The sequence below is a fragment of the Lonchura striata genome, chromosome 6, assembly GCF_046129695.1.
Source record: "Lonchura striata isolate bLonStr1 chromosome 6, bLonStr1.mat, whole genome shotgun sequence".
Taxonomy (NCBI): Eukaryota; Metazoa; Chordata; class Aves; order Passeriformes; family Estrildidae; genus Lonchura; species Lonchura striata.
This window is the reverse complement of record NC_134608.1, coordinates 33610803-33717790: the sequence shown is the minus strand read 5'-3', so window position 1 is coordinate 33717790 and position 106988 is coordinate 33610803. Positions and strand designations below refer to the sequence as shown.

Genomic DNA, 106988 nt, shown 5'->3' with positions numbered 1-106988 from the left:
TAGAAAACAAAGGTAGTTCCAAGGCACCTGATAATGGGGCTAGATAGAAAATGTGGGTGCTTCCAAGGCACCCAATGAGGGGATCAGAGTATTTGCATTACAGTATGGAAAATGTCATCAGGGCTTCTAAATAACGTTTTGCCCTACTTTCCTCCTGACGAGATGCCTCTAAGTGTAATTACAACCTGCCCCACTAAATTGCCCTTTGAGATTTACCTGCAACTGCTTGTTTCCTGAAGTAGAGCACAGTGCAAAATTCATTCGTCAGACTCATTCTGTGGGCACTCAGGGCAGAATGCTGTTTCTAGGACCACCACCTCCCAAGGCTGCAACACAGTTCCACATCAACCTCCCTGCAAAGCACACTGTATGCCTGATGTAGAAAATGTTAGAAAGCATCTCACATCCTCCTAGGTACTTTTCCCAATGACCTGTCAATCCCACACAGCTTCCCAGGCTGACTAGTCATAGTCAGTGGCAAGGGGAAGTTTGAAACCTTTAAAAACCAAAGCCTTCCAACGGGTCAACAAAAACATAATTAGTTTAAGCTGCCCAGTCCACATCCTGTGGAAGCTGGGCTCCCACTATTTTCAATCTCTTTGACAGTCTTACTGAAAAAAGAGCATCTGCTCTCCTGTATGGGTTTGGATCCAGCAGCTGCCTGGGCTGCAGAGGGACATGAAGAGAAGCAGAGGAGCTGTACCAAGAAATCAGAGAAGAGGGACACAGGAAGTTAAGATGTGTTCATATTCATGTGACAGCAGAGCCAGCAGAATGTCTTCTCTTTTGCCACTGTGCAGATCATACCAGACTATGCTTGATTCCTTCTTAGTCTTTTCTCACCTTTTGGTGGGAGTCACAACAGAAAAGCAAATCACAAAAAGCAATGGAGACTTTGTGTGAAACAGGAGAAAAAATCCTCTGCCCCAAGACTTGAACTAAACAGACTGCCTTCTTCTGCTTTTCCAAGCATGCTGCTTCCCTTTTCCACTGCAGCCATTCTTTTTCTTGGGTGTTGTCCCCTCACCCTGCTAGCACACCCTATAAGCTGCCATGCAAGCACCATTGCCTCTCAAGGGGTGGTGTGTAGGGAAGTCTCAGACACAAGCAGAGTGGTCTGTAGGCAAGCCTCAGCAGAGCCCCAGGCAGAAGCAAGGTCAAGACGTCTTTCTCCTAGGAGCAGTTGTTTCTACTCCCCTCTCCCTGCAGGAATCAGCAGTAGAAAGCAGGGTCTGTTTCTGCAGAAACACATTCAGAGTGCTGGGTAGGGAAGGTCTGCTCTAGCCCACAATTACAGTGAAGGGCCCAGAAAAGCTGTGTTACCCACCCTCTGAGCTGGTGGCAGAGAAGCTTACCATGTCAGCAGATCCAGTTCAGCACAGACAAACCAGATTTGCAGAGGTCCTTTATTTATGTTGCCTAAGCTTTGGGGACCTATTTGAGCTGAAGAGTTTAGGAGGTGGCTGGAGCACTAGAGCTAGATGACCTGAAGGAGACAAGACCTTCAACACAGCTCCAGCAGAAAAAGCATGTACTTACACAGCACCAGGCTTCCACATGCTTTGAAAGTAATGCAGCAATGTTTCATCTCCAGGGCCCAGATACCTCACTGTAGGATTACTAGCTTGCAGGTCTGAGCTATTGGTACTGAAGGTTCCATTTTCTGCAGCCAGAACTTGCAATTATTTAATCTCTAACCACCAAACTTTGCTCCAGAACCCCGCATTTCTTGTAAAACACAGCACACCTCTAACCTTATATTCTACAGGGATCTCTGACAATATAAATTGTTCCATTCAGGTATAGCTATACTGTAAGCTGCAATGCTGCACGCAGATATTAGCACCAGCCCATCAGAGAAAAGAATACCAGAAGCAGTCTGGCATGGAGATCTCTACACCACACAACTGGCAAAATAGACATGCAATGAACATTAACAGTGATAATAAATACTTCAGTGATGATCATTGCAAAAGCATAAACTAATTCAATAAATGTCCTCAGAGAAATTACCTGAGAAACATAATGTAAGAAACTAAACAAATCAAGATTATTCAAACCCCACAGCAGAATTATGGGATCTTATCACCACATTCGTTCTTTTTCAGTTCCATCATAGAGATGTTAAATCTTTTCTTATTTTGTGACAAACTTTGTACAGTGGAAACCTCATGACAACACAGGCATCTGATTTTTAGCATAAGCATAAACTAAGTATTTGGTGAATAATAAAGATACAGAACAAGTGGAGGAATATAATCAACTACAAGGAGAATTTTGTGTGGGGTTTGAGAACCTTATTTTTTTTATAAACACCAAGGCCCTAACCAGCATCACCTTAAATGAAAAGAGATCTCCTAACGTCATGAATATTAAAAAAGGGCGCTCTTGAGAAGCCAGTTTTGTCTTTGGCTGACAGATTAGGTCACATCACCTAGGACAACACACATGGTGTTTCAAATTGCCCAGATAAAATTGAGATGATCATTATTGCAGGGGGAAAGACAAGCACCATCCAGATTTGTCTTCAGAAAAATGAAGTGTGGCTGCTTTATAGCTATGGCGAGACACAGTGCATGTTTATGCAGCCATCTGACTTAAAACATGGCTCAGCTTTCAACTATGAAACATCTGGAGAACACCAAAAGGTTTTTCTTAGCACTACTCTGATCTGAGAAATCAGGTCTGCTATATTTGTGGCCTCCAGGCAAGGAAGTGCCATCTGAAACATGAACATAAGGTCTGTCTGGGCTCTGGAAACTGTCTGAGTAAATTCATTCAGAGTTTAGCTAAGAACAATTGAAGAAAATTAGCATTAGAGTTCAAGGGCTGAAGCAGGTCATGCTCCAGAGAGAAACAAGAGTAGCATGTTATGATGATGAGGTGGGATGAGAAGACTTGCCCAGAGAAAGGCAGCTCTGCTTGCCCACAGCCAACCAGCCAGGAGCTGAGCTCCACCTTGCATCTAGGGAAGAGCACCCCCAGTTCAGGGACTTTTCAAGGATTTTTCACAAAAGATCACTCTTCAGAGAGCTCCTCCTGCATAGGCAAAGCAGGGTGTAAAGGAGGTGAGACATCTTAGGATGGTTTTCTCTGAATTTGCTGCCCCCCAGTGACTCCTTCCTCTGGCCCACCCCTAGGCTGGACACTCACTCTCCCTGGTGAAGCTCCTCATCTTTTCCCAAGCAGGGGCAGTGGTCTGCTTCCAAGTCAGGAAGAGATTGGTAGGAGTGGGTGAAAGCAATTGAAGGAGACAACTCACAGCTCATCCCTGATTTCAATTCAAGAAAAAGAGGGACAAGGAAAAATATTTATTTCAATGGACAGAAAGAGTTGAAGTTCTTGCCCTGTAATGGATGAGAGGCACCTCTGACAGTGTGACCATGACATCTCACCATGCTTTTCATCCAGATCCAGATATTACCCCATAAAACTTCTGAGAGATGTTCACCCATACTGTAATGCCAAGATGACAGTGTGTGCCATCATCCTCCACCACACAGCTATTGAAAAGAAAAAGAAAAATGTTATCTTGATGACTCATCTACATTGGCCAAATTTCTATACCGCCTGAAGTACTCGCCTTGTCTGAAAAAGCTCTCTTATACTGGTCAGAGGGCATAAGTGTGCATGTGGGCTTCTGAAAATCCATATTGCTATCATATATCACCCTCCACATCCCTGGCCTCAGACACCACTGGGGAGCCACAAGGTGCACCAAAAGTCCAAAAGCTTGTCTTGATCGTGTCCTGCCTAGAGCTAGACACCGTTCAAGTAGTCTCCAGCCCTACTGCTGCAGGCACCATAAAAAAGCCAGTCACATAAATTACTTCCCTAGGAGTGCCAATTTATCCTGATGCCTAATCAGAATAGGTACAGATGGTAGATGCCAATTAGTTCTCCATTTAACAGCAGATAAGGTGTCTAGGGTGTCATATATGCTGACTGGGACAGAAATGTCTTCTGGGCCCTTGTTTCCAGCCAGCATGTAAACAAGACCCAAGACAAATACCACAGAGTTAACTGGGAACCAGGATTTCAGTTGCTTTAAACTGTACAATTAAAGATTGTCTTAAGTCCTGTTAAGGTCACTGTAGTCTTAACATACTTTCATGAACATGCTTTTTAAAGGAAAATGAAAGCATAGAAAAGACTTCACAATAAGCTGTAATTGACAGTTTGTTGCACTTGTGCTCTTCAAGTATGAAGAGAAAAAAATCTGCTAAAAAGGCTAACAGTGGCAAGATGAATCTGCTTTGACAGTGTGTAACAGCCAGGAAAGCCTTCAGAGTGTTTGGCTGGGATTCAGGATGGGAGATGGTGCCATTAATCCCCTCTAAACCAGGTAACCCTCTTGTCTATCACCACAAGACAAGTGGGCCTTAGTGAGGAGTGGAGTTATGATAGAATTAGGCAGGAGTGATCATCAGCCAAGAAAAATGCTCAAAGTTCATATAACCTTTTAAAAGTGTAGAAAAAGAATACATATTCAAATAGTAATAACTATTAATACAACTTATTAACTTGAAGATCCACATAGAGTCAACCTGATTCATTTTATGAGCCTGATACAAATTTTTGCTCTCCCTCCTACCTACTTTTCTTATCTCCTTTTTTTACCCCAAGTCATTTTCTTAATTTCCTTGCTGCATCTTTTCTAGGACATAGATTTATTTCTCACCTTCATGGTAAAGCACAGAGCACTTTTGTGGTGCTCAGAATTAATTAACAATAAATTTTTTTTTTATTACAATCTGAGGACAATTTGCTCTCCTTTACTAGCATCCCATCACAGCCCCAACTGTGACTTGAACTGCAATTTAATCCTCATAGAAATTCAAAGCTTTTACAGCTCAGGGTAGCTACCAGGTTAGTGCTTGTAACAGTCCTCTTGGCTGCAAAGGAGAAGCAGTTTGAAATGCTCATCTGGCAAACCGATGAAACTCCTGTCTTCCACTACAGAGGAATTTCATGTGAAAACACAACAATCTGGGAAATAACCTGTGAAAAACATCTAACCCAGTTTCTCACACGTCCCATAAAAGGAGCTTGCACCCTGCACAGCAGACTGGGTTTGAATAGAGTGCAATGAGAAATGTTTAGCTTTCCTAAAAATCACAGCAATATATTTACTTTTGAAGCTCTATCACTGAAAGTAGCTTGGATAATTAATGGAAAAGTTTCCAAAACATTCCAGCCCTGGCACTAAGCATGAGAAACTCCAGGCTGAAGGGAGGCCAGAAATAGGAGCCATAGATCAGTCAAATCCAGAGGCACTGCAATGGTATTTCAGTGAGCTTGATGCCATAATCTGCCTACTGGGATCCAGGTCCATCTCCAGCTTGAACCCAGAATGTGAAAAAAATCCAGGAAAGGGGTTGCAGTTCAGAGGACATCAGGCATCCCTGTAATGTCAGGAGCATAGTCCAGGTAAATATTTATAAATTTCTACCTTTCCATCTGTGTTCTGTTGGAATATCTTTACTTCCAGGGGGGTGGGTGAAGCAGACATCAATGATGGCAAGAGTATTTATTGAAATGACAGCTTCAGTGGAATTGCAACCATTAAGACCTGCTGACCTGCATCAGACCAGCAAGCAGCTATGTCAATTTGGAAGGCTTCACAGGGCAGCACACAGACAATTCTCTCAGTATCTCACCACTTCTGGTTGAAGAATAAGGTACACAGTTTGTGCCTTGCAGCATTCCTCTCTATAAACAGCAATCCAGGTATTGCTAAGCTTCCACAAGCATGCTGCTAAATTCTTTAGAAGCTCATGCAGAAATGAGGCTGCTGTCCTTTTCTGACTTTAGAAAATACTTCTTTAAATATTCACATTTTAGGAGAAATATTTTTATCCTCCCCTAAAGGTAAATGCTTTAGATGTGCTGAACAAAATGGCCCCCACCACTTTGGCATAGAAGGGGGGATGGGAATTATGAAGTAAAAAATTTTACTCTTTAAAAAATTACCCCTAATTTTATCTTGTAATTATCTTCAGTACCTGAATGCATGATTTGGCAATGAAGAGCTGTCACAGTGGAGCACAGCAGCCAAAAAAAGGAGTGAGAAATGGCAGAAAATGCTTAAGCCACTGTGAATGGTAGTGGTACTCTGATTTGAACACTCACATGTCTGCAGAAACCCTCAGCACATCATTGCAGCATTTTCAGATGCAGAGATACATCATGACACACATCTACAGGTGTGCACATGTGTTCTGCACCCTTAGATTTGTTTCAAGTCTAACTCAAGTTTGCAGCAGATACCACTTTTCTCTGGTGCTGGCTGAAGACAAGGAAAATATCTCCCACAGGAGCCAAGATCCACTGCAAGCCTAACCATTTCTGTTTGAAGGTCACAGCAAGATCCAAGAAATGTGCCATATCTAGCACACAAATAACTAAAATCCTTTACAAATGTGTCCACTGCAGCTTACCTTTCCCCACAGACAGAGGATGAAAAAGGCTCTGTGCAACAATTATATCCATATTGCTTAATGGCATACTGAAGTATACTTAAAGGTTATTTTACCGTAGTAAAATCTATACAGACAAAAATAACCATATCAGTAGGTCCAAGTTTTAAAGCCCCATGTACAGCACATGCTGCCTGCCAACAGTTATGCTACCATGCATAAGTGTCATACTGGTCTTTCCTGCTTCATTGCCTGGCTTTGTTTCTGCTCCAAGCAGCCAGCTCAGGCAGGCAGGCAGGTTTTGTCTGAGCCTCAGTACAGAGCAAGCTCAGACTTCACCATCACAGCACTTCATGGGCTCTCATATGCCATGTTCCTGCCTCAGCTGGGCAGCATCAGCCTTTGTACCTGTGTCTCCAGAGATGGGAGGCAGCTGTTCTCTTCTTGGCAACCCCAGGGGCAGCTGAATGCAGTGGACACAGAGGGAAGGAGGCACCAGGTTCTCTTTATCATCATGTGCAGGGAGGAACTCAACAGGACAGATGTGACTCATAGGGATGTTTGGCCCCCAACAAACTCTGAAGGATGAGTTTGCTTTGATACCTTTCCATCCCTCAGGAACTTCTGCAACCTCCCTAAGCAGGGAGAAACAAATGCTGCATGTCTTTCCATCTCCCTCTGCCTGCCTTATCCTTCTTCCTGTTCTTTGTAAAAAAAAAAAAAAGGCTTAGAATAATCCAAGTGAGAGCATGATCAACAGTGAAGGACGAGATGTGTCTTCTGCTTACTAGTAGAAAACTAGCCTTAGATAGAAAACTTAAAGTTTTCCTTCAGGTTGAAGGCCCTCTGTGATGCAAGGAAGTGGGAAATTAAAGGTCTGAACCAGTAAAGCTAAGAATGTCAAATGGGAATCACAATGAAAAATATCAGTTGGATCTGGAAATTAAAGTCCAGCCTCACAGAGTCTCAGAGGGAGGTGCAAAAAGAAACTGCTCACCAGAGGAGTGACTTCGGAGAAAACTAGGAATTCCTCAATCAGGTGTCCCATGCATTGCAAGGAAAATCTAGGAGGCTCCTCCTCTCCCAGGCACACTCAGTACAGCATTGGCTGCTTCAGAACAAGTCTGCTGTAAAGAGGAAGAAGTCCAGTTACAAAAGTGAATGAATGTTAGTTCTATGGTAAGGAAGAAGAGGCAGAACAGAAAAAACAGAATAAATAAAGCAGATAAATAAGCAGATAAAATAGAATAAAGTGCCTTACAAAAGTTTGGTGAATCTGGGGTCCTATGGGAGAAGAAAAATAATGACAGATCATCTGCTATCTGGGCTGCAACTAGCACCATATTAATCTAAATCTGAAGTTTTAAAAAATTATCTGCAACAGAAATGATTTGCGATGACATCAGACTGTTAGGTCATTGTTCATTCATCATGAGCTGGGGCTCACCCAAATTTCCATCCATAGTTAGACCACCAGCCACTACAGTATAAATAACAAAACCTGTCATTCATTTTTAGCTCATATACAGTTCTTTCACTAATAAAACATTGAAATCAGTGACCTGCACTGTCTTCCACGGACTGAACTGAGGCAGACTGTGCATATTCATTTTTTTGCCCCCAGACTGAGTAGAAGTCAATAAATGAGCTATAGTCAGTGCACTGAGATTTGAAGGGTTTGATGGTACTTTTAATTTTATACCTCTGCCGAATTTGTAATTTCTTGATCTTAGCCCATGCATCATGCTTTGGATGTGGATTTATTGAAGTCAAGATTTCACACCTTTGAGCAAGATTCAGAATACAGTTTATGGATGCAAGAGAGGTCAGAAATAGAGAACTGGAACACAAGAGACACACCTTAAGCAAAGAACTTTCCTCCCATTTCTGAAGACTGATCAGCTGTGGCTCTGAAAATTCTGTTCAGCCTTGGTCTTCTCAAAATGTCCCAATCTCACTCTATTTCTCTTCCCCAACCCTCAAGTATTCTGCTGCATTTGGGAATAATTTCTTCCAATCGTGTTACACTGTTTCCAGCTGTACTGCACTTGAGGTGCAATGCCCTACCACCACCCCACCTGCTGAAGCGTGAGCAGCTACTGACGCAGCACCCCTGTCCAAGGACTTGAGGTTTTAGAAATAACAAGAACAGACTTCCCCATGGGAGCTGCCTGAAGGAGCAGTGATACATTTCCTGCATTCATTGTGTGTGTTTTGGGTATCCTTGATATGAAATTAACAGGGAACAGGAGCAACAGCTGAAATGGTGAGATCTGAAATGATTAAAGTCAAGTCCATTCCCTGGTACTGCCTCTTACTCCTCTGCTCCTGCTGGCCCCTGGTGATGTGAAACCTTCCACCTCAGATCAGTGACACTCCAGTGCCCAGTTCCCTAGCAAGCGCCTTTGCACTGGGCTGCTGCGTCTCAGCAGGAATCCAGGCTGCCAGCAGTGCATAAATACACATAGCCCGGAGCCTGAGATGGAGACACACAGATGTAATGCCTTTTATTCTCTTTTGTCAGAAAAATGTAATTTACTTACTACTACTATTCACTGTTAAAAGAGAGAGGAGCTGTACTTTTGTACTTGCCGATACAAAAGCAATACTGCTTTAGTACCCTGATAACATTAAACCAATGCGGCTTCCTCAGGATGGAGCCAGCTGCTGGCTTCAAGGTGTTTATAGCATGACATTGCCAGAGAAATGAGCTATAAACACCTAACAGGCCTTTGCACCCCACCTTGACATCATCACATTCAGTTAGATAAACAAAAAGACCATCCAGAAGTCCACCTCCAATCAAAATAACAACGCTATGTGAATGAGGTCTGAATTTCTGGCTATCATGACAGAGACAGATGCATCCAGAGGGTCCTCTCCAGATGGTCTGTATTAGCTTAGAAAATAGGTCCCTTGATACATATCAGTGGGCATTAACAGGCCCTAGGCAGTGAAGACCACTGACATTTAAGTACTTCACTGCTGAAGTCAGCCATGATGTTCCTCAAGCCTCCACAAATGATATCTGCTCCTCTGACTCCTTGCCACTAATGTCCTTCTCCCCAGCTGGCTCATCACCCAGCTACCTTGCAAGTGTCGTGTTCACACAGTACAGCTGTTGATAGGCAGGCAGCTTCAGCAGGGGCAATGAGGACCACAAAAGCAGATCTAATGCCTTTTTTGTCTCCTTCATGTTCAATCAGCAGAGCAGTAAGGTTAACACGCATAGAATGAGTTTCTACTCCTCTGCCACACATAGAAATTGGGAAGTCTGGTTACAGGTTTCTAATAATGTTCCCCAACATCCTTTTATGTCACTATCACTACAATTCACTGGCAAATACATGAAGGAGAGTGGAGAAGCCCCTTTCTTCCTTATCAAATCAGCACACCTAAGAGTGCTGAACTTTTGGGGTTAAAACATGCAAAATAACTTCCTACCACCAAATCTGCCCAAACACCATAATTTCATCCACTGACTCTATGTTTACTATTGCTCTCTCATCCCCCCATCCTTGAAAGAAACAAACCGTCAGCAAGAGCACAGAATACTTCAAAGTTCACTCTGTGTGAAGACTCGGAAGTTCTTCCTTGTAAAATGTTCTACTAACTAACTGACAATTCCTCTGTTCAGGAGACTTTCTGAAGCAAAATGAAGCAGGAATGTATCATCAGGGACTTTCTCCTCCCTCATCAAATCCTAAATGCATTTTGGGAATTCGTGTTGGCAGAAACAGTGCAGTCACTTTAGTTGACATTTTTCAGACAGGCAACTCATTGAGAGTCTACTCACTGCTGGGTATTTAGAGAGGGAAAGGTGAGTTTAAATTCTGCTGGCCATACAGCTCAGCCCCAGCAAAGCAGGCACTGCCCCATGTCTTGGTGATAGGAGGCTTTTTTTAAAAAATCTGCCTAGCTGTCCTGAAGCCACCACAGGAACTATCAGTCAGTTTTCACCCTGAAAACATGAAGTGTGAAAAATTAATTATCTGGGGAGTTTCACACTATTGAGTAGCTCACACTACTAACTAGTGTAGCTCAGTGAAACTGTCTTGAACTAACTAGACTTTGGCTTTAGTCCATCACAGCAATTCCTACGTGTCCATCCTTGCTCTCATGGATCATACATAATTTTCTTGTAGGGTACCTAACACAGAGCACCCCATAGCTTTTGGAAGTCCCTTCAAGTTGATTTTATTTTTCAGGCTTTCCCCTTCATCTTTGTTCAGGATGCAAGTGAGAAAAGCATGCTGGCTTTACTTGCGTGTATTTCCCATGTTGATTCTAGCATAATTTGTTTCTTTGTACAGCAGATCCATTTGATTTCATGGGGTGGTGGTGAAATCTCCCCAGCAAATTCTCAGTAATTTTAGAAAAAAATAAGTCCTTATTTTCTCTGGAGTCAGTGAGGCTACTTACTCCATTGCCTCCCCTAAGTGAAGTTCAAAGATTAAAAAAAAATGTGCACATACTTGGGAAGAGAAAGTTTGCTTAGGACTGGAGGTCTGTTTTTGTATTTTTGCTCAAGGAAACAGGGATTTTTTGAAAGCTACTAAGTTGCATTAAAAAAAAATCCTAATTTGGCTTTTGTGTTCTTTTTTAAAGCATTTGACTGGAAGTGCCAAGTGTGGTGTTAACACATTGTGTGAGGAGTAAAGGGGAAGGAACGTGTGCCAAGGTCACCTCCTCAGCAGTCGCCATGCCAAGCTTCACAGCAGTGATATAAAACCTCCCTCTGATACAAGATACCACTTATAACTACTTTTTAAGAGCTATAAAAATACAGAGCAGACACATATTAATTAAAGTAGTTCAGAGAGAAGCTCTGCGTGTCTGTCTTGGCAGTGGGTGACTGAAGGGCACATAGCACGTAGTGGAGCAGGACATCCATGCATAGAGTTAGCTAAAATATTTGAGATTTTATCACTTCTGGGTTTGTCAGTGGGCAGCACAGATGGTTTGCAGCTGAGGAGCCAGTCAGTGTGCTGCTAAGAGAGCAATGTGACCTGTGTCGAGAAGCAGTGCATACTGTAAGGAAGCTTTTCTTCATGACTAGCACAAATCTCCTTCATTGTAATTTAAGACAATAACCTCCTGTCCTAGCTAGACTAGAAAGCACATCACAAAAATCCCTCTCTTCTTCAGCACAACATGTTTCTTATTTACCTCTGTCCCTCCATTTTTTTCCCTAAACAAGACAAACTCAGTTCTTCTAAACTTTGCTCATAAGCTACATTTCCATACTGATGTTCCCTGCAGAGCACAGAACTCACCTTCCAGAGTGACAAGTTTTCATCAAAAGAGGCAATGATGAGGACAAGAACACATTCAGGCTGTTCCTTTCCCTTTAAGTTTAGGGCCAGGTAGGCCAAGAGACCATCAAGGTTAGTAGCTGAGTGCCAACCCACTAGCTATGGCCATTTCTCTTCCTTGTCCCCTACTACAGCCCACCATGAGAATAAGCTTTTCCTGTGAATACTGACTGGACTGGACACAGCTAGCAATGAAACACATCCAGCAAAAGGTTGGTGGCTAACAGGAAGTCTTTCTGGTTTTAACTGGTGATTATTCCAATTGAGTGAAATACAGATAATCCACATTTTTTAGCTCTTATGTTTAACTACCTGTATTTACTCACCTGCTGGCTTCTTTGTCCAAAATCAGAGCAGGCCTTACACACTCCAATATTTCACTATACACTGGAAACCTTGAAAGCAGCAGAGCATAACTGGGGCATGGAGCCAATGGGGCCAGAGCCCAGTGCCAGTAAGAGTCCCAGTGCCCATTTGCAAGGCAGGGAAAAAAGGGGTATTTGGGTATTCTTGAAGATCTGACATTCATCCTCACCTATGGTGCACAGAAGATGTACTTGAAGGCAGTTTTCTTCTCCATAAACACTTTGTCAAGAGACAGACAGTCTAGTCTGATGTTTCCAGAGCTCTGTAAGGATTTCTTAAGTTCCAATTTTACTGCTTGGACTGACTCTACTTCTAGTATGGAGAAAGTATCTGTAGAATGGAGATGGTCTTCAAAATATCAGCACAATGCTTTGAGACATGCAGCTGAACAACATCTAGTCTTGCTACTCATATATCACAGGAGAAACAGAGGGAGACAGAAGATAGCATAAAGCTTTTAAAACATATGGAAGACATTATCTAAATAGCAAAACTATGACATGAAACTATATACACATGCTTACAGCTCAGATCTGAACACTCCATAGCCCTTGCTAGATAAGTAAGGATAATGATTTTTTTTTTTTTCATAGTGCACTGAAAGGGTGTCCCACTCATATTTTCACATGCTCCAGCAGTCAGACAGTCTCTCTGCTTTTATTTACAGCTAGAAGTCCTGGACAGAGTCATGGCACAGAGGAAAAAGGAAAAGCAACTGGCAGATCTCAGCTAATGCAAAGTACTGTCTGACATTTTTCAAAGAACAATCACTTGCAAAGAACTTGCTGTTAATCACTGTGAAACAGATACACTTCAGATCCCCACAGAGCATGATACAATGTGAAGCAGCTTCTTGGAGCAGCAGGGTTTTTTGTGAAGGGAGGTTGGACATGCAGTTTTTCTCTTAAGCCTGCATTTCTGACAGCTGCCTAGTACCCTTTTCACAGGCTTGTCAAATTCATGCCGAGATATATAAACACCTTCTCATTTTTTCCTTCTTTTTTGCAATCTTTTGCTTTCTTAAGAAAATATGGAAGCCATATTTCCTACCATCTATAGATGAAGCGGAAATTTTTCCTGTACAAAAAAATGACTTGTTATCTGAAGATGACATCTCTATGTCACAGTAAAAGCCTCCATCCTCTTTTTTTTTCTGTTTTCTTTAGTCCCCCATCTCAAAGCTGAACTTATCCAATAGCTTGCAAAGAAAAGTAATAAGAGAAAGATGGTTTTGCTTTGTTTCCTGGCGACCAACACCACTGAGACCCCAGGTAGCATCACACTGGCTAATTCAAGACAGAAACAAGTTCCATTACAGTTAAGTGGCAAGAAAGGATGCAGCACAGAAAATCCTTGCCAGAGCTGCATGCTCTTCATGGTAGAATTCACACTGATAGAGGAATATGTTTTGATTAAGAGAAATTATGTTCCATGCATGTTTATTTGGCTTTTGGGGCTTTTTTTTTTTTTTTTTCTCTAAGCTTAACCATGTTGGCTCACTTGTGTTACCCTCCTTACATGTAAAAGCACTAAACAAAACCCCCTTGATGCAGGGCTAATACAAGGGCTCACTGTGGCTCCTTTAATAAGTCCCAGGGCTATATCTTCTTTGCATTTAGCTCAAACTGCCTCTGCCTTTCTCCAGAACAATGTACCCCTCAGGGTAAGGAAAACTCCTTATATCAACAGTATGGTACCAAGTAGAAAACAGAGAAAAGTCTTTGTAACGACCTCAACTCCCAAAGAACATCAAAAGGGATGGCAGCTTTTGAGAATTAAGAAGATTTTATAGGTCTGGCCAACTGTGGAGGACCAAAAGAAGATCAAGAAACAGTGATGAGAATTGACTTTCTGGTTCAGAGTAGAGGTCCCTCTAAATCCATACAGAACGCTGCAGACAGGCAAGTGATTTCTTTTTACAGAGGCTCCCTTTGCATGTGAAAAGACCAAGTTCCTCCAAGACATTCAGACATGGGGCCAAGGCAGTGAGGTGCTTCTCAAGGCAACCACATTGCCTTCATGGAAAAACTCCCACCAAAACCATGTTAACACACAGTGCAGAGTTCAGATACTCCCTAAGGAGCCAAAGCAATAGAAATGCAACAGGAAGAGAACTTCCCATGCCTGCCATTACTGAATACCAGAGAAAAATGCAAGCCCACAGGGATATGTTGTCTTTTGTCCTGTCAGTCACAGATGTGACAGCTGGGACCTTTAGAGACTGTCAAAGGAGGAAAACCAAGGCAATCCAAATGCCAAAACTGTCAGCAGCATAATTAATATGTCATGTATGGTCTGCTCAAAAGTGCAGCATCTACTGTACTTCCAACAGAAATGCTGCCCAGCTGGTAAATCCTGCATCTTGCAATAATGTCTGTTACTGAAAAAAATTAAGAAAAAACACAAACTGTAGTGTTTAGAAAGACAGAAATCAGTTTGTAGCCCACAGAGGAAGGGCTTCAAGGGCATTGCTTCTCCCACTCCTGAGGCATGTCTCTGGAAGTTTGTACCCAGCTGTATTCTTACAGAAGAACATCTGTTTCATATGGGCAAAACATATGAAACAAAAAGGATGGAAGCAAGTTCTTCAGGGAATTCATAAGCCAAGACAGGCTTGGGGATCTCAGCAGATGTGGTGTGCTCCCCGCTAACATGCAAGGACCAGTTTGAGGCAGGTGGCACCATGCATCAGGTAAAAGGGAAAATTTCTCTCCTGCATCTCTGGCAGCATCCTTTGGACAAACTTAAAAATGTGATGTTACAAACAACAGAAAGAAAAACCCCATGTTGTGAAAACCAGCCCATACAGAGAGCATTGACAATTCTCCCCCTGCACAGATAAAATGGCTGTGTGTGGTTAAGTGCAGGGCTGTCCCAGTTAATATAATATACTTGGGGCAACCTAGATGGATGCTCAGGCTGAGAAAAATCTAAGGTTTCATCTGAACAAATGCAGATCTGCAGCCATGACTGACCAAAATGACCAGGCCAAGGACAGCACCTAAATCCACTATTCAAACATACCTGAGCAAACTCACTATCTCATTGCTTGGAAGTACAGTATTGGTGCCATCATGGGCTCTTCCACAGCTATCTCTGACACACAAATCAGGGAAGGCACTGGAAAGGGAAACTCCAGGGTGGGGTCCAGGTGTTACTGTCAGGAACAATGGACCCATAAGGACTGGGTAAAGTCCAAGGAAAAGAAGAGAAAAAGCAAGCATACAAGAAAGGAACAAGAGAACATCAAAAGTGGTAAGTCTGGTAAAAGAGTAAATTTTTATAGAATGTAACAATTAGCAATGGAGACATACAAAGAAGTTTTATCTATAGACTAATAGAAAATTTAAAATCATAATAAAATAAAGCCAATCTATTTCTGCATAATAAATATATTGTTTCCCCTCTTCTTTCAGATTAAATTAAAATTATGCAAGTTAAGGATATCTTACAAAAAACAAAGAATCTTAGTTTAAAAAATATTTGTGAAGTAAGTTCTCCTTGTTCGTTTCTACTTCTGAACAAGTGATTTGGAAAAATCCCTGTTCAATGATACCACTGGCTCCTCAAAACTAGACGATCTGCAGTCCAGCTCTTGTCTCCACATTACTTTCTTGTCTCACAAACAGAAAAGACCTGACCTGTCGTCAGTCAATTGGTTCCATTAAAGAGTTTGGTCAGGAGTTCCTGTATTAGAACAAAGGGAGAAAAACCAAAGCAGAACAAAGAGGTGAAATGGACACCTTGTACTCCTGATGACAGAAAAGAAGTCTCTGAGTCATGCAGAGTGTTCTCAACACCCCAATCAGATGGAGACAGGATATAGCACTATCTGAACACATGCTCAAAATGCTTTGGAGAGAAAAAGTTATATCCAAACTGCTGCTGTAGGCAGGAAGGTCATGCTGGGATTATAATCAAGTTTGTGAATAAGCACAGAGACATACCACATTTGGCTAGATGCTTTTTTCGTTAAGACTTGCCAGTGGTACAGGGGAAAAAATTGCCCTCATAATGAAAATTATCTCATTTGCAGCTCTGTGATAAGTAGTATTTATCATGAATCTTTGAATCCTCATGCTGCTACTGCAGCTCCTCTGGGATGGCATTAATGTACCATTTCTCTCCATGGCTCCTACTTATCTCAAACAGTCTCTGCTATAAACAGGGTTTTTACCCCTGGCCTGTGAAATTTCTTGAATTATCTAATAAGGGCCAGTTTCAGCCACAATCACAGCAGGTCCAGAATTCTGCCCAAATGTTACAAAAAAATGTGGGTCAACTGTGCTATACACAGCTGTGTGAAGATAAGGGTTTTACTGAAACTTCTTTACAGAGGCGTATAAAAGTTGAGCATAGATTCATCATTTAGTAGAAGCACACTCATCTCATGCAATCAAAATCATCAAAAGGGATTGTACAGAAAGGAGTGTGTATTTTTAAAAAGTTATCTTTAACTAAGGTCTAGCACCAAACACAAAAACGTGAATATTTAAGGAAGTTAGACAGCAGCACATCCTAAAAAACAACAATAATTAGCAGACACTAGCTTATATTTTCAAAGCATTTTACAAAAACATGAATTAATTAAGCCTCACAATACCCTTGTGAGATAGTTAAGTATTATTAGTCCCATTTTAGAGACAGAGAAACAGGCATGAAGAGAATATAACCTGCTCACCACCACACATGTCAAATCCAGGTACAGAACACACATGTGGTCAAATCTCTTAAAAGCTTCTGGTCTTTAATTTAAATTGTTTCCTCTCACCCCTTTTAAGACACCTGTCCTTATTTTTGAAAGATACTCACCAAGTGCTATACAAAGAATCACTGAATGGTTTGGGCTGGAAGAAACTCTAAACAACATCCAGTTCCAACATGCCTGCCACAGACTGGGACACCTTCCACTAGACCAGGTTGCTCATGGCTCCATCCAACCTGGCTTTGAACACTTCCAGGGATGAGGCATTCACAGCTTCTCTGGCAAGCTGTTCCAGTGCATCACCACCATCACAGTAAATAATTTCTTCCCAATACCTAATTTAAACCTAGCCTCTTCCAGTTTAAAGCCATTAATCCTTGTAAGAAGTCATAGGAGAGTTGCTCCAGCTGTCTAATAATCTTTTTAGTCTTCCTCTGGACTTGCTCTATTATGCTGGGGGGCACAGAGCTGGACACACTATTCCAGGTGGCCTCACAAGAGCAGAATAGAGGGGGAGAATCACCTCCCTTTACCTGCTGGTCATGCCTCTTTTGATGCAGTCCATGATGCAGCTGGCTTTCTGGAAAAGTAACCCATTCCAGGTACCTCCTGAATTGCTTATGCCCTGCTGTGTTGCCTCTCCAACAGATATGAGGTGGCTGAAGTTCCCCATGATGACTAGGCATTATGAACACAAGGTTGCTCTTATCTATAGATGGCTTCATCTACTCAGTCTTTCTTCTGTAGCAATACCTTCTGTCACCTGCCCTTGCCTTCTCTTTAATCCTGACCCATAAGATCTTAATGGACTTCTCACCCATCCCTTGATTGAGCTCCGTGCACTCCAGATGGAGCTCCATGCACTCCAACCAATCAATGACATAGGTGACACCTCCTCCTTGCCTCCAGTGCCTGTTCTTCCTAAAAGGCCTGCATCCTTCCATTCCAACACTCCAGTCACAGGAGTTATGCCACCCCATCTCTGTAACAGCCCTGCACGCGTGAGCACACTACTCACGACAAACAAGCAGAATTAGGAAAAACATTTTTTATAAACTCTGTTACTGGAAGCTGTTTAACAAAAGACTGGATGTGGCTATTTCCATACTGCCAGAGTGTCACTTCTCATCAGGCACCTGCCACCAGGAAACTTGCTGAGGCCTATCTGCAATGCTGGGATAGCTCAGAATCTGCAAAAAAATAAGGTTTCTTTGCTTCTTCCATACAAGGAATCTCCCTCTGGCAGGGGGTCTTCTCTAGAAAGAACTCTTATGAATACAACTGGACTGAAAACAAAGAAAGATTTTTATCAAGCAGACGCTCACTGAATCACTAGGTTGGAAGAGACCTTCAAGATCAAGTCCAACCCATGCTCTAGCACCTCAATTAAACCATAGCACTGAGTGCCACATCCAGTCTTTTTTTAAATGTATCCAGGATGGTGACTCCACAACCAGCCCAGGCAAACCATTCCAATACTTTATCACCCTTTCTGTAAAAAACTTTTTCCTAATATCCAACCTCTATTTCCCTTGGCGCAGCTTAGGACTGTGACCTCTGGTTCTGTCAGTGCTGCCTGGATAAAGAGAACAACCCCCACGTGACTACAAGTACCTTCCAGAAAGTGGCAGAGTGATAAGGTCACCTCTGAGTCTCCTTTTCTCCAGGCTAAACACCTCCAGCTCCCTCAGCTGTTCCAAGCCCCTCACCGGCCTTATTGCCTCCTCTGGACGCACTCAAGTGTCTCAACATCCTTCCCAAACTGAGGGGCCAGAACTGGACCCAGCACTCAAGGTGCAGCCTCACCAGTGCCGAGTATAGGGAAAGAATGACCTCCCTGGTCCTACTGGCCTCAAGGTAAAGCCAAGGGCACAAATGTATGTCAGAAAAATCTAGAAACATTCATCTATTGTGCTTTTGTTGCCTTTCTCTGAACTCACTTTATTATGAGAGATGGTGTGGAGGCACCAGACATCCTGGGAGCCAGAAAATGATTCTTCATAGTCACTCTGAGAAGACAAGCTCCTTTATCATATCACTCTTGCCCTGAACTAGTAAGTGACAGACTAAGATTAAACTTCCAAACCACCTGAAAGTTCAAGTCAATGGATTTAACTCTATAAACTGCAAAATTTAACTTTAACTGGCAAATGTGGCAGATCAATTCCTGCCTTTTTGCAAACCCAGGTCCCATGTGTTAGTGGAGACATAGAAATGAAAACAGTCTTTCCATCTTCAGCTACGTATGTCCATTAGACACTCTCCAGAGTCCGGGAAGTTAGTTTCATGACAGCTTGATCTGAAGATCCTCACCATACTTTTGGATCAACTTCACATGGTTATGGTCCACTGACCATTGCTCTGGGAGGTGTTTGGGCTTCATGCTGTCCAAGAAATGCTGCCGCCAGCGTCTTTCCAGCTGCATAAGAGAGCGCAGGCCTCCTTTAGCACAACACTGCACCACCTTCAGTCCATGTGGCACGTAGCTCTCGTTGCAGATCCTGCCAGGACACAAGCACAATTTATTTTCACACAAGCCCACTGTCAGACTCCAGATCTGCCTCCAGTGAACAGCAAGACACCTAAGAAACTTTCAGCTGCAGAGTTTAATTACAGACAAAGGGTAAGCTAACCAAGAGGGAGAGTTTGAAGCTTTGCTTCAATGCCAGACTGCTTTCTGGAACACAGTTACACTGTAAAGCTGGTTTCTCTGAATGGAGAAAGTGTTCTCCTTTACAGCAACACTAAAAAAAGCTCTTAAGGTCTTAAGGTCTATTACAAGCTCCTCAGGAGACTGCAAATTCCACAAGGCAAGAATTATGTGAGCCTTCAGAGTGCTGAGCCTATCATTGAATTCTCTGCCTGGATGGTTCTGAGTTACAACACCTGCAAACAACAGTGAGCATAACAATGAGAAGATACTCATTTCATGCAGAGACTAGACACTTGTTAAGAAAAGGTATTTGGGGAAACTTTGAGTAAGTGAAGAAGAGAAGACTTCCAATATAACTGTCCTTCAGACTCTTTTCCTGATCTGTCCTTCAAAAGAAGTATAAAAATGTTGGAGGAGAAGACGAAGAGCAAAAACAGATGACTGGTGAGGAAGAGAAAGAGAGAAAGAAATAAGAGCTGCAGTTCAGAGAACAGTGGTGGGTTGAGGGGAGATGAGTAAAAACAAAAACGAAAACAGTAAGAAATGCACTATAAACAACTAAGAACCTTACATCCAGCCTACACAGGCTTGCTATACCTGGTTTCCAGAGCAGCTGCTGCCTGGAGCATCTCTGGAGTGACTGTGTCTGTGTTATAGAAGTCCTTGATGCTTTGCAGCAGCTCTGCCCTTCGGGGGTCAGGCAGGCTGTCTGCATTCAGCAGGGCGCGCGCCCCCGAGCGCACTTGCCTGCGCAGAGGGTCCTCCAGGAGACGTACACCTTCCTCGGAGCCGATCGGAGCCCCAAACTCCTGGGCCAGCTGCTGCTTGAGGTGGTTGTCATAGTAATTGGAGATGGCATGGCAGGATGTGCAGAGTAGGAGCACGTCATGTGAGTTGTGGTCCTTCATCTGGATGGGGAAATGTCTTCGGTATTCATGAGGAACAACATTCTTCCTAGAGAAGACAAAACAGACACTCATTGTATTTGTCTGGAGCTGCTGCTCCCCAGTTCTTCCTTTTCCTGCCCCAGAAAGGGTCAGCTAAAACTAAAAGCCCAGGTAAGATTACCAGGACATGTAGTACAGAAAGTGATTGTTTTTATTCTTTTCATTTGTAGTTCTCTCTCCAGATTTTCTGCATTTCTCTTTTTTCCTTTCCAAAAATTCATCACTTTCAATTAAAGATTCATACTTTAATTAAAAAAAAAATAATCAAGTAATGCACTATGAGAAGTATACTTCTCAAATAATCAGCAGCAGACAAAAAGAAAAAGAGAAAAATCTTCTTTTTGACCTCATGAGCTTCAGGCTCACCTAAACCTTTCAAAAATAATGGATTAAGTAGTGGAAGGAATAGTACAGCTCTTTTTGGAAGGGTATGCCACCCATCCAGTGTGTATCACCACACTGCTGCCCCCGTCACTCAAACTGCAGCACATACATGTTTCATATGCTTTGATCTCTCCTAGGATCAGTATCTCCTGCCTCTCTAAGAGGAAAGGCTGGTCTCACACAGCCAAACAACTGCAGAGCACTCAAACAGTGTCCCATCCAGGACATGAACAAGCACAATGTTTCAGATCACTAGCCAAGCTTCTGGATGCCAAACTTGATGCAGACCTCAGCCCTGTTTTAGAAGATGCATTTTTCTCCTACCCACCAAACAACTCACCGGATATAGGATTCTCGCTTGCCACAAACAACACAGAGGTTTTCTTTGACTGTCAGATAATAATCAACTTGAGATTCAGGACGTCCTGAAGGCTCAAACCGCAGCTTCACAACAAAAGGGTCTGTGCTAACAAGCTCTAAAAGGATAAAGGCAAAGACAAAATATTCAAGGTAAATTGTATTGGAGAGTTAAAATAACAATGCTACAATGTAAGACTCATCCTAGTGAATCCCAAACAGTACTTCCAATAAGAAAGGATACAAAAAAAAAAATCCATGCTGCGTTAGGAAGAAGAGAGAGGGGAGAGAGAGGGGAGAGAGCTGGATTTCAAATACCAGTAGGAAAACTGGTATGCCTACCTCCAATCCCCTTGTCCAAATACCACTGAGCCTTCTTGCGATCACAAGTGCACAGGGGCTGTCCATCTGGTGCATGCAGGAAGCAGTTGTCATACAGCGGAGATTTTCTATGAAACAAGAGCAGTATTACAGCAGCTATAATAGCATGCAAAAAAACCCAGAGCTTTCTATAGCCCTGTGTGTCACACTGTAGGTCAGGCAGCTTCCTCTGAATCACAGGAGACCCCTAAGCACAAACTTGAGGCTGCTGAGACTCCACAGTCTGCTGCTTATGGAAGTAGTACATCTGAAAATTTATCCAGAGTTCATCAACTGACTCTTAAGGTATCTCTGCTCTCCTGCTGCCAACAGAATTCTAATGCTTGAATTCCAGTTTTCAAGAGATGCCATCAATGAAGACAGCATTCAAAAAAATTTAATTAGAAAACAAAAGAGAATTGAAGTCACAAAGGATGATGAGCTAAGAGTAAACTCAAAAAAAACATCAACTTACAGGCAAGGCAATTTCAAGGATCAGCTCCCTAAGCCTGGATTTTAACTTTTTTTATGAAAACTTTCCTGAAATTTTGTGTGAATAGCAATTACTTTATTCACCCAACAGAAATGGTCCAAAAACACTCCTGCAGCACTGAGAACTTAAACACATGAGTTCAGGAGAACAATAAATCTGAGCTGATGCCCTCAAACACAGGTAGTGTGTTTGCTACATCTGTGCCAAACACAGTTTGCCAGCCTTTGGCAGTGACAAGAAGTCCTGTGTGAGCAGTCTCTGGTGGTTTGTGGCAGTGTGTGAAAGGGCTCGGTTTAGCAGAAAACATTTATTTACTCTGCCAACCTTCTTCAAACAAAATTGAAGCGTGGAGCAGACTGGGCTCAGAGAGGACCTGGCAGGAACTGGCCAGACATGCCAAAATACACTGCAGAAAAGTTTCCTTTTCTCTCTACAGTGAGATTCTACAAATTTGTTCTCAGCAGAACTCTACCAGCTAAAAAAAGGTTGATTCATAGGCTATCTGCTTGCACTGAGCATCAACAGTTCAACTCAGCCAATGATCATTCCAGTACTTCCCAACTCTAAATGAATAAACATTAAAACTAAACAGTCTTACACAGAAAGAGTGAAAAAGGACTTTTGAAACCACATCCAGCGTTATCACAGACCAGAGACACATTGCAATAAATATTGTAAAAAGCAGTGAGTCTACAGCTCTCTCATGAAGTCAAGCACAGTTAAAAACAAAAAATAAATAAACATATGTGGGGAGATCTTAATTTATCTTGGAATGTAATTTTGTTTAAATTTTAATCCTCCCGTGAGATGCAGTCCTCCTGATTTGTATTACACAGCCTCCAAAAAAACTTTTTAAAAAAATATGAGGGACTCGCTCTGTAGAATATAATACTATTAATCACTACTAATGAAATCAATACTATTGACTACACTAAAATATCTTCATTGCCAATCCAATAAACCTAAAAAGAAGAAAACAAATACAAAAGTGTATTTCTTTCCCAATGATAGTTACATATAATTTTAGTTATGTCCAGTGATAAATTTTATTAGATTGTATCCTAACAAAAGCAAACATACAGATACTCCACATCTTCCACTGCACTGAGCTTAAAGCACCTTTTCCAACTTGTTTTTAATTTAAAAACAACTGAACTCTTGCTAGCAAAAGCTCATAAGAATTTAGGATTCACTCCAAAAAACCACCTGCAAGAATGGTAGTCCTGAATCCAGCAACAGTTGCCTCTGCAAGGCCAAAGCAGGACCATTCTCTTGTCTTGCCCCCTGGCCAACCCGGAAGGGCACTGCTTTGCTGCTACCACAGGCTGTTCCTGCCTGTGCCCTCTGGCACCTCACGTAACATGTCTTACCCCTGCTAACCTCAGCTTTTGCCCCTGCCATCTCTGTAGCCATGGTGACATGGGACAGCAAAGGAAAAACAACAGTCCATGAGGCAGATCCTGATGAAAGGACAAGCTCTGTGCAGTTCCCACCTTTTCCTTGGAGAAGACAGGGCACAGCTGTTTGGGCAGCAGAATTACAGAATCATAGAACATGCAGAGTTGGAAGGGATGCCCCAGGATCATCAAGTCCAACTCCTAGCCCTGCTCAGGACACCCAAGACATCAAAGAGTAACACCTGGAAAGCCAACTGCCTCCTGCTAGGACTCTCCTCTCTGGCTAATGCTTCCACAGGGGAAGGAAGGAAGGAAGGGTAAAACTTAAAGACAACACCTCAACTTGCTCATGATCTAAGTAGAGATCTAAGTGCTGCCCCCACTTTCAATACCACCTAGAAGAAAATGAGGAAAACAGGCACAGGATCTGACCCCCATGACTGTTAGGTCCTGTGCTCCCTTTCCTAAGCTCATATGATCTACTTTGTTTAATGACTAGAGCATGAAGCAACACTCAGGGTTTTCCACATGCAATGCAAAGAGTAAAATGTACTCATATACTCACCGTGCAGAATATCCCACACCCAGGGGCTTTCTCTTCTGCCTCCGTGGATCTCTCATTTGCTGATTGCCAGAGGGCTGGCCATTCACCCAAGATTTCCGATTCTTTGTCTTCTGAGGGGAACATCCCTCTCCACTCTTCTCCTCTCCTGTGCTGCCACTCTTTCTTCCTCTAAATGGAATATCCACCAAGCCCTGGCATTTACCCCATGCTTTCTCCCAGGCAGTGACAGAGTTTTCACCTTCAGGTGTAGCAGGGAGGCTGGTAAATCCCAGCAAATGGAAGAACACAGCCACTGAGACCTGGGCATCCCTAGCAGCATAGAGAACCTGCAGAAAAGCACAGCAATGAAGATATTGACAAACAGCAAATACTCCCAACATTATCAGTCTTTAGCACAAGGTACAGAAAACCAGAAGCTGGATTCATTTCCTTTTGAAGTTCACATGAAGTTTTGCCAGTTGAATGCACTTTCATAACAGCACCACATCCCACTACCTTGGGGTAGTGCCCCCAGGAATTGCAAGGGGCTGAAAATATATTAAGGTCAGACATCCTCCTACCCCACCAATCCCTCCTTCATAAAAAGTTCCCTTTTAGTACACTAAGAGTATTCAGCATGGTTTTTTGTCCTTTTACTCCCTCTGCCGGTCACTGCTTCTGCAGGCATGTGTAGCTTGACTACAGAAACTGGGCAGTCGGGGAAAACTCAGTGCTCTAAAGATGGTGACCAAGATTTCCAGTGTCTCTCTAATATTGCACCGACTGCTACAGACTGAAGAAAATAATAAAAAGGTGAGGTTTTAGAAATATTTCTTCGAGGGATCCTGCCTCATAGATCTTTCAGGACTAAAGGAAAACAACACTAAAAAAATCCAGGCAGAATAGCAGAACAATATCTTCATGGAAAAGGAGAGAAATGTAGGCAGTGAGTTTGAAATTAACTTTAGGCCCTGTCACACATAAAGTTTGGAGGTATAATTTGAAAAGGCTCAGATCTCCCTGTTGTAAAGCCTCTTTTGCAACTAAGAAGGTTACTTCTCCTCCCAAAACAGTAAGTTGAAGTGGAGAACACACCTGATCTTGTGTCAGTTCTTCTGCTTCCCAGTTGCTGCAACGCACATGAGGAGATTTGTCAAGCGGGAAGTTCAGGACTTTTTCAGCTAAAGACTTAAGGCTAAGGCAGTTGTGAAGTAGATCCTTCCTTCAATTCAACAAAGACAGTGAAACAAATATATTAAAAATGAAACTATACACTCATGCGAATTCAGATGGCCTCATACAGCCTGGACCTGAGAGAACACAATGCACATGATGCATGACTCAAACAGCACGCAGCTGCCTGCCAGCTTTACAGGCCCTCTCCCTCCTCTCTACTAAAATGTCCTTTCTAGATTTAGTACTTATCTTCTGTCTGCAATATGCAAAGCAGGCAAGGCTAGGAGTTAGTAACATTTAAGGCTGAAGTGCTTGGCTCTGAATTAGTCCCTTCTGAACTAAAGAAGTCCATCATACAGTGATGGACCACTTGTCTGAGGGATTCATGAGAAGCCCAAGAACCAGAAATGACTTGGAAGAATCCTGGCCACTAGAGACAGGAAGTCCATCCTCAGTGCTCAGAAGGCACCAACAGGTCAGCAAAGCATGGCCCAGATCACTAACACCACACCTAGGCACACATATAATTGTACGTGAAGAATATTTACAAGTAAAACATCTTGTTTTAGGAAGAGTGAAAGATAAGAAAATGGCATCACAAGTGTAACCTTTCCATAGAAGAACTGTTATTAAAAGAGAAAATTTGAACTGGTTTATTTAGTAATTTTTCAAGAAATCTTGAAATTCAACAGTTCCACTTACATGCCCTGGGCACATTTAACTCACACTTCTTGGCAGTGCATTCTAACATCTGCTGACACAGTGTTCATTCTTACTGCATTACATCACTATGCCTGGCCTTCTTAAAAGCTGAAGCACGGTACACAGAAAAGTCCACAAAGGTATCAGTCTGTGAGAGAAGACTAATGGACACAATTAGCAAATTAAATCCTCATTAAGATTTCATTTCCATTAAGATCACAGAATAGAAGTAGGACATGCTCTTGGGCTGCAGCTGTCAATGCCCATTCTCCAAAGCCACCCTAAGAATTCCAGATATACCAGCCTGATATCATTCAGCTTCTGCAAATCACCTAAGAAATATTTCCAACTCAAATGATGCCTCAAACGGACCTACTTGTGTCTTCAGGCACTTACCGCTGTCTCATGGCTAAATACCGGAGGTCCATGCTCCCTTTGACTGCAAGACCATAATCATGAAGCAATTTGCAAGCATCTTCCCAGCATCCTACCCCAACTTTCAACACAGCACTATCTGCCATGATGTCCAGCAGGGTCTTAGGAAGAGTCTGGCCACTGGCAACAAGCCTGGGCAACCGAACAAGAATGCAGAGGCCACTGGAAGAAGCCATCTGCAACAGGGATACAGGATTTGCTTTTCCCTCCACAGAGATCTGTAATGAAGTAAAAAATGAGAGTCCAGGTTACTGTATTATTAGTAATACTGGAGCTGAAGCAAACTGCAAAAAAGGCCATTGAAAGCAGGAAATACTTATCAGTTTACACGGTCAAGTATTGTTACACGTCTCTAAAACTTCATGGCAAGTTATGTGGTCTTTTTCACAGCATTACTGTGCCCAAGCTACTCTTTGCCACACTCCTACATGAGAATCTATCCTCCTTTCACCCGTCCCCTTAATAGCTGAGCTGGTGGAAGATATCAGAAATATTTTTGACTCCACATCGGCACAAAGCCACCCACTACATAAATGTGTATGGCAAATACATTGTTTAGCTGTGGCTTATACTAATGACTGTGGGGTGAATAAATTTCCAGTCAAAACAATGGCAAAGCCAGGCTTTATAAATTACTTTAAGCCTGTTTGAGATATCACACATGTAAATGTACAATCAGAAGAGGAATTTTGTTTTCTGGTTGTCCCGGTGAGTTTTATCTACGTATCAGCATTATCCTCCTTTCTGGACTTAACAGTCTTAAGATATTGTTTCTTAAAGATGTAGCTGGATTTAAATAGTGTAAGACCAAGCTACTTCTAGTAAAACACCTTTAAAGAGATATTACACAAAACACATAGTGCTATATTTAGCCATACAATTGTTATTATATCTAGTAAAGTCGATTTATCGCAGGAACTCAGTAAACAAATACATCTGGTTAATTAAAAACTTAGGATAATTTAAATGTAAGAAGAATCAAAATTAGCAGCTGCTTCACTGCCACCACGACAGATTCAATAGTCAGTCCCGTGGTACCCGTTTAAGCAAAGAAATTGCCCCACCTTCAATGATTTCCCCATGCAATTTGCAATCTAAAGGAAGCAGAGGCGCTTCTTGATCACTCACCCATTCACAATCAATTCCAAGAACCGGCCACTTCTCCAGCTCCTTCTTCAGCAATGGTTCAACGTGATCCCACTCCTCCTGCTCTGAAACTATCACTATGTCTGCACCAAGGGTCCTCTCTATCCAGAAAAAGGTGGGAGATCTGAAGAAGGAAAGCACCTTCTTATCCTCTGCCTTAATGAGTTTCTCATCTCCTGACTTTATTGCTGCTTCCTCTTGCTGACTACTACAGCGTGTTTTTCCTTTCCGACGCTGGGTCGCTTTCCACAAAACCAGCCCCCCCAATGCAACACCCAGCAGGGTGGCCAAAGTAATCGTCACGGCTGTTTGCTTGGCCATTTTTTACTGGGCTTTCTCCCCCTTCACCTCATCCTCTCAAAACAGCATTGTGGGATTTCATCATGGCCTGCAGAGAAAAATAAGAAAGGAAGAAATTTAGGACAACTTAATAAAATGTGTTTAGCGATATTAAACACATGCAATGCTATCATAACAAGGTTCTAGTCATAACTTGTAATCTTGACAGAAAAAAGGTCTGGGTCCCACTTTGATAGACTGGGGGCCTGCAGACAGACTGCTGCAGTGATGGACTGGGCAGGAAGAGGAGACTGAATGCTGCTGTTGATCGCACCACTAAAAACTTTAAAGAGAATCCATTAAATTAAACTGGTGCTTCCACAAACTCTGCTATTCCAAAATAAACTAGTCACAGTTATTATCAACACCTTTTAGTTCAGTCCGTAACTAGATCAACCTAAACAAGGCCAAAATGAAATTGCTGCAGAATAAGCATGTCTGTTCATGCATTAGTAAACAACAGGCATTTATTTATCCATTACATTCACATCCATACTAGGGTCAAATGGTCTTCAGGCGTTGAAAAGCCCTAAAACAGCAGCATCTTATTTAGCTGTCCCTCTATCATACAGAAGTTAATACCCCTTCAATAAACTGGAATCAATCCTGCTCCTCCATCCCAACCCACCACGTTGTTTCTGAAGGGCTGTCCTTGCGCACAGCTCCCCACAAGGAGAAGTTCGGGTGTCGACGCTACTCCAGCACCGCTGCAGAGCCGCTCCCCGCTCCTGCCCGAGCACCCCCGAAGCAACAGGTCGTTCACTGCCACCCCGTACCCTGAGCGCGAACACCGGGCGCAACGAGCCCGCCCGCAGCGACCTCGGTCCGACAGCCACCACCCCTCTGAGCCGGGGGCGCCTGTGATGCTGTGATCCCCCGCCGGGGCGGGAGAAGCCCCGCTAAGACACCCCGGCCCCGCTCAGCCCCGGCGGCAGCGGCGCGCCAAGGCCCGGGGCGGGCCCGGGACCCGGCCGAGCGCTGCTCCGAGCCGCTGCCAGGCCCGACGGGACGGGGGCGGGCGGGGGCGTCCGCGGCTCCTCTCGGCACCAGGGGGAACGCGCTGCCCGCTTTAGGTTCGGTCGCAGTTATCTACCCCGGGAAGAGGCCCAGACGCCGGGAGCGAGCGTGCGGGCGGCCGCGGGCGCAGCGGAGCGCGCACCGGCGCACCTGCAGCCGCGGCCTCTCCGGGATGCGCGCAGCAGCCGCTCCCCGCGCCGGCCCCGCCGCCCGCCCGCGGCCCCGCCGGGCGCCCACGGATCCGCCCGCTGCCTGCGTCCCGCGGAACGGCTGCGTCCGGCTGCAGGAACGCCCCGCGGGGCAGTCGCCACACACACCGGGAGCCTTAGCGTGGCGGACGCTTCCTCTGTGCCGGCCGTGCGAGTGGGCCGTGGGCGCCGCCATGTTGTACGGCAGCTAGCGGCGCGGCGGCTGTGCCGCTGGGCAAGCGCCGACATGCCTTCAATGGGGCAAAATGCTGGTACGAATACTGAATATCCAGCTCTTTTTAAAGGAGATTTTTGGAGTAAAAAGTGTGGTTTGTTGTCTGTGCCTAGGGAGGGCTTGAGGAGGGAGCCGCAGTGAAGTCACCCACACGCAGAGCACCGGGAACCCCTGGGGCAGGAGGGACCAGATGGAATGGGAAGTAAAGAACAAAGGCAGCCGGGAAAATAAATAGCAAATCGCAGCCACCTCCAAAGTGGCAAGCTGGAAGAAAAAAAAGGGAACAAATAAAATGGAGTGTTAAGAAATTAACAGAGGAACATGTCGCTTAATCATGACAAGTGATTGTTGCCCCCGTGCGTGCGGAGAAATGCGAACGTTAGAAGAGTGACACCACAAAATCTGGAGAGTGAGTGTACAGGCAGCTGCTGTATCAGAGTTACTATCATCAAGGTTTGAGGGCATCACTGCTAAAAAGCAAACAAGTTTCCAGCCCAAACTCCATTGCAAATGAGAGGATCTGAGCATCCAGTTTCTTCAAATTCCTTTGCATTTCCCAGTATCTGAGATTTTGTGCTGTTAGCTTTCCACCTAGCTGCATGTATTTGAAGTAGAGACTGAACCCATAGAAAATACTGTGTTAAATTAATTTAACAATTTGACAGCTTAAATTTTGTTTTGTTATAACTTTGCCACTTGTAGTCATCAGGGTAGGAGGATCTCCCTAGGAGAGATTTGGTATTTAGCAGACACATTGTCCAAAGAGTGCAACAAAGAGGCTGGCATTGGCAAAAATCTTCTATAGAGGCATATTTTTTTTAGTCTGTAACTCATCTCTACTCTTCCCCTTCTTTTTTTCTTAACTCAAGAATGAGGTACAGACATCTTGATAGCTCACAAGTAAAACAGGTGATTTCCAGAACACTTTTTTGAGCAAATAAGCCCCTCTCCTTATCAGAAATAAGATGACAAGGCTATTAAAGGTTAAGCAGCTACTTGTTCTAATGACCTGATCTGTGCCAGCATGGTGTGGCCATATCAGGTCTCACTGGTGCTGGGGTAGGATCAGAGTTTTGTTTTCCATTGACTTGCATCTGTATTTTGAATGTACAAATATTTTATACCTTATAGTTACAGCTTCTCTCAGTCTTGCTCTACAGTGGCAAGATTTTTATTAATTTTTATATTAATTCATTGAGTTACAAAGCATTGCAATCTCACTGCAGTAACTTGCACCTTGTCTCTCGTTCATTCTTCTCTAGAGGGAAGGTCTGCATCTCCCTTTCAGTCACAGCCTGGCACCAGCTTCTCCATCCATCCCCTGTGCTCCGATGCACCAGACACAACTGACCAGCTGAATTGCAGGTCACTGAGCAGGAGCCAGCACTCTTCTGAAGTTTCTCACATGACTTGTGCTCAGAAGAGAGAAAGCATGCTCAGGAGAGAAAGCTGGAGGGATCTGGCAGTACCTGAGTTCTCACAGTCAGATGGACATGTTCTGCCTGTTTTTCTCTCCCTCTCTCTTCCCTTCACATATATCCCTCAAGGTATAGCGCTTTGTTTTGTATGGTCATTGGAATCTAGCGTAAACCTGGATTGTCACTTGGATGGACAGTCCCACATTTCCTGTTGTACCTGTGACTGACTGTTCACTCCCTGCTTCCTTGCTCCAGCACGCACGTATCTGTAGTGTCAGGGTCAGAAAATCATGGAACTGATTCATCTGTAAACTAGTTCAAGGACAAAAGGTAACACCTGGGGACACAACAGACATTTCAAGGCCCAAGTGTTTGGAAAGAGAACCAAGAAGATGATGCAGCAGGGCTCCAGGATCCAGCTGCCCCACTGTGGGGTAGGCAAGGCATCCTTAAGAAAACTCTGTCAGAGCTCAAGATAAGCACAAATACTGAACAAATCTGCAATAATTTATTTTCGTTTTTAAAATAATAGAAGTGTAAAGTTACAATAGAGAAAGTTGCAATAAAATACCCTAATATTTATTACACAGTGAAAGTCTCCCAGCTTTTCTTCAAGTAAGAGGATTCTATCCCTGGTTGCATTTAATGCCTTTATTTTTCATGGCATCACTGATATTACAGAGTCCTGTAAGCTACAAGTCTCTTTAACAGCTTGTCTTATACCTACATAGCCATTTATTCAAGTATAAAGATTAAATTTAAAATAATTGAAAGCAACTGATGCATGAATGCATTCTGGCAAAAAACAGAACCAAAACAAACAAACAAAACCCCCCAAAAAACCCACCCAAAACACAACCAAAACCCAGCAAACAAACAAACAAAAACCAAACAAACCACAGGTTCCCAAAACCTGATAGGGACATTGCTGCTGAAGATGAGAAGATAACCAAGTGAGTAAACACCAACTGCTGGCTTAGCCTTAGTTATAAGCAATCTGTTATAGCAGGTAACTGGAAGCCTTTATATGGTAAACAGCAACATATACATTTCTGTGTCTGTAGCCTGATGTGAGGTCTCTGTCAAAAGACTAATTTTTAGCCTGATTTCCTAAGGAAAGAAGGCTTATGAAATTACTCTATATTACTGTTTCTGCCCCTGGGTCCCATTACTTCCCCCACTTTCCTTGCCAAAAAAGCATGTTTAAACCATTGCTAAATTCCATCTAAATTTGTACAAAGGTAACAAGTGAAATACCAAGCCAAATGGATGAAACAGGTCCTAATAAAGCTGTCACTGATAAAATGGTAAGCATGTGCAGACACTGCTTAGTATACATATGAGAATCCACACAGCACATCAGGAGAAATCCATAGGAAACCAGGCTTCACTTGTTCTGCTGATCACAGAAAAAATAATTATTTCTATAATGACATTAGCTCATCCTTTAGGAGGGAGAAGACTAGGGTAAATGAGTCAGTGTTCAAAGGAAAATCAATGATCATGGAATATCAAAGGAGAAAGGCCCAAGTGAACACTTAAATTGCTGGTAGCAGACAATGAGCAGAGAGCTGCATGTAGTCCCTACTAGCTCATTAATAACACTGTCTTTGAGACCTCATCCCAAGCTACAGAAAAAAGCCAAACTCACATTTCAACTCTTAATGTAATTTATCTTCCTTCTGTCATTCCTAATAACACCCTGACTACATATGCAAACAAGCCATTTTGAACAGGGTTTGTTTTAACAGGGTTGGTACCAGGAAAGCAGTAGAGTTTCTTTCCTCAAGAAGTCAGAATGAGAGCAGTTTCAATCAACTGTGAAGCCCCATCCTAAAGATGGAGTCTTACACTGCAACCAGGTGGATTGAAGATTTAGCTTCTGTTGAAAAGGCAATTCTGCTTCACCCTTCTCCCTGTCAATATTCTTTTCCAGCCTCAATTCTGCAAATACTGGTGCCTGCTTGATTCAAGGAATTAAGTGAGCAGAAAGCTAGCACAGCAAAAACCTGGATTTTCTTCTGGTTTAACTCCTTGTACTAATTCATCATACAGCCAGATCTTAGTGAAACTACATCTTAAGCCAAAAGATGAGTCAGTGGTAGCTCACTGAAGGGATCTGACAGAGTTTGCAGGTTTTGCAAAGAATCTGAAAAAAAACTCAGTTGTAAAATGCCAGATAATCCCACGAGGATGAGTTGCATTAACATCAATCATCATCAATGTATTTCTTCCTTAATTGCCAACTCTTTTCATTGCTTATCTAGAGATATGAATTTCACAATTCCATTTCTTGAAGAGCTGCTTACCTTACCCCAGTTCAGTCCAGAAGGCACTCTGAGTCAGCTTCACCATTTATGGCTGCTAAGAACATGACATCCTCCATCTCCAAAACTCATCTCCAAGCTGGGTACTCCAGACTAGCTTGTGCTGATTTTGGCACTCATTGGAACACTTCCATAAGCCAAATATAACACATGGCAGACAAGCAGGCCCAGTAAGTAGCAGCATCAGCACAAAGAAAGGGACAGAACACAGAGCCACAAAAAAATAAAGCCACTTTTCAGTGGCCAGAAATCATTAGATTGGCTTAGCTGCATGTTAAACCTACATAGCAGAACAGCAAACCCCAAGGGGAGACATTTGAAAAAAAAAAAATCCTTGTTTTTCTTACCTTTCTGGCCCATTAAAGTAAGCAAAAGGAGAGAAACACAGAAGCCACCAAATTTTCATTAGAGGGAATAAATTACACAATACTATTTTTTTAAAAATTATATGGCTAAAATATGATGTAGTCTTCTTGGTTTACTCTTTCTTTCTATTTATCCTTAAAAAAAAAAAGGTATAAATATGCAAATAATTAAAAGCCTTGACTCAGCTCTACTTTCCTAATTACGCATTCACTCTCTCTGACTCACTCTATAGATATCCAACTATCAGTGTCCAAACTTCTCAGTTTCCATTCTGGTTTAACCAAAGCCAATCAAAGGTTGCACAGAACCCCAAAAAGAGTATTTAAATATCATCCTTTCTCACCTGACACAATCAATCATACTTCACTTAAATACTTTTTACCTATTTAAGACTTCCTAGTGTTTGACAGACTCTCAGAGAACTGTATCCTTGGTCTGCTGTTACCCTCCTACATTATCTCAGAGTTAGCTCTGGGGAAAGGAGCAGATCCATAAATCATCTGCAGAAAGATATTAATTTATTTGTATTTCAGATGAGATACCTCCCCCTGTCCAAACTCAAAACAGAGTCTTTCTTCTATGAATGACTAGCAGGAAATTAGAGCTCAGCAGAGCTAGAACTCTTCCCTGAAAGCCCTCTTATCTTCTTTGTGAGTATCTGTGGATAGCGTCACCAGTTTATCTGCCACTCAAGCTTGTTTGTCAGCTGTCTGATCTGACTGAAATGACTTTGTAGATCCTAGCACCCAGGGTATATACTTCCATGTGGCAGCTCCAAAACAGCCCTCCAAAACATCCTTGCTGCTAAGACCCTTGTTTTCTTGCTGATATACAAAGACTGCCCAAATACCTCTCCCTCCAACATTAACCAATACAGCTCCTAACACAACAGCCACGGGAAATGCCAGAGTCTGACAACATAGCAAAGCTGCCTGTAGGCCTCCTATTAATGATCAATACACCTCAGCCATCAAATAGAAACAAGTAATGCAATTTAACTGATTCTCCCAATTCAAATTTGTTCAGAAAAAAATGTTGACGGGATAACTTTGTACCAACAGACAGTAAATCCTGATCAGTTATTGTCAGTCTTTCCAGAGGCAGAACAAAAAGTCTGTGGCATGGGCAGAAGCTAATATGAGAGTAATGTGACACCATCGCCATACCTCATCCAGATCAATTTAGTACTGCTGAGACACTGAGCTCTGCACAACCTTGGAATTAACAACTCTGAAACTGCAACCCATTACTCTAACCACATCACTTCTCTATTTTAAGGATTCTCCTAGTTCCCTCTTCGGTATTGCATCAAACATTATTTGCTTACCTTTATTTCCAAGGACATCTACAGCAAGTCACCACTCTGTTCATTATCTCCTATTTCCTTTCCAGTTGACTCCTCCACTCTGTTGCCTACTTGTTGAATTCCAGGCAAAACATTTTTGTGCTTGATTTCATGCTGCTTTTGAGACATGGAGGAGACTATGAACACGCTACAGAATTAAGCAGCTCAAGTTTGGTCTGTGACAATGAGTCTCCGTGAGGGTATAGCACCCCCATGCTAACATGACCCCCAGAACAGCAACTTGATGAAGTTTGATCTGTTCGACTAATTACTGTTGATACATTGATTCCATTGCAAGCTGCAGAATATTCCTGTTAAAGTAGACAAAGATGCTTCTCTGATGCTCCTTCAGTATGACTCAGGACAACAGTGTATGTGCTTTGGAGAGATAAAGCACTCTGGCTTTATTAACACAGACACCAGTGATTTTCCAAGGAAGATATTACCTGTATAGGCTATGATAACTTCTTCAGGTGTTATATTCAAAATTAATTCAAAGAAAGGAATCAGTAGAGTGAAAAGAACACTTACCGGTACAGTTTTTTAACCTATATGGTCATGTCATTGAGCAGAACAGATTGACAGTCTGCTATTATTTTTCTTTTAAATTCTGACTGCTTAAAACTGTGATTTAAAAAACCCCCAAAAAACAACCAAACAAACAAAAACCTCAGTTAAATCTTTCTTAAAAGTCCTGGAACAGGGGGCTTAGGAAAGAGTTTTATTTCTATGCAAAACCATTTAAGTACACAGTTTTCCTGGAGACTGGATCCAGAGTGTAGAGAAAAAGGAAATTTTATTATATTGCATATTTATTTCAGTATAGAAACCAAAGATACTCAAAGATATTCAACCTGAACAATACTTTAGGAAAGGGGAAAAAGTGAAATCTTGCTGTACGAGCAACAGCTTCTGATATAATTGTAATGGTGCAGAATGTCTTGGCATGCAAGCAACAAAGTTATAAAATATGATTTTATAGCAATGTCTGAAGCTAAGGTAATAAACACAAACCATGATGGAGAGTCTTTGCCTCTCTATATTGAGGGTGGCTAGACATGTACATTGCAGTAGTTGGCCATCAACAACTGTAATGAGAAAACATCCTTACGTACAGTTCAGATAAAAGATCAACTGTTTTGTTTTCACTGCAGTTGTGAAACATTGTTAATTGTTAATGTTAACACTGTTAATGTAACTTCTTGCATTCTTTTTTTATTCCCAATTAGACGAGAGAGATTTTATTTACTTTTCTTATGTGTTAAAATTAAGGGTATAGTGTTGTCAAATAAAAAGCTTGATCTATGCAGGATTTTGTGCTCTTTCTATAATCTTAAGCAAGAAGAAACCCAAAGCACGTAACTGACTTTTTAAAATGAAATAATTTCTGTTTTTATGGAAAAGCCGTCACTGGAATATGGCAGCAGTCTAAGAGTACTCGGTCACATTACCACATCACAGTTTATGTCAGGGAGGGTTTTCTCCCCTTCTTATTTTAAAGTTTCAAGACTCCTAATTCCCACCAGATGCAGTGCTACACAAAAATGGCCAGGATGGTCAGGCTAATTCCTCTCACCTTCTGAAAACTGTATCTTCCCTACTGCCATGGGGAAAGACAGACCTGAAAGTTTCAAGCTGCTAATTTTGTGCACATGCAGCATGCAGTCCAGCTGCAAGGGACTGAGGGTCTGTGCAGCACCTCATGGACATCACTCTTTGAATGACACTCCTGTTGCCTGACATGGCATCAGATGTTACCTGAGAAGTACAGGGTCCTATGAAAGAAAAAAGATATTCTTACTCCAGTAAGGTAAAGTTTGTGGGGTATTGTTAAACAGTGAAGAACAACACAGATCACCTGGTTAGCCAACTGCGTTTTGGGATTTAGTTGACACTGCAGGGTAAGAGAAGTATAGTCATTTGTACTTCGAGCAGTCTTCAAAGGGCTGCAGAAAGGTCTACTTGTGATGGGCAATTCTCCTGTTTTCAGTTGTTCGGGAAGGAGCAGGAGAGAGCAAGCTATGAAACCCATAATAACCATCATAGAGAAAACAACCACAACAATAACAAAAAAACCCAAACCAAATTCTAAAGCCATAATGCTTTGAATTCCCGTAGAAATCACTCAGCATTTACAGAGGACAAGCACCATTGCAAACCTTCCCCGCATTTGAGCTGTTTTTCCCCACATCTTCCCTCCGGTGCGTTGCCGGGCCGTGTCTCCGGAGCGCTCCCTTCCCAATCACCGCTCCGCGGGAGCACCTGCCCGCCGCCCGCGGGGCTGCAGGCGGCACGGGACACTCAGCCGCGCCGGCTGAGCGGCGGCGGGACGCGTCCTCCCGCGGCTCCTCCGAGTGACGGCTGTACCCGTTCCCCGGCAGGTCCTCCGAGCGTCGAACGCGTCCTTCCCCAAAAAGATCCCCGGAGCGGCGAGTGTGGCCGGCCCCCTGCAAGTTCCCGCAGCGGCGGCGGATGTGTCCTTGCCCCAGGAGGTGCTTGGAGAGGCGGACGTGTCCGTCCGTCCCCGGAGTGGCGAACGTTACCGTCCCCCCGCGCCACTCCAGCAGCGAGTTAACCGGCGGCGGCGCCACGCTAGAGCCGGGCCGGGAGGCGCGGGCTGCAGCTGAGGATCAGCTGCTGAGGGAAGCGGGGAGGAGCCAGCGGGATCAGGAAGCGGCGGAGTGTCTAACACCTCTCTGCCATGGCTGGCTAAAGAAAAATCATCATAACCATAACAAGGGGGGAAGCGGGGGAGGGGAGGCGGCGGCGGGGGAAGGGGCGGCGGGGGAAGGAGCGGCGGGGAGCGGCGCAGGCGGCAGCATGAGGAGGAGAGGCAGCCGGGGGGGCAGCATGCGGTCGGTGGTGGGGTTCCTGTCCCAGCGGGGCTTGGAGGGGGACCCCCTGCTCACCCAAGACTTCCAGCGAAGACGCCTGCGGGGCTGCAGGAACCTCTACAAGAAGGACCTCCTGGGCCACTTCGGCTGTGTCAATGCCATTGAATTCTCCAACAATGGAGGCCAGTGGCTGGTCTCAGGTAAAGCGAACGCTCCCGTCCCTCGCCCCCTCCCGCCACCCCCTCCCCAGGAAGCATCTTCCTCCCTGGCCGCCTCCCCTGCGGCCCGGGGGAGGGGAGCCGCGGCAGCGCTGCTCAGAGCCGTTTGCCAAATCCACCGGTGCCCGGGAATGATGTTTTCTCAAGTAGGGATCTAAAATGGTTGACAGGTTTTAAATTCTACTATTATCGGGGGGGAGGGGGGAGCCCTGGTCAAAGTTTTTACGAGAGTGTTTCCCGGGCGCTGGGGGTGGGAGCTAGGGGTGCCCTTTTATTTGATGGCTCGCGTGTCTTTCCTCTTAAAAGAGGATTTTCTTATTTTGAGGGGACGACGGCGGAGAAGAGCAGCCCCGCGGCGCTCATTGTGGGCACCGGGTGACATTTGTCAGCGCCGTGCCCCGGCCGGGGGTCAGCAGTCGCTGCCGGGGGCGGCGGCGGCCCCGAGTTTGGCCGGGGGGGGCTGCAGTACCGCTCGGCATCGGGCGGGAACCGGATCGGTTTAATCGAGGGACTGGTCACTTTGGGGCCACCCCCACCCCATCTTCTTTTGGGGGAGGGGAGTCGGGTTTTGTTTTGTTCCTCCTCCCTCCCGTTGCAGGGCGCGTTTGTGAAAGAGGGGGATATATTTGTGCTGATGGTTTTTGGCTTAAGGTCCCCTCTGTTGCCTGCCCGGGGCTGAGGGAGCCATGGGGGTGGGGGATACTGTCAGGTAGGAGGGAAGCGAGGGCTTGACATCAGCTGCGACACGGAGGACGGGAAAAGGCTCTGCACCCCCAGCCAGGGAGGGGCTGCGGGGCTCGGCGGCCGGCTGGCCGCCTCTCCCCTCCCCAGCGGCGCTTGGCGCAGGTGCTTCTTCCTGCTTCCCCGCCTCCGGGCTCCGAGGGGCGGCAGGGGAAGGAGGCAACTTGAGGCCGGGGCCTGGCCGGGCGCTGCAGGCCGCGGGCTCCTCGGGCGGCTCTTAGCGACAGGCCGGGGAATCGCGGGCCCATCCCGCCCGCGGCGCCCCGGGAGCTCGGGCGCTGAGGGGTCGCGGCGCTCTTCTCCCGCCAAGCCTTCGGACCCCGCGATGCTCTGCGAGGGGCAGAGACCTTCGAGCGGCGGGGAGGGAGCTGCTGCCCCGGAGGGACCGTTCGTACCGCGCCGCCCCGGGCAGGGCAGGGCCGCCGAGCGCGGTGTCCATTGCAGGCCGCGGTCGGGGCGCTGTGTCCCGGCCGCCCCTCGCCCCGGGGGAAGCGGGCTGCAGGGAGCGGCCCCCTTCCGGGGCTCCCCGCGGCTGGCACTGCCGACAGGCCCCTGCCCAGGGGCCGAGCAGCGGCGGGAAAGGCCCGTTCCCTCTCATGTGGGACAGCTGCCCTCTGGGAGATCGCAGAGGTCCTTGGCAGCTTTGTGGAAGAGCGGTCTCGCTTGCCGAGGGGTTGCTGACCTGGGTATTAACCCAGGGCCTCGGTTTTGCCCGTTCATCTTGTTAGCAGCGACAGGGGCTACTGAGGAATGTGATGGGGCATGGCTAAGCAGTGTACTGCCTTGCCTTGGTGTCTGGGCAGCGGTGAACTATATCACACAATGGTGTCAGTAATAACTTCAAAGAGCATTCAATAAAAAGTTTTTTGTGACCGGTTACTTTTAAGCAAGGGCAGAATAGAAACCCTGTATAAACATGGAGTGGCAGCTGATACACTGAAACCTTACTAAATTTTGCAGTCTTACCTGCAGAAATTTCAAGCATATTTCCAGTAATTTCTGAACTAAGTGTCCATGAAAGATCTTAGTGTTACTGTTAAGGATTCTTTTATCTTTATGCACATGCAGCTTCTGAGATATGCATCCATTTAGCTTGTGAATATATGTGTATTTAGATACATACATACACATATGTATATAAACATGAGTGTGTATTGGAAGGGAATGCTGATTCACCCATTCTAAAGTTCCCATTTGTACCAGTTGTCATACAGGTTTGTACTGGTCCCTCTCCAATAGAAAGTAGTGATGTATTTTGACCTATAAAGTGCTACAGAGAGCTCAAGTGTATCTGGGTTTGTTTTTGGTTTTTTTTTTTGTTATTTTCCATAATAAGTGGTGGAGCACCACTAGTATTTTCTGTTCTTCTTGCTCAAGAAGGCCTCAGGATATACTTTAGGTCTTGCCATATTATCAGTGCACTCACTTATGTTGGCATCCCTTCTTTAGGCATAAGCATAAACAGTCCAAGGCTGGGATGGACTTTTAAGAATTAATTTTGTCCAAACTGCCTGAGTCAAGGTAGGTGCAGTGAGAGAATGAAGGCAGAGTTCACATCTAGTGGATATCTAAAAATTGTATGTAAAAGGAAGGCTTTCAAGCAATGTTCACTTTTCAATTTCCTAACTTTTCATAGAGCTTCAGAATGTTCAAAGAGGGTAGGGTTTTCCTCCATATGTAATATTTACATGCTACTGGAGTTCTACCCTCCTAAAAAAAAAAATTACATGTGCTAGTAGTGCACAACTTCGGGACAATCAAGAAGAGATCACCTTAAGTCTGACCTTCTACTGATGCCTCGAGAAAATAAAGAGTTCTAATTATGCTAACTTTCTTTTTAAAAGGTTTCATGTTATCCATGACCATAATAGAATGCTTTATGGGCCATAGCAGCAGCAGGCAGGTGCTTTGTGCTTCAGTCAGGAACAAGAAATTCTAAGTCCAAATATTTATGGATACTTTGTTAAATTGCACATCATTATGAGACTAAGCTTCGTTAAAATTATACTCTAAGCACTCCTCTTAAAGGCCATACTCGATCTGAGAAATAGCAACAGCAGGAAGAAAAGCAATGAGGAAAGGTAAAGGAAAGGTGGAAGTGGCCTCTACTCTGAAGTTTTCTAGAAGACTTGCTTCAAAAGATTTCCAAATGCAGATAAAGCCTTAGGATTGGTGGCATGAGGGTCTCTCATCCCTCCAAATAGTCAGCATAGACAAGTAAGGATGTGATGCTGGGTGGTTCTAACTGCATTACAGCTATATGATGAGAGAGAGCACAAGAGAGAGTCAACAGCTATATTGGAGTGCATAAAAAGGCAGAGTGCCAGCAGTCTTTTCAGTTGTTCAGTCTTAAGTAATACGTATATTCTTAACCTAGAGAAGTCTGCTTTGGCTGATTGACTTATTAACAACTTAAACCTTGTTAGAGCTGTTTTAAATACAGCTGGTACAGTGCATTCATAGTGGCTATACCAATGCCATTGAAATATTAGCCTGCATCCAAGTTAGTGCTGTTCTCGTCACTTGGCTGGAATGCTTTCCTTGAGTATGTATCCCACTTTTTTTTTTTTTTTTTTTTTAATGTGTCTCACAGAAGCAAGTCTGTAAGGCTAATGATTACTGTTTCAGTAAACAATTCAAACTGCTTAAACAGGGTTTATATTGCAGTTATAGTTAATTTTCCTGTTAGGATTTTGGAGAGAACTTTGGTGTGGACAAGCCTCAGCAGGCCCTCTGAAAGCATGTTTAGAACTTTTTGGTCTCTTAACTTCTTGAAATCTTGTATTGAAAAGTACATATTTAATAGTATTTTCATTCTTAACCATGTTTCAAAATAAAAGTTGAGGTCCACAGATTGAATTGGGGGCCAGTTTGGAGGTTCTTTCTGTACCTCAACAGTATCACTTTATAGAGGGGAAGAATGGCAGAGATTAGTGTTTTAGCACAGGGGTGCTAGAAGAAGGTACAGACATAAGGACAAGAATTTTTAAAATTTGAAATAATTGGAAGGAGGAGGTGGACACTCAGGAGAAGATGTTGTGTGACAGGCATAAACTACCTATAGAATAACACAAGGGAAGAGGAAAGCTTAACATATAAAAATGTCTAAACGGGTTGAAATTGGTTAAAACTTGCTTCTGGATGGAGTTGAAAGATTCTGTTGGGCAAAACGTGTCTTTGCAACACTTTATGTACTAGACAGTGTTTCTTTCTTTTTTAACAGTTTGAGAAACGTGGAAATTAAAATCATCATGCAATGGTATGCAACCAGCTGCTTCCCTCACGTTTGCCAAACATCTCCTGCAATTTGACTTCTTAAAACTCAGCTTTACTTGATCTGTGTAATAGTCTTACTCACATCCTTAGGTTTGGTGGATATGTTTTCCTGTTTGTTTATCTGTCTTTTTTCATGCCTACTATCTTTTACAAACATGAATATCTTTATCAGAGCCTCCCACTTTTTTTTAAACTGCGTGTTCTAGATAACAAGATAATTTCTGGGAAGTACTGTAATTTTCTCTTGGCTTTTTTTTTTCCTCTTACCAGATAATGCAAAACTTAATTGCTGCTCTAAAATCCTAAATTTCTGCTAAAAAGTATTGGAAATGCATCTGTCATTTAGATTTTACACAAGTCTGAAGGGACATGAGCCTAAAACAACGGAATGAGGTGACTTTAGCAAAAGTTGTGGAGTATTACTTACGAATAAGGGGATTGTGTATCAAGTATGTTTTAAGGAGGAATGCTCTGATCTTAGTCTGTTTGTGTCAAGCAGAATTCTGTGTGAGGAGGGATATTAGGTTCAGTTACTACATAATGTTTTAATTAATGTCTGAGAAATTATAAAATTTCTCAGGAAAGATAGGATCAGGCAGCAATAATTTCAGGGGATAGGAGCTGAAGTTCAAGTTAATTAAGATATATTACGTGGGAAAAAATGTCATGTGTTTTGAGAGGGACAAGTACAACCTAAAGCATGTGAATAAAAATGGTTGACTCTACAAACATGCCATGGAGACTAGCCTATAGTCATGTAGAAGAGGATCCAAATGCATAAATATCACAACATAAGTATGATCAGACATGACAAAGCATGTGAAGTAAACTTGCTGTGGTGCTGTTGGGGCCTTAGATGGAGTGCTGTGCTCAGTTTTGAGCACTGTAGTTTGAGAAAGATGTGCCCAAACTGAGAAAATTCAGAAGAGGGCATGAAGAATGATCAGATGTCTAGAAAAATGAAATAGTGAAAGAAAGTGGTCCATTTAGTCTACAGAAAGAACAGTTGAGTAGAAATGCAAGTCCTGAGCTGCATAAAGGTGGTTTTAATTATTATTATTATTATTATGTGAAGTCGTAAACTCTTTTTTTGTCTACTGGGAATAGGATGAAGAAATGGTCTCAAATTATAGGAAGAAATATTTTAGGGTGCTGTTTGATCTTGCACTTTCTCTTCATCCTGTAACTCGTTCACTTATTTATCCTCTTTATTGTTTGCACTGTGGCACTTTCATAATTTAAAGCCTGAAACCGGTATGGATAGAAGCATCTGATCAGGGGGACAGAATAAGTAGGGAGAGTTTGTTTCTCTGTCAGCTGGTTTTCTGTCAGATCAACTTCTTTAATTTCCCCTGTGCATGAATGGCCACTGAATCCAATGGAGGGAAAAGTATCAGGAGCACATGGCAAGGGGGAGTGGGATTATATGTAATGTCAAACTGCACCCTCAGGCTTGATATAATAGGGTAGTCTGTCTAACGGCAAGGACAATGAAAAACTGAAATAGGCTGCCTAAGGAGGGTATGAAATGTACCTTAGCAGTGGTTTTTTAAAGAGCAAACTAGAGACAACTTCTGGGAGTAATTCTGACAGAGCCTGGCCTTTTGCTTTTGGCCAAGGCCAACTAAGTGATCAACTTCTTAAAATACCTTTCTGTGATTCAGGCATCTTCTGAAGTAGATACAAGCAATAAGACAAATCTTTCATGTTATGATTTAGGAGTATTGCCCACTTGCCAAGTAGGTTCTTTTAGCAAATGGACCTGGTATATGGGAGATAAAGGGGAATTGTGGTCTTGAGCTTTGTCCACAACCAGCAAGATTAATGCACTTTAAAACTGTAGTTTTTCAGTACTGACTGGTATAATTTTGAAGTGCTCCTGTTAGTACACAGGAGCTCAAGTGTGTTTCATGAGCTATGCAGATACTGTTTGGACTAGATTGACTTTTGGCAAGGGTATGTTCTAGCCCCCTTCAAACTATTTTAGGTCTAAAAGTAATAGATTTCTCTTACTGTGTCTCTTTGGTTTTGAATGTTTCTACAGGTTTGACCCTGCTCCTGTAATGAGCACTGAAGTGCTTGGCTAATTAAATCTTTTAAAATGTGGTTCTTTTCTGAAAAATAATTGTAGAATGGCATTGTGTAGTTCTTAGCTGGGTCACACAAACTTTTACTTTTCAAATCGTCTCTCATACAGTCCTAAACAGAATCTGCAAAATAAGGTGAAAGTGAAGCTATTTCCTCATTGTAGATTTCAAACTTACTGTTTCTGACACCATGGATTGAAAAATTACACATTCTCAGTGGATCTTCAATTTCTAGAAAATCCACATGTGGAGCTTTGGTAAGGTATTTGAATATTAAGCCATATACCCAGGTTTTCAAGATACGATGAACCTGTTGCTGTTGGTATATGCTCTGTATTATTTTAAGAATGTGGCTTCTGCTTCACTTGTAGAATTGATGTACATGCACAATGAATTCACCATAATTTGAGAGTATTTAAATTAATCTGCATTTGCCAATGTACTGCACAGAACAAATGCTACAGACCTGAAGTTTCCTATAATTCTCAGACTTGTAACTTATGTTGCATAATGTGTATGCAATTTGTGTCTGATGAATCACAGTTCCTTTTCACAGAGCACAAATATTATATATTCACATTTTCTTTATTTTCTCCCTGTATACCTGCTCATATATATGCATCTCCCTCCTTTCTTCCCTCTTATGGTAGGAGTCAAGTTTGGGTAATGGAGATTGCATTTGCTAGTTTCTGTCATTTCAGACTTGCCTTTTCTTGGGTATTATTTGCCTGTAACTTAACACTGCTTGTTCTCTTGTGCGAGGATGTAGGGATTGCTGAAGTGTCTTGTTTGCCATAAGTCCTCTGTGGCCCAACACACTGCGTAACTTTCTCTTTCTGATGGAACTGGCCTTGAGTCAGAAATATTTCTAGAATAGCTAAATTTGGAATTATAAGGGAACACAATTTCAACACCATAATGTTATTAAACTTTTATGTCTCAGTGAGATAGAGAGGAATAAAACTGAGGAGTGAACAGGTGTAGAAGTTCCCAAAGATAATACGTAGATGGAGGATGGACAGCACTGCGTGAGTGGTGGGAGCATTTAAAAGCTCCTAAGATATGAAATGTGCCACCACCAAAGTTTCATGGAAATCTAGGTGTCTGGGAAAAGGAAGACATTTGTATTCAATAGGAAAAGTAGTTTCCAAGGCAAACAGGCACTAAGGTATAGGAACTTAAAAAATAGAAGGTGTTGGCAACTTTTCACACTATCAAACACTTTTCTGCACAAGTTGCAAATTATCCTACTGCCATGCAGTATGTGTGCTGGGAACGACAGTTATGCTTGTTTTATATAGATATCTTAAGGTTTTTTTTATCTGGAGAGTTGTTGGTGGAAATTATTATGAGTTTACTGTTAAAGTGAGACACCTAGATGGCTGTGCTGTTAGGTAGGAGGATGTGTAGACTTTCTGCAGTGGTTTTGCAAATTGGTTTGCTATGGTAACAAGTAACAATATGCTATTATATTTTGCCCTGTCTTTTATAGAAGGCAATAAATGAAGTCTGATAGAAGCAATGTTGGCATTCACCTGTGTTAAATGTTGATTAAATTGTTTTTCAGGTAGCGATAGCATTATGACATGGTGGTTGGCAGGTTTGGGAAATAGTTACATTCAGTGTGACAGTTACTTCTTAATCTTAACTTGAACAATGTGGTCATATGTTTCGACACTCATATATTTCTATGTGTCCTTATTACAAGCTCATCTGCAATCACTAGAGTGCAAATACAACTTTCTCTCCTATTTCTAGACAGGAAGGAATATAAGTTTCCATCAGTTTAGCTGACCATAAATTACTGTGAGATTTTGGATCCATCACATTTGACTCGTTCTCAGTAGCTATCAAATGCATCACAAATCTTTGTATCATGTACTCTTGTTTGATGTGTGAAGTACAAAATCAGGAGGACGAATGCACAATTTCATGGAGCATGGGTAATCATAACATGCTGCTGTCCTGTCCATCAAAATGTCATAAAATCTGTTAGGAGACTCAACGGCTGAGAGACTGTTTACTTGTAGGATGTTTGACATAACTCAGTTCCACGGGAAAATTTCTTAATAGCAACATATGATGTGAAAATTCTAAGAAATCTGATTAACAGTAGTAATGAAATCTATTTATGCATTTACCTTTTTTGTAGGTAAACAGCAGGCCAAATAATTTTGGTTTCTTTTTTTTTTTCATTTTGATGTATTTGTCCACTGGATAGCAGCTCAAAACGCTCTGAGTTTAGGCTTTTGCTTGTGCAAAGAATAAGTAAAATATTGTAACTGTAATCAGCATGTTTCTGGTGTCACTTTTCAGTTGTGATGCCATCTTTGTCATTAAAGACAGATACCAAAAATATTTTGAGTCTGACTTGGAGAAACCTTATTCACATTTTGTAGATATTTAAAATTGCTGCTGAGAATGCTGACCAGTGCAATAGTATCTTGATTTTTTTATTTTCCTAATAAATAATAACTTCATGCTGTTAAAGCACAAACAGTTTAATATTTATTTTATATATAACTGTTTGCCATACAGAGAAGGAGGCACTTAGAGCTCTGAACTGGGAACTGCATGTAGGCAAGCAATTAGGAATACAGCAAGATGTAAAGCAAGAGATTTGAACTTCCTTTCTCCAGGTACTCTCTTTGCAGGACCTCACAGAAATGAAGGTCTAGAAACCTGGCATAACTGTGTGTACTGAAGACTTCTGAGTGCTTCAGTAATTTTTTTTTATCTTTTATCAGTCTTGAGCCAACCTATGCTATGAAGGCTTTGCAAAGACTGCTGGAGGATATATAGCTGTCAGTGAAAAGGGGAAAAAGTTCATGTTTTATGAGTAACATAAGCAATGCTGGCAACAGGGAGTTGGTGTAGAAGCATTTTGCTAACATGCGTATGTGAATTTGGCATGTAATTCATCTACCACTTGCCATGGAATTTTACATGGCAGTAAATTTCTGAGTTTCCAGGTTGCTACAGGTTGTCACTATGTGTTGGCAGAATGGCAACTGTTTAATTCCAACTTTTCCTGCAGATTGCTCTGTTGTCATTACATTTAATTGAATACCTGACTGCATGACATCTTAATGTAAATGTGTGTCTGTATATCCAAGAAGGCATACAGTTTTTGTGTTAATTAAGGTTTTATTTTATGAATAGCTGAAGAGTTAAATAGTTTGTCTATAATCAATTTACACATGGCTCAGGCAGTAATGCACATTTCCTTTATTTCCTCTAGGCGGGGATGACCGCCGAGTCTTACTTTGGCATATGGAAGAAGCCATCCACTCAAGAGTCAAACCAGTTCAGCTGAAAGGGGAGCATCACTCTAACATCTTCTGCCTAGCTTTCAACAGTGGCAATACAAAAGTGTTCTCTGGAGGTAAGGAAGGAAGAGTGCCCTGATTTCACATGAATATGTATTGTGAATGCCTTGGAGTAGATGCCATGTGTGCGTGAGATCCTGTCCCACCTGAGACCTGAAAGGTGTTCTTCATCAGCAATTGTAATTTTTTTGGGAACAGGGAATCCTTTAACTAACATAACATTTTCAATTTTGTCATATCTTTTTGCAAACCCTGGTGTAAGCTCATCATGTCATGAACCATCATGAGAATCCTGGGTCCAGTCTGCCTCTACTTGTGCTAAAGACTATGCAAAACATTGTCTTTGTTATTCCCTCTTAACTGTACTAAGAGCAGACCCTGCATTCTCTCTGGTACTCAAGCCTGATGCTTGAAAATCTTTTCTGCTACTGTCTGATTTCAATGCACTCTCAGATGGCTTATGAAGGACTATTGCCATCTATTGGTGAATGATGTTTTCTTAGATCCTGTTTCAGTTCTTACTGGTAAGCCTCTGCCTTTTAAAACTGTTGGCACATTGGGCTCTAATAACCCTTGATGTTCTCATTTCTTTTTAATATAAATCTACTTTTTAATAGAAAGTTTAATTCGGCCTTAAAACTAAGGTAAGGGAAGTGGATGTATACTTGTTCTGGGGTAATAGATTCTGTAATTTAGGTCTGTTTCACCACTTGATTTTTAAAGTCTTAAGGTAGGCAGGAAAATTCAGTTGAGAAGAAAAAGGCACAAAGGTATCAATGCAGTCAAGTGCCATTTTCTAGTGTACTTCATTTCCACTATCTAACATGGTCACAGAATGGGTGAGAATTTGTATCTTTCATCAGTATGTCCATTAACAAACAGCTAGACTTACTTTAGAGTACTATGAGACTCTTGGGTCAAAGCCCTTCATTACCTTTTTGACCCAAGATTTGTGAACTATAAATCAATGCTAGAGATTGATTCTGAGTGCATGTGAGTGGTGGAAGCTTCTTGTCCTTCAGTGTTGTGTTAAAATTATAATATCCCTTAGAAAAAAGACATGACAAATCTTAAGCTTTGTGTCAAATTTCAGTGATGAAAGGATTCAGTTATACTTCTCTAGGGGTGGAATAAACCCCCAGACTGTCAAATAGCGACACCTATCTTCTTATTCTAGGGTCTGCTGTTCGTTTTATGAGAAAAATAGGAACACATACTGTTTCCAAATGAATATATCTGCACAAGTGATTCTGGGGAATTTTGGGCCAGAGTCCCTTTTCCTTTAGTATGAATTCAGACAAATGGAACCTTACATGAATAGTCAAGGAATGAAGTGTGCCAAATCTTGCTTGACCAGCTGGAGTGGTATTTTCTCATGTCCAGCTCAGCCCTCTGTCCATTGGGCTTTGCTGTCAGAGGCTGCTGTTTTCACAGGAAAGGCAGAAGAGTGGCTTGATTGAACCTTGTTACTGAAGTTAACACCTGCAGTTAAAGATTTATAGAATTGATTATAGTGGATTTTTGCTAAGATGCCAGGTTAGATGCACAGAGAAACTGGCCGTTCTCATATCTTCTTCCTTCTCCAGTTTGCATAAAAACACTGTGCCTCTGCCAGAAATTATTTCCATTGTAGGAGTCAGGAACTCTTTCGGCTCCTTTATCAAGATTCAGTAAGCTTATCTGCAAGGGCTGTGAGTCTGATTCTTGGATCCCTTGTAAAGAGTCATGTTGCTGCATGGCCTGGATGTACCATCTGTTTTATCTCTGCTGGTAAAATGGGTCTAGCTATATTTATTCACTCAATGATGTTCTGGGAGATTTTTAAAAAGTCTGAAAGAGTTGTGGGTTCTAAGATCTACTGGTTGTCACACAGTCACCCACACCCACACATGAGTTTAGAGTTGTATTTAAATCACAGAAGTTGGAATACTTAAAAAATAATACTTAAAAAAACCCCAAAACTAAAAATTAGGATATGTAAACTAGCACAAGTCACACAGAACTCAATTTATTCTGTAAATAAATGACTGCCAATGACTAATGACTTAGGATCTGATGACCTTTCTCTAAAGCAACTCTTGATAACAGAGGAGAAGGCATTTTCCACTTCAGTACAAATTGGATTGTATCCAAGGAATTTCAGAGCTCTTTACTTAGAAGGAGCAAGAACCCCCTGTAGCCATTACAAAAATGGAAGGCAGGAACTGAGTGGACAGTGTTTTGCATGTAATCTCTGGAGGAAAAAAATGTTCCAAAGAAGTTCCCATCTCTGAAGAATATTTTTGCCCTTCTCTTTCCACACACACTGAGAGTACAGCAACATTTGAAATGCAAGATCCCTTCCTGGTAAACTGCATGGGCTGCATGGGCTTTTTTTTTTTTTTTCTTTGCACTTAATGTTAGGTATATGAAAAGCTGAAATAAACCTACAGGAAATTGAATTTGTTTTCTTAGTGCTTACATGACAGATAAGGGGTTTGGGCCACCTTAATTGTTCTCCTCTGTATGTGCTCTGTGGTATTTCACACTTAAAAGTTTAAGTGAAGAGAATGGCAAATTCTTCCTGTCTTTCTGATTGTTGTAATTGCAGTTATCAAAAGAAGAGAGATTATAAATGACACAGTTGTGTACACAATTACAACCCAGTTAGTCTCAATGAAGAATTAACTCTCCAGTGTTGAAGTAAAATTGCTCTTAAGTGGGAATTCCTCTGTGGGCTGAACAGTAGTGGTGTTTTCTGCAGCGATGAATCCTTACCAGAAGCATCCAGTTTGTGGTTAGATTTTTGTCACCACTTTCTTCTCCCACACACAGAACAGAGGAAAATAGTGGTTATTCCACTCTCCTTTCATTCTTTCTTTTCCATTTTGGAGCTTGTGATGGAAGGGAATTTGATCCCATGATGACAGGATGCCTGAAACCAGGCAACTGGAATGATTCTTTTGTTCTTACTGGATGGAGACTGAAGAGCCAGGAGCGTCTGCTGGAGGAACTTTTGCCATTGGAGAAACTAGGCTGTGTTTTTCACTGGTAAAATATGTAGTTTTACTAGGTATAAACAGTATGTAATAATATATGTATATGTAATAATATATAGTGGACAGTTCCAAATACAATTAATGATCAAAGGACATTTACACGTAAATTGCTTGTTTATTGTACCATGGAAAAGGTGAGCCTCTGCAGTAATCTAAGGCTGGCACGATTTTACCAAGAGCCTGGGCAAAGAGCAAATGGTTGTAGAAAATCTCATACCTCAGTAGTCAAAGAGAAACTGACTCATATTTCTCTTTTGAGACAGAATACAACTGAAATATGTGTGGGATAAATGAAAACTGAGTCAATTGAACATATAAGAATGTTCGTAACATGAAATGTTGCTCTTTCTGATCCTGTGTCTTTAGTGTGCATTAGGAAAGCTTCACAATTCTACATCACATCTACAAAGATATACAGAGATAAAAATATGACTTTGCAGGCTTTCTGGTTATGTTTTTTTTTTTCTGAATTAAATATAAAAGTGTATGTGTGTCCTTAAATATTTCTAAAGAGGAGGTGTTAAATTTAGGTAATAAAATATTCAGCACAGAGACTAAGAATATAATCTGTTGTTATAGCTTGAAAAATTCTGCATGAGCTATTGGAATTACCTGGTAGATGTAACCCTCTTAGTCCGTGCACATGTGGTTAGTTTCCATTGTGTTCAATTGATATAATCAAAGAAAAGTGACATGATTGTCTGGTTACTTGGTTTGGTTTTTGTTAATACAGAAAAAATTACATTAGCTGCCACATTCACACCTTCTCAATGGCTGCAAAACCCTGAGTGCTGACAGTGTTATATGGCAGTATTTGATCGGGGAGCCATGTGCATTTCATTTATGACATCTCTTTTCACCTTTCACAATCTTTTTATGGAGCATCCTTTGAGCAGGAAGAAAGATGTATTTTCATCCGAGTTTAAAGAGTTCTGCTGCTTCGTAAAGACTATTGTCTTTATTGCAGCTCTCCCAAAACTTAAGTTCAAACTGGTCAAAGAATGATAATAGCATATTTAAATAGAATTATTTGTTGAGCAGTAACAGATGAAACAGGTTGCTGCATTTGGTCATGACTGGCAATATCAAATGGAACTTCTCATATAACTGAGCAGAGGCTAACCACGTAGCAGCTGCGCTGGTCTTCTCTGTTTCAATATTGGTTTTGAAATGGTAATTTTTTTTTTAAGTGGTTTGGTTTTTTTTCACTATAATGATTTCAACCACTGGAACATGGTATTAATTGCTTATATTTCTCTTTTTAGGCAATGATGAGCAAGTTATACTCCATGATGTTGAAAGGTAAATACATTGTGTTTCCACTACTTCAAGAACGCCTTTAATGTCAACTCACTGGAAGCATTTTCTGGTTTAAATCAATAGTTTAGGAGAACAGTGTTTTAATACTGAAATTTGATTTTGTTTTATCTAAATTTATAACTGGGATGAAGTATTTCCTATCACCCCATTTTCTTTTTCAGCACTTGGGTTCTGTATTATTTTGACCTCAGGAAAGAGAATGGTTATTAAATATATATGCCCTCCTGCAGACAGCACAGTAGATTCTGAGTAGATTATTCTGGCACATAAACAAATGTTGGCACATACAGACTTCTTGTTTTTCAACAGTCTCACCTGACATGTGTTTAAGATAGGTAGTGCTTGGCCTACGTGACTTAATTTTCAAACTTTGGATGCAGCTGCCTGATTCTCCAGGTTAACATGAAGAATATTGCTTTTCATGCTTGCTTTCTACTAAAACTGCAAAATAGTTGGGAATTGGGCTTTGTTGTGCTACATCAAGATTAGTCAAAGTATAATTAATACAGTAGTGGTAATATATTGAATTGGTCTTGTCTAGACATCATGTCTACTGAGCTTACTGCTTTTGAAGTAAAAAAACTTTAGAATTTTAATCTGTGCTAATAACACCTACAGATTTAAGGGCTGACCATTCATTTAACATGAACTCAAGAAAATAAAGAAAAAGCAGGAAGAGATATATGTAAGAATTGAGAAATATAAAACCTTACATTTCTTTGAGTTTCCTGAATAACATAATGTGGTTGTATTTCTTGGTGTGTTTGTCCAAAGCCTTTTGCATTGAATTGTTCAGTGTATATCTGCCTTCCAACATACCTTATATCCACTTCTTGCATAAATCTTACATGTAAGCTGGGCAAAAGTTAACTTTGTCTTCTGTTCCTGCTCTGATGGTTTCTCAGGAATATCGTGTTGTTTACTGTTTGGGGTGGGGAGTTTTTTGTGGTTTCTGTTTTGTTTTGTTTTTTGTTGTTGTTGTTTTTAACATTTTAGGACTTTTTGGAGGGGCATTTTGTTTGGAGTTTTTTTTTGGGGGATGTATGTTTGGTTTGGGGAGAATTTTTTGTTCAGCATTCTGTTTTTCTTGTTTTAATTAAATGTGGAAATGTCAGTTTTAGAAGCTGGTGTTTATTGCATTCAGACTTTTTAAGATTCTACAGTATCTTTGTAATTTTTACTTTTCTATATCATACATTTTTTCCTGCTGTGTCTTGTTCAGATGTTTTGCACATCTTTTTGGTATGTGCATATTTCTAATGTTCTTTTGTTATCAGGTTTTTATTTTTTAAAATATGCTAATTCTGGTTGTAATCCATACAGAATTCCTTCCTCTAAGGCTATTTTGTATGATCTAAAAGAAACCTTAGTAGACCAAATTCTGATTGATTCCTATGGAAAGTTAATATCTTTTTAATGATAACACTTGGTCTGTCAACTGCTTTTTTGTAACTTTAAATGGCTTTTTCAGTTACTGCTTTTCCCCCCCTTTTTTATTAATGATGCCTGAGACAGAGTTAGTAGATCTGCCACTAAGCATCATTTGTCATGTGAGCAAAATGCTGGTTTTATGTGGGATCTCTTTGGTGCTGCTTCCATGAGATAGAGGAATCGTGTATCTAAAGTTTCTCCCCCTAAAGCAATAAAGGGGCTTTTAAAAGCAATAAAGGGGCTTTTAAAAAGAAATAAAGTAGTCCCAGTATCTTCTGATTTAGTATTTCAGTTTTTTACCTCTCCATACCACTATTCCAGCTTTTTAGATGATCTAAAACACTGGAAAAAGAATGAAGAATGTACTTTTTTTTATAGGTGTGAAACAGCTGAAATACAGATATACTTTTGGGGGAATTATTTTTAGTTTGTTTGTTTTTCGCTGTTCTTTCTACATGGAAAAATATAGGTCTGGTCTATCCTGAAAAGCAAAGAAGACTTAATGAAAAAGCCATCTGGAAAGTTGTTCTTATATGAGCTTCAATTGAACTTTTGGACAAAACAGAAACCTGTATTAAAGAATGAACTTCTGTCTTGTTTTCCTTTTTACATTAAGTAGTAAAAATTTACTCCAGAGGTCCCAAGGCTTCTTTCCCTTTCCTATTACATCCTCCCAAACTTAAATCTAATGCATGATGTGTTCCATAGCATCTTGCAGTAGCTGAAGTTTTTAATGCTTGGGTTTCATTTTGAGATTTTTATTTCCTCATAGTATGAAGTCACTGTACCTGGGTATTTTGTTTGTTTTTTACTCAATTAAACATGAGGGTCTTCTTATGAAATTACAGAAACTTTGTCACCAAGTATTACTAGGTAGATAAAGCAGTAAATATTTTGCTTTATAAAACAATAGCAAAAGAAGGAAGAATGATAATGTTGTGTCTCTTTTCCAGCACTGAGACCTTGGATGTGTTTGCCCATGAAGATGCAGTGTATGGCCTTTCAGTGAGCCCAGTAAATGACAACATCTTTGCTAGTTCATCAGATGATGGCCGGGTTCTGATTTGGGACATCCGAGAGTCTTCCCATGGAGGTAAGATCTCTAAAAGGAAAATATAATTGATTTAGGAAGAATTCATGCCAGGCAAGGAAGAGAAAAATTATGTTTATCTGGGACAGTTGATACAGTAAGTCTTGGAGAAGGGTGAAAGTGAGGCATAATTATTTTGGCCAGTGATTGGCAAGATATGGTCCTTACAGTTCTGTTACTGTCTTAAATGACTACTCATAATTTTTATTATAGATGGTGTTGAGCTGCTCCCTTCAGAAACATGTTCATACTCCAGTGTATAAGAGCTACAACTGTGAATGAGCATAAGTAACAATAGAAAAGTAATCCCCCTACTTTTCATTAAAATGATGTCATGTCTCATTAGTTTAGCTCCTGTAATCTCTCCTTGACAGGCTGAAAGGCATCTTTTGGTATCTTAGAAGAAAACAGTGGTGCCAATCTATTTATAATAAAGGTATAAAGGAAAGCACCAGTAATGAGTGACTGATGAGTGAATGATTTGGCTAAGGAAATATACACAAATTTAAAGTTTATTTTAAAACCCAGCTCCTTTGTTTGGCAATCTGATGTTTGTCTCTCCACTCAGCTGATGCAGGCCTTTGCTTCTCAGTGGAGGCTGCCATCTTAACAACACAGCCTTTTATGTCCCAGCAGGATTTTGATTTGATGATGCAAACACAGAAGGTCAGTTTTGGTGTTAAACTTTATTTGGAGCTGCTGGCAGACAGGCAGCAATTTCTAAAGCCTTTAGGCAGACTAGCAGAACAAAAGTTGGCTCTTTTCTTGTTTTTATTTTTGACTCTTATGACAATGAATACACCATGGAGCTTCATCTGTGGTCAGAGACCTTTGTTTTCATCACTGCTAAAGAAACATTAAAAAGGATCTTTGATGCAAAAACTTGTAATAGAGCACGGGAGGAGGGTATAGACAAGACAAGTAAATGTTAATTCTGTCTCATTTGCTTGATAGGCAGTGGTTTCATAAGGTATTGGGAACTTGGGAGGGTTGCCTGCTTAACCATGTTTTATATGTGGGAATGGGGGAATGAGGAAAGAAAATTAGATATCTTTGGAGGTGCTTGTGGGGCTACAGGTGCTGCACTCAGTGGCTCGGATAGGGGCGATAACTTTCTCCTTAGCATGTGAGTAGCACAGGAGTTGCACCAAAGCAAACAGTGAATGGGAAAGTCTGGCCAAATACCTGGCTCAAAATAGAGATTGATTTTGGTTTCTTAGTTGATTGAAAGAGTGTGGCTGCATGCCACAAAAGATACAAACAAGGAAGAGAATTAGACTGTGCCTAAAACTGTAAAGCTCACAGAAGCAGAGAGAAGGTAACAGAGTCAAGGCTTTTCCCCACTCTTCATGGAGACAGTATTTTGATGGAATAAATAAGGTAGAGTAGTAGTCCAAACACAGTATTATGAGAGGGAGAGTCTGAATGAGCATGTTTTCTACTATGTGTGTGAACAGCAAGAGCTAACTGTTAACATTTTTTTTATCCAAGAGGTACACCCTTCTTGTCTGCTAGTACAGCACTTAAGAGGTGGTAGGCTTCTTTTCTCAGGGTTAGAAGCTTGCTTTGAGCTGAGTTTCATACAAACATATTTCATTTCTTGTAATATTATTCTCCCTTAGAAGCAATTGCTGCTACATTTATGGTTTGGGTAATCAGCAGTGGCTGTGGAAGCTCTCGGGCCTATATTACTAGGAAGCTTTCAAAAACCCCTTCATGTTTAGTCGTTATCAGATGAGCATTTGGTCATGGACCTTAAAAAGATTCAAGTATTTGATCTTTGAATAGCTAGTTTTAAACTCTGATAACCTTCCATAAAGAAAAGGGTGTCTTGAAATTCAGTATGTGTCCTTTTCCATATTTAGACAGAATTAATGTACACGTGGGTGGATTTTAAAATTTCAGGTTTTATATTGCTTTGGATGTGTCAGTTTGAGAAGTGGTTTGAACATGTCTCCGTATCTTCAGATCTTGTTATGCTGGTTCCATATTCAGCTGCCAAATTCCTTGCATCAAACAGTTGAATGCCTTGTTTGTTCTTATGTCTGAAATTTCAACTTTTTCAACAGAGCCCTTCTGCTTGGCACACTATCCATCAGCCTTTCACAGTGTGATGTTTAATCCAGTAGAACCCAGATTACTGGCTACTGCCAACTCTAAGGAAGGTGTGGGACTCTGGGATATTCGTAAACCTCAGAGGTATGATCTGGCTGTCCTTGTTTTATGCTGTGTTGTTTCTTTCCCTTGGGAGGTGATGGCATGCTGGTTGGTTGTTTTATTTTTTCAATTTAAGTCAATATATATGGACTTTTTAATTAAGTCAGTATATATGGTAGTAAGAAGAGATGCAGAACAAAATTAATAGCAGTGTTGTTAATAAATTATTTTGCATAATTAATATTATTCTTCATACTTATGATCTAATTTGATTTAAAGGTTAGATCGTCAGTGTTAAGGTAAGTGATTTTTAGGGTAAGTTAAGGCTCCAAAGCCTGCCTGGCCTCATCACTGCAGATTGCTCTGTCAAGTTCTCATCATTACATTTAGCACTGTCTTGGTACTACTGGAAGAAGCTGTGGTGGGCACTGCCTGGTTTACAATTTTTTTTTCCTGCCCAGTTCAGTTTTTAGTGGCTGACTAAAGAGTGTGGTCAAGGCAGCTTTTTACTTAGTGGTTATGAGTTTGACATGGCTTCCTGAGTGATACACACATCTGTATAATCATTTGGCTGTATAATGTGCTTCCAGATTTGCATAGAGTTAAAAATAAGTTCAAAAAATTAGGTTGCAGCTTGAAATATGGTTAGACTGGGTTCTAAAGTGGATGTATGCAATATCTGGTACCAGACTTTGGCATGTGTGAGAGACTAAGCTTTTTCAGTCTTTCAGATTTCAAATGCTCATTTTTCCATCATAAAAATCTGGGTGGGTTAAAGCCTGGTTGCATGCCAGCTGTAACATAAATGAATGCAGGTCTGCTTTCAGCTACCATTTTTCTGGGACAGCCATTAGCTCTCCTCCTTTGCTTGATCAGAGATGTATCCAAAACATGGTGAGAAGGGTGTATGCTTGCCTTAGGAAAAGAAAAATGGCTCTAAAGCACTCTGCTGCCACTGCAGATTTTTTCCCCATGGAACTCTCAAGAAAGAGGACTCTTCAGAATGATATGTGTCCTGCTAGTGGGCTGCCAAAGTCAAAATCTCTCATATTTAAATAAATTACACTGGATTTGTAGTCTATTTAAAGTAACAGAGCATTTGACAAAACTTCTACTTGTCTCTGTAGATTTAATTTTGCTAATCTAGAAATCTGGAACTTGTTTTTTAATGTATTTGTGGCCAATCTGCTTTGTCATATGAAGAAAAAAAAATAGATCAGTAAAGATACAATCCTCACTCTGGTGAGAAAGTGGAAGCCAGAATTTACACATATATACGTGTATTTCAGTTTGTCTCTTCTGGGGAAAATACACTTAATTATCAGGGGATAAAAATAGTTCTTGTTAAAGTAATCCACATAATGCTTTAAGCACTTCTGGTAAACTTCATAAAACTGAAGTTGGTACGTGTGGGAGTTTGTGAATATTTTCCATATTCTTATTAATAATAAAGGATGCTGTAGTTGCAGGTAAGATGTGCCAAAAGCACTTTGGTTGCTGAGTTTTATAGGCAGAATGGGTTGAAGAGCCCTGAAATTCTCCATAATCTAGGGATAAACAGGAGGCTGCCTGTGTAAGCATGCCACTAGCACAGCAAAGGAAGGCTACTGCATGAGATGCTTTCCTCATTGTCGAAAATGTCTGCTAAGGGTGAAAATTCTTGCTCCCTTTGTTTGTAGTTTTCTTTTATACTGTCTTTGGTATCCAAGAGAGTGTATTATTTTCTGAACTGTAGGAAAGGTGAAGGAATAGAGGTTTTTGAGGGACGTGATTTAGAAGTATTTGTTTGATTGTTGAATCTTTGCTGGAATTGTTGAATAGCATAATGTATAAATAACGACAGTTAAAAAATTGCTAGATCTGTCTTTTTCTTCCCTAGTCTACATTTTTATTTACATTGCTGCACATGACATTCATCTGTGAGGGATTTTTATGCCTTAAGCCATCAAGGGAAATTCCTCCTTTCCTTCAGTATTGATGTAGTCCATCATAACACTGAGGCCACTGTGGAAGTTTTTCACTCCTATCATTCCACCTGTGGTGCCAGTAGAAAGTATATTAGTTCAACTTCAGCTGCTTTGTCACATTGTGTGGTACTGTGGTTTTGATGAGAGGTTGAATGGGTAGAAAGAAGAGGAAGAAGTGTAGATACTTTTAAATGTTTACTGTGGGTTGCCAAAATTTTAACTTCCGGTGGGTTAAGATGGACCACAGCACTCTTCCAATACGGGACATGGGAAATGGTTACATGTAGTTAATAATTTGCTGCTGGTATAACACTTCCTGTAAAACTCATTTCCCCAGCTACTGTCTGTTCTCAGAGGCAGAGGTAGATGATGCAGGCGCTACTTTTTGCTTCATAACTGGAGGCTGTTTTGGGGAATCTTGCTGCTTGTCTGCAAAATCCAGCAAGTGAGAAGCTTGGAATTCCAAAGACTAGCTGTTTGTGGCCAGTAGCAGTACTGTAGTTTACAATACCTTCACATAACACATATTGCAGCCAACAGCACTGTCTGTTGAGACTTTTTACAGATATAGGTGAGGTTTGACAAAACTTCACAGGAATGGGCTGGCCTTTACTCATTTGAAGGGGATCAGGCTTGATGCTGAATTTCTGGTTTTAATCAGCTCCTCAGAGGAAATACAGGTTTTTTTGGGATGCTGTTCAGCTTGATAATGGACTATGAGAAAAGGGGAGATCTGCTGTTAACTTCTAAACTTCTATGTCAGTCAGTGGAATATGGCTAATCATGTAGTTTTAAACTAATACCTCTACATTTTCAAAACATTTAATAGAGCAGTGATGTCCTTGTAGGTTAAAGAATTCAGATATAGATTCAATTGCTTGACAGAAACAAATGAGCTGTATCTACTTACTTATCCAGAAAATCTGAGGAGTTTTACAGCAGTATATTTTTCTCCAAAATACATGGCTCTTCTCCAATTGAGTTATGGGAGAATTTGCCTCAGCTTGCTGTTGTATGCCTCCAGCCAGGAAAGTCAGTTTTGTCCACTTCTTTAATCAGGCAGCACGCCTAAAAATTTTAAATTGAATACTTCTAGGGCTAGGAAAGAAGTCCTGATTATGAGTAGATTTTATTAGTTTACTGTGGAATTGGTTAACTTCCTAATAGGAAGCTGGGAGTGCTTTATGCTTGGCTGCTACAGTGAAGGAGGTGATTGAAAAGCCAGCATTTCTTGGCATGCATGTAGAAATTTAGAGACAGTTGCACAGCTCTGAATTGTGGAAAGTTTAGCTCACTTCAAATAATCATAATTTGATTAGTCTTGCTGACTGAGTCAGGATATAGGAGCAGATTCATTTTGCTTTTTCCCAAAGTTCATTCACAGCTTGATATCTCTACTGCCTCAGATTTAGTGCAGCAATTGAGATTCTGTCCTTCGACCCCAGTATACTAATAAGATCTGGATGTGGTGGGTTGGCTCCTCAAAAATAGCATATGAAGTGCTTTAAATATAGAACTAATATAATTCTACGATTATAAGCTGACTACTGAGTCTGGAAATCTTATTTTTCTATTTTTAGAATGTGTAAGTATTTCTATTCCTTCAGGTGGCTGTTAAACTGAAACCATCTGTGTTGTTTCTTTTTAAAAAGAGTGCATTGAAAAACTTTAAATGTGGTTTTGATTGAGGAGGCTGCTGTAAGGCATTCACACCACTAGATGGGGAAGCTGTGCCTTTTTAAAAGAAAGTTCAAAAAGGGACATCTGTGCCTCTTAAACTATTTACAATAAAATATGTATTACAAATATTGTTATAGAATTACTGGGGCAACTCAGCAAGTACCTCTCTCAAGCAAAGAATATGTAACTTCAGCTGTTGTTAGATACTCATGTTCTCCCTTCTCTTTCCACACAGCTCCATGACCATCTCCTTCTTTTTACTGAAATAAAAAGACTGCTTTTTCTCTTAAGAAAATATTATCATTGTCCCCTTAATGCTTTCTTTTCCTATGTTCACTCTGATCCACCACTTGCATCAACATATGTGGAAGGTTTTGAGATCAAAATTATATGGATTTGTCCTATTAATGGCCATCACACATTTTTAAACTGATCTTCCTGCTGCAAAAAGGCCATTCACAGAAGTGTGTTCTGCTTGTGATGGGAGCATTGATCCCTGGGGTCAAACTTTGATCCCTGGGATCAAACTTTGTGCACCCTGGGATCCATTGGTGTGTACAGTTCAAGAGTTAAAATGCTTAGTCTTGTGTCATAAATACATATCTTGGGGTATTTTAGGTGAGTCTGGGAGGGCTTATCTAAAAACTACCAGGCCTTGATTCCTATGTCTGTTGCATAGTTATGTGCTTGACTTTTTTTTTTGAGCCAACTCATCATGTTTAGAAGTTAGAAAAATAAGCTGGAAAGGCTTTGTAGCTTTCTTATGCCCTAGCAAGTTGAACTTGGTTCAGGGAGGGTCTAGTGGCAGCTGTAAACCATTGAGAAGAGAGAGTAAGGCCTATAAGGCTGAGAAGGAGACATAAGAAGGAAATATGTCCTCTTTTGAGGAGCAGTGAACTATTAGATATGTTCAGCTACAATTAGATATGTTTGTGGCATTCTGCTCATTCTGTTTTACTTGCTTTGATTTCTTTTGCTTTGCTAACCTTCCCCTTTTTTGCCTCTTCAGCATGTTCTTTACAAAGCTTTTTACAAAGTAGAAGTGGAACCTGACCAAAGCCGGGGATGATTTACCTTCCAAGTCTCCATGTTTCATAAGAATAAGCTACAAGCAGAGAGTTTTTTTCTTTTTGTCATTTGACTTTTCATGCTCCTGGAGTAGAACACTGTTTCAGAGCCCCAGATTTTAGTTTTGGGATCTGGAAACAGCTTTGTCCTCTGAATTCAAGTACAGGATTCAACTCTGAGTGAGGTAGAAATAATTACACACAACACATCTTTTTAAGATGGTTCTGAAAGTTGAGGAGATTTGTGCTGTCTGCATAGTTACAAGTCCATGTACTCAAAAAGCCCAATGATGAGTTTAAAAAAAGTCCTTGAGCAACAGGGACTGGTATTCCTTGGTGATTATAATCCTTATGGCATATTTCAAAAGTTAAATTTTTTGAACCATACAAATCATAATGTGCCCAAGTTAAAGGAATGTCAATTTTGGTGTTTTTCATCAAGTCTTTACAGATAAATCCAAAAGGATCATTATCTCAGCTTTGATTTCTTTCTTTGTCTTGGCTGACAAGTAACTGCAGTTCAGAGCCCACTGCAACAAACTCTTTAGCTCACATTAAATGAATATTTGTGTATCAAAAACACCAATCAAGAAGTCTTCCTTAGTGTACTCTAAACTAATATTAAATTTGCCTCCTGCTCTGAGAATTTAGAGGAGCAAACTCCTAAGCTGTGGACAAGGAACACATGTCGTTAGATATTAGTGAATCATCTAGTGATTAGCTCATTAAATTGTAAGCAAAATATAGAGATGTAGGAATTTCTTCTCTGTAGTAAACAAATTAGATTCAGAGGGGTCTTGAGAGAGGACTCTTCTTAGGAGGTTTATGAATGTTCAGGTATATGGATCTTGCCAATGTGTGGAGGACTTTGAAGATGTGGCTGCACTGTGCTGCTGGTGTTGAACTGACTGTATTTCCTCAAGTCTTTGTATTGAGCAGAGCTTTTCTGTCAAGTGCTAATTATTAGGTGTTCAGCTTAGTCATTGTAATGCAAGTAAACACAATCCAACTCTTAATGCAATCTATTACATCCATAATTTCTGGTCCACATGTATTGGAAATCGCAGGTACTTTTGAAAATCCAGTTCTGGCTCCTGATTGCTTTGACTTGTGGTTTCTCTTACTTCATTTAGTTCCCAGCCTTTCAAAGGCCTGATGAGTATTACCTTTTTTGGTTTTGTAGCAGTGGTCTGATAGCAAGAGGAAAACACTGTTGGACGTAGACATCTTGCAGGTGGTATTAGATTGATGTGTAGCTCGAAAAGCTAGGTTTCAGGGGTATGAGGCCTCTCTCTGTATCAAAATAGGAGTGGTAGCTGCCAGAACTACAGGAAATTTTAGAACAGTTCTTCATAGTTTAGTTAAATGCATGTCAAACAGACCAGCTTTGCAAGAGAGTACTGAATATTACCTTTGAATAAAGGCATGGTTAATTTTGTTAGGGTTTATTTTTGATGAATGGATGTGCAAGGGAAAGGGAGGAAAGGGAGATGATGAGTATTTGCAGCCTGTACCACAGGTGATATTTGTAACCTGTCGTGTAGAGAGGACTTTAGAGAATCTGTGTGGTGATGTTGAAGGTATTCTAAGGTCATAAACACGGCATCATAACTTACAAGTCCCTAGATTAAAGTCTCCAATGGCTGCCAATTTTAGTTTCTAGGGTCATACCTTCAGGATATTTGATCCTTAAAGATTGCACAAGAGTAACAGAGATGGCAGTTATTTTATGAGTAATGCTCACACATGTGCTGAATTTTTATCCTTTCTAGCTTTCCTTCCTGAGCTCACTCTACAAAGTAACTGTTGCCTTTTTTTATCTGCATGTTACAAAGATGTCTGGTGTGCTGGATGAAATACTGAGCCTTCTGCAAGTGTAAGTGAGGGATCCAGTATTGTTGGTGTTTGTGTTGGGGATATTAATTTAGGGACCAGCCACAGGGTTTGTTTCTGACAGTGAGCTTACTGAAATTCAGGGCTCTTTCCTTAAAAGCTAGTGCTGGTGAATTGGTAATTTTCTTAATGTAGAATCTGTACATGATACATATGATGGCAGGAATAGTATGCAGATATTTAAGGGTTTTTTTTAAGGATATTTTTCATGTGAAGGAAAGAAGCTTCTGATTGTCATCACTTCAGTGTGAATGCTTTGGGATTCCCAAAGCCCCTGTGGATGGAACAGTTTTTCAATTATTTCAGTGCAATAGAAGTGTGCTGCATGTTTCTGTATGGAGACCTTTCTCAGTCCTGCTCTGCGCAGAGAACTGTATTAAGGACTGCAGGAGAAATGTGTGTATCTTGGCAACCACTTGTTCATTGTCAGCCTTATAATTTCTGTCTCTTCCCAGTGGAATAATTTGTTGTGAATTTTGCCTGACTTGATGTTGCTTAAAGGAATCCACTTAGGCTACAGTTTAATAAATTTTAAGTTCTGTTTTGGAACTCTCCAATATGGGTCAACCATACCACCTCAAATAGTTCAAATAACTATTTGTCTTCTTTTGCAGTTCAGGAAATAGAACTCATCCCACACATGTACCATCCTCATATATTATACTTCTGTGCTACTGAGGCAGCTCAACTGATGAGTTTCTCAACCTAGAATTTGAAGATCCAACCAGATCCAACTTGGCATATTTGCCCCAAATTACACAGAACCTAAATGTAGATACTTTCCCCTCTATTTGTCTTCCACTGTTTCTCAAAAGTTCCCTTTAAATGTGGTAGAAATGGAACTGATTATTGCTTAAGTTCATGGGGATTGAATTTTTCTGGGAATCTTTGGGATGCATTGAAGGAACATTTGAAAAGTAATGGCATCTGGGGGAGTAGTACTTTTCAGATGGCTTTTGGCTTTGATTTCCTTATTGTAAACATAAAACTCCAAAATATTTGCCACAAATTTAGCCAAAATCAACGACTTATTTAGAGTTAGAAATATCTAAGGTAGTTTACTCTGTCTTTCCTTCTTTCTTCTCACTGAAGGAAAAAGGGAGTACTTGCAAATGAGCCTTTTTTGACTTTGGGCAAAGAGAGATTGCAACAATCATCAAGGCTTTTAGTCATGTTGATGCCCTTCCTGCCTGGGGAGACTGTTTTTTTTTTTTGGTTGCCATCTTCATTCAGTTGATGCCTTTTTTTTTTTTTTTTCCCCTTTTTTTTTGTTTGTTTCTTTAAAGATGGGAGTGCAGCCTAAAGTTGTGAAATATGTAAATCAGTGAATTTATTCTTAAATAACTTTTTTATTCTGAAGCAGTAATTTCTGTTGCTGGCATGAGCATCACCTAATAGATAGTCCTCAAATACTGTATCTGCTAATCCTTGTGCAAGTCTGCAAAATACTGCCTGGTATTTAAGTGTGTGAAACAGGTACTGTAGTCTATTTTTCCCCACTCTTATGCCTTGTCCTTATTGTGGAATTTACTGGGACGGTACCATAGGAAGGGCCCTCTCACTTAACTTCTGTTCTAGATGTACACACTTCATATTTCATTTGCAGTCCTGCTTTATGCATGCTCTTGTCAGCCCTCTTGGGATAGAGGGTTTAGCTTGCCTTTCTCTGTGTTTAGGCTGGTATCCTTCCTGGAGCGGAGTGCATTTAGAAAGTTTTTTAACTTTCCTCTAGGATCCCTGGATCTGTTGATCAGACACAACTGAATTGTGGAGAACTGAGGTTCAAATTGTATAATAAAAAAGAAGGCTCTTAGTAGCTCAGCTTTTAGTTCTCTGTTGTTCTCAGATAGGGCTATGGTCATTCTGTTTGGCCTCTCCTGTCTTAATTGCTCTTCAGCATAAGCACGGGGATTTTCTGATTTGAAGATGAAATTTTTTTCACGCCTATCAGCATCATCACATTAGCACTCTTAGTTCTGGCAGGCACTTTAAGCTCAATACTATCCTTTTGCTCTGTGGGATCCAGCTTGCTCCTACAAGCAGAGATGCTATTCGGGTTTTAGATATTCAACAAAGTGTGTAACTGTAAACAAGAAGTCAGGAAACCTGGTTTTGTTTCCGAGTGTTGGTTAGGTCTGTCGGTTGACCTTTCTTGCCTTCGGTTTTTCCTGTACCAAGAAAAGGGAAAACTGCCTACTTCAAAAGCCTCATGGTCCTTAATCTTTTTGTTAGCTTTGAAATACTTTAACACTCAAGTCTTTCTAAAGCAAGAATTTAAAGTGCAAAGTATTGTCCTTGTAATGCAAATTTTAAAAGTATAATCTGTTGTTCAAAAGAAACTCAGATTGAATGGGTTTTTGTAGACTGCTTTCTTAAGGCAGCAATCATTGTAAACCTTGCCCTAATCACATCTATACCTCCATTTAATATGGAGGGACTTAAAAGAGAGACTTTTTTTGGTCTAAAAATAAAAAAAAGGAGAAAGGAAAATAAAAAAGCATATTGGTGACTGAAATCAAAGGAGAGATCATCTTAGTGCATTTACTAGGAGAACATCTGAAAAATTAGTTTAACCCTATTGTAAGAGAACGGAATTAGTCTTTGGAACATCAGTCCAGGGGTAACTGTGGTAGAACCAACCTGATGAGTCCAAAGTTATGTCTGCAGTTGCATTCACTTAACTTTAGGTGAAAATTTATATTCATCTTTTACCTAGTAGAGGCAGAAGCTTTACTAGTTCGAGATTGGACTCTTCTTCTGCAGGAGCATTTTGAATCTTGCTAATTTTCCTGTCAAAAGAAAAGCTTACTTTCTTCTTGCTGCTATTTTCTTTACAATCTACTTGTGTAGTTTTTGTAAATTAAAAATTCTTGCAGCTTCACTTGAGAAGAGCAGGGACATGAGTGTATATATATATATATATGTATACACACACATACATATATTTGGATAAGAGAACAAATCTGTGGCTGATATTACTCAGCTTTCCTAACGCAAGACAACATTTGTAGCACAGAAATGTGTAGGAAAAATGTATCATAGGACTTCAGTATTGACAAGTGGTTGATTTTGCATAAGGTATGAAAATGGCTTAATTCTTCAGGAAGAATTGCCAACATTTACACTCAGATTATTTTTCTAAGGTAACATTCTCTGATATCCATATTCTTTTTGTTGAAATTACTTTGGTGAATGCTTGGTTTTGGGAACACATCCTGCTCCTTTAATTGGCCTAAAGGTCATCTTCCCATGCCATGTCTGGCTGTATTTGTATCTTCTCTATCTGGTTATCTGATGGAACCTGCTCCTTTGTGTTTTGCTGGATTTAGCTGAGCAATGTTCCCTGTCACAGTCTGTACTCCATCCTACAAGGTGCTATTTCTGAACAGGCTGCATAATGGACTCTGATCAGAGAATTTAGGGATTAGAAAAGGGTGGAAATGATCAGGTGTTTAAGCTAGTTTGTTTGTGGCTGTTGGATAGTTGCTTTTTACATTGTATTCTCAAGTTTCTTTTTTTTTAATCGGGCTAAATTTTATTGTTGTTTGGATTTTTGGTTTTTTTTGTTGCTGGTTGGTTGGGTTTTTTTCCCCTGAAAAACTAATTGTCTGCTTCCTAGATCTCATTTATTACTTACATTACAGTAACACCTACATGATTCAAACAGAGAGTGAGAATAGGACACTGTTGTGCCTGGTGACCCACAGATCTGTAGTGAGGGCAAGCCTAGGGCAGGAGAATGTTTGAGAACAGGTCTGTAATAAGACCAAAAGAAGTCTTGACTAGAGTTGGAGGAGGATGTGAAGCACTTAAAGTAACAGGGCTTTGGGGTTTTATTTGCTTGCTGTCGTTTGCCACTGTTCAATCTTTGTAATGGCAGAGGTAACCTTAAATCCTGAAAGGATAAAAGTACTACAGATGAGGGGGAGAATTTAGTATACTTTATGCCTCTGGTCTTGACATCTTCCTCAGAATACTGAGAATCTTGAGCTATTTTCCTATGAATAAAGGCAGAATACAAGAAATCATAATGCTTTCTAGAGAACTGCCTGAGGTCACTGATTTAGCAACATTTTCATTCAGTGATGCAGTTAGGTCATAAGGGCCAAACTAGGCAAGCCTTTGCTGTTACATTGTCGGGTTGCTCTGGGTACATAAATGGTGATGTTTTTAAGGCTCCAGTTTCTGAAGTCTTATCAGATAAGAATTTCAGTTACTTAAAAAATTCAAATATTGCCCACGTGGTTTGGAGGGAACAGCAAAGCTTCTATTCACCTTCAAGTTTGCCATGTGTGAAAGTTCATTAATTATGGGGAGATTCCATTTTGAACTAGTTTATGTTTCTGACCCTAACAATAAACAGCAAAGAGATGTTACATTCTTGAACATGCTGAATCTTCACCCTGAATTCTGTACTTTTCTTATCTTGGTGGATGGAGTTGATTTTAATTGTACTTTCTTTTTGAAGGAAAGCAAAGACATTAGTTTTGCTAATAATGCACAGCCTTTATTTTATTTGGTTATTGTTTAATGTCCAAGCAAATACCCCTTACTTCCTGGTAAGGATTCTTGGAGACAGTTCTTGTGAAGGTAGTAAGATAATCAGAAGTAGTGATGATATGATTTAGAAAAATGACCTTGTTTCAGAAAAATAATAAAACCTTGAGTATGGCTTGTATACCTTCTAATCTCTATACATGGATGGACTTCCTTCACATTTGTTAACACTCGTAATACAGTGAAATGACGTACAACTAGACGCAATTTATCTGCTTTTCAAAGAAACTATCTTGAGATTTCGGACACTCATAATCTACTTTAAAAAGGTCTGCATGATTATTGATATTGTGTTGAGTTTCCTGTTATTGGTTGTTTTGGTTCTTAAGTGTTTGCTTCAGACTATATATGAATTCTGTCCTTTTAAATACACAATAATTGTCTTGCAAATAAACCCCAAAACTTTTCTGCAGTTTTCCAGGCCAAAATTCTTTTTGCCAAGTTTCATTCCCGTTATTTTTTTGCACAGTTAGAAGTTTCTCAATTTTGTGGTTACAGAATTGCTGACAAACACAGTTGTATGCAATGGTGTGTATTAGTTACAAGCATTCAGTTCATTCTTTCCTTTTAAGGTCATTCTTTCATTAACTTAGTCTCACTCACTGCTGTTTATGATACCAACACTATTCCCTTGCTTATTTAATTTCTCTTCTTAGATGACACTGCTGTCCCAAGGACAGTGTCTATACTGCCATGCAGTGATACTGCTCCTTCCCTTACTCCACTAACTGCCAGTTAACCGAATTATTTACATTAGTGCTGCTGCTCGTGGATTCAAAGCCTTCCATTGTTTGACTGAGCTGGTATTTAGCTGGCCCTTGGCTGCTGCCTGTGTGCTGCATATCCAGCTACGGAAATGACCATATTGCATAGAATCGTCCATTCTCTCCCTCCTCAGCCTCCCTCCACTCCAGCATGTGTGTTTGGATTGCAATGTTCCATCTGTGGACTAAATATTTCTCTTAATCATACAATCTGACTTTTTAAAAAACTCAGAAGTGCGTGTGTCTCTCTCTATATTGCTTCCAGAGCTGGTAGGCAACATCAGCATTCCACAGCTGTCTGGGTGAGCCAAATTTGGAAGCAGAGTAAATCCGAGTAGTCTGGCTTTGGATTCATAAAAATAATGCCTCTGGCAGAAAGAGCACTCATCTTGTTCAGAAGTGTCCTTTTAGTATTGCCTTCAGATTTCTCACTAGCTGTCTTGGTCTGTGTCTTCAAGATGAGAGTATTGTTACTGGTGTGATGCATCAGTAAACTTTTTAGAACTGCAACAAGGTGTTGCCTCTGAAACTCCTTTGTTAGTGCATGCAGTAAGGAGCAGTTCTAACATGAGCAACATATCCAAACATGCCTACATTGCCCCACATAATCCTGTGTGAAGAAATCCAAAAGTAACACTGACTAAAAGTACAGCATAACACCCTGGTGCAACTTGGAAAGGGGATATAGTCATTTGAACGTGCTTAAACACAGCACTTCTCTTCCTCTCCCCTCCCCACCCCACCAAAAAAAAAAAAAAAGAAAGTGCAAAAGCTCTCATTCTGATTAATTTGAAGGTCTTTAGAGCTTCTTGATTCAGTCATCCTCTTCAGTACTAATGAGTATTAGTAGTGGCTTAATACTGTAAAAAATAACAACTTTTTCTGGCTTCTTTCTTGGAGAGGGCTGACTGTTTTTCTCCTGCACTTTTGATGGAGATGGATACTATAGAAGGCATCTCAGGCAATTATTATTTTTTTCCTAAAATCATCACGGTTGTTCTAAAATCACCAAAACTTTATGATGCAAGTTACCGAAGTCGTGGGGTTCCTCAGTTCTCAGTACTGCTACCATGTGCACTGCCTGCAGTATGAGGCAGAGAGAGATTTCTCAAATCCTTTATATATCCTCTAAACAGAACTAAGTGAGCAGCTTTGCCACCAAGATAGAGCCATGAGCTGCACTCCCTCCATACACATCCCCCCCTCTTATTTGTGAACATGTCTCTGAGATGTTCTGTCCTAGGGGGAAAGAGAGAGCAAGCAAATATTTTTCCTCTGTTTGGATCAGGAAATGGTTGTTTGGTAGAGGCTTGTGTTAGTTTGTTCACCTCATCCCCACCTGAATACTTGCTGCCTCTTCTCAGAGTTTGTTAAAGAAAAACACTGTGCAGTTAATTTAACAAGTCCTTTCAAAGAGGCAGAGAGGAAGTAATCAGGACACAGCAGGGTGGGGAAAACAGAAAACTGCTGTCTTGTGATTAGTACAGCAAAATGCTCCATGCTGCACTTGGAGCTATAGTATCAGACTTTTGGGGCCAGAATTAAGGCAAGTGGAAAAAGTCATTAGTCTTACATTATAAATGAATGGCAAACAGATATTCTAGTATTTCTTTCTGTATCAGTCAAACTAACTCACTGCTTTTTTTGTTAGTGTGGCGGTTTCACTTTATTTGTTTGGTTTTGGTTTTTATTTTGTTTGAGCCAAATGTTTTAAAAACTGCAACAGGGACTGTATTTCCATCATGTGTGTGGCAGAATTGTGTGGAGTGAGGGTCTGAGACAGGCAAAGCTATGGATCTTTTGAGAAGTATTAACTAGCAGCTCCTTAATTTTCATGTGTGGACATTTTCTTCTGAAGTTCTAGTCTCTCTTGTTTCCTTTAATCTCTGAAGTAAAATATTCTTTTGGAGCTTTGTTACATCGAAGTTACTGCAACACAATACGGAATTCAATTCCAAGTGTTTGCTTTGGTACCTTTGACTGCTGTAGGAGCTTAATGAAACATCTGATGGAAACCAGTTCAATATTGCACTCCTATTGCTATAAAATATAATCTCAAATGATCTCAGGCAGGGCATAATATTAGTCACAATGGAAACTTCACTTGAAGACTTGAAAGGATGGGACATCTGGTAGGCTCACTCACTTGCAGGCAGGAGAGAATTCTGGGCCATGATTTGGATTAAGGGGGAAAACTGGTTATGAGGAGAGAAGCTTAATCTTAGTGCAGCAGTGTTTGCACCTAAACATTAAGTCTGGTTGGTGCATATTTGTTATGACCTTCTTATTCATGTTGGACAACTCATATATTTTTATTTAAAAATAACTTTTCTTAGCCAAAAAAATCTAGAATTGTTTCTTCCACCTGTTTTTTGTGTTGAGTTCTTGGTTGGGTTGGGGTTTTGGGGGGTTTATGATGTTTTAGCTTGTTTGTCCTTTTTGAAGAAAGTGGAAAATTCCACAGAAAAATAAATGGCTTGCTAAGACCTATCAGAAGAGGGCAAGGCAAAAATATCTTATGTGTTTTGGTTATCTTGTTTTGTTTTGATTTTTAATGCCTGAGTATTTTGAGCTGAGTACCTTATTAGTCTCAACTAACAGAAACTAGGACTGATGGGAGGGATCTTAAATCCTTGTCTCTAAGCTTACAGTTTCTAGTATTAAATTCTCTCATGTTTTAATTAAATACCTTGAACATGATTAATAAAAGCTTGACAAGTTTGCCTTGGAGGAGGAGAACAGACACCAGAGCTGTTCACACTGATAGAAGTGTTCTGAAGTTTTGGTGCCCAGCCTTAAGAACTTACTAGTTAGTTGGCTTTGAAAATGTGACTTCTGGTGCCTTTGTTGTGCCCTGGCTTTGGCTGTTCAGTTCACAAAGAGTGTTTATGTGAGAGAGCAGCCTATTTCTAGGGCATTCATTATGTATTTTGTGTTGGTTTTGTTTAACTCTGGCTTAGGAACAATGGTTTTTAACTTTAAGGTATCTCAGGCAATGATGCATGTTTCAACCTGCATGGAATGTGGCTTCCCATCCACGTGGAGTGACTCATTGTTCACGGTTGTTGGGGCAAAGGCCTATATCAGAAAATATTATGCATTAAAATCTATGAGTAAGCTTCCCTCTAGAAATTACAAATTCTGAGCTGGCATGCTTTTTCTGGTCCAGAAGGGGCATAAAAGTCACAGCTCTCAATAAGAGTTGATGTTTTTTGCTCAAAACAGAAGTGTTAACAAAAAAGTGAACTCTAGTACTGTTTAGGAAGGTGTCAGTGATCAATGAACAAAAAAAGGGATAAAATGTCTTCCATCTTTGTCTCGCTTTCCATACACACAATCATTTCAAGTACACAGACTGAGCGAAGTCTTTGAAAAGAACAGAAAATCTGTACAAGTTGCATTTAAGGTGTGTTTTGATTAACTTTTGGTTCCTTTATGGAACAAATTCAATTTCTGTTACTTTTTTAAAGAGAGTCTGGAAACTTGTGAACCTTTGGTTTTGTTTTGTGTATGTCAATAAGAATGGGATACAAACACTCCAGCTCTGAATATACAGCCTTATATGGGACAAGGAAACCAGCTAATCTTGCCACATGAGAGTTTTAGGTAATAATGTCATGTGATAACATAATTGTCTTGCCTACTTGGCAGTATTTTTAGATGAAGCTAGTTCAAGATTAGCTAAGTGACTTATTTTAGCATTTCTTGCAATAACATGTTAGTAAGATGTCCTTTTATTTAAGACATCTGGAACTGATTGTGGAATTTAAACATCCTCTGATGCCCTGTAGAGATATAAATAGAAGCAGAAGAGAGAGAATGGCCAGCCTGTCTACATTTGGAGAAAATGCCATCTGGTGCCAGAGCAAGGGCAAAAGGCTGCCTGGTTCAAGAACCAGCTGACAAAAAGGGCTGAATGCTGGTAGGGTCAGTCTCAAAGGCAGACACCCCAGAAGTAAAAGGAGAGCCTTTTTAAGGCTAAGTGCTCTGTCCAACTTTGCTCCTATGCAGGAAATTTGTTATTAACAAAACTACTCACAGTCTTTAACTTTTCTCTTCTGAAGACTTTACAAACATAGCCTTTTTATAGCTTGTCATTCAGGTTTCATATTAAGATTTTTCAGGAATTGAAAGCAGAAACTAAATAAGAAAAACTTATAGTTTACTGGGCTTATTTGTTTGAAAAGCCTCAGTAAGATTAAAGAGAGTTCTGTCGAAGTAGTTGAGTTGGTACGTGCAGCCCATGTCACCTACTCCCACTTGTCTTTTCCCAGTTCACTGCTCCGCTATGGTGGGAACCTTTCCCTTCAGAGTGCCATGAGCGTCCGGTTCAACAGCAACGGCACCCAGCTGCTGGCCCTGCGCCGGCGCCTGCCCCCGGTGCTCTACGACATCCACTGCCGCCTGCCCGTCTTCCAGTTCGACAACCAAGGCTACTTCAACTCCTGTACTATGAAGAGCTGCTGTTTTGCAGGTGACCGTGATCAGGTAATAAGCAAGCAATGCTGCCCTGAGTTTCCAGAGTTTCCATGACTGTTTGAGAACACCTTTGTGAGGGTGGCTTTTTTCTGATTCAGCAGATAACACAGGAAGCAGGACATGTACAGGCTTATTCAGAACTGTTTTGCAATGTGGGCTCTGAAAGAAGGGAAACACATACCAAAACACATCGGAAGTTCTACCTGCTGTTTGATGTGATCTCATACTTACTTGGAAGATTATATTCGGAAGAAAATATTTGCCATCTTTTTAGGTCCAATGTTATCTGCTCATGTACATATGATAAAGAGGCATCTTCCTTGCATTTTTTGTTAGAGAGTGGCATAGAGGCAATCCCACAAAATGTAAATATTGTGTATTTATAGAGTTATTAATTCTTATTTCAAATTATAATGTTTCTCTTTTAATTCTTGACTATTAGATTAGGTAGGATAGGTCTTTGTAGGAAGTGTTCTGTAAGGAGTGATGGCAGGTGGTTAGGAAGGGATAGTCTGTTACTTCCCTGGGGGGAGGCTCTATCCCTACTACCAATCACAAAGAAATAGGTCACATGTAAAGTGACTAACAGAAGTTCATATGATTCTAGAGCCAGATACTGTCTTTGGACAGCTGTATTTAATAACCACAGGCACTATTTAAGGACAAAAGATGTCTTTTCAAGCTATGATAGTATCAAACTATGATCTGAAAATTTCCTGTCATCAGCAAAATTCTTGCAGTCAGAATTTCATCACTAATTCTATTGCTGCTGCTGCAGGAGGCAGAGTTGAGCTTCCTTCAGATTGCAAGTAGGAAATACATTCATGTCAGTGAACTTGAGCAGTGTTCCTTAGTTCTGAATATTTTTTGACAAGAGTGTGAAAATGTAATAATGAAACTCATTTGAAACATTTGGGTGTCTTACTATAAAACATGGGAAAACACATATGTTGGTTAAGAAGAAAACCACTGATAATATGTGATCCATTATTTAGTCAGCCTAACAATAACACACTTCTCCTCTGGAACTTGGTGTAGAGCATAAATTATGTGTAAACTCTGACACATAATTTAGCTTCTTATTTGTTACTAAAGATGTAGAAAAAAGTCTTAGTATATGTTGCTCTGCTTTCTAAGGCATTTTCTTATGGGTATGGTATTATTTTAACAGGAGGAGTGTGTCTGTTCTGTATCAGGCTGATGCGATACTTCAGGAGCCTGCATTTTTAATAAAAATTTTATACTCTGTGGCTTGACAGACTTTCTGTTTGGATAAGTAGCAGCACATAATGCTGATAATGAGTTGGAAATCAGAGCAAAAGACAATTATAGTTTCTCATAAAACTATACAAAGCTAATAGAGAAGATGAACTTTTCTATGGAATGTTAGAGAGATGTGGAATTTGACATTTAGACACAAGCTCATACCCATCTTCTAACGTGAAGGAAAAATGATAATGAATTCAGAAAATGCCATTGCATACTCCAACTCTATGTCTGAAACTGTCCAGTAATGTTCAAATCCAGTGGCTAAGACTGTCAACACCAGGGATAGCCCCTAGGGACTGCCTTTTACAGGGAACCCAGTTCCAGTTGCAGGTGTATCTAGAAAAGAAGGTTGGAGTTGGAACATACTGTTAAGGTAGACAAGGTGAACAAAAAGATAACATTTTTTTTTAGTTTTGCCCTTCTATACAGCAAGTATGCTTTTGTATAATGTACACAAGTCTTCACCCCTGCAAATCAGAATTTATCAAAAGAAGAAATAATTCTATATGCAATTTAATCTGTCTCCAGTTGCCTCTCCTTTTTAATATTGCTGTTCTTAGCCTTTCTAAAGAATGTCTTTCATTTGAGATCCATGCAAAGTAAGTTTCACAGAATATCTTGCTTGTATTTCCTCATAGGATCAAAATTTTGTGTGGGCTAAGGCTCATTTGAAGGGACTTATGGATAAGAAAGTTGCTTTCAAATTGTGAGTGGCACTTGTAGTAGAAAGGCTTCTTCAGCAGTTTTTTCACATTGAACCTCTGATTTTCTCTGTCTTCAATTCTTCTTTTCATCTTTATTAAACTGCCAACTTGATATTTTTTCTCTTTTAAGCAGTCTTAAATAGTTAGGTTGTACCTTTCTTACAGAGAACAGTAAATTAAAAATGGAGTCTCCTGTGTTCAAAAACTACTATGTGTTGTCTGCATAGGTAGCTCATCTCATAAAGTTGCATTTCTATAATATATTTTAACTCTAATAAGAAAGGATTATCCTTAACTCGCCACTGTTTAGAATGCAATAGCATTGGGAAAAAAGTGAACTGCTGAAAGGGGGAGGCCTTTCTTGTCCAGCAGAGGTAATTTCACTGGTACCATTTCCTAACTTGGCACCAGCGTTTATGTATTTTCCTGGGTTAATGACTTGTACTGACACTCAGAGAGCTCTGATAAGCATTTGGATGTGATATAGGGATCAGAAGGTAGATGTGAGATGGAGACATGGCCTCTCAGCTCTGTGAGACTCAGCTCCTCACAGAACTATAGCCTTTGCTAATCTTTCTCTGAAGTTTGTACATAGCAAATGGCTTGCTCACAGGAAGTTTTCTTGTAAATTATGGCCACCAGGGTTTAAAACCCCATAACTGTTAGTTTTGGGTTGCCTTTGGAAATTTGTTTTAATACAGTGGTGAAAATCTACAGTAAAAGTAAATAACACCCTGTTCTTATGGATTGCATTCTGGTATGGCAGAAATGAGCAGATTCTGACCTGCAAGCACACAACTTAAGAGTTCTCTTGGAGATTGCCCTTATATCTTAAGAAGCCAAATGCTTAAGTTCCCAAATGACCAGAAGTGTTGTTCTTACTTTGACAAGGTATGTGTGTTAAATTGATGAAATTCTTTGCAGAAACAGAACACAGACTACTAGTTGGAAAACAGTTTGATTGGTTTGTCTGTTGATGGGGGTTAGACTTTCTAATATTTTCTCAGTATTGTTTTTTTAGTGTTCACAGATTGTGATAGGTGCTTAAAAGGACTTGAAGCCAGAACTCCTGATGTGTCACTCTAGAGGGAAGCCTGCTACCAGCAGGCATGCAGTGATTTGTATTACCACCTCATTTTACTGGAGCATCTGAGATACAAGTAGATTGAAACCTCTTAGCAAAGAATGATATTATCATTAATGCTCTAAGGTACAAAATGCAGGAAGACTTACTTGTTAACTACAATGGTTTTGGGGTTTTTTTTTGTTTGTTTTTGTGGGTTTTTATAAGAACACGTTCTGAAATGCTTATGTGATTGTAAGTTGTTGCAGGTATTATGGGTTGCAGCACAAGCTAAGTGATGGGGATCTTAGAGAATGAACAGCTTTGTTTCTCTTTGTGGCCTTGTAAACTATTGTTTGCCCCCAAAAGCGTTATTGTCCTAGTCTTGTGAGCTTGATTTCAAAGTCAACAATGCTGTGTGTACGTACATACATACATACATATACATACATACATATATATATGTACATGAGCATTTTTCCTAGAAATGCCACAATTGTGCTTTTATTGTTTCTTGCAACTACCAAATCTTGAGAGACATTGTTTACCTGCTATTTTATTTGCAGCCATTTAAATTTACCTTTGTGTGCTCCTCTCAGAATTTTTTCTTTCATCCTGTCATTGGTGTAATGACCTATTCATATTACACCAATTTTTCTACTTTTTGAGGAAGAGCTCTGATGTTGGTTGATAAACAGATTCAAAATTATATGGCATTTGCATTATCCAGGAGCTCACTTGGATCATATAGCTGTGAAAGAGAGGGAGGGTAAGGTAGGCTGGATGGATCAAGCATGACTCTCAGCTTCCCACTGCCTTTGTTGGCTATAGAAATTTGTGTGAAAACATAATTTATCCTTCCTTCCGGGCATCCAGGTCCAGAATTTTAAAAACAGTTTATTTATACACCCAAGTCCCACTGACTTTGGTATGCACAAGTGTTTGATTATATACAAATGTTAAATGTCGGAGTCTCTCTAGTCATGTCACAGTGCTGGGCAAGTTTCTATTCTTCTTGTCAGCATTAGAATTTGGTAATGTTGATTAAATACTAAGGCTTTTTAGTTGCTAGACTGGTATAGAAAATATCTTCCTATATCTGAGGATACAGAAAGTATTGCAGGACTTTAGGTACCCAAGTGTGTTTTTAAGTGTAGGAGCCTCAGGAGCTATAGTGATGGGCAACAGCAAAAAAAAGGCCCAGAAAGAAACCACAACACACACCCACTCTCCAAACTAAAATAGTCCAAAAGGTCTTCTTGCTCAAGAATTGTTGCCTGTGTCACAACGATGAATGCTATTGGTTCATTCCTGTTTTTTCCCTGTGTAGATAATGTGAGGCTCTATAATGCTTGTGGCTGTAAAATCAACTGCGTATTGCCTGTTTTAAAAAGGCGGGGGTGGGGAGAAATAACTTGTACCCTGTGACTCAAACAAAAAGTGTCTTGACTCTGGCATGCCCTCAGACATTACATCACCACTTAGCCTTTTCTGTTGACATTGCACTGGTATAGGAGAGTTTCAGGAATGCACTGCTCACAGTACTGCAAGGCTGCTCAAACTCCCTATAAAGTTACAGCCCTCATTATGTTGAAATTCGTTTTCTGAATAGCCGTGGTTAGGGACAAGCCAGCTTTTTGCAGGACAGAATTACTGCACGAATGTAACTCTTCCAAAAACAAGATTAGCTGTATGGGTGCCAGGGGTCTTGTATGGTTGTATATTGCCTTTGTAAAAAAAGATAATTTTTATTCACTGGTGTTCTTTGTGTCATCTAATTTGAAGGTCATTTATCACAGGAAGTAGTGCTTATCAATGTCTAGGTTTAAGAACTAGAAAGAAGAAAGGGAATTATTATTTTAGAGAATACGTTTTAAGTTTCCTGTGCATGGAAGACTTCCTAATGAATAGTAACTTACTGCAGTCAGCATTTCTTAATATATGAAAAGCATTCAGCATGCAAATATGTTGCTGTGCTTGGATAAAAAGAAAATCGATGTTTTATTCTGTCGTAAATTTGGTTTCTTCCAAGAATTACTGATGACACTGTATTTTGGCTTTTGCTTTATCTAAATAGCAGTTAAAATTCTAGCTATATGCATAATACATACATATAAAGTCCATTCATAAGATTTATCTAGAAGTGAAATGATTTATTAATTTTCCCCTCTTTTTTTGGTAATTGACATTGGGAGGGTCATACTGAAAATGCCTCTTCGGAATCAAGGTCTCAACAGCAGGAGCTATGAGTTTTCTTTAACCATTCTTGTTCTGATTGCCTCTTCTCCCATTCCTGGTGCATCCTGCCAGCCCCATTTCCTGTCTCCTTTTTCTGAGTTCCTGTAAGCCCTTCGGGGAGGATTTTAGACATCTGCACAGCAATACATAAGCCCAAAAGGACCCATACTGAAATTAAATTCTGATGGAGTGGAACTCAGACTCAGGAGACTTTGAATTTTGCAGGCTTTGTGTTCCTCATAGTACATCATGGGAAACCTGTAGTTAGTAGCACCTCTCATATGCTCAGATAGACTTATTTATTTCTTTGTAATGTAATAGAAATATTTCCTCTGCCATATAAATCCTCAGTAAGGATTTTTAAGTTGCTTTTGTTCCTTAATAAACTTTTTGTTTTGGCCTTTCTGCATTACAAAAAGGCGGCTGTAAAAATGGTGATGGATTGATTATTCTTAATGACACTTCTGTAAGCATTTGAAACTCAGAGTTGGCTGCTTGTAAGATTAGGGATTTAGGGAGTGGGAATACAAATTTTTGGCTTTGAAATTTATGTACTAGAAGCAATTTGTGTTTCTCCAGTCTGCTGTGTCTCACAGCTTTACTTTTTCCAGTTCATGAGATAGGCATGCTTCTTACTGAGGAACAAAGCTTCTGTTGTTAAAAAGACTTTTATACTCACCTGTTTGATTCTCTGGCTGAGATGGAAAACTTTAGAGTTCTTTTTTGTGCCAGTTTCAGCCTCTTGAAAAACAGTCTCAAGGAGTACAGGGTAGTATGTAAAGAGTACAGGCTGTCCTGGCTGGTGTAAAAAAAGATGTCTGTTTTTACAGTGTTATGAGCCCTCTTTGAATTTGTTAAGTATTGAAAAAAAAACCAAACCATAATTTGTGCCCCAGAATTTATTATAAAGTAGAAGTGAAAAGGTTGTGTGTGTAGATACCTTGTAGGTAAATTCTTTTATTAGCTGTAATTTTTCCAAAACACATCTCAGAGAGAGCTTCCTCAGTTATGTCTCCTCTTACTTTAAGATTTTTTTTTTTTGAAAGACAGGAATAAGAGGTTAGGAGCTTGCACAGGTGACTTCTCATTATTTTGTCATCTCCTGGTTAACTGCAGTGGAGAGAAGAATCTCTAGTTGGTGACAGTGAGAGCTGCTACAAGGAGGGAGCCACTCTGACTGAGGTTGCAGTTTGAGGTACCAACAAGGCAGTGTGCCCTTCAGGGGACAGTCTGTACGTCCCTTGGGCTGTGCTAGCACCCATCTGACCCTGTAGGATCTGTCTGAAATACATAAATGACAATACTATATTGAATGACTCATGACAATTTGTATGAGGTTTTACTGCTGTAGCTACGGAATCAGACCACTGCTGTTAGAGGTTCCAATGATAGTAGAAGACGTGGGGGTGGGAACAGGCCTGCTAAGGAAGTCAGCCAGTGATGATTATAGCAGTCTTTCAAGCTACACTTGGTGGGAATTCTATACTAAAAAAACCTAGATTCATCAACACCTAGATTCATCAGCATAAACGTACCAGCCTGACAGATCAGGAATTGCAAAGAAATGGAAATACTTGACTTGTTGACTGTTGTCCTTAATTGTTTTGCCTTGTTGTTTCCATGCTTGTTTGTTTGTTGATGCTTTTGGAATAGGAGAACGTCTTTTCTTCCTCCATAGTTGTGTCCCTACCTTGTTTTCTATCTGGTTAGTAGATACTCGTAACAATAAAGAGTAATTGTAAGTAAATTTGTGGGTTTTCTACCTGCAGAAAATGCAAATAACATGAAACTATGATCAAATTCTAAATTATCAGTAATTTTTTAAAATGGAAAAATAGCAGGGGAAGCTTTTTTACATGAGATGTGTCAAGCAGTCTTGACACCACAAAAGGTCTAGAAGCAGCTATAAAAAATTTTGTTTGTGTTCTGCCAAATACTTCTCATACAAAATGTAACATATAACAAGAACGGTGTTCATGGTTGTGGTTTTATATACATACATTTATATATACATAAATAAAAATCACACACAAATATACATGTGTGTATGAGGGCAGCTTTCTTACGCTTTGCTTCTTTTTGTTTATAGCTTGCTTATCCCCTTTGAAATAGCTCCATGAGAAGCAGATTGTCATGTTCGCCCTGGGATTTTGTTGGGTTCAACCCTTTGGGGTTTCCATAGTTAGTAGGATGTATCTATGGTACTCCTTTGTTTTCAGTGGCTACTTACAGGGTGTCTCTCTCCCAAATGTGTGACAGCTGCTCTTTTGTTATAGATTACTTCTGTACAGTCCATAATTCTGGAATCTTCAAATTCTTTATTAAATTTGAAATTGGCTGTTAGGCTTAGACATTCTTGGACACAGAAAGCTGTCACAAAGAACAAAATAGCATAAGCCCTGTTTACTTAGGAAACCTTTCCTCCTTGGATAAATACGCAGTTTTTATATTCTTCATGTAAGTGGGATTCCTTTTCCACAGCTGATTGCTGTGAATTCCAGTCTCTTTTGGACAAACAATATTTTTCAGACTTCAGTGATGCTTCATGTCAAGCTGTGTTTTCCTCAAAGCTTATCAGTGCGTATTCCACCACAGAAGTGATGTGCAAGTCTTGAGGAATTCAGACTTGAGCCTAGCAGACTGCCCCAAACCAGATCCTTTATCATAGGAAAAGAACCAAAAGTCTACACCCCACCAATTAATTATGCTGTGTTACAGGTAAAATAGAGGGCCTGTACATCCTGTCTCTTAAAGGGCAGATGCAAAGCACCAGCCTAACTGTTTCAGATTTGGATGCCTTTGTGCTTCTTCCCCAGCATGTGGGTTTTACACTACTTGATGAACCTAAGGGACAGCTCACTAAAACCCTGAGAAAAATTCTGTCTGCTCTGATCTTTTCTGCACCAAGTTTCATTGGCCCCTCTGAAGAAAGGGCAGACATGCCCAAGTCAGTGGGAATTGAGATTTAAGAAGTGTAGTCTCTTTCAAAGCTGTAAACAGCAGAATGAAATTCGAGTCTGACAAGCATTTTCCTGCTAGTTACATAGCAGTACTTACTTTTAAAATGGTTATAATTTCAGTGCCTTTATTTGTTGTTTGTGCATGCATTTATAATTATATGGTGATGGTGCTTTTTGATTTGTGCATTTAAGAAAGGCTCCTATATTCTTCTTGTTCTCCCCTGCATTAGTAGGACCATTCAAGAGATTTGCTGATACTTTTGAAAACATGATCCATGTCTGCTAGTCCTTTATCTATGGCCAAAAGTTCAGAAATCTATCTGATATAGGACATTTTATGGGAGCAGGAAATGTGGATATTAGAGACTAAAATAAGATGCAATTTAGACAAAATTTTATTGAAATAATCCGTATTTAGTAGCACCTGAGGAAATGTAGCTTGTGGGATTTTGAAAGCTTTCAAACTGGCAGTGCTATGAACAAAAAACAAATTCTCTAGAGTGGTAGTACTCTGTGAAATGCAATGCTAATGCTACTGTTACTAGACTACAGAAGCAGATTAGATCTTCATTTATTTATATCGACTGCTGTAATTTCCTTAGGGAGAGAGAAAATGAGAAGAGTTGCAGTGGAATGAGTGGGGAGTGCTAGTCCAATGTAATTCTTTTGGGTTCCTGATGGTGGTTCATTTTAAGCATTCTATGTGTACTTGAAGCTCAGACTGAATTGGTGTTTTCTCCCAGGAGGAGACTCTAACCATGCCTGAGAGTTTTCTTCCTTCTAAGGCAAACTTCTGAATCAGCAGCTCATAGTCATCTGGAAGCCTTTTCCTGTCATAGTTGCTAATAGCTAGGCATAGAAGCTGACTCTGTCCTTCCAAAAAAATCCAGTTTTAACAGCAAGTATTTCTATGTCTAGTCTTGTGGTTGTGTGAATATTGTAAATATTGATTTCTGAAGTCCTGGTCAGATACAGAAGCAAAAGACAGACAATGAAATGGGTGGGTTTAATATTGAGCTGTTTTCCCCCCTCCCCTGCCATCTGAGCTCCTCATGCAAGGTCTGGTTTGATTCCTAACTTAGCACTGCAGTGGTTCTTAAGGTTATGTTCAGCTTGAGTTTGTCTTTGCGGGGGAGGGTGGAAGGAGGACAGTGCTTGATGGCTTAGCTATTTAGTTGTCTCTGGGAATACACGTTTTTGCCTTCCCCTGGCTTGCCTCTGTGATTTGATTATCTGGGCTTTTGTTCTTAAAGTGAGTGAATAGAAGGTACTCTGCTAGGAATCTATTCCCTCAGGACCAAAAATCCTTGTTCACAATTAAAGTGGAGCCTAACCATATTCAGGATGACTTTCTTTCATCTACCCTTTCTCAAGCCCTTCTATTTTTTTCCTTTCTGTTCCTTCATTTTTAAGAAGTCTACAACACTCTCTCAGGATTTGAGCCTTATTAACTACAGTTTGGTGAACTTAATAGTAATTATTTCTTTTTCTAGTAACAGGGACTGATTTAGTTTTCTTAATCCTTATTCTACAAACATGAACTAGTGCAGTGAACTATTGGTTTATTGTTATATTTAATGAATATATTAAAGAAAAATTTTCACAAATGGTCCTGTAAATGTCTTAGAAACATCAGTCCAGCTGTGCTCTCTAGAGGCCATAGGTCCTGATTGTCTTCTGCAGAGAGTACTAAGTGGAATGGAGGATTGTTTTCCAAACGTCATGCAAGGGATATCAGGCATGATCTGACTTTGGCAGCTTCAGTGTCCACCCTTGAAGCTTCATGTGGCACATTGTTCTTGCAATGGCTGCAGTCATGATATTCTTCTGGCAATCTCTTGGTCTTGACCAGAAAAGCTGCTTTCTACTTTTCAGACCCATGTCACCTAGTCTTACAGGAAAAGACAAAAGGAATGCATTTGGGAATTCAATCCTGTGTTGTGAGAACAGCAGCAAAACATGTATCCCCAAGGTATCTTTACAGGAAAAGAGTGGAAAACAGTTCTGGCTGCTACAGTGGTGGCAGTGTAATGGCAGAGATACAAAATACTTGGATATGTTGTGGAATATGATCAATTTGTGGTGATTATTGGCAGACCTAACCATCAAAATAAATTTAATTTTTTATAAAAGTTCACAACTCACAGCACATTGCTTAACAATATCAAACTTGTGTACATGACTTTATCAGTTAATGCTTTTGACATTTACTAATGGCTGTTTTGTGTCAAGATTAAAGTCATAAGTAGTTTTTCGGCTCAGATCCCAAGCTGAGCTTGTTCTGTGGCTGGACATAATTGCATTGCAGATGTTTAATTCATTCCTACTTGTTTTCTCTTAATTCACTCCAGAATACTTTAGCCAAGTGTTGTAGACAGGTAGAAGAATTGTAAAAGAAAGGCCCCTTTTTTTTTTCTTCTAGGACTTTAGGACTTTTTTTTTTTTTTTTTTCGATACAAATATACAAGACATCTCTGCTGCTAGACTTAGAGGAACAAAAAAAAAAAAATTAGGAGAACTAAAAAACCAACCCACCTCTCAAAACCATTTTATATTCAAAAACATTTGGGAAAAAGAAGTTCTGGGAGATATGTCTTTAAATATGCAGTTGAACAAGGTCACCACCACTTAAGCAAAGCCTCCTAGTACAGAGGTTAAAGGAAGCCATGTAATACTGCTGAAACAGAACAAAGTAAATTACTACAGGAGTTAAAACAAGGGTTTAATTGAGAACACATCCATAAACAAAAATACATCCTTGTTACCACTTGTGTACATCCAGGGGTTGCAATCACTGCGCCCCATGCAGGTCACAGGCCTTCAGCTGCAGCAGCCCTCTTGTCCATTCTGTCCAATGTGATAGTATCACCCTTGTACTGGGGGACCCAAGCCAGACACAATACCCGAGGTGTGGCTTCAAAAATGCCAGATAAGGCGGGGGGAATTGCTTACCTTGACCTCCTGTTTACACTCTTGACAGTGCATCAAGTTGCTGTTACTACACATCACTGCAAGGGCACTCTAAATTTTTCTATCGCCAAAGGGGGGGGAAAAAAAAAAAAAAAAAAAAAAAAAAAAAAAAGGCAGTATACAGGGGTCAACGGTCTTTGCAGATAGTATATTGCTTTGTGGGCAGTGACACATGAGATTTCCTGCACAATTGATCATGTGATCATGGAGTCTTACAGGACACATGGTGTTCCTCTGCAAATAATTTTGGAGGCAGATTTGAAGGGTATCACAGACACTCTATTCCCGGCATGTACATAACATTTTTTTTCTGTTCTATGTGCCTATGCAGGCTATCTGAAATCTGTCACTTTGGGGCCCTATCACTGTTAGTTTATGATATGTGGAAAAAAAAAAAAGAAAAAGAAAAAAAGACACGGTCATAAATTCAAGATACTGAGGTCTTTTATTTAAAAGTCTGTTTTTAGTCATGTGTCCTTGGCAAACTAGCTGCTACTTCAACAACACAATTTGGTAAAAAATAGTAACAATTGGCAGCATCTCTATACAAATGAGACTTTTTTTCCATACAGTATTTCTTTAACAAAACATATTAGAGGTTCTTTCTTTCTAATTGCTGGGATGTTTCCTATATAAGCCCTAATCCTTGGAGTTTTGGCACAGTGGCTCAGCCTGCTGTGGGCTAGCATTTATGAGCAGCCAAATGAAAGGGGAAGCACATATTCCTGGCACCGTCAGATCAGTTTGGAAGGTAAATTGCCTAAGTGCTTGAACATGTTGGCTTGTAGAAATAATTTCTGGCTTGGAAAGTATGGGTTTATGAGTTTCTGAACTAGTGTGCACAAGCTTTTAAATGAGCTTTTGTTTGATCAGTGCTTCTTACCTGTCAGAAAATGAGCAGAATTGCATTCATGAGTGCTTACTCACATCCTGCATTCTCAAACATGAGGGAAAAAAGAATGGTTGAATTATGATAGCAGGAAACCAGAGAAGAGATTTTAGTGGTTTGTTATTGCATTTTTGTGATAGGAAACATCCAAACACTACACTAATGTAATTGGCATTGCAAACAGAATATATGCAAATTGATAGACATTTTTTCAGTGATAGTGTATATTTTTTTGTTTATTTGCTTCTGAGTTCCGTGTTTGTCCAGAACTTGTCTCCTCACTGCTTGGTGTTACTTTGCCTGATGATTTTATGTTTCCCAGGAGAATGAAAGTTATATTTGAGCCAAGCAAAACAGAATTTGTCTCTCATCAAAGGTTAGAAGAGGGACAAACTGGGTCCATTGCTTTATTCTTCTCCCTTTCCCCTTACCTAATAATAATAATAATAATAAAATTAAAAACCCAGCTTCTTGGCTGTATTGCTTAAACAGCAGCCTAACATTAGTGGACGGATAGAGAATTATTTACACCGTCTACAGCAGTATAACTGAAATTTGACTCTGCCATTGGTTCTGCTACATGCCATCTGATCTCTAATTTGGGAGAGAGATAAACTGTACTCCTTGTCATTTACTGGAGAATAAGTATTTGGAGGCAAGGCACAGTTTGTGGCCTCCTGGAGCTGAGAGGCGTAAGCTTTTTGCCATGTTAAATGTCATCTGTCATTCCAGTGCCTGCCTGTAGTGTATTAAGCAACTTTAAATTGCATATTGCCTGAAGTTCTGCACAATAAAGATATTATTTATCATTTGTGACTGCTGGAAAAGGGCATCTCTTCAGAGTAACGATGACCAGGAAAAAATAAATGGTGTGATAAATGGAGGGGGGGGAGGGGGGGAGGCCACAGCTTTAAACCATTTGAGACTTGCTGACAGTGAATGTTTAGCTTTGTTATTTGTTTGGTGTTCAAGATTATTCTCAGTGACTGACTTTTGATGGTCTTGGCAGACATGTCTGGCTTGATGAGTAATGGACATTCTTGTGTGTAATGGACATGGCAGCTCTCTTCCTAGGTATGTCTTTGATGGAGTTTTCCTTGGTAGTTCAGGAAAGGAGAAAAAAAAACTATGAAAGGCTTCAACATCAAAAAAATACCAGAGTTGCAGGCTGAAAAATAGGAGTGTGATCTAGACTTAGACATGCTTATATTAAAGCCAACCAAAATTCATAGCTTTACTTAGCAAAGCAAACGTACACTTTGGGCAGTAGGTATTAGATATATGAAGTATGCTTTTCAATTTTGGTCCATTTGTGCAGGCAACATTTTTGTGCTGGTATTTCATCCCCATTTAAATGTAAACTGATCAGTGAGGTGCAAAGAATGATGCAAATGATTCTTTTTTCTCATTTTTTGTTTGGAGGAAGTATATCAATAGTAAAATAGCATAAAAAAGCAATGATACTTTGTTGTAAACTGCTTTTATTTTTTATTTATTTCTTAACAGTACATCCTTTCGGGCTCTGATGACTTCAATTTGTATATGTGGAGGATTCCTCCAGATCCAGAAGCAGGTAAGTGTTATTTTTCTAGATGGGGAAGAAAGAGTGGGGGGCAGGTGTCTGACAAATACTAGACTGGTATTTTTTTAAAATTGCGGTTCTCACACTGTGAATCTAGAGCAACTCTGAGGAAAGCTGGATAGGGAGAGTTTACAAATACCTGATTCAATGCCTGGATAACAGTGGTCAATGCTATTTGAATGTTTTATCATAATGATTTTCTATTTTTTTCCCCTTCCCATGTAATGATTATTCCTCCCATAATAAAGCTGGCAACATAAAATGGTGCTGGGTACACAGGGCGCTCCTTGCAGCTCCAGTGCATTGACCACTTTTCCCCTCTCAGTCCTCCCTGATTTCCAGTGCAGAGGAATTATGCTTTTTTACTTTCTGGGTGGAGGAGCACTATCAGCTGGTGAAAAGGGCCACTTTTGACTTAATTTCTGACCTATTCCCATGCTGGGGCAGACATGATAAGCAAACAGCAGTAGCACAGCTCTGTATGGAAGTACAGCAGAGGGATGTTAAAGGAAAGCACAGTGTGGAAGCAATGTATCAATCGTATTGTGAATGCCAGTGTTGGTCAGTGTCTAATTTGATGTGGTCTAGTAAGGTGTAGGGCTTGGCAATATGACACTCTTAGCCATAAAATGTCAGCATCTCTCTTCTGTTGAAACAAATCACTGCACTTCTAGAAGGATGTTAAATTTTAATTGAAAGAGTCAAGACTTTCAGAACTGTAGTAGTGTTTTCATTTTTAGTGGCTCTGGCTCTTTAAACTGTACATTTTAGTGATATTAAGTACAACTGAGGGCTATCCTGTGGTCTCAGAAGCTTTAGCAATAATGAAAGAAAATTACAAGCTATGTTAGAGGTAAAAGGAAAATATTTTGTTTCTTTTTCAAAGGTTGTTAATAACAGCTGTATAATCCACAGCTGAGAGGATGAATAGCCTTTGGTTAATGGCAGGGTTTTGAGGAAAATGACATTCTAATTTTGGGGTTTTTGCTTAGTTAACCAACATTTCATGTTGCTATCCACAAGTCCTGAAGATGGTCCTGCTAAATACCAGTAGCTTGGCCTTCTGTCTTTGCACAGAGTTTATAGTGATATATCCCTGCTTTTCTTTTTATTTGTGTGATTTTCTTGTACATTTGACACTGGTTTACTACTACTTACAGATTTTTTCTCGTAGTTAAAACAAAGATTACATACATTAAAATTTGTATTTATTTTTAAGTTGTATTGTCTGGACTGTAGAATTACATTTTCTGCATGTATCACCATACTGTCCCAACTTCCTTTGTAAAATATGGATTGTAGATTTTCTGTTTATATGGCTGTGATGCTCTTGAAAACTTTTTCCCAGACAGCTGCATGTGACAAACTTTTTAGCTGGGACTTTTGCACAAGGATGATAACTAGTACTTGTTGCAGCTGTAAGCAAAGTAATTACTATACAAAATAATCTGCTTCAGAGTAGTTGTTAAGGATGCCCCTCTGTATAAAAGAGATATGTTTGGAAAAATAGTTGCTATTTACAAATAAGTGATACATTTTGATAAAATAAATTTACATTTTAATTTTTGATTTACCACACGACAATGTCATATCTATTTTGGTCAGGTTTCTTGTCTCTGGTTCTTGTAACTTCAGGAAGGGTGTCATTATATTGCAAAATTTCGGTTACAAAATTAATTACTTAATATCAATTGCCCTCAGTGGTTTCTTAACAAATCAGAAGGTCCAGGAGTAGGAATGTGTATGTCTTAATGTCTTGTAACTTGAGCAGTTCTCTTTTTGAAATATTTTAGCAAGACTCACAAGCTTGGTTTTGTTAGACCCAGAGGTCCACTTCTGTGGCAAATAACTAATTGGGCATCCAGATCACCTGTGATGGGCTTATTGAAGCTTTTGTTTTCTCCATTCAGCTCTTCTTGAAGGGTTGTGCCCATTTTAAATGTGATGAAATGCCCTTTCTTAAATATTATCCTGCTGTTCAGAATAATTGCCAGAGAGAGATGTTGCTGTGCTTCCTTTTTGGAGAAATAATCTTGCCATAGGGATGTTAAGATTTTGGAAAACTTTTGCTTCAGCGGAAAACTCCTCATTCTTATGTTCTAGCCAAAATAAGAGTGCCTTTGGGTTTGTGATCTGAGAGAGTGGAATGTGGTCTTTCACTTAAAATAGTGTGCAAACTAGACAGGATGATGTAATGTCCTGTACTGTTGGTTGGTATTTTAAATAAAAATATCACTCTAAATGATTTCTGCCTTCCGGTTGAACTCAGACATTGTGTTGCTATAAATATTTATGATACAACTCCCTTAAATTGTATCAGTTATTTGAAAATAGGGAAGTTTTTTTTTAAGCTTATATCATTTTAAACAGCTGCATCCTTAACGACAGCTCTGAAATTATTTTGTTATAGGTGCACCAAGTACTGGTTATCCAATGGTGAGCAACATTAGTGAACAAAAGATGAAGAGAAGTGTGAAGGAACACACCAGTCAGGCAGTTGCAAACATATTTCAAGTTGGAGATATGTGGTTGCCTGTACTGGTATTTTGCCAGGAGAATAGAACAAATTCTGCTGTTGTTTTTTTCACATAGTCATAGTTTGGAAGTATCCCTCCAGTAGGTTGCATTAAATCATTCTCATAATCAGCTGGAATCTGCAAGCGGTTTTGTTTAGTCCAATAATTAGGCAGTATTTTTGCCACCTTTGGGGGCAGGACGGTATGTGATAAAAGGTATTTCTTAAATTATTTAGGAAGCTATTCTGTTGATGAATCTTATTGACTGTCTCCCTCTATAGTCTTAGATTATTCTGAATAGGCTGGGATTTTCTATGCCAGAAGGTTGGTTGCTTTTTTACCACCTTTTGTATTTTCTTAAAGATGGAATAGTTTGCTCATTTTTCCACTTTCATCTCCATCCAAGTACTATCCAGCTTTCCACTGTGCTTTAGAAGTAATTGCCAAATGTTTCCTGAATTTATTAGCCAGTTTCTTCTTTAAAGTAATCTGTGGAAGTATCACAGTTTTTTTCAGTGGCAGCTTCTAGCAAAGTTAATACATAAGTTTGGCAGAAGAAAAGCAGTCCTGAATTTCCACAGCTTTTACTTTACTCCAATGCAAGCTGGAAGTGAGAAGAGACATCAGTCCTACATGATTTGTCCAGCAAGCCTACAAACATATGAGCACTTAAGACATTATTAAACCTAACAGTAATAAACATGGTCTATTAGCTGGTAAAGAACCCCTGTTCAAGACAGAATCTGACATGTCTTGTGGAGTAATAGAGGGTTTAGTAGACTAAAAGTTTTCAAAACGGAATTTACATTCCTCACTCACTACTCTGAATCATCTATGCAATTCTTGCTTTTGAAAGATTGCTCAAAGCTGCTGTGTGAGGGATATGGTATTATTTGTGATTGAGAAGACAGCTGAGGATCCTTCAGTTCATGTGAGCAAGCTGTCACCATGTTCTGAAAAATTTTACTAAATCAGAACAGCAAACTGCATTTCAAAACTTCTTTTTAATTCTGCCTTTGACTGTAACTGCAAGCAAGAAAGGGCCGGTCATTGTGGTCCAGTTACTAAACTAATTGCACAAATTTTCAGCAGAACTGATGCAATTTTTCTTCCTTCTTTTCCTCCTCCTTGGTCTTTGTAAATGCTGGCACTTCTTCAGGCTTGAAGAAAGCAGGAACAGATCTTTTCGGGATACTTGAACAGGGCTATCTCATTGGAGACAGCTTGTAGTTTAAGTTTTCAAAGTTCTGGGCTGATAATAATTTTTTATTAATCTTCATTTAAGTGTTTCTTAATGTCTTTAGCTATTTTTGAGATGTTTTATATATGGATACACATCCATATATGCATACCACTTGGTTGGGACAGGGGAAAGCCATCTGACCCAGTGGGGAGCATGCTCTTGAAGGTTTGTGTTTTTTTAAAAAAATTATTTTTCTGAGGTGTGGTCTTGGGATATAAACTGCTTTACATTTAGGACTGTAGTTTGTCTCTTTCTCCAAGTCAGTCGGTGTTGACCAAATTGTGCTGTGGAACAGTCGTTTGATTAAGACAGTGAGTAAGTGCTGGGTCATTGTAGGAAAGGGTCTTGTATTCGGAGGAACTGAGACTGGCTTCTGTGTCATTTGGATCATAGTAATACCACGGACCTGTGGTACGTACTGGCCAAGTGGCACCTGTCAGAAAACAAGACAGTGTTGGGTGCCTGGTAGTCCTGTAGACAAGTGAGCAAAGATTCAGCATCCAAGAGTGTTTCTCTCTCATCAGCTTTAGTATGTTAAATATCTGATTCAGGAATAGAAAGCTGAAGATAACACTGAGCACTGGGAGAGGCTGGAGAAGCTTTAGTCCCTAGCAACTGGCCATCCAATTGTACAAAACCTCCTTTCTCTTGGTTGTATTGAAAATGTTTTCAGTCACCAGTGCAAAATAAATGCACAGCCAAGCAGTTAACACTTCCATTAAAAAAACCCAAACCCAACCACAAAAAAGCAAACAAAAAAAACTCAAGCAGACAGCTATTGGTTGTGAGATAATTTCACTTCTTTCTATCTGTTATGTTCAGAAAGGATGTTTTTTGGTGGTAACTTCCATGGTTCCAATAACATTGTGAAACCTGTTGGAACCTATGCCATTAAGTACAGCAAAAAAAGCAATGTCTCTCTGACCAGGAGGGGGAACAGAGTGGGAAGGGTGTGCTAAAGTTTATTTCTATAGTAATTTTGTCTTAGCTTTCATATTGTTGTTCAGCTGTTCTGGTGATAACAACAGAGGGAGGGTTGGGATAGATAAGGTGTATGGCAGATATTTAGAAGCAACAAAAGAAGGGAGAAAATATACATCCAAAAATAGCCACTACCACTACAATATTATGTATAGTCTTTAAATGTTTAAATATTACTTTTCTCTTTGGCTTTTGGAGACCACTGTGGGGCTGGTTCTAGGCATAGGCCAGGCAAAGGAGTTGATTGCCTGGAAGAGTACGTTGTCTGAGGCAGAGGCTGCTACCAGCTGACTGCTCCCTGTGCTTTCACTTAAGCTCTGCAAGGCCCTGCTGATCCTTTCACCTCACCTGAAAGCTGGAGGGGGTATTCAAAGGAAGCAGCCTGCAAATGGAGTTGAAGCTGCTTTCTTGTGAGGGACACTTGGTACTTTGATGTGTCCTTTTACCATGCTAGGAGGAGAGGGGATCTTGGCCACCCCTTCCTGCACTCACCCATATTTGATGAAAGAAAAGCCAGTTTTGCTTTTGTTGCTGAGAAACCTTTAGTAAGTCTGGCTGCTGCCAGAGCTGGAGTCAATTCCTGATCCCAGAAGAAGGTATGCTGCAGGACCCTCTGCTCTCAGGGTGAGGTGCTTGTGTTAAATCTAGCCTCTCTGCAGATGGGTCTCTGAGCAGCAAGGCCATCTACTGGCATCCATTGTATGAAACAAATTCAGGTGTGTGAGTGACCAGAGAGACTTTTAAGGTACCTAACCATAATCTGCTGCACTGAAGGCAGAGGCCCTGTATGCTGTGTATATTTGCTTGTATTGTGCTGTACATTTGCTTTCCAAACTATGGTATCTCTCTTTGTTAGCCCATCATGATCTCATAGGATTCAAATGCAAAGTAGTGACCTAAGGTCTAAATATATCCTGGATTACTATTAGTGAAAACTAAATTAACTTTAAATGAGCTACTACTGTAGTGCCAAGTACTGCAGTGGAATGGTATGCTATGGCACGCTGGTAGCAGCTGCAAATATCTGCTTCTTCTCAGGAGTTTTCAGCACTTTGAGTAATTCACAAGGCTTGTATGAAGTTATGCTTTAGTCTGTGGAATGTGTTTCTACCTTATATGAACAAACAGTGGGATTTCTTTTCCAGTGTCCTAGATAGAAAAGACTTCTGAATGAGGTCATTTAACTCCTCTGTTACAGAGCCAGTGGAAGATAGTTCCTTATCTCAACATGTTCTATGGCATTTTGACAGGTTTCTTTAATGTTTGGAACAATGCAGCTTCCATTAGTTTGGAGACTGTTCTACATTCTTACAAGATTTCTGTACTAGAACATTTTTCTCAGTAATCTATCACTTTTGCTTTTTCTTTATCCTTCAAATAGTTTATTCTGGCTTTTTCTATATGTTGCTTCTTGTTGTAGAACTCATGCAGGGGAAGTTAGATTGATATCTTAATCTGTCACTCTCCTTTGTTATAATTTTCTAGAGTTTTAAAAATGCATTGGGATGTACCATTCAGCATGTTTGCAATATGTTCGAATGTCAAATCATTCACATAAGTATTTGCAAACCCACATAATTAAGAAGTAGTTCATTAGCCTAACACTGTAAACATAAATTTATAAAGCAAACCAAGAAGAAATCACTTTGGCAACTTGGGAGACATCAACTACTTCAAAATATTCCTTCCTTTGCACAGGAGCCTACAGAGAGGCCTTGTGTTGCAAAGGTATTCTTGTCAAACATGTACAGGAAATCTGTTTTAAAATGTGCACATTAGATTTAGCCTTTTTAAATTTACTTCTTTAAGCTGGTCAGATGTCATTGTAGGATATTCTTTAAAGGACTTTTTGAGATTTTTTTATTACTCTTCTTTGGAACACGTATTTGCAGGGTATAAATTAAGAGTGATTTTCTTGATATTTAACTTTGAGTGTCAAATAAAAACAGACCCATTGACCAACACAGCTAGAATACTAAACCACTACTCAGGACTCTTAAACCATGGCAATTTCTGGGTAGTATTGCAAAATCAGCTAGAACATATCCATTTCTTCCCTCCAGAGGTTATAAACCTTCTAAAATTGGCATAGTCAGCCTCTGAAGACTTTAGGATTTATTTTTTTTAATATTATTAATATCAGATATGTAAGCTAATGACTTCTCTATGAACACTGCCTATACATGTTGGAGCTAGCTAAGAATATAAAAGCTGCCATGCTTAAAAGACTTGCAGAGCTCATGCATGCTACTAAATTTAAAAGCAAACAAATAACACCCCTTTCCACTAAAAAAACCTCAAACCTCAAAAAAATTTGAGTGGTTTTAGGATAGCAGAAGTTAATTTTGCTGAAACAATACAAATAAAAATACCATTTCAAAGGAAGACAGCAAAAGGAAATGGAATTTATTACATGGAAAAAAAGGAAGATACCATCAGGAATTTAAGCAGTTTATAGCTAGCTTCCACTTAATCTACAGATGCTTTTTTTTTTTTGCCAGCAGAGATGAGTAAAGTTAACTCACACTCTGAGATGGCTGAAGGCTGTATGGCTGCAGGTAAGCCTCTGCTGAGAGACCAGAGGGACTCCAGAGAAGTCTGAGCACAGGCAGATTTCTGCCATGCAGATACTAAAGTAATTGTAGTGGTTTTGGTGAATGCCTCTCATGCAAAACTACCACATGAATATGATGACAGCTGTGGTGGGCTACTATAAAATAGAGAGACTGCTTTCAATGTAAGGATGGAGAAGACTTTGCATTAAGAGCTTACTTAAAGGTGTCATTTACACACAAAGGAGTTTCTACACTTAAATTGCATCAAGTAAGGGATTGTCCAAAAATGAGGTTCTGGGGAAGTTTATTATATTTGACATAAAGATTATCAGAGTGTTGCTGAAGTCAATACTTTCTGGTTTAAAATATGCAAGCCTCCCATACCATTGGTAAAAGCTCACTGCTAAGATTTGCACTTCTCCTGGGGCAATTTCATGTAATTGGGCAGTTCTTCTAAGGAGCCTTGTGGGGAAGTTCACCTTCATTTTAAGAGGAGGGTAGTATGTTATATTACTATGCTTTCCCTGAATTTACTGATAGCTGCCTAAAAGGAGTTCAGGGAACTTCAATATTAAATCACAAAGCTTTGGAGTTCCTTCATAGAATTATAAAACTACAGAATCATAGAATGGGTTGGGATGGAGGTGTCCAAAGGCAGGGACCTTCCATGAGACCAGCTTGTTGAAAGCCTCATCCAATCTGGCCTTGAACATTTCCAGAGATGGGGCAATCACAACTTCTTTAGGCAACCTGTTCTCATGTCTCATCACCCTCATTTGAAAAAATGCCTTCCTTATATCCAATATAACCCTACACTCCCCAATATAACCCTACACTGTTGCCCCTTCTTCTGTCACTACAGGCATTGGTAAAAATTGTCTGTCTTTCTTATAAGTCCCATTTTTTGAAAGGCCGCAATGAGTTCTCGCTGGAGCCTTCTTTCATCCCAGCTGAACGACCCCAGCTCTCTCAGCTGTCCTTGTAGGAGAGATGTTCCTTCACTCTGATTATTTTTGTGGCCCTCCTCTGGACCCATTTCAACACCTCCAGGTATTTCTTGTGCAGGAGGCCCCAGAAGACACTTCTGGCATTAAATTACTCCTCTCACTCTTCTACTAGGAAAATAACCATGGGTTAATTCACACTGCTGACAGTACCACAAAAGGCCAATGAATTACTTAGAAATGCAGCCCAAGATATTGGAATATGGTATTTTTTAATCTCCATTATAATTCTTTCTTTGCTCATAGTCCCTCTGACTCTTTCATTAGTGATTTGTAGGACATATTTCTTGTTTGGTACAGAATTCATGCAGCTACAGTCCGTGGATAGTTAAAACTTGTTTTAGACATCACTTACAGGCTTGGAAACATTTCCTAAGTGAACTGTCTCTTCATTCCTGAGGCTCTCTTTCTTGGAATATTTGTCTGCTAGGTCAAGATGTGTAGAGATCTGGTCTTGATGTAAGTATCTACTCTTGGCTTGATAGATACAATTGCACTGACAGCTCTGATTTGGCTGGAAGGAATGCTGTGGGATTAGGGCAGTTTAACAGCAATTTACCATCAGCCATAAGTGTCTAGCAGGATGAGCAGAATGAAAGGACTTGAGGAAGCTCATAAAATGGAAAATAAAATCAAAAGAGCTTAATTTGGCATTTAATGAACTTGCTCTCCAATAAGTTCCTTCTCAGTCAAATTTGCTGACAGTGGTGAAATATTGCTCCAGTGGCTGAAGGCAGAACGAGTCCCTGAATCTTTACAGAAAATACAAATGTACCTGAATAGAACTTGATGCAGGTAACTCAGTCTCAGTGAAGTTTCGGTGCAGTGAGGTGTGCATTTTGGTCCCTGGATTTACTTGCCATCACTTTACCCTTTCTCAGGAACTTTATTTTTCTATCCCAAGGTGCCATGAGACAGCAGTTTGGTGTGCAAAAATTGTGCAAAGCAGAACACTTTCCAGGAGCAGTAAAAGATCTGTCTCTGGATTTTTAGGACTTGGATGACACCTTGTTTCTAAATACTTCTCATGTTTTGTTCTCCATGTTAAATATCAGTCAGTTCTTCAGAGTGCAATTATAATGAGTCAAAAGGATAAGCACTTTCTAAGAGGAGAGGGGCTGTACACAAGGTCATTAGCTGCAGTTGTTTTCATCATTTGTGTAACCTAACAAATGAAAGGTGATATGAGAATGGTTTTTTTTCCCCTTGACACTTCTATCTTGCTACACTTCAGTAGTAATGCAAGTTTTTCTTTAGGAAGTGTGAATTACAGGAGAACTCTGACTCTGTTTTAGAACGCAAGTTGTTCAACACAGGGCATAAACCAGCAATTGTTTCAGCTGAAATAGCTCCTGTTGGGGTAAAAGGAAGATAGCAAACATTTTCAACAAGAGGAACATAAAGTTTGTTTACTGTAAAGATGACTGTAAGTAGCACAGAAGATAGTGAAATTATTTTAATTTTCTGTAAGGTGTACTTAAAACATATTAAGTTTTAAATAGCAAGTTGATTTTCATCTGAAGTGATTGTCAGTTTTTACTTCCCGGCATTTAAAAGCTTTGTTTTCTTTCACTGAAAATGTTAAGTCATAGCATGTTGATGGACACTTGTTTATTCAAATATACAGCTGTTCTGTCTAACAAATTTGTAGTTTTAACTGGTGAGTCTATGAATATAAAAAAATACTGTGTGACTGTTTCTTGCTTTGGTGTATAGACCTAGTAAAAGTCAATGACCAAGCAGAAAAGTTAATTGGCTTCTGTTATGAGTTTTGCCACTAGCACAAAAGCATTCCACTTTGGCTAATTCACTGCCTTGTGACAAAGAATGATATAACCCACTGTTCAGATGTGTTATTTCAGGTCCTTTCTATTTACCAGACTAGAGTCAACTGTGACAGTAATAAATTGCTGATTTAAAAAAATAAATTTGCAAAATAGTATTGCTGTTAAAAGCCAACCTCTTAATTGTCTCTGCTTCAGATTTACAAACTGTGTCATGCCTTAGGTTTCACTGGTGATTTCATTATGTATCATCACTGGTATTTCATTATGTATGTTGTTCTCATTTGCATATTTGTCATATTAGGTCAAAGACTTTCATTGTTTGTTTAGATGAATCAAAGCAAGCCTCAAAATCCTAATTTGCAGGAAGGATGCTTTTCATCAAACTTGCGGCTTTTCATAGGGGCGTTGCTCATAAAATTGGAATTCTGCAGCTAACACAGGCCTTAAAATATTGCAAAATAAAGCTGAAAGGCATTGTCAAATACAATAGGACTTTAAATGACTATGACTGAAAATAATGTGAAGATTTAATTATTCATGTCCACATGTGCTTGTTATCCCCTAGGTGGCATTGGCAGGGTTGTCAACGGTGCTTTTATGGTATTGAAAGGTCATCGGTCAATTGTAAACCAAGTGCGGTTTAATCCTCACACCTACATGATCTGTTCTTCTGGCGTTGAAAAGATTATAAAGGTAAGATTAGTTATCAGAAAATGTGTTCTTTCAATCTTTCAGGAAGAAGTGCTTTGTTTTGCTCAGCATCATTCTGGTCCACACCCATTCTGTCTCCTCTTATTGTTTTATAAAATGTTTTGTCTCGTCTGCTTGGTTGAGTTTGGTTATGGTTCTAATGTGATCTCCTACAACTTGTGATACTCTGGTCTAAAATATAATAAAAGTATCTGCAAAGAGTATTGTTGAACCTTAGCCTAGACTGACCTGGCTGAATAATGCCTCAGAAGGCTTTCTTTAATTTTTGTACATATTTGTGCATTGAATCAATTCAACATACCTTTTCTGTGATTTCCAGAGGAAGAACTCCCAATACCTTGACATTATCTTTCTGAATCCTTTAACAATGTACTGTACTTTTAGCAAGTTTTTTACCTTTTTCTCTGGAACTGAAAGAGATAAGAAACTTTGTTAGGTTCTGAAATTTTCCTTCCTTAAGGAAATACAGTCAATATTGTGGAAGCAAGGCAAAACCAATTTTGTTATTTGGTTGGGAAGGCAAAGGATTATGCTACACTAATGTGATTTGCATTCTGGTGCCATAGATACTTTGCTATAATTGAGGTCTATCAACAGTGTGAAAAAAGCCATAACTACTTAATTTTGAAGTAAGATAAAAAGGACTGCTGTTGATCCTAACTATTTGGTGAATAATTTTATGGAAGTCTTACCTGCCTGTGGCTATAAATAATGTTGTTCAAATATGGTAAATTATTTTGTCAGGTACACATTGATAGGATGAATTTGTCCTGAAAATGAGTGTTTTAGTGATGTACAACTTATGGACCAGAGCTGTCCCTAATTGCTGGGACCATGGCTCAATGCTCCACTGCATTGCTTGCATTACAGCTACTGTCAGCATTTGGGTTCTGACTGTAGTTCAGCTTTCCTTCTCTCCTGTCTTCCCCTGGTATTTCAGTTCTTTTCTTTTCATCTGTGCTGCCTGCCTGACAGGTTTGATCACAAATATATTAAATACAGGCTTTGTACAAAAGTGCATTGAACAGTCTTAGCAGCTCAGTGATTTTTCAATTTCCAAGCAGTCAAACTGCCAATGTTTAACAACAGTTTTGCCAAAGGCTTTTTTTCTTTTTTTTTTTTTTCCTTTGGGAACTTGATTCATGCAGCCTGAATTTTCCCTTTTGGATTCTAGATCTGCTGACCCTTCACCCTATGAATCCTTCCTGCATGAGTGTGCTTAGACTGTTGGATTAGCATTGGTATAAACAACCCCTGTGTTGCTTTTGTGTACTTCTGCTAGGGTTTTGGCAGAGCAATTTTTTTTGCCTAGTGATTAAAAGGTTAGTTTGATTAAGGCTGCAGTCACAGGTTGTGTAACTCTTTCAAAGACACCTCTGCTTGAGCGCTTCCTTAGAAGAGAATTCCTGTTGTGTCACTGTGTGTGCAGTGGAACTTGTGCAGCTGCTTTGAAGGAACTGAATTCCCCAGATACTTCAAGCTAGAAACAAATTAAGGGAAAATGTGTTTAATGTATTAAGTTTATTGGCCAGGCAGAACTTCTTACCCTTTTGTTGTATGTCCTTTTGTCTCAGTTGTAATGTGCCTTGTTTGGGGCTCGGGTTGTTTCAGTGCTCACGTCTTGTCTGAGCTGCCTGACTTCACTCTCTAAAGGTGCTGTTTCAGTGCACAGCAGTTTGCAGGTGACTCTACAAAGGTGGTTTCTTCTTCATTCCACCTGTGGGCAGGTTGGAGACTAGTAACTGCCACTAACAGAAGGGCAAAACAGGAAAAACAGCACCAGCAGTTCTGAGAGGCCATTGATTGCATTAAAAACAGCTGGGAACACAAGTCTTTCCTTTGCATAGCTGTCTTTCCCCTGTATAAATGCTTGATGCACTTACTCAGAGAAATTGAGATGACAGGAGAAGAACCTGTAAATAAAAATCATAGTTAAATTTTTTGTTTTCTTATTTTATTCCTTTTTGTTTATTTGTTTTAATCACTTTCTTAAAAAGTGTCATTTTTATTATCTCTCAAGTGTCTTCTAAAACCCTTTCTGGAATTAAGTCACAGAAGATAACGTCACTGTGGTTGGTTGCAATTGTAGAGACATGGTGATGTGTTAAAAATGTGGATGCAAGTAGTTGTTTGTCTGAGCTCTTAATTTTTAGAGTAGCTGGCCTAAATTTAGTACTTCAAGAAGGGAGGAACTGATAGCACCACCATCAAGCCATTCAATAATTCCATGAGCTTCTGCCAACACATTTGCTATTTTTATGCTGATTGCAAATAAGATACAAATTCATCTCAAGCCTAGCCCCACAGAAAAGAGTAGTATGCACAAGAATTATTTTGTTTTTTGTGGTTATGGTTTTTTTGCTTTAGTTTTATTTTGTTGTGAAGCATCCTCAAGAATACAATTCAGTAATTCATTGGTTTAGGGTTTGATTTCTGCTAGGACCAAAAATAAGACCCAACAATCAGATGATATTCAGAGCCTCAACTCCAGACAGTGTGTGGTGGACACATCAACCCAAATGAATTGTTCTTTGCCCTTTATTTACTGAACTTCAGTAAAATTGTATGAAAAAGTGCAGCTGCAAACTAAAATAATCATTTGCATCAAGGATTAACCACAAGGGCTAAAGCAATATTAAACAGAAAAATACCACTTTCCCCTCAGTCAAGTGTGCAAGACATTGGGATATGCTGGCAGGAAAAGAGATTGCATTGCAGAAGAAATAAATGTGGCATTCCCTCTGATGTGTTGGGCTTCAAGGAGGGCCATAGAGAGCTATGCAGTTAGGAGACAGTTCCAGGAAAGACAAAAATAGATGAAATACATATGAATTTGTAGAAAAAAAATCTGATTTGTATTGAAAATAGAATACTGTGTAACAGAGCACAACTGTTGTGGGTCCCATTTGTTTAAAAATCATAAGTGTGTTGGAGATAACAAAGTCTATTTGCACACGTTGCTATGGTGACAGATTAATGTCATTGTGACTATCTGCCTCTGCCTAATCAGATAATCTAAGTGGTTTTAATTATTCTCACGCTACAGGCATAACTACTTTTTTGTTTTAAGAATTGGGGATTTGCCACCCTGGAATACAAGGAATTCAAAGATGCTGTCAGTAGATATCTACTGAAGTAGAGAACCAGTTTTTATTCCCGTTTTCTGTTATTATTCCTATTTTTATATCTGTACTCAGGTCATCAGTGAGTAATATTCATCTCCTTAATTTTCTGACAGAGAAAGAACTTCTTGATATATTGTTGCCTCAGTAGGTTGATTTGTCAACTTATTTTCTCCAGTTTGATCACATTATTCCTCAACATAATATCAGTCAGAGGATGAGAAACAGGCAAGGGCATTCCATTTACAAAGAAGCCCATTTCAGATGCCACAGAGAGCACTGGATCAGTTGATACCAGTTTAAAGATTTCCCCATTTTGTCAAGGATAGATTCTTAGTCTGATTTCTTTCTTTGACTCTGGCAGGCCTTCGCAGTCCCTCATAACAAAATATTTAAAATGCAGGGATATCATTCTCCAGAGACAGCTGATCTCATACAAACAAGGTATTCATCCTGAATTCCCTTGACTTCTCTTTATTACTTACTTCTCTGTGAAGTAATCTCTCTGGGAAGGTTAAAACCTCACTGTGGACTCTTTGTAGCTATTTTTTCAATATTTTATACTGCTCTTTTTTTTTTCTGATGCTTGCAGTGAGAGCAGAAAGATGTGGTAGTGCTACCAAGGATGTAGAACATCTCTGTGCACACTTTACATACCTTTTTAGATTAATTTCATTACAAACAGGCCTTTCTCAGAGGGACATTGGAGCAGACTATCTCTCCTCCACTTATATTGGCTCATACCAGCTCTAAGCATTTTATAATTCTCTTCCTTAAAAAATAAAAAAGGCTTTATAAAACCTAGCAGGCAGTCTAATGCTGCTAAGATTATTTGAGGAAGGGGCATGCCAGGCTGCCTGTCTAAGCACACAGTATGAAGCATTTACAAGAAGCTAAATGCTTCTAAAAAAGATCTGATCTGCTTGCTGAAATGCTCAGTACTGGGACAAAGGGGGAAAAGATCTAAGGTTGTGAGAGAAGCTACTGAACACATGCTACATAAATCATCAAGAAGGCAGCAACCCAGAATAGTCTTTTCAACAAGTAGAGTTCTATTTTTCTAAAGGAGTGTTTTAAAAAAAATGTGATGTATCCACAAATCAACAATCTCTCTCACGGATTCACTGAGAGAAGGCTCTTACCTATGTTGTCTTTAGGAAGTGGAGCCTGAGAAATTGAAGATGAAGAGTGATTCTTTCTTTTCTCTTGAATAGTTCCAAAAGATTAAGTTTGGTTGCTGAAATTCTGTACATAGTAGGCTTAGATTGAGTTTTGTTATCTTCATCCAAACATGCTGCTTGTCCTTTGGGCTATGTGTCTGCTAAGTGCAGTGCTGGAACCAAGCAGCAGAGAACTGTCTTCATTCTGGTTTCAAGTGCCATATTAAAGAACTGCACTGGATGACAATTTGATGAAGTATTTAAAATAACAAAAAAGTAATTAAGTGCCAATAGAAAATACACCTTGATGTTGAGATCTTCCTAGAAACAGCCTGATGTAACACAATATAATGTTCCTTTCCCTTTGCTCTGAAAGGCAGCTTGATGATTGCCTGCAGAAGAAAGTATATCTGCAGCACTTTAATTTTTGAATAGTGTTTCTTTTATCTATCTAGCCAGATCATATGTGGAAGCTCTGTTAACCATAAATTACAGAAAATGCAAAGTAAAAGCTTTCCTATTTGGAAGACTTCCAGAAAAAAGTTTACTTGTTCATCTTAAATCCAGCTGTTCTGGACAAGTAGATGCAAGGTAATTTATTTAATTTTGCTTCCATTATTAAAGGTGTAAGGTTTTTTGTACACTATTGAAAATTTCAGTGAATACAGAGTAATTGGCATTCTTGTGGACTTTTCTTATGCTGCTTGTCATAGTAGCAGGCTATGTTGCATATGTTAATTAGGCATCTGTAATGTGAGTGCTGATTATGTAATTTATATGTGCAAACACTTTTTGTTAGCAGTTTTATCTGTTTGGAACAAAATTAATTTCTGTTGAGAAAATTGTTAGATTTTTTTTTTTTCCAAAGACTATCCCAAAATTCCAACCTGGTATAAAGAGCTGGCATAGATTTTTTTTCCCCTGAGCTTGTTAGCATAATAAAACCAAAGCATGGCTGAGATCAGATCTTTTTTGAGCAGAACATTAAGGCATTGTTGTAGATAAGGTACATATTGGCTCTGCTCACAGTAAGGCATTGTTCATTCCATAAACCACTGATCCAAAGTGATAGTGGTTGTCCACAGAATGTCATAATCATATTGCCCTCAAATCTGTGAGTAAATCTGAGAAGGGTGAGGACATCCAACTATTACGTTTGCTACGGATTACTAATTTCTTAGGGATATTGTTGGATCTTCTTTTGGAGTTTTTTTTTCCTTTTCCTCTCCATACCAGGAAAATTGACCGAAGGATAGATAGACAGCATAGTCAAGACTGTTGCTGTTGGTGAAATCAGTACACTTCAAAAGTAGCTTTCAGTAAAACTCTTCAACTTCATCTATTAAAACTACTGCTGTGTCTTCAGAGGACATTGGAAGATTTCTTTTCTTTATAACTGTTTCCTAAAGGGAGTAGTGAAGCTCTACTTTTCACCTCCATGCATTCAGCTCCCTGCCTGCTGATCAGGTGGGATTGACTACGTAGCTGGATGAAATGCTACTCTACACCACTAGCACCAGCAACTCTAGTTTCCTGGGAAACAAGTGCCTTCATTAGTGCTGCTAAGACTGTATTGTAGGCAACAAACTATTCTTACTGTTAGTGAGTAAGCATTCCTTATTACATAAAAATAGAGCCCTGCAATTTGGAGAAATTATCACACAATGAATTACCAAAATGATGGATAATTTGCAGTGTGAGAGCTTTTACATTCTGTATGGGTGAAGTAAATGCAGAAAAAACACATTTGTGAAGGGGGAAAAAAAAATCCCACAGCTCTGTAATACTTGTAAGTATGGTACTGAGGGGTGAAAATTAATAAAAATAATCTGCAACCTGCAGCTATTCTGGGTATTTGACCTACTGTTCCATTTCAAATGCTTATAATAGTTTATTAATTCAAAGATATATATTTGGGTTTTTTTTTTTATTTTCTGTTACAGATCTGGAGTCCCTACAAGCAGCCTGACTGCACAGGGGACCTGGATGGTAGAATTGAGGATGATTCGCGTTGCCTCTACACTCATGAAGAGTACATCAGTCTTGTGTTGAACAGTGGCAGTGGTTTGTCCCACGATTATGCCAACCAATCGGTCCAGGAAGATCCACGGATGATGGCCTTTTTTGACTCTCTGGTGCGCCGGGAGATCGAGGGCTGGAGTTCTGATTCAGACAGCGACCTCAGTGAGAGCACAATCCTGCAGCTCCATGCAGGAGTTAGCGAACGCTCCGCTTACAGCGAGTCAGAGTCCTCCACCTCTTTGCATCACTCTCCCCCACACGTGGCTGAAGAGTCTGATGAAACTGCCTATAACTTAAGGGCCTTAAGATCAACTGCATCTCCCTCAGCCAGAGAAGACGTGGCTTCCCGTCAGCAGAGGCTCTCTGCACTGAGAAAGTATCAGGACAAACGTCTCCTGGCCCTTTCCAATGAGTCTGACTCTGATGACAATACCTGCGAGGCAGAGCTAGATACAGACCTTTTCCCACGGCCGCCGTCTCCAAGTCCCGAGGAGAATGAATCCAGCAGTTCCAGCAGCAGCAGCAGCACAGAAGATGAAGAGGAGCTGAATGAAAGACGCACATCGATGAGGCAACGCAATGCACTGAGGCGCCGACAGAAGGTGCAAAAGGAGGAAAGGACTAGCACTAACACAGAGAATGTAACCCCTTACATAGGTGAGGACATATATGATTACCCCCAGATCAAAGTAGATGATCTTTCTTCCTCTCCAGCTTCTTCACCAGAAAGGAGTTTGGCCAACAAAGAAGTTCTTAAAGAACGGACGTCTCCTTGTTCAGACAGTGAATCAGTGGAGAGAAAGATTTACAAAGCTTACAAATGGCTCCATTATTCTTACATATCATATTCAGCTAGTAAAGATGGTGAATCCTCCAGAGGAGATGGAGAAAATGATGAAGGGAAACCAGGAACCAGTGGAAGGCACAGCGTAACACACTCGCTAACTAAGGAAGATGCTAGGAACTTAAGTTCAGTAGTTCCTCAGGGTTCCTCAGCTCTTTCTGCTGAAAACCACAACAGAGAAAATTTAAAAGAGTATGGTGGGATAGAAAATTCTAGTAATGGTCAAGCTCATGAACGTGACAATCAGCGGCAGATGGAAGGTCAAGAAAACACATCGGAAGACACGAGTAGTGGAGGTGTAGAGCATTCTTTTGAGACTAAAAAACTCAATGGAAAAGCTAACTGCAAAGGGCTGAATAGCTGTACTGAAGAACCTTGCATTCAGACTACAGGACTTGCGGAACAGAAAAATAATCAGAACTGTCAACCAGCACCAAGCCATCACTCACTGGTTCCTCCATTCCCCGCTGTTGCCATCTGTAGCATGTCAGGTCACTGCTCCAGAAACCAGACTGATGGCAGTGAGGAGAGGAGCTTTGAACCCTCCTGCGTTAACCACAATAATGGCCACTTGCATCTTCACCCTTCATGCTTCAACCATGGACAGAGTTTTGGGGAGCAGGAGTCTGTGACACAAGGACTACAGGGCCACTCAAATGCTGATAATGGCAACCTTGTACAGGTGGGTGTGACCTTGCACAGAGACTGCTGCCTGTCTGAAATGGACTCCAACAGCTACAATGTGAGCACAAGAGAGGATTCTGCTGGCCTGCATCCTGCAGGCAGTGAGAGCACTCAGTCTCTTGGAGGACTGAAAAGACACAGAGCGGAGTTGGAAGATACAGATTCAGAGAGTTCATCCTTAGAAAAGAAGTTAAAAACATGATAAATGCAAATGTCGTAGTGTGCACTCTCTCAGAAAGAAAAGGAAAAAGAAAGTATTAAAGGCACATAGAGCTTGGGTCTGAAACATTGCGTTTGATTCTCCATTCCATTCTTCAGTGGGTCTGTTTTAGATTGCCAGTGGTTCATGCTGTATAAAAATCCAACTTGCTCCTTAATGAGACTGAGTCTAGTGTACCCATACAAGGTTCTGTTCAAAGTAAATCCTTATTAAGATGGTTGACTGAATAATTCTTGTGTGAACATGTGTCATTTGTTCAGCCAGCCAATGAGGATAACTCCTTTAAAGTTTAATTGTTCTTCTGAAGAGGAAGTTTTCCATACTGACACTACATATTGCAGGCTGAAGAATGTGGAATTAGATCACACAATTAGGGTGTATTTCTTATTGAGGAAAACAGGGAAGAAGTGTTTCTGGGCCCTTTATTCTGCTTCAGGAAGTAAAGAAATGCAACCATTAGGGAGGATATTTTCAGAACTGGATGGTATCTTCAGAGATGATACTTCATAAAGCACTTCTGATACAGTTCAGTGACATTATTTTTATGCCAACAGAAAAGCTATAGGAAATGAGCCTTTTTCCAAACTCAACTTTAGACTGTTCCCATGGTGACATTCAATTCTGTGGGCTTTTTTTTTTTTTTTTTTAAAGAGCTGAATAACACTGTGTCATCACTATATAGAAGTATGAGTGTTGGCAAGAGGCAGGTATTATGCTGTAGACTTCATTCTGACCAAGGGCTTTTAAAAATCAAGAATTGAAACATGCCTTTCTGTGATCATATCACATAGACACTCTTTATTTTGATTATTATTTTTATTATTATTATTATTATTATTATTATTATTATTATTATTATTATTATTATTATTATGGGTGTTGGGATTTATCTTGGTTGTGCCCACCCTTCCCCCGTGTTCTTACTTTTGGGAAGCAGTAGGCCAAACAGAAAATAGCTGAAGTATGGATAATGTAACTGATTCATGTTACAACATCTGGTAAAGTCTGAAAAATGCTTTTTTAGCAGTTTTAGCAGCCCAAAACAGATTGGGATTGCAGAGCAGGGTTGGTTTTCCACCACTGGAAATTGGAGATGGGTGAATATATTCAGCAGAGTTCTGCATGTAAGAGAGAGCTTCAGGGAACTGTCCCCACATGTGAGGAGCCTGGGTCTTCAAGTCTGGCAATCAGAACTTGCACAAGAGCACAGCTCTTGCTGCCAAATACTGGAGTACTCTGTGGTGGACAGTTGTTTCTTGCCAGGGCACTGTTGAGTGGAGTATCTGGTGAGTCATCTCAGTTCTGGCTTGATGGAATTGCTCTTGCTTCCCTAGCAACAAGGTAAGAGGAGTCACTTTGTGAAGGGAAAACAAACCATCTATAAAGGACACAAAACCTATATCTGTGTACAACAGAGGAAGAGGCTTCTTTGGACCCCACTAATTTTCAAAGAATTTCGAGCCCCAGTACTGAGGAAGGGTTAGTTTATTTTAAGGAATTGGAAACTTTTGCTTTCAATACAACTCTAGTAGTACATTGCTGTAGAGCAGTGACCTCAGAGTAATTATTTCATATCCACAACTGTCTGATACCTTAGGAAAGCAGGAAAAAGCCCTGTTAAAACAGGATGAAAGTGAAAGAGCACTTCAGAAGGGATGCTGTGAGAGGTAGGTGTGGGAGGAAGAGTGAGAACATGACCTGAAACACTGTCTTACAACTACTGTAAGTAGTCTGCCATAGGCTGTCTGCCCACACTGGCTCTGCCATTCTAGGGGAGAAAGGTGAAGGGGTGTTTGCAAACACAGGCAAAAGTGGCAATAAGAGCAAGCTCTGATACATTGTTACCTTACTGATAAAAATGTTCTGTACTTACTATATTGTACATTCCTATAAAAAACACTA

The 106988-nt window shown here is 40.2% G+C and overlaps 2 protein-coding genes and 1 long non-coding RNA gene across 11 annotated transcripts; 1 reads left to right on the top strand and 2 right to left on the bottom strand.

Annotated features, from left to right (window-relative positions):
- Positions 1–15360: 15360 nt before the first annotated feature.
- On the bottom strand, positions 15361–29140 carry EXD2 (exonuclease 3'-5' domain containing 2). 7 transcript variants are annotated; one of them, XM_021547087.3, is made up of 9 exons: positions 29073–29140; positions 27382–27787; positions 26215–26471; positions 25036–25162; positions 23962–24287; positions 21489–21595; positions 21130–21265; positions 20056–20412; positions 15361–19306 (listed from the first exon to the last, which is right to left on the bottom strand). In XM_021547087.3, the coding sequence occupies exons 2-9, from the start codon at positions 27718–27720 to the stop codon at positions 19090–19092; spliced, it is 1866 nt and encodes a 621-aa protein (XP_021402762.2). In that variant the 5' UTR covers positions 27721–27787; positions 29073–29140; the 3' UTR covers positions 15361–19089. The 7 variants fall into 7 exon arrangements, with proteins under 7 accessions (XP_021402762.2, XP_077640228.1, XP_021402763.2 ...); XM_077784102.1 differs by lacking the exon at positions 29073–29140 and adding an exon at positions 28906–28974; XM_021547088.2 differs by lacking the exon at positions 29073–29140 and adding an exon at positions 28832–28854.
- A 6196-nt stretch (positions 29141–35336) lies between these two features.
- LOC110479663 (uncharacterized) lies at positions 35337–36952 on the bottom strand. The gene is made up of 2 exons (XR_013340106.1): positions 36493–36952; positions 35337–36409 (listed from the first exon to the last, which is right to left on the bottom strand). It is a non-coding gene; the product is annotated as an uncharacterized LOC110479663 (long non-coding RNA).
- Positions 36953–37419: 467 nt separating this feature from the next.
- DCAF5 (DDB1 and CUL4 associated factor 5) lies at positions 37420–105316 on the top strand. Of its 3 annotated transcripts, none has more exons than XM_021547091.2 (9): positions 37420–37668; positions 47032–47175; positions 51423–51459; positions 53862–54001; positions 56068–56197; positions 72358–72571; positions 86162–86228; positions 96889–97016; positions 103260–105316. In XM_021547091.2, exons 1-9 carry the CDS (start codon positions 37455–37457, stop codon positions 105066–105068), a joined length of 2883 nt encoding a protein of 960 aa, XP_021402766.1. In that variant the 5' UTR covers positions 37420–37454; the 3' UTR covers positions 105069–105316. The 3 variants fall into 3 exon arrangements, with proteins under 3 accessions (XP_021402766.1, XP_021402767.1, XP_021402769.1); XM_021547092.2 differs by lacking the exon at positions 37420–37668 and adding an exon at positions 37765–37832; XM_021547094.3 differs by lacking the exon at positions 37420–37668 and adding an exon at positions 41003–42096.
- Positions 105317–106988: the final 1672 nt, after the last annotated feature.

Excerpts from the sequence above, each read along its gene's own strand:
- DCAF5 (XM_021547091.2), top strand. The coding sequence starts at position 37,455 with ATGAGGAGGAGAGGCAGCCGGGGGGGCAGCATGCGGTCGGTGGTGGGG. Across the intron at positions 56,198-72,357 it reads GATATTCGTAAACCTCAGAG|TTCACTGCTCCGCTATGGTG; the intron begins GTATGATCTGGC and ends GTCTTTTCCCAG. Across the intron at positions 97,017-103,259 it reads GCGTTGAAAAGATTATAAAG|ATCTGGAGTCCCTACAAGCA; the intron begins GTAAGATTAGTT and ends TTTCTGTTACAG.
- EXD2 (XM_021547087.3), bottom strand. The coding sequence starts at position 27,720 with ATGGCCAAGCAAACAGCCGTGACGATTACTTTGGCCACCCTGCTGGGT. Across the intron at positions 24,288-25,035 it reads AAGAACTGACACAAGATCAG|GTTCTCTATGCTGCTAGGGA; the intron begins GTGTGTTCTCCA and ends GCTTTTCTGCAG. Across the intron at positions 21,596-23,961 it reads GGTGTGGGATATTCTGCACG|AAAATCTCCGCTGTATGACA; the intron begins GTGAGTATATGA and ends CTTGTTTCATAG.